At 42.2% G+C, this 139985-nt stretch overlaps 1 protein-coding gene and 1 long non-coding RNA gene across 2 annotated transcripts; both read left to right on the forward strand.

Annotated features, from left to right (window-relative positions):
- The first annotated feature begins 6060 nt into the window (after positions 1-6060).
- LOC117507900 lies at positions 6061-9660 on the forward strand. Its single transcript, XR_004559872.1, has 3 exons — positions 6061-6072; positions 6898-6901; positions 9591-9660. It is a non-coding gene; the product is annotated as an uncharacterized LOC117507900 (long non-coding RNA).
- Positions 9661-45854: 36194 nt separating this feature from the next.
- On the forward strand, positions 45855-117567 carry nckap1l (NCK associated protein 1 like). The gene is made up of 31 exons (XM_034166161.1): positions 45855-46012; positions 59298-59408; positions 60466-60558; positions 62642-62698; positions 64471-64613; positions 68354-68444; positions 71565-71702; positions 72091-72139; positions 72944-73100; positions 74492-74548; positions 79981-80077; positions 80290-80399; positions 80600-80732; positions 81177-81258; positions 81364-81422; positions 81502-81647; positions 81722-81854; positions 84221-84340; positions 85514-85653; positions 87722-87853; positions 92201-92419; positions 93113-93243; positions 95246-95343; positions 98917-99010; positions 100295-100377; positions 100941-101021; positions 112864-112957; positions 113051-113167; positions 113696-113805; positions 114629-114709; positions 117133-117567. The coding sequence occupies exons 1-31, from the start codon at positions 45923-45925 to the stop codon at positions 117247-117249; spliced, it is 3363 nt and encodes a 1120-aa protein (XP_034022052.1). The 5' UTR covers positions 45855-45922; the 3' UTR covers positions 117250-117567.
- Positions 117568-139985: the final 22418 nt, after the last annotated feature.

Raw genomic sequence — 139985 nt, forward strand, 5'->3', positions numbered from 1 at the left:
TCCAGATGATGTCACCATTCCACGCTCTTCCCACAGTTTTGCAAACACATGCACTGTGCTGAAAGCGTACTGGCTGTCTGTATAAATTGATACGGCCGTACCTTGAAACAGATAGCAAGCTGCAGTTAAAGCAACTAATTCAGCTGCTTGTGCTGAAAATGACGATGGCAACGAAGCAGAATCTAATACTTCTGAATTTGTGACGACAGCATATCCAGATTGTGTTTGTCCATAAGCATTTTTGGTGGAAGAACCATCCACATACACGATTGTACTGTTTGGGATGGGTGTGTCCCGGAGGTCTGGGCGTGCTTTTGTACAAACTGTTGCTACATCAAGACAATTGTGCGGCTCACCATCCTCAGGTAAAGGTATCAATGTGGAGGGATTCAATGTTGTACAGCGCTCTATCGTAAGGTGTGGCTGTGATAATAGCAAGGACATGCACGAAAGATGTCTTGCTGGGGACAAAAGGCTCATGTTTGTCTGCAACAAAAGTGCAGAGACTGCATGTGGAACTTTCAATGTCAACTGATGGAATAGAACAACATTACTGCTACTTTGAACAGCCATAGAGGCCGCAACAACAGCCTGTACGCATGGTGGTAAAGCACTTGCTACTGCATCCAATTTAGATGAGTAGTAGGCAACTGGCCTCAATTTTGAGCCATACACTTGAACCAAAACACTAGTCATGAACTTATTCTTACAATCAACTGTTTGAGTAAATGGTTTACTATAATCTGGTAGTGCCAAAACTGTGGATGACACTAATGTTTGTTTTACTTTTACAAAGGCTTCCTCAGCATCTTTGTTCCATTCCAACACGGTTGACATTGAAATATCATCTTTGTACATCAAATCAGAAAGTGGACTAGTCAACTCTGCATAGCAAGGAATCCATGCCCTGCAGTAATTTGTTAATCCAAGAAATGACATCATCTGCTTTTTGGTTTGTGGTTTTGGAGCGTGCAAAATTGCTTCCTTCCTATCAGACAGGATCGTGCGCCCTGTGGCTGATAACTCATGTCCTAAATATTTTACTTTATCCCTACACAACTGAACTTTGTTTCTACTCACTCTGTGGCCATTGTCAAATAAGAAACATAATAATGCTACTGTGTCAGTTATGCAGTTTTCTCGTGTGTCAGAGGCAATCAAAATGTCATCAACATACACTAATAGTTGGCTATCTGCCGGTGGAACGAAATTGGCTAAACATGCTGACATGACTTGAGAATAAATAGTTGGACTCTCTGCGTAACCCTGCGGTAATCTGGTGAATGTATATCGTTGTCCTTTAAAGGTAAAAGCAAACCAGAATTGACTATCTGGGTGTACTGGCACAGAGAAAAATGCATTACTTATGTCAATTACTGAGAAACTATTAGAATTTGGTCTCAGCGAATTTAACAAGGTGTGTGGATCTGGGACACATGGTGCTCTTTTAATCACAGCAGCATTTACTGCCTGCAGATCTTGAATCATTCTCCACCCCACTGAGGGCGGAGCCTTTTTCACAGGAAATATGGGTGTGTTACATGGTGAATCTGGACATGGCACTATTACTCCTGCTGTTAATAAATCCTCTATTACTGGCCTGATTCCTTCAATTGCATCAGGTTTCAATGGATACTGTCTTACACATGGTCTGTATTCTGTTTTTGGCCTTATAACTACAGGTTGTGCATTTTTAATCAGTCCTACGTCTGAAGGACCTGTTGTCCACAATCCTGACGGTACTGAAGAGAGAAGATCATCTTCTTCAGGACTCAACTGAAACACTCAGGATTGTGAAGTGGACACATCAATGTGTGTTCCAGCTGTCAGCACCAATGAGACATTAACTGGCACTTTATACAATTTAGTTGATGGACTGAACTCCGTTCGTGGTCCAACTCTGCTCCAATCAGAGGCTGACAAAGCTGTTATGACTGTCAGTCCCAATTCTTGCCATTCTGTCAAATATGGCTTACAAAGTGACATATGTAATGGCATACCTGTGAATTTCAATTTTGATACATCTTCAGTGGCGCCTGTTACTGTTATGACGGCTATTGAGTTGCCATCATGAATCAAATCGGTCATTGTCAGTTTCACAGGTGAAACATTTTTCAATTTAGTTTCATAGTCACCATCCGGACCTGGAGGATCTTTATGCCACATTGTGACATGCAGGTCAGGTGGTGACATCTGTTGTTCAGGATTTTTTAGTAGGGCTGTCGCTTGCAAGACGACATCTTTACCCCGTCCTGCAGCATCTTCTTCTGAGATGTCAAATGTATAGTAATAGTGGAATGTGGGGTCAGCGCTTTCTTCTCTTACTATGTTAACGCCTCCTGTGCGTTCAACAACTAATTTCCCTTGTTCCACAATTATGGACAAGCCCAATGCAGTCAATCCGTCTCGTCCTAGGAGGTTAACTGGACATTGTGGCATGCTTAACACTGACATAGTACACGTCAGGCCAAATGGATCTGTCAACGTTATGGGTTTGGTGATAGGGACGTCTGATGTTTGTCCATTTGCAGAGCGAACCCTAAAGAGTTCGTTGCTTAATTGATGGACAGGTATGTTGTCATTACATGTGGTTCTACATGCTCCTGTATCACAAAGGAATGTCACTGGTCGTCCATTTACCAACAAAGTCACTTCTGGTTTTGGTACCGGATTTCCCAGCAAGGCACACAGATCCATATCGCAATCAGACTGCCTATATGATGTGGAATCATGGATTATGGATTCTAGTCATTGTGGATACTGTGGCTGAGGAGGATTATTCCGTTGTGGAATTCCTCCTGCTGCTCCCTCAGTAGGTGGATTCGGACAATTTCTATACATATGTCCCTCTCTTCCACAGTTCCAACAAATCAGGGGACCACGTGGTGGCCCTCCCTGGTGGTTCAGTGGTAGAATTCTCGCCTGCCATGCGAGAGGTCCCGGGTTCAACTCCCGGACGAGCCCCCAGTCAATGTTGGGTATTTTCTCCTCCAAACATTTTTTAAAACCTTTAACAAGACAAACAGAGTCAAGAAACACCAGTGAGACAGAAAATCAAATATTACGCGCGGAGTGCGGCCAGGCTGTACACCAAGGCTACACTAAAGTCTGGCCTGCTTTTCCGCTCTTTTTATTAAGAGACGCCCTCATCACATAAACAAGAAACTTGTCCTAAGGGTGGGGGTAATGACGCAAGACAAGTTTCTTCCCATAACATAAACGCATACGTCAAGTGCAGCTGTAAGGAAGAACACTTCAGGTCAGCACATCTCGTTCGTCTGTTGCAGGTATCAGCTGTTCTGCATCTGCCTGAAGTGTCCTGTCTTCCACACTCCTTCACACTAAACACCACATCACAATAGTCAAAACGTTCTCTTGCTCCCAGTCGTTAGAGGCTGCGAAAACAAAGTTATGTTATAACAATAAGTACATCCAGTCCTTCATTCCCAGCTCAGATTGACCCCAGAGTGCTAAAACAAAATTGAATTCTCAGGATTGCATTAAGACAGGTGCAAAACAGCACATCTCCGTTCTCATGAGGAAGAAGACAAAGCTAAAACAAGGTTGAATAACACGTACGTTCTCAGGGTGAAGTGCAAAACAGCACAACACCGTTCTCATGAGAAAGAAGACAAAGCTAAACAAGGTTGAATAACACATACATTCTCAGGGTGAAGTGCAAAACAGCACAACACCGTTCTCATGAGAAAGAAGACAAATGTACAAACGTTTAACAGTGATAACATATATACAAAATCTTTAACAGATGGGATAACTGAATATTCAACAAGATGCAGGCCCGATGCCAGCATAAACAGGATACACGATTAAGTCAGTCTGTTGATGTTCATTGCAATCTTAGACCAGATCCATCATGCTTAAGCAAGTACGTTTCTGCTTGGTCTAACATTTTATACAGTCAGCAAACACCTCCTTTCAGGTTCACCGTCATTCACATACAGTTAAGTCATCTGGGAGGTCACTCCACTCCAGCTGAACATTACATATGTCCATTAAGCAACCATTTACAGTACTTCCAAGAGACCAAGGTATGTCCACAGTACACAGCAATTTAGATCCAGATGCAAGATTTAGGGCCCCTTCACAGCTGCGCGATGTATAACCATATCGCGTAGCTGCTGTGAAAATAATAAAAATAAAAAAAAATTACATGCCACCTACGGGAATCGAACCAGCGCCTTCCAAAAGCTCTGATTTCCAGTAAGAAACTTTACCACTGAGCTACTGTCAGTGTCCTATGAAAGCTGCAGGAACCTGGCTGATATCAGAAAGGACATGGACGTATTTAAAAAAATTAAAACCACACACCATATAAAACACCACATTTATCAAGCGGGCAACACAAATATGATCCGTCTGTTCCTCTGTAGATGACCTGTGGTCTTATTCTGACGTGAATAAGAAGCAGTATGCTCTGATCATGTCCACATCTGCTGGCAGCATCCAGCCAGCCTCGCGTGCGTGCCCTGCCTGACATGCGTGTCTTGTGGATGGTGCGTGGCAGGACTGACACCGTGTCATTTGGAACAGAGCTCACAGAGGTAATGTGAAAGTCAGATCACTTGCTGCATGTTATGATCTGACGGTCCATTTGAACCTGGGGGCAGCCTGTCTATGGGCTGCAGTGAGCGCGCACATGCATACATACATATATATATATATATACACTCAACAAAAATATAAACGCAACACTTTTGGTTTTGCTCCCATTTTGTATGAGATGAACTCAAAGATCTAAAACTTTTTCCACATACACAATATCACCATTTCATCGCAACTTCGCACAGCCATTGAAGAGGAGTGAACCAACATTCCACAGGCCACAATTGACAACCTGATCAACTCTATGCGAAGGAGATGTGTTGCACTGCATGAGGCAAATGGTGGTCACACCAGATACTGACTGGTATCCCCCCCCCCCCAATGAAACAAAACTGCACCTTTCAGAGTGGCCTTTTATTGTGGACAGTCTAAGGCACACCTGTGCACTAATCATGGTGTCTAATCAGCATCTTGGTATGGCACACCTGTGAGGTGGGATGGATTATCTCAGCAAAGGAGAAGTGCTCACTATCACAGATTTAGACTGGTTTGTGAACAATATTTGAGGGAAATGATGATATTGTGTATGTGGAAAAAGTTTTAGATCTTTGAGTTCATCTCATACAAAATGGGAGCAAAACCAAAAGTGTTGCATTTATATTATATATATATATATATATATATATATATATATATATATATATATATATATATATATATATATATATATATATATATATATATATATATATATATATATATATATTGTGGGTGCATTGACGCCCTCTGGTGGTGAGAATAAAAAATACTGTTCAATTAAAAACCCATGTGAAACGAACGACAATTCCTGCTTCATGCTCACTTTATGCACAAATCGACCAAATTCGCACTATGCATGAAGGGGCCCTTAGCCATACAGATGTAGGAAATTTAACTTGCTGTAATTGTGGTCCTGCCATGAGATATCACACTTACACTAGTGTCTCAGGACAAAAATACCTTCAGCCAATCCTTCTCAACCTATGCTCCTCTGCACTGAATAGAAGGATCATTAATTGGAGCTTCTGAACAGGTTGCCTGCTTTTTAAGCCATAGATATGCTGATGCTTGTTCAACCTTGTTCTTGACCAGAGGTCTTTTTACCCTTTCTCATTTCCTGGAGGAGTCTCTGGAAACATGCTGCCGTCTGCCATCTTGAATGCACAACTATGTGGTGATTCCTGCTATTCATTTATGAATGTGGGGAGTAACAGCAGGTTCACAGGGTGTCCGGTACAACAGTGTAAACAAGCAGAAAAGCTCAAATTCAAACACACACAGAGGGAGTGTTGTTACATCCTCTGAGCAAGATGACATTACACCAGTAAATCTTCACATAGAAACTAGCTTTTAGCTGCTATAATTAGGGAGGGGTGTTATTTAAAAAAATTTGGAAATCTATAAATGTTTGCATGGAATGTGGAAATATACACAGAATAAACCATAGCAGGATAAATTTTGGGTCATTTGGTTCCAAAACCCCATATGGACGGAGCGTTTGAAAATTTCAAGTAACGCGTGTGTCTTATATGTGCTGTTGATGTAGAAAACCACTCTGTTGCTTATAATTAGTTCATTGTGGCCATTTACATGTGATGATTATACTCAACTGATGTTCCTGAAATCAAGGGCGTAGGTTTGGTCTCAGCTTTGGTAGGGACAATACCCCCCCGGCCCCCCTGCCCACCACCACCACCCCCTAACCCACTCATACCATTAGACGCACAAGTACAGCATAATACATAACATATGACGACATAATGCTGAATAATTTAACACTTTATTTACATTATTAAGTGTGTAGGCAAACAAACAAATAGCTTAAATAACAAAATTGCACCCAAAATCACTAATCTATTCTATAGGCCTACACCTGAGAGAACAAGACAACAAAAAAAATACTTGTGGAGCTAACAAAAAAAAAAGTTTTTGCAACCAAGATGTATAATCTATTCTCTTCATCAATAATGCAGTTGTAGGTATCTGGCAACCTAATTTGCCAAAAAAAAAAAAAAAAAAAGATTTCCAATGATATATATGGTGTATTACGGTAAACGTAAGCCTGTGATGTCATAACGCAAAGGAAAAACACGGAAGTTTCACACTAGTGCGCCGCTGAAAAAAAAACAAAAAAACAAAAAAACTAGTGCGCCGCTGATTCTCATTACCGTAAGTTCTCATATAAGCCCTCACTCTGAAAAATTTGACAGCAAGCCAAGAACCCGTTCTTTCCAACAGTGTGTTCGGTGACTTTTGAAACAAGGGAAAGTATGAAAAAGAGCGCAAAAGTGACAGAAAAGTACAGAGACAGACAGCAAACATAAATGTAGTAATTTTTGAGGAAAAGGCAGGGTGTTAGTGTCATTTGTGAAGGTGTGTGTGGGTGTGCAGTTTATTTTAAGTGTGGTGCACAGCATTGTTCGCAAGCCCCCGCCCTTCTTGTTTTTCTGCACCGGAGCAGTGTTGCCAGATATGAAATATGAAACTATCGTACCAAAACCTCAAAATGATCGTATTTTGGGAGAAATTATCGTACACAAACAAAACGCATACAACGTAGCTATTTTAGCGTTTTTTTTTTTTTTTAATTTACAAAGAATTTTATGTCACATTTTAAACAGTAATTATAGTAATGGGGAAACTATGGCACAAAAACAACGCAAATGCACTACCAGACTAGAAACATTTTTTTTTTCTGTGAAGGGACACAAACGTGTTAATTACCAGACTAGAAAGAGTCGAATTCAACCTCGAGGTCGCTGTCATCATCATCCGATGCCATGGCCACTTGTGCAGATTTTGTTGAACACAGAAAAAATGTTGACACCTCCATAAGGAACTTGAACTTTTTTTATTTTTCTTGTATATCTCTTTGCTCTTGTGTTTTGTTCATTTGTTATTGCATTTGTTGAAATAAAGTTTCGAAAAAAAAGATGGTTGGGGAATCTTCCTGTCACGGCACAGATTGGATGGAACTCATTACTCTGTATGAGAGGGGGCGGGCTTTCAAATGACGTTGTCCCGGGCGGCCAAAGCCAGCAGCAGCCCTGTGTGTGGTGTGTCTTTGATGCCGACTGAGTGCAACGCCTGCAAAATGATTCTTGGGTGTCAGAGAGAGATGTGTGTTTGGCCAACCAACTGAAATTATCGTACATATTGGATTTTTTCCCATTATTGATCGTAGATCGTACAGAGGGCACAACTATCGTACAAATACGATAATTATCGTACATCTGGCAACACTGCACCGGAGCCACCCATCCTCTCTGCTCTGGGACCTCCCACTTTACAAATTAAGCACTGCCTGCCACGAGATGCGCTTTGTTTACGTCCATGTGAGAAGAACGTGAGCTAATGAAATTGCAACATGGGTAACCCTGTCACTCTGGCACGTCGAAAACACAAAACATGACGACTAAAATTATAGTATCGAGTTCGCAAAAAAATAGTGAATGATTTTGTTATATAAACAAAAATGCTAAATATTGGTAGGGACTATTTTGCCATCCCAAAATATTGGTTGTGACTTGTCCCTATGGTCCATATGCAAACCTACGCCCCTGCCTGAAATAAAAACTACATAGATTTTGTTTGTTACAATTGATCGTAACATATGTACTGGAATTAGGTTTTTTTGTCAATTACTCTTAAAAAACACCAGATAGGCTTATTGTTACTATAGAAGTTGAATATAAACTTCGGGTCAAGCAATATTTGGAGCCAAATTTCAAATCTCTATGTGCAGTGGTTCTCAAGATATAACATTTTCGTCGATATTTTTGGCGATTTTTTGAACCCGATATCTTCACTGGCTCTGTCCCTATGGGTTTTTGGAACCAAATGACCCAAAATTTATCCTGCTATGGTTTATTCCGTGTATATTTCCATATTCCATGCAAACATTTATAGATTTCCAAGTTTTTTGAAGTAACACCCCTCCCTACTATAATGTTTAAAATGCCATTTAGAGCTCATTTAAAAATTGAGAAGGAAATGCATCAGTGCCTCAATTAGTAAGAAAATACAGTATATCAACATTTCACATACAATGCTGTCCAACACATTCATACACATGCAAATTTTGATGAATTTTTGTTTCACTATGTTTTTGTCTCTTCTTTTATTTTTTAATGCTGTCAGCTCAAACCAAACCATTGTTGATCATTTGCATGTATCCTCTTAACAATGTCAGTGCATGTCAGAATTAAGTGAGTATGTTTTTAAAATGTTAAATGAGTTCAGATATTTTTTTCATTTATATTTATTGATAAATTTTCAGTGTCATTCATAATTTTCCTAAAAGTTTTAGCAACATCAGAAGAAAAAGCATCTCTTGCTGTGGTAACTTGAGTGAATGTAGACTTAATGTACACAACATTTCTTCAGCTGTGAAATTTAGGCTGAAATGTGCGTGAGGCTGTGTGAAATCAACAAGAGTTTCTTAGTGAAGAATGTGCTGAAGTTGACTTATGGGAGATGAAAACAGACCATTTCCTTTTTTTTCATAGAACACAGTTGGTCAGACCTGGAGGACTGAGCGTCCTTTGTTGAGCTGTTACTCTTTGGTCTTACTCACGCTCTCAATTGGGTCCATCTGGATCAAAGCTTGACCGCTGCTGCTCCATGCGTCTTACTTCCTGTAATCAAAATGAGAGAAACTCACAAGACATAAATGCAGGTGCAGGCTTTTTGCTCAATCCTAATATTGAGACTAAGAGTACAAGGAAGAGACAGAGGAGGCGCTGGCAACAGATTAAATTACTAATAACACCATTCTTTACTCAAGGATTCTGGTCATCCTTGCTCAGGATCAGATCTTCCAGGTGCTCCACACAAAGGCCCCCTCAACACCACTCCACTCGCCATCCTCCAGAAGCAAAACCCTGTGTGCGCTCCTGCGGTTTTGTATTATTGAAGGATGGCGATTTAGATGGCTTTTCACCATCTCCTTCATAACATGAGTTGTCCTCCAATTGAAGAAGAAGAAGAAGTAAGTCCTATATAGGCCCTGATGCCCGTTGGTACCGGTGCTTATCTCAGGATTCCATAGCATCAAGCGAATGAGACAGGATGCCAGTCTTTCCAGTGGAAGGCAGAAGAAGAATTATTCACACGAAATACACAAACAAGAACTTCTTTTCTGTGTGGAGATCTTAACACGTTTACAGTAAATTTAGGGTAAATCTTGCCACCATATCACAAAAGGAGGTCTCTGCAATGAGAAGAACCAGCTACAGTTGCAAGTGCAGTTTAACACTGTGCCCAGGTCATAACATTACGTGGCCACCATAACACAAGATGCATTTATTTATTTTCATTATTACATTTGCCGTGTAACTACAGATATGTTGTTTCCTTGTCAAACATTTCCATCCAGGAAGGAATGGTACAGTTTAGAAGCAAAAGCACAACTCTCCAACATTCTGAAAGAATAAAATAAAGCAGCTTTGTTCCTGTACACCAGTGATTCCCAAAGTGTGGGTCTTGCCTCCTGGTGGGCTGTGACTGTACTACCAGTTAAAATTACTACAGAATATTGTTGTTTGCCTTGTAGCTGCTCCTGTTTTGTTCAGGGGCACCACAGCGGATAAAGCACTGGTCCACATTGGAATTTGGCACAACGTTTACCCCAGATGCTCTTCCATACGTAGATCTGTTTTTTTTTTTTACCTGGAAACACAGACAGCCTCTGGTCTTTCTAAGAGGTCTCCTGTCCAAGTACTAATCAGGACCCACTCTGCTTAGTTCCTGAGATCTGACAGGAGCAAGGTTAGGCCTGATTTATGCTTCTCCAACTCAGTCACTCCATGGCTACACAATAATGTCGACATAAGTGTGATCCTTTCAGAGTTATCCATCGCATTGGTGGTGTCATAATGCATTTTACCGCGGGAACAGGGGCACAACATGAAGAAGAAGGCAGGGACTTTTCATCTGCACGCCACTGTTCCTGGTCGTGTTTATATGTATTTTTTCTTTTTTCTGGACTAATTTGCCCCTCATCCGCTTCCACTTCTTTATACATTATCAAGCTCCAAACCAACATTATGTGCAATTTCCCTCCATGAACTGTAGGTAATTTGAGCGTAGTTGTTGTTTTTTTGACTCTGTGTTGTGAAGTTAGTCATATTTGCAGACTTTTCTGCCAACCATTCCTCCATTTGATCCATGATTGAAATGTAATCAGCGTACGCACTGTAAAAACATTTAAATATGATGGGAGAGGAAGGAATGAAACAGGAAAAGTGACAAATCACTGTCATTTTGACATGGTGCATGTCAGGCCTTGGAGAGGGGCTCGGAGAGGATCTGCAGCGACACAGAGGCCTCCGTGTCACTACGGAGCTGCGGAGACGGAGGCACGTGCATCAGGCTTCACACAAAGAAGACTGGCTGCCTAAATTACCTCACAGCATTCATGCTCATTTTAAAAATATCATTCAAAATAATAAAATGACATGGAATTTAAATTATCTGTGATTCTTCATTTAAGTTTAGGAATGGCTGATGTAGACTGTACCTCTTTGTTTTCATCAGTGTAGTGTTTTGTCTACAGTTGTTCCAAGTCTAACTTTACCAAGAGTTTCTAAATTTGAATTTGTGCCCTGTCAGAAGGGTAAATGTATTGATTTTTAAATAACTATTATTTTTTAGTAATATATGTGAATTAACAACATGTATGTAGCTGGCCTTGAAATTAACTTCAAAAGACATAATTGCTCTTGTACTTTGAGTTCTGTCACCCCACCATGAAATAATCATGCAGCCGCCTAACAGATCTAAAGGAAAAACCCTCTGGAGTCACCAATGCACCACCCACATACTTTTATTTTTTTAATGCAAAATCTTTTCTTTTATGAATTTGTTTGCATAAAACGTGTTTAACTTGGAATCAGCTCTCCCTCTGAAATCATATAAGGATGTAACTGAAGCAATGATCAAAAGACTGAAAAAGCTTTGGGCAGCTTCTGAGCTTCCGATTGGCCCGTATTATGCTTAAGAATCCTATTATTTTGTTTGGGTATCTAAGTCTTCTGAGGGCATGAGTGTGTGTCAGGACATCCTGTTTCCTGACGGGATGATGTTTGTTTTTTAGTCCTGGGGTGTTGCCTGCAGTGCTGGAGAAACTTGAAGGCCAAGGTTGCTGATGTTTTTTGTGAGAACTCCTGTGTGTTTGATCAAAGTGACCAGCACAGAGGAACTAATTATGTCAATGTATACTGTATTTCTGTCAGAATGAAATGTTAAAAAGCAGATAATGTAAGTAGGCAGAAAAGACTATTTTTGCTTCAAAATTTTCTAAATGTGTCCTTGTAAGTTTGGTTAAAATAGTAATACTGACATGCGGTTTGTTGTGCTGAATGTTAAGGCATGTGAGCAAAAGTACAGTATATATATATATATATATATATATATATATATATATATATATATAAAACGACCTGCGGTATCGTTCCTTTTTGCACTGAGGGTGCCTCAGTCTGTCACTGAAGGAGCTACTCAGCTCTGCTACAGTCCGGTGCAGAGGGTGACAGGAGTTGTCCATGATGGATTTGAACTTGGCTAACACCCTCCTCTCAGCCTCTTCCTCCAAAGAGTCCAGAGGACCAGCCCAGGACAGAGCTGGACTTCCTGACCAGCTTATTCAGCCTCTTTCTCTCCCGCTCTGTGCTGCCCAGGGCCAAACAGATGACAGCATAGAGGAGAGCAGAGGCTACAACAGAGCTGTAGTTAAATATGTTGTAAACTGTGGGTGAAACTGTGCGTGGTTGCATGCCAGTGTTCAAAGAAAATTTTAAAATGTTTGAAATTTCTGACATGCATAAATTTCATGCCACTTGCATGAACTAGTCATGAACATTGCGTAACTTATGCGTGTCATTGCACACAGGGCAACTAAACCTGAAATTACATTATGAAGAGATGTTACATTTATAATAAACATAACTTTACAGATACATTATCTAACTCATAAGAAGCAATGAAAATGCAACTGTTTTAACCAATTAATTACAATATATATTATAAATATTAATTTGAGACAAGATTCCAAATGCGTTCTCCACCACACAATGAGCATGAGACAACCTGTAGCAGTAGATATTTTCTCAGTGATTCTGTGAGCAATGGGAGAATGGTTTCATCGGTCAAGTTCTGAAAGCAAATGCATCATTAGCTACAAAATGATATGGCACAGGCTTTGTTTTATATAGCGTGGCATCAAGCAGGACAAAGCGGGATGCATTGGCATGATGAATTGTGCAAATTCGTGCACGTGTCCAGGTACTTATGAAGTCCAGCAGTCATAGTGATCTACAGTCTATCACAACTGGTAAAGTTCATGGACCCCTTGGACTCAGATTATCATAATCAACTGACAGTGCCCTGGTAAGGGTAGACATCACATGCTCAAATAAGAGACTGCCAGAGGAACCCTGTGATGTTCCACTCTCATGATACATCTCATAGCCATAAGTAACATCGGTCCTCCACCCCAGCACATTGAATAAGAAGACAGAGCAGAAATCAATCAGTTGTATCAAACAACTGAGAGGAACAAGATTTCACAGCAAATAACGTACAATATGTTAATGTGAATACCGACAGTTTAGCCCTATTCTGGGCACTAACAAGCCCAGAATTTCGAAATGTTGAGACTGAGTTCAGCTCCTCTGTTAATAACATAAATTTAACATGAATTCAATACATCAAGTTGGTATTTGTCAAACAAAAGAGAAAACAGATCTGTCTTGACTTGAGAGACTGTATAGACTGCTTTATCTCAGTGGGCAGACTATCCCATAGAACATGTGCATGATAAGAAAAAGACTAGCTTACTTCCTTTTAAACTTTGGAACACACTGTTTCTCACTTCACAATTATTGTCTTCACCACTTGTCTTTCATTTTTGTCTGTCTTCGTGTTGTTTTGGTGGTCGGGTCCCTCCTGATAGAAGTTGTCAGTCGGCTTTGAGTAGGATCTTGTAGGGTGATCGGGAAGGGCGGATGGGGGTCACACACGCACACTACATTCACTCACAGCACTACATACCTTCTGTGCCGCAAGAATAAATTGCATATATGTGTATTAATGTTCAGAAATGGTTCTGCCAGTGTGGCATTTACCATTACATATGCAGACAGAGTGGAAAAAAACAACAACAAAAAAACTTTGGAACACAGCAATCTTGCATCCCGAGAACACAGAGCACGGGATGAGATAGTTGAACATAAGGTTCAACTATGTCAGCAACATGGGGAGGCACGAGTCCATGAGGGATGTTATATGTTCATAGCCAAACATTACTAGTAACATGTTAATGGAATAAGGTTCTCATTTTATTAGGAAGTACAACCCCAATTCCAGTGAAGTTGGGACATTGTGTAAAATGTAAATAAAAACAGAATACAATGATTTGCAAATCCTCTTCAACCTATATTCAATTAAATACACCACAAAGACAAGATATTTTATGTTCAAACTGATAAACTTTATTGTTTTTGTGCAAATATTTGCTCATTTTGAAATGCCTGCAACACGTTTCAAAAACTTGGGACAGTGGTATGTTTGCCACTGTGTTACATCACCTTTCCTTCTAACAACACTCAATAAGCATTTGGGAACTGAGGACACTCCTGATTGGGTATAAAAGGAGCATCCCCAAAAGTCTCAGCCATTCACAAGCAAAGATGGAGTGAGGATCACCACTTTGTGAATAACTGCATGAAAAAATAGTCCAACAGTTTAAGAACAATGTTTCTCAATGTTCAACTGCAAGGAATTTAGGGATTCCATCATCTACAGTCCATAATATAATCAGAAAATTCAGAGAATCTGGAGAACCTTCTACATGTAAGCAGCAAGGCTGAAAACCAATATTGAATGCCCGTGACCTTCGATCCCTCAGGTGGCACTGCATTAAAAACGACATCATTGTGTAAAAGATCTTACCATGTGGGCTCAGGAACACTTCAGAAAACCATTGTCAGTTCACACACTTCATCGCTACATCTACAAGTGAAAATTAAAACTCTGCCATGGAAAATGAAAGCCATACATCAACAACGTCCAGAAACCCCTCCCCTCTGGGCCCAAGCTCATTTGAAATGGACAGACGCAAAGTGGAAAAGTGTGCTGTGGTCTGATGAGTCCACGTTTCAGATTGTTAGCAGTGCAAAGTTCAAAAGCCAGCATCTGTGATGGTATGGGGTGTGTTAGTGCCCATGGCATGGGCAACTTACACATCTGTGATGGCACCATCAATGCTGAAAGGTACATAGGTTTTGGAGCAACACATGCTGCCATCCAAGCAACGTCTTTTTCAGGGACGTCCCTGCTTATTTCAGCAAGACAATGTCAAGCCACATTCTGCAAGTGTTACAACAGCGTGGGTTCGTAGTAAAAGAGTGCAGGTACTAGACTGGCCTGCCTGCAGTCCAGACCTGTCGCCCATTGAAAATGTGTGATGCATTATGAAGCGCAATATACGACAACGGAGACACCGGACTGTTGAACAAAAAGTCGTCCATCAAGCAAGAATGGGAAAGAATTCCACCTCCAAAGCTTCAACAATTAGTGTCCTCAGTTCCCAAACGCTTAATGAGTGTTGTTAGAAGGAAAGGTGATGTAACACAGTGGTAAACATACCACTGTCCCAACTTTTTTAAAATGTGTTGCAGGCATCCATTTCAAAATGAGCAAATATTTGCACAAAAACAATAAAGTTTATCAGTTTGAACATTAAATATCTTGTCTTTGTGGTGTATTCAATTGAATATGGTTGAAGAGGATTTGCAAATCATTGTACGAGGTCTGTCCAAAAAGTATCGGACCTTTTTATTTTTTGCAAAAACCATATGGATTTGAATCACGTGTGATTGGATCAGCCAAGCTTGAACCTTTGTGCGCATGCGTGAGTTTTTTCACGCCTGTCGGTTGCGTCATTCGCCTGTGAGCAGGCTTTGTGTGAGGAGTGGTCCACCCCTCTTGTCGGATTTTTATCGCGAATAAATGTCTGAATGATTTGGAGCTTTGCTGCATCAAATTTTTCCAGAAACTGTGAGAGACCTCCAGGTGGACACCGTTCGTGAAATTAATATGGCTTTCAGGGATGATTTTTGGGGATTACACAGATTAAGGAGTGTTACTTGCCGCTTTAAGGACGGCAACACAACTGCTGAGAGCCGCGCCGCTCTCCCCAGTGCCGATTGACAGTCTCACACCCCGCTGAAACAACCGGATCATTTCCAACGTGAAGGCTTTGTTGATCCGGGACGTCGTCTGACTTTCACAAAAAGGCAGAAGGCTTGGACATCAGCACTTTTTCGGCACATTCCACTCTTACAGGAGTTTTTTTTTCATGGAAAGAAAAGCAGGAGGGACACGCCACGGAGCAGTTTATTATGCGGCACAAAACCACCTCCGTGTTGGTCTCACAGGACGGCTTTCAGGTGGATTTCAGACGGCTGTCGGTGGGTTTTCAGTCGTGTGACTAACCGAGAATTGTGCATGAGCTGGACATGCCAGAACATGTCCTGTGAGGCTTCATCACGGCGTTGCTTTGCGCCATGCGGCTCCACCGCGACGCGCGGAATTCCTCCGCACGTCTGTCTCAGTGTGCCGAAAAAGTGCTGATGTCCACGTCTTTCACAATTCCCTGTGCTAGTCAGACGACATACCGGATCAAGACAGCGTCCAGTTTAGAAATGAACGGCACATTCTCCACTGTTACAGGAGTTTTTGTCATGGAAAGAGGAGCAGAGGAGTTCCGCGCATCGCGGTGGAGCCGCATGGCGCAAAGCAACGCCATGATGAAGCCTCACAGGACATGTTCTGGCATGTCCAGCTCATGCACAATTTCTCGGTTAGTCACACGACTGAAAACCCACCGACAGCTGTCTCAGCAGTTGTGTGCCGTCCTTAAAGCGGCAGTAACACTCCTTAATCTGTGTAATCCCCACAAAATTGTCCCTGAAAGCCACTCAAGCATGCGCACGAAGGTTCAAGCTTGGCTGATGCAATCACACGTGATTCAAATCCATATGGTTTTTGCAAAAAATAAAAAGGTCCGATACTTTTTGGACAGACCTCGTATTCTGTTTTTATTTACATTTTACACAACGTCCCAACTTCATTGGAATTGGGGTTGTAGTTCAGAAATAATGGCTGCTCAAATTTAAGGTGAAAATGGAAGTCTGGAAGTGATTTGGGAATTGAGGTGTGCTGTCTATGATGAGTAACAAAACACATCTCCTGAGAATGTGACATCCTGAATTTGTGTTAAGCATTGGCTGCTTTCTCTAATTCAGAAATTATTACTGCAGAGATCTGAGAAGCCAGACAGCAAGCTTTGAGTCTGACAGAAATAATTATCTCATCTGTCATCACCTCCCTCCTGCAGCAACCTCCATCGTCACCATCATGTTAGATGTGATGATGGCTTAATATTGTACCTAACATGACCTTCAGCTCTAGGTTGCTGTCCAGAGAGCATGCCTTCTGCAAAACTCATACAATGCAGTTTTAATTTATAAAAGAGTTAGAACACAGCATTCATCTCAAATAATTGTAAAATTATTTGAGATGAATGCTGTGTTCAGTCAGCGGTGTATTTCCTTTACTTTTTTAAACAATATAAGCAATAAAAAGGATTTTCTTCAGTACCACTATAATTTTGTTTTTTAGCCTTCAAATAAAGTTTCACACTCTTGTCTTGCTTATATAACCTGATAGGAAACATTTAGAATTCTTGGTGGTTTCATTTTGACGTCATTCATACCAATGAATCACAAACTATTTCTCTGAACAATATAGACCATCCATCGAGGCTTCTTAGTTATTGAGCCTATTAAAAAATGTGTTTTTCAGACCATGTTTTTATTGCTCTCAATGTTTGACCAAACTACTCCAAAATCTAATCACCTCTTGATATCTATCCAAGTAATATTCCCACCAAGGTTTAAGGAAATCCGTCTCGCCGTTTTTGATTTATCTTGTCCACACACACACACACACACACACACACACACACACACAAACACACACACACACACACACACACACACACACACACACACACACACACACACACACCACACAACACCACACGCACACACACCAGCAAAAACAACACGTGTTGCATGTTGCTTCCCTTTGGTGGAGGGTGATAATCATTTAAACACTAACTTTTGCAGGAACCTGCCAAATTTTAAAGGGAATGCCAGCTTTTTTTTTTTTTTTTTTGCACCAATGAAGCCGGACATTTACTATTCATTCATTTATTATTCCTATTTTGGAGCTTCTCTGTGTAGGCCACTGTCTAAAGATTAAGAACATTTGGCTGGAGCTTCAGACAAGTTAACTAATTCTTGTCAAAAAAGTGGCTTCTGTCCCAGTCAGACAACCCACTGGATGTAAAACACAGCAGAAAGTTCCACATTCCACACCAAATATTACTGTCTTAGTTTTTAGTACTTTTCCTGTATTAGCCGCTTTGGTCTGACTAAACAGCACCATAGATCTACTTTGGCAGTTTAATGAGTGTCTGCATTGAATAATTTTATGGTTCCTACTGAGATGAACTTGTGTCTGTGTGAAACTGCATTAATATGTGTGTAGTCTATGTGGGATTTTGAAGTAGGGACCTTACTTTGGCTGGATGAGGGTGATTTTGGTTTGAGAGACTGGAGATACATCTGGTTTGGGTTTGAGCTATGGGTGTTCTCCTGCCTCAGTGACTGGTCTGGCATCAGTACAACAATTCACTGACTAATCATCTTATTGGGACTTTTATTCACCTGGCTGTTGTCTTTTCTACTATCCCTGACATTTATTGCCGTTTACTTGCTTCATTTCTGTCATTGCACGTGTTGGGACCAGTCTTGTCTTGTGGGTTGTGTCTTGTTCGTATGGTCACAGCAGATGGTCAGATAATTTAACTGAACTGAAATGTGGAAGCCAAGTGATCTTCATGGTACTGTTAGCAAGTTGCCAATGTGAACAGGGACAAGCACAGCTTCGTACAGTTCTTAATTTAGCTTTCAAACTGTTTGAGAGACAAAATGGACACTTTGCAGAGAGAGACCTGTGCACAGGGGAAGCAGAGTTGGTTTAGCCCACAGAAGAGGTCTGATTCAGGGACAGTCGGAACATGAACACTGGCTGCTCGTGTCCGTCTGCTGAGAGATGCTGTACTTTTACCTCAGCGATACAATGGTTTCACAGACAGCAGGCAGGGGGCAAGAGCCCACAGGTTTTCATATTAACCCTCAGCCATAGTGCTCAGGAAGAGTGCGCCACCTACAGATACTAAAAGTCATCATGACACAGAAACTGAAAAGGTAAAGAAACGTCTAGATAGTACGATTAATTAGTCACACTTGCTATAAAAAGTCCTTGTAATAAGCATTATTTTTTTAAACATTTCACCTTTTCCTCTCTCTCCTCTTTTTCTTTTTAAGATTATTATTGGTGAATGGAGGCATAGCAAAGTAAGAATTTCATTGTATAGAGTAACTGCCTGTTTCTGCTGTACATATGGCAATAAAACTCTTGAATCTTGAATCTATTTAACTAGTATTAACTAGTTAACTAGTATTAATTAGTTCTTATAGGATATTTATTATGTGCATTTAAAAGATTATATAAATTACTTATAGTATCACAAACACATTTACTGTTAGATTATAAGGCATTGTTCTTGCTTTAGATCCAGTAGTTGTGAAAGTCATAGTGGTAGTTAAATGCTAATAAGTGCACAGTTACGTGCTAATACCTCCATATTAATCATATATTACTCTTAGTCAATAACAAATAAAGCTTAGTAAAATTAAAACTATGACTTAATTGGTAATTTAATTAAACAATAAATATCTAAATGATGACTCACCCAGTTACTTTTTTACTGAAGAAACAGTGTTCAAATGCTAGTTGCGTAAACTGTTTATGTATTTCTTACCTGGATCAAACAAACTAATAAATGTGTTTGTAATGATATTATCAACAAATGTAAAAACAAAAAAAGAATAAAACCCATACTGGTTTCATTTAACAGTCTATAAACTGTTCACAGGTGTTGTATGGGAATTTGTAAATGTCTAATTATGTAATAGCACATAATATGTGTAGCATAAATTTACAGAATAAATATGTGTAGCACTATTATATATCCTAGTTAACACAAAATAACATTAATAAGCATCTTATAAGACAAATTACAAGGACCTTTATATACAGTGAGGAAAATAAGTATTTGACCCCCTGTCGGTTTTGCAGGTTTTCCCACCTACAAAGAATGGAGAGGTCTATAATTTTTATCGTAGGTACACTTCAACTGTGAGAGACAGAATCTAAAAACAAATTAAGTAATTCACATTGTATGATTTTTAAATAATTAATTTGGCATTTTATTGCATAAAATAAGCATTGACCCCCTAGGAAAACAGAGCTTAAAAATTGGGACAGAAACTTTGTCTGCCATTGCAGACATCAGACATTTCCTGTAGTTCATGACCAAGTTTTCACAACACTGCAACAGGGATTTTGCTTCACTCCTCCATACAGATCTTCTCCAAATCTTTCAGGTTTGGAAGTTTCAGCTCCCTCCAAAGATTTTCTATTGAGTTCAGGTCTGGAGACTGGCCAGGCCACTCCAGGACCTTGAAATGCTTCTTATGGAGCCCCTCCTTAGTTGCCCTGGCTGTGTGTTTGGGGTCATTGTCATGCTGGAAGACCCAGCCATGACCCATCTTCAATGTTCTTACTGAGGGAAGGAGGTTGTTTGCCAAAATCTCGCAATACATGAACCCATCCATCCTCCCTTCATGACGGTTGCAGTCGTCCTGTCCCCTTTGCAGAAGTGCACCCCCGAGTATGATGTTTTCACCCCCATGCTTCATGGTTGGGATGGTTTTCTTGGGGTTGTTCTCATCCTCTAAACATGGTAAGTGGAGTTGATTCCAAAAAGCTCTATTTTGGTCCTAATCTGACCATATGCCTTCTCCCATGCCTCCTCTGGATCATCCAGATGGTCACTGGTAAACTTCAAATGGGCCTAGACAATGTGCTGGCTTGAGTAGGGGACCTTGCTGACCTGCAGGATTTAAACCATGACAGCATCATGTGTTACTAATTAATCTTTGTGACTGTGGTCCCAGCTCTCTTCAGGTCATTGACCAGGTCCTCCTGTGTATTTCTGAGCTTTCTCAGAATCATCCTTACCCCACAAAGTGAGATCTTGCATGGAATATCCCAGACCGAGGGAGATTGACAGTCATCTTGTGTTTTCTTCCCTTTCTAAGAATAATCATAACAGATTGTTGTCTTCTACCAAGCTGCATAACTGTTGTCCTGTAGTCCATCCCAGCCTTGTGCAGGTCTACAGTTTTGTCCTTGGTGTCCTTAGACAGCTCTTTGGTCTTGGCTATGGTGGACAGGGTTGAAGTGTGATTGATTGAGTGTGTGAACAGGTTCTTTTATACATGTAACAAGTTCAAACAGGTGCAATTAATACAGGTAAAGAGTGTAGAATAAGAGGGCTTCTTAAAGAAAAATTAACAGGTCTGTGTGAGCCAGAATTCTTGCTGGTTGGCAGGGGGTCAAATACGTATTTTATGCAATAAAATTCAAATTAATTATTTAAAAATAATACAATGTGATTTTCTGGATTTGTTTTTTTTTTTTAGATTCCATCTCTCACAGTTGAAGTGTACCTACGATAAAAAATTACAGACCTCTCCAGTCTTTGTAGATGGGAAAACCTGTAAAACTGACAGGGGTCAAATACTTATTTTCCCCACTGTGTGTGTGTGTGTGTGTGTGTGTGTGTGTGTGTGTGTGTGTGTGTGTGTGTGTGTGTGTGTGTGTGTGTGTGTGTGTGTGTGTGTGCGTGTGTGTGTTTCAAATCAAATCAAATCAATTTTATTTATATAGCGCCAAATCACAACAACAGTTGCCCCAAGGCACTTTATATTGCAAGGCAAAAGCCATACAATAATTACAGAAAAACCCCAACGGTCAAAACGACCCCCTATGAGCAAACACTTGTGTTTGTGGGTTCACAAACAAATTCCACACAAAAAGGCCACAGGTGGGAATCAAACCCACAGCCTTCTTGCTGGGAGGCAACAGTGCTAACCACTAATCCACTGTGCTATTCATTACCTCTATAAGTAGCTGGAACATGCATCAAAACGGAAAAGCAGGCAGGCATATAATAACTTCATAATGTAATATGCAAATTTTACTAAAAAAGTTTAAACAAATAAGACCAGAAAAGGCAAAATGAAAACGAGTAAACATCTCTGATAAAATGTATCAGGTTGTTGTTGAGCATCTTTCAAGAAATTAGACATGATTTTATAAACAATTTTAGTGTCTGTATTACTAATGATTTATGAATGTAACGTCGCCTTTTACGCCTTTAAAATTGCCCTTTTGTGTTTTCTTCAAAATAAGGGAGATTCACCGCAGCAACGCTTAGTCGGTTTGGATGCATGACTGTTAGAGCTATTTCCTTCTGGCATACTTTAGCTCTGTTCTCATGACGGGACATTCTGGCAGACCGGAGGGAAGATGAGAAGAAAAAGGGGGCAGAGTGGAACATTTTGCTTTTTAAAGTGGGTTAATGCCAGGTGTCACAAAATGAAACAACATTCACTCAGTCAAGTGCCACATTCAACATTTGTAGCAAACAAACTTTGTTGAACGTTCTTTTTCACAATTTTTCTTGAAGAATATACTCTTACTCCCTCCCGCCTCACCTAGTTATTTTTCTGCTTTTCCCACCTTCCCCAGTCTTGACATTCCACTTTTTTCTTCTCTCACCTACCCCGGCCCAGTCTTGCCTCACTCTCTCTTTTTTTTTTTGTTGTTGCAATTTTAGGTTCTCCCACTCCATTCGTCTTTCTTTCACACCAAAGTTAGACATCGTTATTAATCATTTTAAAGGAGTTTTGTGCTTGGCAGGTAAAGATTTAGCAAACATTTACTGATATTGGAGTCCTTATTTTATGATATAAATCAATATCCTGCACACTTTATCCATCATCAGAGACATAGAAACACTCCCCAAGGTCCACTTTGGGCTACAAAAGTACTTTACCATAGACCAAAACCCACAAACCTGATGAATATCTCATGTGTCCAAACACATTGTAATATACGTACATAATGTGCCAGATGTTTATATTGCAAGTGTCCAACTATCTCCTGCAAAACAATTATGACATTTGAATGACCACTGAGCTGGATGAGCGGTCAACTCAGGTGAAGTTAGGGTTGGAAGAATGCGTTGGTGCTACATGTTGCCAGATCCACTATGTCACGGAACTTCTTCAGTTCCAGTTGATGGTCTCCCAGGTAGAACATCACAGTCCATCCATTGTTTTCCTATTTAGCCACATACAGACAGATAAATGAGTGGGGATTTATACAACCTCAAATTTGGAAAAGTTGGGACAGTATGGAAAATGCAATGAATAAATAAATAAGTAAATAAATACATTTAATTAAATTGCAGACTATATGAACCCAAGATAATTAATGAATTCATGTTTTGTCTGGTTCACCTAATTTCATTGGTTAATATACAGTATGTATCTATTCATTTGTGGAAAAAAATGACATGCTAAAACATTTACCACTTTGTAATGTTGTCATTCCTTCTCACAAGACTTAAAAGACATTGTGGCATTGAGCATACAAAGTGAAGAAGTATGGTGTTACTTTCTCCCATTCTTCTTGCAACCATGTCTTATCATGTGCAGCATACAGGACCATTTTTGTTGATTTTTTTTTCTTTCAAAATTCTGTTTACATTCTTTTTTGGGGACAGGTCAGGATTGTAGGCAGGCCGCTCTAGTACCCATACGAGGTCTGTCAATAAAGTATAGGTCCTTTTATTTTTTTCAAAAACTATATGGATTTCATTCATATGTTTTTACGTCAGACATGCTTGAACCCTCGTGTGCATGCGTGAGTTTTTCCACGCCTGTCGGTGACGTCATTCGCCTGTGAGCACTCCTTGTGGGAGGAGTTGTCCAGCCCCTCGTCGGAGTTCCTTTGTCTAAGAAGTTGCTGAGAGACTGGCGCTTTGTTTGATCAAACTTTTTTCTAAACCTGTGAGACACATCGAAGTGGACACGGTTCGAAAATTAAGCTGGTTTCAGTGAAAATTTTAACAGCTGATGAGAGATTTTGAGGTGATACTGTCGCTTTAAGGACTTCCCACTGTGCGAGACGTCGCGCAGCACTCCCAGGCGCCGTCGTCAGCCTGTTTCAAGCTGAAAACCTCCACATTTCAGGCTCTATTGATCCAGGACGTCGTGAGAGAACAGAGAAGTTTCAGAAGAAGTCGGTTTTAGCATTTTATCCGGATATTACACTGTTAAAGGAGATTTTTTTAATGAAAGACGTGCGGGCGGATTGCAGCGTCGGCTCGCAGCCGCCGCGACGCTCCGCCACAGGAAAAACACCTCCGTTGGAAGCCTTAAGGACAAGTTGGAACATGTCCAGCTGTTAAACAATTTCTCATATACTCACTCCACTGAAAGCCATCAAAAGCCACCTGGATTTTACAAATGGTTAGCAACACGGAGGTGTTTTTCCTGTGCCGCCGCACCGTGCCGGCTGCGTCCCGACGCACGGACAAACATGTATACAACTGTATATGTCTGGAATTTCCTGATTACTTCAAAGCCCTAATTTAAGAAGTCAGATATTGAAGCTCTCTAAATCAAGGACACCAAATCCAGCTACCACTCAGAATCTGAAGGAGTCTGGCCCAAACATTCCATCACAGTTAGACCTGTTTTTTAGGAGTCTTCTAGGTGGCCTAACACCAAACTTCAGTGGGGTGCATAAGGATGGTATTGACTGTAAGGCGACTTCGATGGCATCCGATGTCATTTTTAATGTCACTCGAGGAATGGTCAAACCATGGGAGCACACTGCTTTGGGATTAGGGATAGTTTCACTTACTGGATCCAAGCTCATGCTGCAAATTTTGAACAGGTCAGGGCACAGTATAAGTTACAGTGAAGCGAAGGGTCTAGAAACAGAATTTGCTCATTCTGTGGAGTCGTGCGATCGCCATGCACCAGATGGCATAAAGTTGAATCCAGGCCTTGCAACAGTATCTGTTGAGATAATAATGATGCTAATGTGCAAACTTTGGACGGAAAGGCAACCCTTCACACAACTGTCGGTCACACATACCAGAATGTTTTGCCAGACATGACAGGCCCAACTACAGGCGCAAGTGGCATTTGAGAGGGAAGGAATGGACGACAATTTATAGAGGCTCCATGTGACATTACACCATTCAGACAACCTCTGAAGAAAGCAACGTTTGTATGCAGCAGTGATGTAACCAACAGTGATGAGACAAATATCCAGCTGAAACCCCTCAACCTGTATTGGTTTTGGAGGCTTCAGGATGGAAACACACACCTTCATTCTGGCTTCATCAGCTTGTATGTACAGGATCCATTACTGATACAGTGCATATGGTATATGGACCCAGTATCAGATCATCCACCAACAATGATGTTGTGAGGGAGACCATGGTCAGGACCATGAGCATTGCCGAGGAGAAGGGACAGTGATACCGGGGGTAGCTGCTGCTTTGAAGACTTACTCATTCAAGAAATAAGGTGGGCTTCAGCACAGTGGTGGAAGAATAATGGTCATTCCCAAGGACAGAGGAGGTCCTCCCCTGTCCTCGATGATGGTGGCAGCTAGGAAATATTCCTGTTGGACATTACATATTTCATCCTGGAGCTGGTGATTCATGTGCAATGGTGGCAGCCAGGAGCTCTTCAATGACATGGACCACTGGACATTACGTATTTAGTACTGCGGGAAGCTATTCTACAAGTGGGCGAGTGCCCTGCTCACAGTTCTTCCTGTTGTCTTTATTTCTCTTCTGTGGATGCATGCTAGGCTTTGTTGTTATTATTTAATATTATTTTTTTTATGTCATTATTATGGTACACTGTTCAATTGCTTGTTAACACAAATAGCTAATCAGCCAATCACATGGCAGCAACCCAATGCATTTAGGCATCTATTAGCAGTTAAGGTGACTTGCTGAAGTTCAAACAGACTGGGGAAGGAAGTGGATTTAAGTAACTTTGAATGTGGCTTGGTTGTTGGTACCAGACGGGCTGGTCTGAGCATTTCAGAAACTGTTAATCTACTGGGATTTTCACACACAACCATCTCAAGGGTTTACAGAGAATGGTCCCAAAAAGAGAAGATGTCCAGTGAGTGGCAGTTGTGTGGGTAAAGGTTGATGGTTGATGTGAGAGGTCAGAGGACAACGGGCAGACTGGTTGAATGGGTGACTGCTTGATGCTATCATGTCAGTATGAGCCAACATCTCTGAGGAAGGTTTCCAACACCTTGTTGGATCTATGCTGCAAAGAACTAAGGTGGTCCTGAAGGCAAAAGGGAGTCCAACCCGGTACTAGCAATGTGTACCTAATAAAATGGGCGATGCATGTATAGTGGACAATCTCTTAACAGTTTATTATTAGCAGTAGTACTTTCAGTGATGTCTGATCATCTTCACATGTTAATTAACAATCAATTTTGTATAATATAAAAGAACATATTTATCTCCAAAGTCAGCAAAACTCTGAATTCAAGCAGGAGTTTAAAGAAAAAATCTACACCAATTCAAAGTAAATATTTTGTTGCTCATAATCCCAGAGAAAGAATGTAGAAAAATTAAACCAGTTCTGGATTGTTCAGAGTGGTACAGCCAAGAATATAGCTCCAATTTGTCTTTGAAAAGTAAACTGTGAAAGGACACACCCCGGCTAAATGAGCCCTGACAAGCTCTCAGAGACGCCAGGGCGAAGCGGGGTAAAGGGGAAAACATTCTGGGAAACCAAAACAAATGCAAAAATTCACCTACATCTCACAGACAGTGCATAAAAGCAGATATTTTAATTAGATAATTTGTTGGAGAGACCAAATATCTCACTGTGGTCCCTTGCTTCAGCTGATGATCTAATTATACTGTAAAATATTGCAAATACTTTGACCATCTGCATTGGAAATACTCCAGTTATCAGTTTTATTCACCAAACAATCAGACATTTATTGGACAAATGAACTTTTCTAACCTGTCAGTCTCCAACTCGGTTCTTCAGATGTTTCTGCTATACCACCCCTCTCTTCAGTTTTAACCCCTGACCAGCATCTGTACACTACCACTGATTCTGAGCTGTCTTAAGATTTCCTTGTGATGTCTTGCCAGACTATTGGATTTACCACTTTGTGTGTATGTCTTCATCCTGTATTTAGTGGATTTACACGCACACCTTGTCCAGCATTGCGGTGCGTGCTGATGTCTCTCCACTCTACCTCAGCTGACTGTGTGAAAACCAGACAAATTAGGAGGCTGTTCTTGATCATGCCGTGTCCTCCTGCTGCCAGCCTCAGGTCAGGGATCTCTTGTCTTTACAGGATGCATGGCCTGTTCCATTTGAGTTTGATTCACCACATTAACATTCCACCTGCAATAGTGCAGTGGTTTGCAAAAGTAGTCAACCCCTTGGTATTTCACACATTATAATTTGTTTATGACATTTCAGATACAAAAAGTAAATCAGGCTTTTCAATATAAAAATTCTAAAATTATCTTCCTTAAACACAAACTGAAAGTAAATCTCTACAACTGACATAAATAATTATAAATATAAAGGCAAGATGATGGGTTGCATAAGTAATGGGCCCCTTTTGGTATAATACCTGTAAATAATCAGTTTTATTGCCAGTTTTCTTCAGACAAGTTAGTGGATGGAACATGAACATCTCCAAGTCACTGAATATGTCTTGACTTATTTACATCAGTTATGAAGAAATGCAAACAGTATGGCACTCTATGGTAATCTGTGTAGAGTAGACAGTTCTCAAAAACTAAGGACTGTGCCAGAAGGAGAAGAGTGAGGAAAGCCACCAAGACCCCTACACAACCCAGAAGAAGTTGTAGGCTTCTGTGGCTGTGATTTGTTTTCAGTTTGAGTCTAAGGAAGATAATTTTAGAAATTTTTATATTGAGAAGCCTGATTTACTTTTTGTATTTGAATGCCATAAACAACTTAAAATGCGTGAAAATACCAAGGGGCTGAATACTTTTGCAAACCACTGTAGGTAAATTAATTTGTGCAGGATCGCATTGTTATTTTGACCGAGGACCTAAGGGAAGAAAAAATACTGACTGGACCTGGCAATGATATTGGTCCGCACGAATGCAAACTTTGGACAGGACCCATCCCCAGCATCTTAATAAATTATGACAGATATTTATGTTACCCCCCTATCAGCTACACTTTGCTATTGGAGGGCTCAAAAATCTTAATCCAAACTCAGATCCTATATTATATTCTCTCTGACATTGGTCTGACATGTGCAGTATTGTGCAAATGGTTTAGGCAGATAAGCAGTGCAGGAGGCTCACGGGGATAGTTGTTGAACACCAACTTATTAACCAGGATTCCAGTTGTGCCCACTTGAGCCACCTGTCTGTATTCTTGGACAAGATGATTCATTTGCATCATCTCCTATTCTACCCAAATAAAAATGCATTCCAGCCTCGATTGAAGAGTAACCTGTGATGGACTAGTGTCCCATGCAGAGAGAGATGTCGAGTCTCATCCCATTCCTCTTTTAGAAAACTAGAGTTGATGGCCCCTTCACACATAGTTGCAAAGTTTGGACGGCGTTTGGACGGAAATGGCGAAACAGTTCGAAATTAGCACTCAAAACATTGCTCACGAAACATTGCACAGATGAGCAGGCATGCACGAACCTGGTGTGAGAGTTTGCCAGCGCAGTCTCACGCTTTTTTTTCGTGCTCCCGGCCTGAAATGAGTCAAATTTTCGTGATGGGGCTTTTTTAACTCACTATTCCTAGCTCTACTCCAACCCCCAACCCTAACCTTAACCATAACCTAATCGTACTCCTTCCCACCACCCTAACCATAACCACCCCGACCCCCCCTGTTTCACTTTAATTCGTGCAGCCATCATGGAATGAATGAGAATAAATTCGTGCTGCCGTGATGAAATGAGGCACTTTTTGTCACAATATCACGAACCAATAGAATTAATGTATATTTCGTGCACCTGAATCATGACTTGCCGTGATGACAGGATTGGAGTTTGTGCATGCCCCGGTGTCCTTTGAGCAGGAACAGTGCAGGTGCAGCACATGTTGATGCTTATGTGGTATAAATAAAAAAATATCGAACCAGCCAGTACCTGTGGAACCACATCGTGCCACTTATGTGGAATAATTTTTTTAAAAAAAGAGAAAAACACAGCACCCAATAGAAGTGAACTTGTACCTTTCAAAAGCTCTGATTTCTAGTCAGAGACTTTACCACTGAGCTACAGAGCTGTTTCTTTGAAAGCTGTGGGAATCTGCGTCATATCAGGAAGGACATGAAGTATTACAAAATAATTTAAAGTCACCACACCATATAAAAACACTGCATTTATCAAATGAGCAATACAAATACACTCAACAAAAATATAAACGCTGTTGTGAAAGTGTAGGAACACGGACCCACAACAGGGGGCGCAAATGAACGGACAATGGAGGAAGTCAATAGCACTTTCATGTTGTGAAATAAGCACAACAAACACAACCGATTACAATAATAGACAATAAAGTCGAATCACAAAGGTGTCATGTGGGCAGGCTCGAAGATAGAAGACATCTGTCCAAAGCAGAACCGGAACCACACGATTTCCTCCGCCACCGAACCCCGGGAATACTGGAGCCGCCAAGTCCCGAACTCCCAGGTGGCCACTGCCTCCGCTTGTCGGATCTGGTACTGCTGGCGAGGAACAGAAACAGTCAGATGTGGGTGCGCCTGCACCCAGCAACACGTATGGTGGAAAAACCACCTCCACCTCTCGTCAGGAAAACACTGTTAGTGCAGGAGTGTGAGTACTTATCCAAGAGAGTCCAATACAGTCTCCTGCTGTTCTACTCACTATCTGCGTGAAGGCAAAAAAAGTATTTATGGTCAAAAGACAACACGATTGGCTAGATACGTTACCTCCTCAGTAGAGCAATATCTCGGCAAAGAAGTGGAGATGACGTCTTGCTGATATACCGCTGCGGATCAGATGATTGGTAACAGCTGTCGTAGGTGGACAGCTGTCACCCGGCTGCTCTGTGAGGTGGCAGCGCCCTCTGGTGCCTGGAGCCCGCACTCCAGGCAGGGTGCCCTCTGGTGGTGGTGGGCCAGCAGTACCTCCTCTTCAGCGGCCCACACAACAAACACAACACTTTGGTTTTGCTCCCATTTTGTATGAGATGAACTCAAAGATCTAAAAGTTTTTCCACATACACAATATCACCATTTCCCTCAAATATTGTTCACAAACCAGTCTAAATCTGTGATAGTGAGCACTTCTCCTTTGCTGAGATAATCCATCCCACCTCACAGGTGTGCCATATCAAGATGCTGATTAGACACCATGATTAGTGCACAGGTGTGCCTTAGACTGCCCACATAAAGGGCCACTCTGAAAGGTGCAGTTTTATCACACAGCACAATGCCACAGATGTTGCAAGATTTGAGGGAGCGTGCAATTGGCATGCTGACAGCAGGAATGTCAACCAGAGCTGTTGCTGGTGTATTGAATGTTCATTTCTCTACCATAAGCTGTCTCCAGAGGCGTTTCAGAGAATTTGGCAGTACATCCAACCAGCCTCACAACCGCAGACCACGTGTAACCACAACCAGCCCAGGACCTCCACATCCAGCATCTTCACCTCCAAGATTGTCTGAGACCAGCCACTCGGACAGCTGCTGAAACAATCGGTTTGCATAACCAAAGAATTTCTGCACAAACTGTCAGAAACCGTCTCAGGGAGCTCATCTGCATGCTCGTCGTCCTCATCGGGGTCTCGACCTGACTCCAGTTCGTCGTCGTAACCAACTTGAGTGGGCAAATGCTCACATTCGCTGGTGTTTGGCACGTTGGAGAGGTGTTCTTTTCATGGATGAATCCCGGTTCACACTGTCCAGGGCAGATGGCAGACAGCGTGTGTGGCATCGTGTGGGTGAGCGGTTTCTGATGTCAATGTTGTGGATCGAGTGGCCCATGGTGGCGGTGGGGGTTATGGTATGGGCAGGTGTCTGTTATGGATGAAGAACACAGGTGCATTTTATTGATGGCATTTTAATGCACAGAGATACCGTGACGAGATGCTGAGGCCCATTGTTGTGCCATACATCCAAGAACTGTATTGCAGAATGATAATGCATGGCCCCATGTTGCAAAGATCTGTACACAATTCTTGGAAGCTGACAATGTCCCAGTTCTTGCATGGCTGGCATACTCACCGGACAAGTCACCCATTGAGCATGTTTGGGATGCTCTGGACCGGCGTATACGACAGCGTGTACCAGTTCCTGCCAATATCCAGCAACTTCGCACAGCCATTGAAGAGGAGTGGACCAACATTCCACAGGCCACAATTGACACCTGATCAACTCTATGCAAAGGAGATGTGTTGCACTGCATGAGGCAAATGGTGGTCACACCAGATACTGACTGGTATCCCCCCCCAATAAAACAAACTGCACCTTTCAGAGTGGCCTTTATTGTGGGCAGTCTAAGGCACACCTGTGCACTAATCATGGGGGTCTAATCAGCATCTTGATATGGCACACCTGTGAGGTGGGATGGATTATCTCAGCAAAGGAGAACTGTCTCACTATCACAGATTTAGACTGGTTTGTGAACAATATTTGAGGGAAATGGTGATATTGTGTATGTGGAAAAAGTTTTAGATCTTTGAGTTCATCTCATACAAAATGGGAGCAAAACCAAAAGTGTTGCGTTTATATTTTTGTGAGTGTATGATTCGTCTGTTCCTCTGGTGATGACCCCATGGTCACGGACATACAGTCATGAATGACATGAATAGAAGCAGTTCACCTCGTCTCATTCATGTCCACATCTGCTGGTGCGGCTCCAACCGGCCTTGTCTTGTGGATGACGTGCCACAGGACACAGTGTCATGTGGAACAGAGCTCACGTGGGTGATGTGACAGTGAGATCACCTGCTGCGTGTTCTGATCTGTTGGTCTGTTTCAACCTGGGAGCAGCCTGTCCATGTGCGCGCCGTGCACGCAATCGATGGCTGCAGCACGTCACCACAGTGATATTTGTTTTTATTTATATCCACTTGATAACAGCAAACACACACGCGTGTCACAGTGGGCAGTTGTTTGTCCGTGTCAATCCAAACACAGTACGTGGTGTCCAGCTGGAATGCCCAGATCCACAGATTTCCACAGCCGCTTCAGTGGGAGGACACACCTCCTGTCAGTTCAGCGCACAGACCAAAGCCACACTCGTGTGGGACTTAGACAAATTCTCTGTAAGTACAAAGGTAATTGTCTGCAGTCTGTTACCGTGCCAAGAGTGCGACTGGCCACACATTTTCTTAGTGCCCTGCGAGCGCTGTTAGATGTTTGTGCATGTCACCTGGAATTTTCAGGTGCTTGTGTGCGCAAATAGTTGTAGGAACAGGTGTACAAGGTGTTGGAGGCAGGGACAACATTACACAGTTTGCACACGATTCCTGCATCATGCGTACTAAGTGTGCACTTTGTCCAAACTTCGCACTATGTGTGAAGGGGCCCTAAGCACTGGTCCAATGGCCCACAAAGGATTTACTTTACTCTTACTTTAGGCAGATTTGATGTGCCTATGTCTTTTTCCTGCACTGGTAATGGCGTAGAGCTTGGACAGCAACATGTAGATGAGTGGGTGAGTTAGTACATCTCAGCCACCTTGTGCAGATCATAACTTAAAAGCATATTGAGGACAAACTCTGAAGTTGAGGGTTGAGCAATCCAAAAAGCAATTTTATTTTGCCTTTGTAAGATCCATTTGGCATGTCCACCCCCCCCCCGTTAACAAGTGGGGTAAAACTAGCTGTTGCGGGGGAAATTGACCTGTATTTCAGTCTGCCTTCAGACAAAAAAGTAAGATTTGATGTGTATCTTTCTACTGCCTCAAAACAACATTTTAATGTCTTTCAATCAAAACTGTGATTATCCGTGTCTTGTTTTTCGTTCTGATTCTAAGCCGTGTTCCAACATGCCAATGAGGTCTGCTGTCTCCTTTAACTCCTCTATATGTTTAACCATTTAATTATGTAGTTACACCTTATGCAGGACGTCATAGCCATGGGCCAAATTTATTCTAAAGTTCTTCAAAGATCCTTTGGTACCATAAAAAAAAATCACAGAAAGCCAGAGATGGTTACAGGTCTAGTATATTGTTTGTCCTCACTTCACAGAGTGGACGCAGCCAACGGGTTGATGTTCACCTAACCATCTATCTGCTGCTGCCACGTGAAACATCCAATCCAATCCACTTTATTTATATAGCACATTTAACAACAAAAACGTTCCAAAGTGCTGCACTTACAGTAGAATCACGATAGATAAAACCCCAATAGTCAAGAAATAAATTAAAAATAAGAAAATTAACAACAAAAATAACTAAAATGTGCAAGATAAATAAATAAATAAATACATACACCATACAAAAGATAAAACCAATAAAATCTACCAAAAATAAAAACCAATAAAACAGAGGACCACACAACTCACGCAGTGTTAAAAACCAGAGAATAAAAGTGGGTCTTCAGACAAGACTTAAAACACTCCTCTGTGGGGGTTGTTCAGACATGGAGGGGCAGAGCGTTCCAACATGGGCATTCCCTTGGTTTTCTTCAGCTGTTGGGGTAATAACCACTGAGGGATCGGCACGCTGGATCATGCACAGTGAAATGGTACACATGGCAAAAATGAGCATAGCTAACCCTCCTTTAACCCCTTACCACAATTTTTCACTTTTAATTTTCAATATATTTTCATTTATATAGCGCCAAATCACAACAGAGTTGCCTCAAGGCGCTTCACACAAGTAAGGTTTAACCTTACTAACCCCCAGAGCAACAGTGGTAAGGAAAAACTCCCTCTGAGGAAGAAACCTCAAGCAGACCAGACCCAAAGGGGTGACCCCCTGCTTGGGCCATGCTATGGACATAAATTACAGAACAATTCACAGAAACAATTCACAAAATGAATATACAGGAAATGCTGTTGGTGCACAGGACAGGAGGGTTTCCAGCACAAATACAATTCCCATCTCTGGATGGCGCTGCACCTTAAACATCATTACCACCCGCCTCATTTTGGCTTGTCAGTATTTCATGAATAAAAAGTGAAATTTCCCTTTGATGGGATATACAGGCTTAGAAGGGGTTAAAATGTACATAATACTGCTCATCTGAGTATCCCTAACCGCTCGTTTGACACAAAGACCTTCCAGTGGTAGTGGTGAGGCAAGGGTTCACATAAAAATTACTAGAATAGTAACTGAATTTCAAACTAACTTTGTATAAAGCTAACTGAATATAAAAGTACATAAACGTAATACGACGGTAAATGCTCATACAATATAAGCCTAACTGAAAACCAAATCTAAATACCTGCAAAGTACACTGACCAAAAAACAAATATAAACTGAATTAACAGAACTAGGGAGAAACTGATAATAAATCTAACTAACTGATATGCTAACTGGGCATATCTAACTAAATATACAGTTAATTGAACATAGCTAACTGCACCACCAGCTTTAGAATATAAAGATTTTAGGAAAGGTAACTTATAAGTAGCTGAAGTCATGTCTCAATGTCAAGGAAGACTGTATCTTGATCAAGACGTCTGTGCGTGGGGTGTTTAATGTCAGAATGTTGTTACACGCCTACAAACACAGGGTCCTTGACAAATACTTATCCTGATCCAATGGCTGGGAAATCCCAGACAATGGAGGACTGAGGACCTGCTGCAGCCTTCATCTGCCTTCACGGTGGTTGGGTGACAAGCCATCACCTCCTTCACCTGATCCACTTTGAAGACTTCTTGTTTCACCAGAGCCCTGTTGTATTCAGGGACCCATTGGGCCTTCATTATAGTGGCCATGGGGCACACAAGGTCCCCACCATATTTTACCCCAACAGACAATTCCCTACTTGATCAGTTTCTCTGGTGTCGTGATGTGGACGAGGGGTTGGATTTTGACACTTACATCTTACATGGATTTTGACACAGTCAACTGAAGTAAATATGTTACAGAGATCTAAAACCAGGTGATTATACAGGTGAATCTAAAATAACTAAAGCTAACACTTACTCAAAAAACAAAACAAACAAACTAGGATCTCAGCTGAAGTTTTACTTTTGCTGTTAGTACTACTACTACTACTACTACTGCTACTACTACTTCCGACTACTACTACTAATAATAATAATAATTCAATTCAATTCAATTATTTTTTTATATAGCGCCAAATCACAACAAACAGTTGCCCCAAGGCGCTTTATATTGTAAGGCAAGGCCATACAATAATTATGTAAAACCCCAACGGTCAAAAGGACCCCCTGTGAGCAAGCACTTGGCTACAGTGGGAAGGAAAAACTCCCTTTTAACAGGAAGAAACCTCCAGCAGAACCAGGCTCAGGGAGGGGCAGTCTTCTGCTGGGACTGGTTGGGGCTGAGGGAGAGAACCAGGAAAAAGACATGCTGTGGAGGGGCAGCTTCATTGCAAGAAGATGTACTCAGGGCAGATAACTTCATCTATAACAAATTGTGGACTGCAAAATAACAGTTTTTATTATATGGCTACAACGGTACATGCTCTGTAATTGGTTGATTTCTGGTTTGGTATTTTCCCACATCAGACTGTTACCATGATAATAGGTCCAGATTGCGTATTAGAATTCAAAATCGAAAACTTTGTTTATGATTTTCATGATGCAAAATAAAAAAGCGAACAAAGAAAATGGATGAATTAACAGCAAATGAGCTCAAAGTGGCTGTGCAAAATGAAGACCAACAACATGAAAACAAAGCTCCTAACAGTCAAGAACAGAGTGAAAACTTAGTTACAAACCAGAAAGCTAAAAACACGATTAGAAAAACCAAGTCGGACATGAACATACTCCATAAATATCGAACCAGCATTAGAAAAAAACACACAGATTGAAAGGTGGACCACCTTGCTGAGAATAATCTCTTTGAGCCACTGCAGTGTCATTCTCACCGTGTCTAGTACAACACTACCTCTAACCTTAGTGACATGAAATATGGGGTTCCACCAGGTGTCCGTTTAGGCCTCTTGCTTTTCTCCCTTTAACAGCACCCTTGGGCACATATGCGGCATTTTGGATTACCTTTCATTGGTATGTTGATGATACTCAGTTATACATGCAGATAACTGCTGGTAATCTGCCTTGCATCAGTGAAAAGCTGAATGTCTAGCAATTTGTTACTTTTAACTCAGACAAGACTGAAATGATGGTTCTTGGTCCAGCGAGACATCAGTATCAATTTGACCAGCTAACACTAGACTATAGGCTTATGTTTATACATACACTGACAAAGTGAGGAACCATGGGGTAATTTTGATCCTACATTGTCCTTTGACATACACATTAGAGATATACGAGGATCTTGCTTTCTTCCACCTGCGAAACATAGCGAAGATTCGTTCCCATCATGTCTATAGTTGATGCAGAGACCTGATTCATGCATTTATCTCTGCTAGATTGGACTATTGCATGTTCTATTTGTAGTTTCCACAGCCCAGCATTAGGGCTGTCCAACTGGTTCAAATACTGCTGCCAGAGTCTTGATAGGTAGCAGAAAATTTGACCACATTACATTTGTTAAGTGTTTTTCTACTGTCAACACCTCGGTCTGATATTTTCCCGTACAGACTTTGTGCTCAGTTAATAATCCTTAAATATTATGTTTATTATTATCTTCTTTTTGTTAATATTTTCATTTGCCTGTTTTTATTGTAATTCCTCGGTCTGAGGAAGATGGTCTCTTAGGTTGATTCCTGGATGGGGATGGGGACCTGGAGATGACTGAAACAGGCCCAGTCTTGACGCGTACTGTCTCAGGCAGACGCTGCATGTGGGTTCTGCAGGAAATTTTTCCCAATCAGGATCTTGTTCTCTCTCCTTCCTCTTTCGCTTCTCCTCATTGTTGTATGCATTTTTGGAAGACTTCCATTTCCATGTGGATCATTGCTCTCCAGCTGGCTCAGTTCACTTAAACAAACTATACATCTACCCCTTTCCTTAAATAACAGGAATTCAAAATATCTCCTTATTAATTTATATTTTACTGAACCAGTTACAAAATTTCTAAAGTGATGAGTGTCGGGGTCCTGTGTTAAGAAATGTGACACCTAGCTGCTGAATATCTTGAGGTTTTTCTTGTTTGTATGATAAGTAGTAATATGAAGCCTCAGTAACTTGAAAAGCTTGCAGAGGAAACAACTTTAACACAAGCTTCTGCAACCATTAACACAAAGATATAAACTCTCCTGGAGTCGTGACATTTCACATCAAATTTTTTGAGATAGGTTCTTGAACAGATTCAAAGAATTTTAAATGCATGCATTATTTGTCTAACGGGAATCAGACTACAGACACCATGAGAGACGACACAATGGAGGAATTGTTGTCATCAAAACCATGTGGTGAATTAGCTCATAACAAACTCCATCTTTTGAGTCTGGAGCTTGTATTTTCAAAATGTCGGGCTACTTGAGCACAAAGCTGTATCAACGGTTCACCACAAAGGGGCATAAAATTGCAAAGACAAGTTGACAGACACCTGACAAACTGTTTTTGTAGCTAGCATAAAACTAACAGAACACACCACAAATATGTGGCATTGTTTGAGGGTGATTCTTAGACTACGGGCACTTATGTCCTTTGATCATATTGTATGAAAAACAGAAAAAAGGGGAAATTTCACACTTTTATAGTTATCTTTACAATGAAAGTGTTTTAAGAAATTTGTTCTAGTAGTCTATGATGACTTTTTCACCTTTTTTCAGCATCATTATATGCAAATATTGCACACCCAGACTTTTGATCTTCAATGATAAAAATGAATGGTAAAAAAAACGTTTTTTCTAATGTTTTAAAATATCTCTGAATAAAATATCAGTAAAATAATCAAAACATAATTGGGGTATTCAATGTCATACAACTGTTGTGATTTTTTTAAACAAAATGTAGTTGTCCCACACTATTGCCGTAATTTCCACCACAAAACTGTAATGTCCCTTTAAACAGTTTGTATGAAAGATTGTTTGGGTAGTTTCTATGGAGATAAACAGTGACATCAGAGCACATGTATATAGCGTCAAATCACAACAAACAGTTGCCCCAAGGCGCTTTATATTGTAAGGCAATGGTGTGGTGGAAATTACATTTACAAGGCCAATAGTGCCCGTAGTTAAAGAATCACCCTTGAATTGGAGAGGGTATATGGGGGGTAGGGTAAGGTGGGGGTCTGAGTCTTAATTGGTGGTTCAGACCCCCAAAGGACATAAAAACAAGGGTTCAAAACACTTATATATCCCTCTTACCTATAATTGTAAATATACCATATATTTCCCCATATTCATGTCGAATGAAATATGATTTCATACCACACACTCGCTCATCTTCACCGCTTAGGTCTAATCAAGAGTCACAGGGGCCTGGAGCCTCTCCCAGCAGTCATAGAGCATGAGGCGGGGTACACGCAGGACAGGACGCCAGTCTGTCGCAGGGCCACGACCAGACAAACACATTCACACCCACTCAGTCCACACCCAGTCAGTCCAGCCAATTTGTGCAACTATGTATTTTATTTGCTGCTTATTATTTATTTATTTATTTATTTGTTTGTTTAATGTGTTTTTATTATTTTATTTATTTGTTTATTTTGATTTTATCTTGTTGCTATTTGTGTTGTTTTAGAGAAGGTGTTGTGTGGGCCGCTGAAGAGGAGGTACTGCTGGCCCACCACCACCAGAGGACACCCTGCCTGGAGTGCAGGCTCCAGGCACAAGAGGGCGCTGCCGCCTCACAGGAGCAGCCGGGGTGACAGCTGTCACTTATCACCTACGACAGCTGTCACCAATCATCTGATCTTCAGTAGTATATCAGCAAGACGACATCTCCACCGTCGTTTGCCGAGATATCGCTCTACCTAGGAGGTAAAGTGCTCAGCCGATTGTGTTGTCTTCCCGACAATAATACTTTGTTGCTTTGTGTGTTAATAGCAGACAGTGAGTATTTACAGCTGGAGACTGTGTTGGACTTTTTTCCCTACCTCTTTGATAAGTACTCACACTCCTGCACTTACCAGTTTCTGATGAGAGGTGGAGGTGGGTTTTCCCACCATAAAACGTGTTGCTGTGGTGCAACGCATCACATCTAACTGTTTTTGTTCCCGCCAGCAGTACCAGATCCGACAAGCGAGGCAGTGGCCACCTGGGAGTCTGGACTTGGCGGCTCCAGTATTCCCGGGGTTCGGTGGCGGAGGAAATCGTGTGTGTCCGGTTCTGCTTTGGACGGACGTCTCTTATCTTCGATCCTGCCCACGTGACACATTTTTGTGAATTGACTTCATTGCTTACTATTGTGATCTGCCGTGTTTGTGTGCTTATTCACACAGTAAAGCGTTGTTATTTGACTTCCTCCATTGTCCGTTCATTTGCGCCCCCCTGTTGTGGGTCCGTGTTCCTACACTTTCACAACAGGATATCTCGGCCAACGTCATGGACCCCGAGGGCGTCAACCGGTTGTTGACGGCCAATTGGAAGAGCAGGGCGCACAGGCGTCTGCAGGAGGAATGATCGGTGAGTTGCAGCGAATCCTCACCGCTTTTAACGGCTCTGTTGGATCTAATGACCGAGCAGAACGTCCTCCCTTTAACCGCAGGGTGGAGGCTCTCGCCGCGCAGGTGGAAGCGCGCCCTCAGGGCGCTGCTGCGGCTCCCCCTCCTGTCGATCCTGTGCGCAACAGTGAACGTTCCACAGGTCGTTCAACGACCCCTCCCCACCTTCCCCTGAAGCATACATAGCCCTCCAGAGCCGTACGGGGGTTGTGTGGAGGACGTGCGCGGACTTCCTTATGCAGTGTTCGCTCTCTTCGCACAACGTCCCGTCATGTACCGCGACTGATGCTAGTAAGGTAGCTATGTGATTAATCTGCTTCGCGGTGAGGCACGCGCTTGGGCTACATCGCTCTGGGAGCAAAATTCACGGCTCCTTCTGGCATATGATGGGTTTGTGAGGGAGTTCAGAACAGTGTTCGATCACCCAAATAGAGGAGAGACCGCTTCAGCCGTGCTGCTGTCAATGAGACAGGGCGCGCCGGAGCGCAGCTGCTTATGCAGTCGACTTCCGCATCCGGCTGCGAGGTCCAGCTGGAATAGCACTGCCCTCCGCGCTGCCGCCTTCGTAAACGGACTGTCGTTGGTTCTGAAGGAGCACCTGGTGGCTAAGGACGAACCGCGGCGATTTAGAGGGGCTTATTTGATCTCGTTATACGGTTTAGACAAATCGGTTGAAGAACGCCGTCGGGAACGAGACTGAAGGGCGTGGCCGGGCACGCGCACGTCCCTCTCCCTTCCGGTTCCGACCGAGTTCCGCCCTCCCCACGCTCCACGGCCTCACGCTCCGTAATGGTTACAGCTCCCCTGCTCGATGAAGCTCTGGACACGAGCAGGGTCCACATTTAGGCCACCAGATAGGACCGAGGAGCCTGGTCCGCGGAAGCGTGCTTTGTTTGTGGCTCGATAGAGCACCAATTGAGAGACTGCCCCGAGCGGTTAAACAACCAACGCCTGCCCCTAGAAACTGGGCTAGGGGTGGGCCAAGACATTCACGTGGGACATACCCCATATTGCCCACGACTCCCAGTTTACAATCCTTACGACGGATTTAACCCTTCAGGCCCCAGCACTGCTGGACACGGGCTCTGAAGGGAATCTGCTAGACAGCAGATGGGCCAGGGAGGCAGGGCTCCCTCTGGTGGCGCTTACTTCACCAGTGCAGGTGCGGGGCACTAGGATGGCTCCCTACTCCCTCTATCACACATAAGACACCACCAGTAACTCTGGTGGTGTCAGGGAACCACAGAGAGGAGATCAAGTTTTTCGTGACTCTGCCACCTCCCGTGTGATTCTCGGGTTCCCTGGATGTTAAAACACAATCCCCGGATCGATTGGCCGTCCGGGGTAGTGGTCAGTGGAGCGAGACCTGCCATCGGGTAGTTTTAGGTTTCCTCGGTTCATCCCGGTTCCCAGGCTAGGGAGGAGGTCAGAGTCCCGCCCAATCTTGGGACGGTGCCGGTGGAGTACCATGACCTTGTGGATGTGTTCAGTAAGGATCTGGCGCTCACACCTTCCCCCGCACCGTCCGTACGATTGTTGCATTGATTTGGTTCCGGGCGTTGAGTTTCCCGTCCAGCAGGCTGTACAACCTCTCACGACCTGAGCGTGAATCAATGGAGACCTACATACCGGACTCTTTAGCTGCCGGGTTGATCCGGAATTCCACCTCCCCGATGGGTGCAGGTTTCTTTTTGTGGGAAAAAAAGATGGCGGACGTCGTCCATGCATTGATTAGTAGGGGGCTGAAACGAAATCACGGTTCGTAACCGATACCCGTTGCCCTTGTTGGATTCAGTGTTCACGCCCCTGCATGGAGCCCAAATTTTCACTAAGCTGGATCTTAGAAATGCGTATCACCTGGTTCGGATCCGGAAGGGAGACGAGTGGAAGACGGCATTTAACACCCCATTAGGTCACTTGGATACCTGGTCATGCCGTTCGGCCTTACAAACGCCCCCCGCGACGTTCCAAGCATTGGTTAATGAGGTCTTGTGGGATTTCTGCACCGATTCGTCTTCGTATATCTGGACGATATACTCATCTTTTCTCCGGATCCTGAGACTCATGTCCGGCATGTACGTCAGGTCCTGCAGCGTTTGTTGGAGAACCGGCTGTTTGTGAAGGGCGAGAAGTGTGAATTCACCGCACTTCTTTGTCCTTCCTGGGGTTTATCATCTCCCCCAACTCCGTCGCTCCTGATCCGGCCAAGGTTGCGGCGGTGAGAGACTGGCCCCAACCTACCAGCCGTAGGAAGCTGCAACAGTTCTCGGCTTTGCAAATTTCTACAGGAGGTTCATTAAGGGCCTACAGTCAGGTAGTTAGCCCCCTGACAGCCCTGACCTCTCCAAAAGTCCCCTTCACCTGGTCGGATCGGTGCGCTGCCGCGTTCACGGAGTTGAAACGGCGCTTCTCGTCTGCACCCGTTCTGGTGCAGCCCGATCCTAGTCGCCAGTTTGTGGTTGAAGTGGACGCCTCGGACTCAGGGATAGGAGCTATGCTTTCCAGAGCGGAGAGACCGATAAGGTCCTTCACCCCGTGTGCCTATTTTTCCCGCAGGTTGACCCCAGCCGAACGGAACTATGACGTCGGCAATCGAGAGCTCCTTGCGGTGAAAGAGGCTCTTGAAGAGTGGAGACATCTGTTGGAGGGAACGTCCGTGCCATTCACAGTTTTCACTGACCACCGGAACCTGGAGTATATCAGGACCGCCAAGCGGCTGAACCCCAGGCAAGCCCGCTGGTCACTGTTCTTCGGCCGTTTTGACTTCCGGATCACCTACCGCCCCGGGACCAAAAACCAGAGATCGGATGCCTTGTCCCGGGTGCATGAAGACGAAGTCAAAACGGAGTTGTCGGATCCACCGGAACCTATCATCCTGGAGTCCGCTATCGTGGCCACTCTCACCTGGGACGTAGAGAAAACCATCCGGGAGGCCCTGGCACGGAGCCCGGACCCCGGAACTGGGCCGAAGAACAAACTTTACGTCCCACCAGAGGGCTGCAGTCCTGGACTTCTGTCACGGCTCCAAGTTCTCCTGTCATCCAGGGGTGCGAAGAACCGTGGCAGTTGTCCGGCAGTGCTTCTGGTGGGCGTCCCTGGAGGCCGACGTCCGGGATTATATCCAGGCCTGCACCACCTGCGCCAGGGGCAAGGCTGACCACCGCAGGGCATCGGGACTGCTCCAGCCGCTGCCTGTGCATCATCGCCCCTGGTCCCACATCGGCCTGGATTTTGCCACGGGCCTCCCGCCGTCCCAGGGCAACACCACCATCCTCACGATAGTGGACCGATTCTCCAAGGCGGCCCACTTCGTGGCCCTCCCGAAGCTCCCGACTGCCCAGGAGACAGCGGACCTCTTGGTCCACCATGTCGTCCGGCTGCATGGGATCCCAACAGACATCGTCTCCGTCACGCAGCCCTGCGCTGCGTGACGGCCGCGCACCCGGCGGCCTGGAGTACCCATTTGGCCTGGATCGAGTATGCCCATAACAGCCAGGTGTCTTCTGCCACCGGCCTCTCCCCTTTTGAGGTGAGTCTGGGGTACCAGCCCCCGTTGTTTCCGGTGGTTGAGGGAGAGGTTGGTGTGCCCTCGGTCCAGGCCCACCTGCGGAAGTGCCGTCGGGTGTGGCGCGCCACCCGTTCTGCTTTGCTAAAGGCCCGGACGAGGGCAAAAGCCCATGCAGACCGTCGGCGGACCCCGGCCCGTGCGTATCGGCCAGGGCAGGAGGTGTGGTTGTCGACAAAGGACATACCCCTCAAAGTGGACTCCCCTAAACTGCAGGATCGTTACATCGGCCCCTTCAAGATCCTCAAGGTCATCAGTCCAGCCGCAGTGAGGCTTCAGCTTCCGGCCTCACTGCGGATCCATCCTGTGTTCCATGTGTCCCGGATAAAGCCGCATCACACCTCACCCCTCTGTGCTCCGGGTCCGGCACCACCTCCTGCCCGGATCATCGATGGCGAGCCGGCTTGGACTGTGCGCCGGCTCATGGATGTCCGTAGGATGGGCCGGGGCTTCCAGTATTTGGTGGACTGGGAGGGGTACGGACCCGAAGAACGCTCCTGGGTGAAGAAGAGCTTCATCCTGGACCCGGCCCTCCTGGCCGACTTCTACCTGGCCACCCGGACAAGCCTGGTCGGGCGCCAGGAGGCGCCCGTTGAGGGGGGGGTCCTGTTGTGTGGGCCGCTGAAGAGGAGGTACTGCTGGCCCACCACCACCAGAGGACACCCTGCCTGGAGTGCGGGCTCCAGACACAAGAGGGCGCTGCCGCCTCACAGGAGCAGCCGGGGTGACAGCTGTCACTTATCACCTACGACATCTGTTTTTTGTTCCTCGCCAGCAGTACCAGATCCGACAAGCGGAGGCAGTGGCCACCTGGGAGTTCGGACTTGGCGGCTCCAGTATTCCCGGGTTCGGTGGCGGAGGAAATCGTGTGGTTCCGGTTCTGCTTTGGACGGACGTCTCTTATCTTCGAGCCTGCCCACGTGACACATTTTTGTGAATTGACTTCATTGCTTACTATTGTGATCTGCCGTGTTTGTTGTGCTTATTCACAACAGTAAAGCGTTGTTATTTGACTTCCTCCATTGTCCGTTCATTTGCGCCCCCTGTTGTGGGTCCGTGTTCCTACACTTTCACAACAGAAGGACCACAATGGACATAAGTTGTGTTGACTTTTTTGTGTTATCCTTGAAATTCCAGGAATTTGCATTAGTCATATGTTTTTGTTTATGACTTGTATGGAATTTCTAAATAAATCAAATCAAATCAAATGTATTCATTTTAAATTTTTATGTATGTAAATGTAGTAGTGGTGTTTACGCATGCCTGAGAAAAACATCTGGGAGCCGAGCTTACCTGGTCTCATTCAAATTTACATTAAATACATTGCCGTATATGCAAACTTATATGCAAACAAATATCAGAGCATCAGCTGCACTGGCTAGTAAATTATGCTGATCATGTTTTTGTGTATCCGAGTGTCGTCCTTCTAATCTGCATTGTGCTGTATATTTTACTCCTCCCACTCACTCTCCTTGGGATGTGAACTCACAATTTCCAGCATGTGAGATGGACATTCTGACCAGTCAGCTAAAAACCGGGTTCTGACCTGAGTGTCCAGAGTATCCTTTGGGGATGTGAGGTCTATTGGCTACCAAATGCACAGTGACTCCTGCTGGCCTCCATCACATGAGCAATGCAACATAAATATTGTAATTTCATTTAGGAAATTTAAACAATTAACAAACATTTATTTTCTATACACGTTTATTCCAGTTATGAGTCATAGGGAGGGATAGAACATTTTCTGGCAGTCACTGGGCAAAAGGCGGAGTACACCCTGGACAGGTTGCTCATCTATTGCAGAGCTGATACATAAACACCAACAAACACACTCTTCACACTTTCACCTACAGCCAATTTGAAGCTTCCAATTCACCTAACGTCCGTGTTTTTGGGGTGGGAGAAAGCCAGAGCACCCAGAGGGAACTCATGCAAACATGGGGGAACATACAGACTACACACACAAAGGGCAAGGTTGGAAGTGAACCTGGGACCTTCTGGCTGTAAGGCAACGGTGCTAGCCGGGAATCCACTGTGCTTCTGTGCTCCTTTCATAAGTTATGGGGTTGTGTAATTGATGGTGTCGGCACTGACACCTCAATGAACGGAAAACTCATTCTTTAGTTATCTGCATGTTCTGCAGGAAAGATAATTTTGCATGTTGGAAGAAACACCAGTCAAATCTTTGTGAATATCACTGAAAGTAACTCTGTGAAAGGTTTTTACAAAGGATTTTTTTTTTTCAATCAAGGAAGATGCAGGCATTTGCTGAACACAGGTATGAGTGTTGTTGCAAGCAAGCGAGACAGAATCAGTGTCGCACCATCTTATCTTGTCCCTGGTGCTTGTGGAGTTGTGGTGAATGCAGCAGCTGCAAAGTTTATCCTGTTTTTCCAGTCTGTCGATGCAGGGGTTTTTTTTTTTCTGTCAAATTCATACAGTCCCACAGTTTAGCCTCCAGTCATGCTGGCAGCTTTAGTTGGTAAAGGGTGGCATCTGGTGGTGAAATACAGAACATCTGATTCTAATGTAAAATTATTATAAATGTGAGATGAATAATAATAAATGTAGTTTTAACTCACATCAAGTTTCATCATTAAACAGTGTACAAACATTCATGCGCACAGTTGTTGTTTTTTAATAGTAAGAGGAATCCCCCTCCTCCAAAAAAAATTAAATGAAAGTAAGTAACAGACAGGAAATGTGACTTTGCTGTTTAATCATTTTTCCTCCAAATATAAAAATGAAGTTTTAAACCATTAAATGCATAAAAAAAACTTATGCCCCAAAAGACCTTTATGCTCAAATCAGCTCAATTTAAAGCTCCACCTACCCCTAGATGCCCCATGTGACCTTTGGGGTTAGGGTTGGGTTCTGAGTTCAGCTGCGCTACTCAGGACCAGGAAGCAAAGGCTCCAACGGAGGGAGAAGTGCATCACATCCAAAGCTATGGCTTATCAACACAAACTGGCTGAAAAACTCACCATCCTTAATGAGCGAGGCAGCGGGGTCCTGATACGCATGAACTACATTAAAAAGGTGAGAGAGGATACAAAGACTTTTACAGACAAGTGGTGTGACTAAGAGATGAGGAATAAGGAACTTCATTTCTGTGATATAATTAGCTCTAGAACACAGCCTGCACAGTTACAACTGTATTTAAACAATAAAATTAGTGATCAGCAGATATGACTCACTCACTCATCTTCAACCGCTTACTTCAATTTAGGGTCACAGTCAGGCTGGAGCCTATCTCAGCAGTCACGGGGCGTGAGGAGGGCTACACCCTAGACAGAATGCCAGTCTGTTGCAGAGTAGCAGATAATATCCTATTTTAGAATTGTTTTAAAAATTTGTGGTATATATATTTTCATCACATACAGTGCTCCAAAGTATTCACAGTGCTTCACTTTTTCCACATTTTGTTATGTTACAGCCTTATTCCAAAATGAAGTAAATCCATTTTTTTCCCTCAAAATTCTACTCACAACACCCCATAATGACAACATGAAAAAATAGTTTGAAAATTTGGCATATTTATTAAAAATAAAAAAAACTAAGAAAATCACGTGTACTTAAGGATTCACAGCCTTTGCTCAATACTTTGTTGAATGCACCTTTGGCAGCAATTACAGCCTCAAGTCTCTCTGGAATATAATGGCACAAGCTTGGTGCACCTATCATTGGGCAGTTTTGTCCATTCCTCTTTGCAAGCCCCTCTCAAGCTCCATCATCTTAGATAGGGAGCGTCGGTGCACAGCCATTTTCAGATTCTTCAGAGATGTTCAATCAGATTCAGGTCTGGACTCTGGCTGGGCCACTCAAGGACATCACAGAGTTGTCCTGAAGTCACCCCTTTGATTTTCCTGCTGAAAGATGAGGTCAAGAGTGCTCTGGAACAGGTTTTCATCCAGGATGTCTCTGTACGTTGCAAAAAAATAAAAAACTTTTTTCACATTGCCATTATGGGTTATTGTGTGTAGAATTTTGAGGGGAAAAATTAATTTCATCCATTTTGGAATAAGTCTGTAGCATAAGATATGGAAAACATGAAGCGCTGTCAATACTTTACAGATGCGCTGTAATAAGTCTCATTTCACTGGCGCTCACCTATACAAAAAAAGAGATAGATTTATATATTAGATTAGACAAAATATGCAATATGGAGACTAAATGTATGAAATTATACATATTAAAGTAGTCAGTGATGACATTATTTACAGCTGTAGACTGGGAAGATGCAAACCATTTCAATTCATTGATTAACGGGCCTGTTGATAAGTGAGTTGTGCAGAGGTTGTGAAGTCAAAGTCAGAATGATCTGTAACAGGCTTTGAGTAATGTGGCTCTGATAGGTAATTTTAACTTGGTGTACATAAATGTTAAATGTCTGCCTGTTTGCGGAAGAAGCAGCCGGATTTGCTGTCTGTCATCTGAACTTGTTTTCTCTAAAGAGGAAGTGCAAACAGGAAGTGAGAGTGAGCTGTCAGAACCCCTTAAACTGTAGTTTGTCTGAACTGAGTGAACGTTCAGTTAGACTAGAAATGACATCTATAAACTCCAAAACATAGTTGTTAGTTGCATTTACAGAGCTCCTGGGACAAATATTGACACCTTTGAAGACATTATCTTAGGAATGTACAACAAAATCAACAGAAATAAGCATTTATTTGTCTGTGGAGATTTCAATATAGATTTTTTAAACCCTCACAATCATCCACAAATTACCTCATTTATAAACACCTGTACTGTTTAGGACTGTTTCCAACCATCATTCATCCTAGCAGAATAACTATGGACTCAACAACTCTCATTGACAATATTTTAACTAACGTTATATCCGGTAATCTAGTGGGGGACTACTGGTCAGTGATATCAGTGATCACTTGCCAGTTTTCTCTGTCTTTGCATTGGAGGGTTGTATGTATGTATCAAAGCATATCAAATTCATGAGTAGAAAAGTAACACCTGAAACAATGATAATTTAAGGGAGGATTTATCAAGTCAGAATTGGTCAGATGTTTTTGTTGATGATGTTGACAGGTCATATGATGCTTTCATTTCCATTTTTTCCAGTTTGTATAATAAACACTGTCCATTTGTTGACAAAATATATAGAAATCAATATAGCAACAACCATGGATAACTAAGGGACTTCAGAGGGCATGTAAAAAGAAAAACGTACTATATAAACAATTCATAAAACTACGAACTAAGGAGCTGAAAGTAAGTATAAAACATATAAGAATAAGTTAATCAATATCATGAGACTCAGTAAAAAAACATATTATAATGAGTTACTTGTCAAAAATAGAAATAACATCAAAAACACATGGAACATATTAAATGAAATAGTAAAAAAGAATAGAGTAACTAGAGATTATCCTTCATTTTTCAGAGTAACAACTACATCACGATTGATAACGACGAGTCTATTGCTGAACACTTTAATGAATACTTCGTTAATGTGGGTAAAAATCTTGCCAGTAAGATTGACTCATCAACTAATAACGTCTGGGTAAATAATTCAACGTTTAACAAATCTGTTTCAATGTTCCTTGGTGGTACTCATGAAAGGGAAATACTTGATCTGGTTCATGGTTCAAAAAGTAAGAAATCGACTGATTTTAATAATTTGGATATGGCTTTATTAAAAAAAGTTATTGATTGTATAGTAAAACCGTTTAATTATATTTGCAATATGTCACTAAGTACTGGTAAATTTCCTTCTCAAATGAAAATAGCCAAAGTAATTCCTCTGTTTAAAACTGGTGACAAACACACATTTTCTAATTATAGACCTATATCACTCCTGCCACAATTTTCCAAAATTTTGGAAAAAATATTTGCTAAAAGATTAAATGATTATTTACTGAAGCATAACATCATTTGTGAAGAACAATATGGATTCAGAAGGTCTCGAACTACATCACATGCTTTGATGGACTTTGTGGAAAGTATAGCAACTGCAATTGATAATAACAATACACAATAGGTGTTTTTTTTGATTTACAGAAAGCGTTTGACACAATTAACCATGGAATACTATTAAGTAAACTGCAGAAATATGGAATCAGAGGTCTGGCATATGAATGGATAGCTAGTTATTTACAAGGCAGATTTCAGTATGTTCAATTCAATAATACAAATTCTGAACTCAGGGATGTCACATGTGGGGTGCCGCAGGGCTCAGTGCTGGGTCCTTTGTTGTTTATAATCTATATAAATGATATAAGTTGGGTGTCGAGTTCACTGAGATGTGTCCTTTTTGCGGATGATACAACTGTGTTCTGTAGCGGTGAAAATCTTGAACAGCTTCTGGACATAGTGGAGAAAGAACTGGAAAAATTTAAGGTTTGGTTTGACGCTAATAAGTTGTCACTCAACCTTGGGAAAACTAAATGTATTATATTTGGAAATAAACAGGCACCCAAATGTAAAAATTTAACTATAAACAAGGAAATTGAGTTAGTAACAGAGAATACATTTTTAGGTGTTATAATTGATAATAAACTTAGCTGGAAACCACATATAAATTATGTGAAATCAAAATTGTCAAAAACTATAGCCATTTTGTATAAAGCCAAAGACCTACTGCCGCAAGAAGGGTTACTTACTTTATATCATTCTCTGATGGTACCATATATGACATATTGTGTTGAGTCATGGGGAAACACTTACAAATCAAATACCAATCCAATATTCCTTTTGCAAAAACGAGCCATACGAATCATCTGCAATAAACAATATCGTGAACCAACTCATTCTCTATTGTGTCTTTACATTTATTAAAATTCATTGATTTGGTCGATTACATTACAATTCAAACTTTATTTCGAGCGAAAAACCAAGCCTTACCGAGACATGTCCAGAGTCTGTTCCGATTGAGGGAATCCAGATATAGTTTAAGAGGTTGTGCAATTTTTATGAAACCACCAGTAAGAACAAATGTAAAGGGTTTTGTGTGTCTGTGGTTGGGGTGAGGAAATGGAACAAATGTTCAACAGAGGTTAGAATGAGTAGTACCTTAGTGAGATTTAAGAAACTACTCAAAAAGAACATTATGTCTAAGTATCATAAAGAAGCAAATATAATTTGATTTATATGGAATGTTCAATTTATAAGTGGGACTTATTGTATATTTGAATGTGTGGGTATGTATATGCGTATGTAGATATATAGATATGGGTAGGTGTATATGTATATAAGTGACTGTGTATATGTATGTATATATTTATGTTTGTAAAGTATATACGTATGTATATAGGTATATGTGGCACAGCCCAAGCAGAGGGTCACCCCCAAGAGCCTGGTCTGCTTGAGGTTTCTTCCTTATAGGGAGTTTTTCCTCACCACAGTTGCCTCGTGCTTGCTCTGGGGGTTGGTAAGGTTAGTCCTTACTGGCGTAAAGTGCCTTGATTTGACTTTCTTATGATCTGGTACTATATAAATATAATTATAAGTGAATAGTATATTGATGTGTATGTCTGTGTGTCGACATGTAGTAGTGAATTTATATTTATGTAAATATGACTGATTAGAATTGTTGGACTTGTGCTAGCAGGGGTGGGCGCTAATAAGCTTTGCTTCAGCCCACACCCTTTCGGACTCACTAGTTTTGTCTGTGTTTGTTTGTTGAATTGTTCATTTTTTTCTATTTGAATATTTTGTGTGCCGAATTAAAACTTTGTCAAACTTGTCAAACAAAAACAAAGACTCAAACGATGTCATTTTTTGTTTGAACCATAAACAGCTCCATACTGTGGAGGTGGGCTGCAATCATGAATTATTTTTATTCTTCTGGCAGTACAGATTACTGTAGTTTCTGGTGTATAAATCACACTGGAGTATTAGTTGCACCTGTCATAAAATGGCTCTTGAAGAGGATAAACCCATTTTCACTACCAGCACTAGTGGCACTGTATAAGTTACACCTTTTGTACTGTATATATCATCTCTTTAATTTGGGATTTTTGTACACTGTTGCAGTGTACTTTTCATGATTGACATTTATTCTTGCATTATTGCAGTTTATTTTTAGTGTTTTGATTCCTGGGCCCTTTATAAATAGTTGCATGTGTGTGTATGGCTTCAATCATGGTGAAACCTGGGAGAGCTGACATTTGCTGGTTGGCATACTTATGTATTTTGGGTCAAGGATGAATGATGTGAAAACAGAAAATTGATAGAACAAATATTTTTTGAGAAATTTTAGCTAACCAGTAAACAATGGACATTGTGCTGCAATGCACCATGGGAGTTCAGGGTTTTGGGGTTTTAAATGTTGGTATTGTGGTTCATGTTAGTTTAACAGTGTTGTTAGTGTTATTGATTTATCGTGTTTTTGTAGTTCAATTGGTTTATTCAGTTTAGTTAAATGTTATGTTGCTGTTACCATTAGTGATTTAAGTGTTATGCTCCCAGTCCCGTAAGTGAAAAGTGGAGTGCTTTTAATGTCTGCCGCCACAGTCTCTGTCAAATTAAAAGCACCTGTTTACAGCAGAATGCAGAAAAAACAAAAAAGCTCTGCATATGTATGTATGTATGTATGTATGCATGCATGTGCATGCATGTGTGCAATTTTGACCATGCACAAACAGGAGAACTGACATTTGCGGTTTGGTATGTTTATGTATTTTGGTTCAAGGATGAACGGTGCCAAAACTGAATGTTGATAGGACTAATATTTATAGAGAAGCTACATATACTGGCTAACAACACTGAATTTGATATTTACATTCTGGACTAACACGCCAATCCAGCAGGGGGTGATAAAACATCTATATGTTAGAGTGAGTAAGCGCGTGCTTGATTTTATTCCGTAAGTTCAATGTAAGTGCATAATATAATTGCAAATACATTAAAAATACATGGATGATGCAAGAAAGTGTAAACACTAATTTCCATTGTGGTCCATTTAAAAATCAAATGACAAAATAGAAGTAAAAATAATATTAAATAATAATAATATTAATAATAATAATAACAATAATAATAATACTACTACTACTAATAATAATAATAATAAAAGATTATTAACTGAGCAAGCGAGGTTAGTTATGTGTTTATTATATGGCTGTTCAGAGCTGTGATTTCATCTTGTTGGTCTTCATTTTGCATGTCTACTTGGAGCTTTTTTGCTGTTAATTCCTCCAATTCAAACTTGTCTGGGAAAATATCAGAACCAAAACTGGTCAATCAGAGCGCGCATACCGTTATAGCCATATAATAATAGTGTGTATATGATAACAAGAACCTAAACAATTTATAAATACATTAAGACAGTAAATTAAGATTAAAAAATATGTAATTAACAGGAAATAAAAGGGGAGAGTTCTTTTTCTAAAAACTTTTGAGATCTAAGGTTCTAAAAACATTCTGGACTCAGACGCCATTCCAAATCATTATAGATACTTTGAATAATTTATTACCACCCTTGAAAAATGTCAGCTACCTATTTTATAAACACTACCCAATGTAGAGCCTGTGGATCCCTATGGGCAACGCACTAATTATTATTAATAATAAGAAAGGCATGAATTTCAGTATATAAGTTGCACTGGAGTATAAGTAGTAAAAACCTGCTACTTACACTCTGGAAAACATGGTATGGTCACTGTGAAACATATTTGAAAGAAACAATTATTATCTTGTTAATTTCATGCTTTTCTGAGTCATTTTGATGATACTGAAAACAACAATTCAAAAGACACCAGAGACTCTTGATTCACCCTCTTGTTTAAGGTAAAAACCATACATACATTCACTGTTGTGAATAAAACATTTTATCTTGATTATCTTATGATTTATTTTTCCAATCCAATCTCACGCCATTTCATGATGGCATCAAAAAGTAAATTAATCTCCTTTCATGATGGGAGCACAAATTCATTTAGTGACAGAGTACGAAAAAAAACAACGTGCTTGCACATGCTGTCACTGTACAAATGTATATTGTGTACTGTGTACTAAGGCTGTCAATGCCAATCTGTACCTTCCCAATATTGTGCCAGTCTTTTGTCATTTAGCACCAGTGACCTAAATAGGGTAACATACAGAAGATTACTATTATTTATAATTTGATATGAAAACACTGTGGACTGCAGGTGTACACTACAAAATCCTAAACACACAGTGTTAAAAGCACCTTCACATATAACACAAATGTGGGCAAATCAGGCCGATCCAGGCCAAAACAGAGGAGGGATAAACATTCGGCTAGTCGTGAATGAATGACAGCCTGAATGCAGCCCGAATACCCAGAATATGTGTAGAAGCTTCCATGAATGATTCGCGCACATTCTGCATGCAGCAGCTCCAGACTCCAGACAGCCTGTGCCCGGAACACAGTACGGAACAGGAAGAAATACGAAACAAAAAAGAACACTCACGAAACACCACAATGCCCTCAGAATGCAGCTGGAATATCTGAAATGCACCCCCAATGCCGTAAGTGCCACCTGAAGTCTGGGTAGACAGCATGCCTGGATGAGTACTATGGGCCGCTCATTGGAAGACCTGATGTGTCCCACATTATATGTCAGGACATAGGTTGGATGTGTCTCTCCACACACACGCACCCCCGCATGCATGCCCTCTCTCTCTCTCTCTCTCTCTCTCTCTCTCTCTCTCTCTCTCTCTCTCTCTCTCTCTTTCTCTCTGGGAATCAGTTGGTGATGGAAGCATGGCACAGTGTGGTCAGCTCCTTCCTAGATTTCGAATGGCATCCAACCCATGACGTCATTACATGTCAACCAGGGTCCCCTGACAGATGCATAAAGCTCCGGTCACAACCCACCGTGCGTTTTTTTTTTTCGCCGTACGTTTTCTGCGGATGCCACGGCCACTACGTTTTTGTGAAAACGTACGGAGGCAGTAGCAAGAGGAGGGAGAGAGTACGTTCAACGCACGTCTCTAGGAGCGTAATGATAAAGAGAGTTGACAATAAAGCAGTGTGTGTGTGTGTGGGGTCCCTTTTCTTTTTTTATGAGCGGGACCGAAGCGGCAGGTGTTTTTCGGCATCGGCGATGCATGAGCATGTCCAGCCTGCAGCGGTCAGTTGTACGAGTGTTTACTTGCCTCGAAAAGTTACAGCTAGTTAACAGACTGAAGCTGTGGAGTGTGTGTTGCTGACGTTTGGAAATAAAGTCCAAGTTCAAGTGAGAAGCTGTGTTGTGCATGCAAGTCTGTCGGCCTCCATAGTATGTGATGAGTGCCGTAATCCGTACTGCCTACGTACAGATTTGGTTAATTCAATAATTCAGTAATTGAATGAAAATGTGCTGCTTTGAATCCGTACTGAGGCAGTACTCACAACGTGTGTCATCTGTACTGCTGGTGAATCCGCAGCCTGACCGCAGCGAAAGTTCTGCATGCACTAATACCTCTACGGCGTGTCTGCGTGTGTCTGCGTGCTCCTAAATTCGTACTGAGGCAGTACGTACGATGTACGTATCCAAATTTAGCCCACGTTTTTGCAAGTAGACTGCACGCACGTGCAAGTACGGCTGTAGTGGATGTGATCGCATGTAATCATATCAATACGAACATAACATCGCCAAAAAGCACACCCACAGCTGTCATAACCGGTAAACCAGTCTGCAGTGCATCAGAGACAGTCAACCCATGATCATGGGCTTGTGGTTCACATACATCAGTCCATAGAGTGGATCAAAGACATAGTCCAGAGGACAGGTACAGCAGATTCTGCCATCACAGCATCACACAGCCCCCCCCCCCCAATGCTTGTGTGCCCTCCCTCACTCTGTGTTTTACTGTATTTATTCACACCCTCTCTGTCTTTTCTCTTTTCATATGGGGCTTATATGGATTCACATTCATATTCACATTTACAATGCTTTTGTGAGCTGACAGTGAGAGCTGTCAGCAGGATGGGATGTACAACACAGGCTGCTGCATGGTTGGTGTCCGTCTAATGCTGTGACATGCAACTGGCTTTAGTTTTTACTTTTATCTTTATTGTAGTGGCATGGCCACACTGCTGCCTGGTAATTCCACTTCCAGTGGGACATGTTGTATATGTCATGATGGGTGTTTCACAGCTGTCAAATGCCGGTCAGCTGTATTTGGTGGCAGCACACCAAGCCTGTCACATGCATCAACTCGCCATGGGTATGCAGCATGCTGCGCGCACCTGCACGTTGTATTATAGCTGTGATGATCATAATGTCCCATATACATTGTGTAACCCATGGGAGGGACTGACAATATACAGTAGTGTTCAGAATAATAGTAGTGCTATGTGACTAAAAAGATTAATCCAGGTTTTGAGTATATTTCTTATTGTTACATGGGAAACAAGGTACCAGTAGATTCAGTAGATTCTCACAAATCCAACAAGACCAAGCATTCATGATATGCACTCTTAAGGCTATGAAATTGGGCTGTTAGTAAAAAAAAAAAGTAGAAAAGGGGGTGTTCACAATAATAGTAGCATCTGCTGTTGATGCTACAAACTCAAAACTATTATGTTTAAACTGCTTTTTTAGCAATCCTGTGAATCACTAAACTAGTATTTAGTTGTATAACCACAGTTTGTCATGATTTCTTCACATCTGCGAGGCATTAATTTTGTTGGTTTGGAACCATGATTTTGCTCCTTTACTAGTGTGCTTGGGGTCATTGTCTTGTTGAAACACCCATTTCAAGGGCATGTCCTCTTCAGCATAAGGCAACATGACCTCTTCAAGTATTTTGACATATCCAAACTGATCCATGATACCTGGTATGCGATATATAGGCCCAACACCATAGTAGGAGAAACATGCCCATATCATGATGCTTGCACCACCATGCTTCACTGTCTTCACTGTGAACTGTGGCTTGAAGTCAGAGTTTGGGGGTCGTCTCACAAACTGTCTGCGGCCCTTGGACCCAAAAAGAACAATTTTACTCTCATCAGTCCACAAAATATTCCTCCATTTCTCTTTAGGCCAGTTGATGTGTTCTTTGGCAAATTGTAACCTCTTCTGCACGTCTTTATTTAACAGAGGGACTTTGCGGGGGATTCTTGCAAATAAATTAGCTTCACACAGGTGTCTTCTAACTGTCACAGCACTTACAGGTAACTCCAGACTGTCTTTGATCATCCTGGAGCTGATCAATGGGTGAGCCTTTGCCATTCTGGTTAATCTTCTATCCATTTTGATGGTTGTTTTCCATTTTCTTCGACACGTTTCTGGGTTTTGTGGACCATTTTAAAGCATTGGAGATCATTGTAGATGAACAGCCTATCATTTTTTGCACCTGCGTATAAGTTTTCCCCTCTCCAATCAACTTTTTAATCAAACTACGCTGTTCTTGTGAACAATGTCTTGAACGTCCCATTTTCCTCAGGCTTTCAAAGAGAAAAGCATGTTCAACAGGTGCTGGCTTCATCCTTAAATAGGGGACACCTGATTCACACCTGTTTGCTCCACAAAATTGACAAACTCACTGACTGCATGCCACACTACTATTATTGTGAACACCCCCTTTGCTACTTTTTTTTTTACTAATAGCCCAATTTCATAGCCTTAAGAGTGTGCATATCATGAATGCTTGGTCTTGTTGGATTTGTGAGAATCTACTGAATCTACTGGTACCTTGTTTCCCATGTAACAATAAGAAACATACTCAAAACCTGGATTAATCTTTTTAGTCACATAGCACTACTATTATTCTGAACACTACTGTGTGTGTTAAATGACATCCATCATGGACATGACAGCCCATCCAGATGTGCGAGCTGCACTGGACAATGATCCTGGGCACCACATTCGTGCTGGCCTCTGGTGTGAAGCCTGGCTCATACACGACATTTGGCCAAGGTTCCACGTGGCCAATCATTTTGTGCAGCCCCTCGACCACAGTCCGAATGGTTCGACCTGCATACGACATATTGTACAAATGTTGCGACCACGGTCAGATAGCAGTACAACCTCATCTGCACTGCCATTTGATTTGGAATCCCAGCACGAGTGCAATGCAAATGTGAAGTGCATGTGCTGTGGCCGAATGGTTGTGCCAACTGCTGTACGAGGCATTCGAATGCTGCTTGGATTTTTCACGAGTACCATTCGAATCCTCCTTCATATTATGTGTGAATGGGCCAAAAATGTACAAACTAGCTAATTCTCATCCATTTTAAGTTTGCTACATTTCTGAAAGTGATGCAATTATAACCCTTTAACAGAGTTAACTTTCTGACATGGGCTATGTCAATTTCTGACATACAGTGTGAAAGTGCATTTTAAACTCTGAAGAGAGTACTTTAACAATCTGATTTGAGGATGCAGTTATAGAGGCATTTTTTAATTTTTTTGAATACCTCAGGCAAACAAATCTCAGGTTTGGTTTGATGCTTTTCTTATTTCTCACTGAACTATTTGACATGGTTAAAACTGTAAGTTTTAATGATTAAAACTACACTTCTGGAAAGTAAACAGTGATTTCATCAACCTTTGGAAACACCTCCAAGATCCAACACCAAGAATCTTGAAATAGCATATTGCGAGACAAAATCAACAATGAAGTATTTGACTGTTTTTAACACTCCAGGTTTTCCTGTTAGCATTTACCAAACAGTACATTTTTATAGTGTAAAAAAAAGACAATGTTAGAGTTCACTGTAACACTTTGACCCATTTGGATGATCAACTCTAATTAATCTGATTAATCTAATTAATCTAATCTGTACCATTTCTAGCAAAACACAGTGAAAAAATATAGACAGACCATGACATATGCTATAAAACATTTTATTTGATGATATTTGAATGTACAAATGGAATGCTCAGTTATATGCATTAATTTGAATTTGGCTTAAGATGGTTTTAGAGTCCCAGATTTGGATTCTACATGGTCCAGATTGTATATTTTGATGCCCAAATCATCCATATCGGGCATGTCTGTGCAGATTTATTGCACATATATATATATATATATATATACGAGGTCTATTAGAAAAGTATCCGACCTTATATGGATTTGAATCACGTGGTTGCGTCAGACAAGCTTGAACCCTCGTGCGCATGCGTGAGTTTTTCCACGCCTGTCGGTTGCGTCATTCGCCTGTGAGCAGGCTTTGAGTAAGGAGTGGTCCAGCCCCCTCGTCGGATTTTCATTGTCAGGAAATGGCGGAATGATTTGGGCTTTTTTTCCATCAGAATTTTTCAGAAACTGTTAGAGGCTGGCAGCTGGAAACCATTAGAAAAATTTATCTGGCTTTCAGTGAAAATGTTACGGGTTTGGTAGAGAATAAGGAGTGTTACTGTCGCTTTAAGGACGGCCCCCAGCGGCTGTGGGGCGCGCCGCGCTCCGAAGCCGCCATCGACAGGCTGAGCGACCATTTCATTTCTAAACAGATGGCTGTCTGGATCCGTGACCATCGTGTGCCATTTCTCTGGTTATCACAAGAGCTGGACATCAACCATTTTCCGGCAGATTTCACTTTTAACAAGAGATTTTGTCATGGAAAGCCGAGCAGAGGCTTCGCGCATCACGATGGATTCGCTACTGGAGCAAGACAAAACCACCTCTGTTTTGGTCTCACAGGACGGCTTTGAGATGGCGTTCAGACAGCTGTCGGTGGTTTTTCCATCGAGTGATTATCCGAGAAATTGTGGATGTGCCATTTCCTGACAATGAAAATCCGACGAGGGGGCTGGACCACTCCTCACTCAAAGCCTGCTCACAGACGAATGACGCAACCGACAGGCGTGGAAAAACTCACGCATGCGCATGAGGGTTCAAGCTTGTTTGACGCAATCACACGTGATTCAAACCCATATGGTTTTTGAAAAAAATACTAAGGTCGGATACTTTTCTAATAGACCTCATATATATATATATAGACTATAGACTATATAGACTATAGACTATATATATATAGACTACATATATATATATATATATATATATATATATATATATATATATATATATATATATATATATATATATATATATATATATATAGTCGCTCGCTTTTTTTTTAAAAGAAGATTGTGTTCAATTTTAAAGGTTATTTTATTTAAAAAAAAATCAACACTAACATTCATTCATTATGTAAACCTGCTTATTGCAGTTAATTGTCACTGAGGCACAGAGCCTGTCCCCACAGTCATTGGGTGAGAGGCCCTGTACACCCTGGATAGGTGCAAAAGTTGGAGAGTGTTATTTAATCCCATAACTCTGTTAAGTGTTAATTTTGTACTTGCCCTTTGATAAAATGTTATTGTAAAAATTAACTGTGATAGCGTAAATGTGAAATGTCATCAACACTGAGACATGTGAACTAATGACAGCAAATCTTATTTCTCAGACTTGTGCAGATCCCAAACTGCGCCCGACCATCCTGACAGATAAAGTCATGGAGCCAGCCGTCAAATATATCAACAAGAAATTCCCCAACATTGATTACAGAGGAAATGTCGTAAGTGTGAATGACACCTTTGCATATGCGTGCAATGCTTTCTTCATGACCCTGAAGTAATTGAAATTTTGTACAGAGCTATAATAATAATTCAATAAATTAAGTAAAAAAACTGCCCAGTGCAGCTCCAACTGCTAAGTCATGTGCATGTCTGAAAACCTTTAAAACATTAAACTTTGCAGAGCTGTAATGTTGGTTTGTAAGTTTGCATAATTGTTATATAATAAATCATTTTCATGCAGCAGATTGATTTAACCACATTATTAGAGCAAATTAAGCCACATCATTAACCACTAATCCACTGTGCCATCGGTGGCTTAGTGGTTAGCACTGATACCTCAAAGTAAGATGGGTGTAGGATCACTTCCCGCCCTTTCTGTGTGGAGTTTGCATTTTATTACTCTGTCTGTGTGAGTTTCATCCCGACACTCTGGCTTCCTCCCACAATCAAAAACATACTGTGGAACATCTACCAGGGACAACAGAGGGAAGTTCGCCAGTGGCTATCATCTGGCTTGTTTACTTCACTGGATGGTGATGTACATGAACTTGCACTGTCCCTTCACAAATAAATAAACTATCTTGTCTGCATGAATAAAGATCAGTTTTTACTTAACAGGACCACATTTGAATCTTTTTTTCACACACATTTTAGGTTTATATGTTATTTGGGTTTTGTGCAAAACAGCCCCAAAGTAACAATTCTGACACTAGTTGTAGAAATTCTCCTGCTGTATGCAAAATGTAGGCCTAAAATGGTTCAAGGCAAGCATATGTAAGTCCATACTGGTCTCTGGAAAAAGAAGGAGAGGTACCCTCTCCTCAAACAGGGGTGTGGCCAATAGTAGCTCTTTTCTATTTAAGGCAATAGAAACCCGTTGTTTTTTTAGGCATCTGATTTTTTTCTTTAAATTTTGGATATATTACTCCAGTGAGATTTTGTTCTTAACACTTTAACACTTTCATATCTGTTTTTAGTTTTGCTGACTTATTTAATATTTACATGTCTGAATGCCTGATTACCACTTTATGGATTAACTGTTTTTATTCTTTGTAGCAAAATCTAACCTGTGTCCAGCGACAGAAATCCGAAGTTTTGGCAGCAACAACAAGTTACTATGACTCTTTCTTGGATGTCATAGAGTTCAGGGTAATGAATTTCTTGATTTGTTTTCTTTTTGCTTCTTGCACTTCTTTTGGGGGTGTCATTTTGCTAAATATTCAAAATTCAGATTAAAAAAAAAGATTTTGGGATAGGTTGGTCTCCGGTTTGAAGCCACTCCTGCCCCATTCCCCTTGTACATCAGTAGTAACATCAGCAAAGGCAAATTAACATTTTTTTAAATGTGTATATTCCTTGATTTAAATGAGTCTATGCTGATTTTGAAAAAAAAAAAACATGATTCAGTGGAGACTGTAGCGTTCATGCGGTTTGCAAGTAGGAAGGACCTGTGAAGTTTGAGTTGGAGACCCCTGAGTAGAGAACATTGCAGACTGTGGGGAAAAATAGGATTTATTCTGTTGCTCAGTCACTCATAAATACCAAGAATAGAGCATTGGAAATCTCCATGTAATGCTGGGTTGCGTCAGGAAGGGCATCCAGTGTATAAAGTGGCAAATCAACATGCAAATCCAAATTGGATCTGCTGTGGCAACCCCAAGGGAAAAACAAGGGAGCAGCTGAAGGGACTTACTTTTTATACCACGGAATGTCCACACAGTATTATTGTCCAGCTGGAAACAAGCAGACTGAATTGTTATGAATACAGGTACAGGGAGCAAGGAATTCAGTCTAACAGCAAACAATGCTTTTGAGGGAAGCAATAAGTGAGCAATCTAGGTACAATAGCAGAAGGTCTGAATTCAAGCAACAAATATATCAAAGTGACTGAACAATAACCAGCAGGCAAAGCTTAAGAATCAAGGAATCTCATGGGGAAAGCACAGTTTGGCAAGTATAGAACACACATGGAGAAAGCAGGCAGCTGGACAATCTGGCGTGTCTGCTATATAATGTTAAGAACTTCTAATAGCATTACTGTCTTTTTACTCTGGCATGGTGCATTTGCCATTAATTGATCATTTCCACTACACACAATTTGTGACATCTTCTCAGGTGAATCCCAACAGCATATTTTGCTTCTCTCCTCCTCATGTGTTTGGCTCTCACATGTCTACTGCTTCATACATGGGACTGACAGTCCATGCCCTTAGTTCATAATGCCCTTTGCTGTTACACGATTCAAGTTTTGCTTGCCCTGCGTTATAATTGCTTTTCTAAGTAAAGGCTTTCTATCCCAAATTCCCATTGATGTAATTGTGTTCACTGAGCAGAGGAGAGACCCTAATGGCCAGCATTCTGTTGGCCTTTCAACTGTAGTGGCTTGGGGATATATGTCTTCTTCATGCCACTTGGCAATCCTATACTACCTGTTTTCATCTTCAACAGTGAGGAAAAGGGGTTGGACTTTAGGAGGCACTGAGAATATTGTTGTACAAACATTGTCTGAGTTTACACTTCCATATATCCTTCATTCTTCAAGCAGAAAATCTAAAAATACATGGCAGCAGTAGCTGGTACATTATTCAGCATTATCTCTCCTTTGCTGTTTCTTTCTGCATGTCCAATATTTATGACATTTTGGCTTGAGGAATGCATTTACATATAGATTGATTCGTGATGATATAGGAAACTAAGTGAAATTTATTCCAAATGTCAGGCACAGTTTGCTCAGTGTGGTGTGATTAGTCACGTCTTTCGGAGCATTTGCATATTTCATTGATGGAGGTCACAGCACAGTGATGCTGGAGTGCCCTCTGAGATGAAACACCTCCTCCTGTGGAAATTGGGGACTCCAATGCAATCCCTGGCAGATTTCACTGTCTAGTTATAGAATAACTCCCACATTTCATTCTGGTAATTTGTTCATGATTGCAAGTCATCAACCCACTTTCCGTGTAGAACATATTGCAGACTTTTGCAGAAACAGAAACTTTTCTCAAACATGAAATTCATGTTTCTGTGAGCTCACATGATCTTAAGAATGGTAAATGGAGTGAATTTCTGAAGCACTTTTTCATCTGAAGCAGATGACTGCAAATTAGTCAGCCCTGATGATAGATACAAATGTGTCATTATTAGGTGAATTAATCTATAAAAATGGATGCACCCAGTAAAACTCATTAAAGGACTTGAACTTAGTGGCTGCGTGTGTCCGTGTGTCTTCCTTTAGGACCATGTCTATGAGCTGCTGAATACCATAGATGCCTGCCAGTGCTTCTTTGATATTGTAAGTATATGACCGTATTTCTGCTTGTCATGGTCCATATTGGTAGGAGCAAGTGCTAAAGTTAAAACCATCTAATGTCTCATTTTCACTTGAAATTTGTCTCGTGAAAGGATATTTTCGGTTACTACATTTCAAATATACTAATCCAAAATGTATTCTTGCATTACTTCATTAATTAATGAAGTAATGCATTCATTAATTCTGCATGATCATTGAAGTTGATTTTGCATTTTCATTTATTTTTTATTTATTTACTAATTTATTTATTATTTATTTTTTATTGTATTTTTCACCTAAGTCTTCTCTTGTCATTTTTGTAAGGTAATCTTGAGTGTCTAGAAAGGCACCTACAACTAAATTTAATACATTATTGTTATTATTATTATTAAGTCCTATTAACTCACTTATTGGATAATCAATAATAATGCAATTAAAAAAATCACTGATTTTCTTGTATTAAAGGTAATTTTTGCCATAAACAAACAAAAATTGTAATGAAAACCTTAATTTTTTTGTTGTGTGTGCATGCATGCATGCATGAGGACTGGTGAGGGGGGCATCAGCCTTTCTTTCTAACCCACTGGCGTTGAGGAAGATTTGCACATGAACTGTGCACAAAATTGGTGTATATTCGCTAAACATCCGCAATATTCGTGAAACATGCTTGTATGAGTCGGCCGACATACGCACACATCCACAATTATCTGCAGAGGTACGTTTTTCCGTTGCCAGGATTTTTGAGCTGCACAAAATTTTGGTTGCGGCTGACATCCGCCTTACATACGCAATACAAGCTCAATACATACACAATCTATGCACTGCATCTGCTGATATCTGCAACTGACGGGGTATTGGAGCTTGGCAGCGGACTGGAACAGTGTGTAAAATGGATATATAGCGTGCCTATCACGTCCACATCACAAACTAAAATAAGCTGTAGCAAATGCATACAGATTGGCCATGAATAAAGTGTTTGTATTACGTCTACTTTGCATCTGATTTGTGGACAATTTGTGAATGCATAACAAACACTTCACGTAAACCCAAAATACTATATAAATGTGGCAGAAATCGACATAGTTGCCAGTCATTGTCAGTCCAACTGTGGAGATGTACAGATGTAGGTATGGATCCCCAAAGATGTAGTGTGAGAGTTGCTGCCATCCAACAACATACCAATCAACTTGTCCAAATCCAAGAACGATTTCCATGACCTCATCAACAGCAGGGGCATCAGGAGGTGGAGTGGGAGACCTGGCCCTATCTGTTCCTGGAGGAGGTGGGGTGTGAGTTGAAGCCCTCTCTTCTGCATCAGCAGCAGCCTTCTGCCTCTTCCTCCCCTGCTTCTTTGACGTCAGTAGACATGTCGCTGTGGTGTTGGTGTGAATAGTGGCCCGAGTGCGCTTCTTTTATGACCACGATGCAGATGCAACCGCTGTTCCTGCAACACATACACAATGCTTTCTAATACTTAGCAATGCGTCCGATCCGTTTCCTCAATGGATGCGTTATACATCCGTGATTGTTCGTTAAATATTCACGATACATTATTAATATATCTGGAATTCATACTGAGACATTTGTCATTTTTGACCAATTTTGTTTCGGACGACAACAAATGCCCGACTGTTGTATACTCAATTCATGCGCAATTAATCCTCTCCCCAGTGGGAACGGGCCCTTAGATAAAAATAGGAGATTCTACAAGGAAAAAAGTTGGGAACCACTGATCTTTGAGACACATTTAATTTGGTTATTTACTTTGTCTTTAGGCTATCAACTTTGACTTCACCAAGAAGTACTTGGATCTGATTATCACCTACACCTCCGTCATCATAACACTGTGTCGCATCGATGACAAGAAGGCACTGGTTGGGCTGTTCAATTGCGCCCATGAGATGAGCAATGGTAGCAGGTAATGTGAAAACACAAACAAGTGGCACAATGAATAATCAATTTCACTGCAATTTCACTGCTAGAGTCTTGACTAGATGTAGGAAATTTAATATTACTCCAGAGTTGGCCGTCCGTTAACTCCCAGTAATTGCAGTAGCAGATGTCTTGTTGATGACATATAAAATCCTGAATGGGTGTGCACCTGCTTATCTTGCAGAACTTCTTCAGACTTATGACATGTTGTTGGCCTTGAGGTTCACATTGTCTCCCGTTTGCTTCAGCAGCCGATAAGAAGTTGGTAGACTGTCAAGCATTTATGTATCAGACCCTTATATAATGAAATAAATGATCAGCTGACATGAGAAAGTCTTATTCTACAGTGAATCTGGAAAGTTTTCACAGTGCTTCACTTTTTCCACTTTTTTATTGTTACAGCCTTACTCCAAAATTAAGTAAATTAAATTATTTTCCCCTCAAAATTCTACTCACAACACCCCATAATGACAACATGAATAAAGTTGTGTTGAAATTTCTGCAAATTTATTTAAAAAAACAAACAAACTAAGATGTCATACGTACATAAGTATTCACACTCTTTGCTCAATACTTTGTTGATGCACCTTTGGCAGCAATTACACCTCAAATTTTCTTGAATATGATGCCACAAGCTTGGTTCACCTATCTTTGAGCAATTTTGCCCATTCCTCTTTCCAGCACCTCTCAAGATCCATCAGGTTGGATGGGGAGCATTGCTGCACAGCCATTTTCAGATCTCTGCAGATATGTTCAATCAGATTCAGGTCTAAGCTCTGACTTGGCCGCTCAGGGACATTCACAGAGTTGTCCTGAAGCCACTCCTTTGATATGCACTTAGGGTCACTGTCCAGCCATTGTTATTGAACCATCGCCCCAGTCTGAGGTCAAGGGCAGGTTTTCATCCAGGATGTCTCTGTGCATTGCTGAATTCATATTTCCTTTAATCCTGACTAGTCTCTCAGTTCTTGCCACTGAAAAACATCCCCACAGCATGATGCTGCCACCACCATGCTTCACTGTAGGGATGGTGCCTATGTCTTCCAAACATGGCACCTAGCATTCACGCCCAAGAGTTCAATTTTTGTCTCATCAGACAAGAGAATTCTGTTTCTCTGACATCAGGGTGAATGTGAGGCATTATTGGAAAAGCACTATATAAATGCAGTCCATTTACCATTTTTTACCATTTTGGTCTGATAGTCCTTCAGGTGCCTTTTGGCAAACTCCAGGGCTACCATGTGGCTTTTACTAAGGAGTGGCTTCCGTGTGGCCACTCTACCATACAGGCCTCATTGGTAGATTGCTACAGAGATGGTTGTCCTTCTGGATGGTTCTCCTCTCTCTACAGCGGAATGGAGCTCTGACAGAGTGACCATCGGATTCTTGGTCACCTCCCTGACTAAGGTCCTTCTCCCTGACTGCTCAGTTTAGTCCTGGTGGATCCAGTGTTCCCCCATTTACAGGTGATGGAGGCCACTGTGCTAATTGGGACCTTCAAAGCAGCAGAAATGTTTCTATACCCTTCCCCAGTTTTGTGCCTTGAGATAATCCTGTCTCTAAGGTCTACAGACAATTACTTTGACTTCATGCTTGGTTTGTGCTATGACATGCACTGTCAACTGTGGGACCTTATATGTAGACAGAAGTGTGCCTTTCCAAATCATTTCCAAATCAACTGAATTTACCCCAGGTGGACTTCAATTAAGCTGTAGAAACATCTCAAGTATGACCACTGGAAACAGGATGCACCTGAGCTCAATTTTGAGCTTAAGGCTGTGAATACTTATATACATGCGATTTCTTAGTTTTTTTATTATTATTATTTTTATTAAACTTGCAAAAAGCTAAAAAAAAACTTTTTCACATTGTCATTATGGGGTACTGTGTGTAGAATTTTGAAGAAAAAAAATCAATTTCATTAATTTTGGAATAAGGCTGCAACATAACTAAATGTGGAAAAAGTGCAGCGCTGTGAATACTGTCTGGATGCACTGTATCAAATCCATCCATCTATCCATCCATCCATCCATCCATTTTCTTCCACTTTATCCGGAGTCGGGTCGCGGGGGCAGCAGCTCAAGCAAAGCCGCCCAGACCTTCTGATTCACACACACCTCTCCCAGCTCCTCCGGTGGAACCCCGAGGCGTTCCCACGCCAGCCAAGAGACGTAGTCCCTCCAGCGTGTCCTGGGTCTTCCCCAGGGCCTCCTCCCAATGGGACGTGCCCGGAACACATCTCCAGCGAGGCATCCATGGGGCATCTGGAAAAGATGCCCAAGCCACTTCAACTGGCTCCTTTCGATGTGGAGGAGCAGCGGCTCGACACCGAGCTCCTCCCGAGTGACCGAGCTCCTCACCCTATCTCTAAGGGAGCGCCCAGCCACCCTGCAGAGGAAACTCATCTCGGCCGCTTGTACTCGCGATGCATTGTATCAAATCCATTAAATAAAAAATGTAAGGTGCTTTCCTTTTACACCCCACCCCCCCAACCTTAATTGGAGTAAGCTCGTATAAAAAATGGATGGATGAAAGAGCTATTCTGTTAAATCATACACTCATACAAGTCAAGAGTCTTATCTCAGTTTGAGTCATAAGTATGGAATACAAACACATGAAGGTAAACACACAAAGCTTCAGCTCCAAATTAACAACTTTTCACAAAAAATTGTGCCATTCAGGTGCTTCTAAAGGAAGGGCAGCACAGTGTGTGAAATAGTGGTTAGCACTGTTACTCCCAGAGTGAGAAGGTCTTGTGTTCAAGCACATCAATGACAGGTTCCTTTCTGTGTAAAGTTTGTATGTGTCTGCACAGAATTCCTTTAGATGGCCCAGTTTCCTTCCATCTTCATGACACTTCACTTCCATCTTCATGTACAATGACACATGCACACATCAGCTTGTTTCTCCTTGTAGATTTGGAGTCGGCATCCAACAAAACGTGTGCTAGATCAATATGTGTGATCACCAGTGAATTGGAGCCACTAAAAGAAAATTAGAAAAGATGCTCAGAAAGAAATTTGCATTGTATGAATTAAGTTATTGTAATTAGAAAATAATAATATTGTCAATAAAAATACATTTTTTTTCAGTTAAGTCTTTTGATATCAACTCTTACATTCTTCATTTCATAATTTATTGGCACATAGCTTTGAAATATTTTTCCCCCAATTTGATGAGGTCACTTAATAATCTGTATTTTTTTTATAGATCAGTTTGTCATCTGCTAATTCATTCAAGGATTTTTTTTTATTTGATTTTGTATGTGTTCTTCACTGTATAAATCATTTCTATCTTTAATTTTTGGTTGATTATCGTTTTGGCGCTATCGTTGGAAGGCCATTTTAATAAGCCTGTTAGGTTTTTTGGTCTCCTGCTTATCGTGTGTGTGATTCTTTCGCCTGCTCCTGTTTTTGTTACAGGGACATCACAGCAGATCCAGTATGAATCTGCATGTTGATTTGGTACGTGTGTTTTTTGCTGGATTCCCTTCCAGACTCAATAGTAGATGCACAAGGAGAATGTGTTACAGATGGCTTTGAACCTCAAGCCTTCTTGCTGTGAGGCAACAGTGCTGTTAGGATTTCTTTTTTTTTTTCCTGTTTTGCTTTTTTCAGATACTTTATGTGCTAATCTGTTCCAATTCTCGGAAAAAAAAAATCACAAAATTAAATCGGCAGTTTTACTTGTTTTTCCTTTTTTTTCCTGCTCTGTTGAACCTTGCAGTGATCCTTCGTATCCACGGCTCAGCCAGATGTTTGTGGAGTATGAGCACCCGTGGAAAAAGCTTACAGAGGAGTTTGGACCTCACACAAGGGTAAGGCCACAAGGGACCAGCAGATTATTGGTCTTTCATTTTACATTAATTTGTGATGGTTTAACAAACATGGTTTAGATGCAAGTGGGTTTGAGATGTGTCCAAGTCGTTTTTGCTGTCTTGAGGGCGTGTAAACTGAGTGCAAAGTTGGGTGCTGAGCCCAAGAGGTTGGATTTATCCTCTTTATTAATTGTGGGCATGTAAAAATCGTGGGCATGTACACAGTAAATTTTACAGAGTAAAATATACTCTGCCAGGATGACATTTGGTCCCAGTCCAAATAGAGTTAAATATGCTCTATTATAGAGTGAAATCAGCTCTACCGTCTTGTCAAATCACATTTTTCAACTCCAATAAGAGTCATTCACAGTACGATAGAGTTGATTTTACCCTGTGATAGAATTGATTTCACACTGTGATAGAGTATATTTAACTCTATTTGGTCTGGGACCAAACGTTAGGGCCCCTTCACACATAGTGCGAATATTTACAACTCAGGGCGACTCACGGCGAAACAGCTCGTATGAGCAAACCACAAAACATCGCTACCGATGGGCAGGAGTGCATGAACCAGGTGCAATGGTTTGTGCGTGCGACGGTGCCTTTCCAGCAGGAACACAGTGCGAGCAGGTGCAGCTGCTTGCACTGTGTTCCATGGGATGAGGTGCACCACATTGCACTGCTGAATGGAGGAAAATAAAATAAAAGCCAGGTGTATTATTAATGAATATCACTGGGTTGATATAAATAATAAATAAAAGGAGACGCAATACAGAACCCCGCAGTTAAATAATCATGGTTAAATGAAAAGATAAAAATGCCACAGGATTCAAACCCACAAGCTCTGATTACCAGACAGAAACTTTACCACTGCACTACAATCACTGTATTGTAACAGCAGTGTAAAATGGCTAAAATCAACAAGCAGATAAACCTATTTTCTAAAAAATTTGAAAAAAGTGCTGTGATAACTGACCATACGGCATTTGTTACCGCGTATTTCTGCTGATACATGACTGAAAGTGGCGTATTTGTCGCACTGTTGGCTTGTCCTGTGGCGCGCCGCTCACAGCCCTCACGGCCCGACACACATGTCCTGTCAGACGTGACATTCAGATCATCTGCTGCGTGTCCAGATGAACTGACGGTCCATTTCTCCAGCCATTCGCAAAAGCGATATATGTTTTTATGTATTCCCACACACGCACGTGTCCGTCAAAACACGGGATGTTTGCTCCAGTGCTGATGTCCAGCACTGGAGATGTCTCAACAGCTGTGGGCAGCCAGCCACACCCCCTGTCCTGTCAGTGCACAGACCAACATGTCACTCTGTGACCAGATGAGAGATGCCTCGCCTGCCAGGGTGGGGGTGAACTACAAGCACAGATGTGTTGGGGGGGAGCACACAAAACACACGCACACGTGTTGTGGGGGAAGCCAACACTCTGGCACACCACATGTGCACTTGGCAACTTCACAGTCGTGGGGCACTTAGACAAAATTCACATCCACCTTGACAGTGATTGTCTGCAGACTGTTTTCGTGATGATAGTACGAATGGCCACACATTTTCTAAGTGCCATGTGAGCGGTGTTAGATGTTTGTGCGTGTCACCTGGAATTTGGCCGACACCTGCAGCGAGAGGGATTGATGGGCTCACACAGGGCATACTCTGTCTTTCAGCTGCTGGTGTGCACAAATAGTTGTAGCAACAGGTGTATGAGGCATTGGAGGTAGCTACGATTTTACACGTTTTGCATATGATTCCTGCTTCATGCACACTTTATGCGCAAATTGACCAAATTCATACTCTGTGTGAAGAGGCCATTATCCAGGCAGAGTATATTTTACTCTCCAAAGCTTACTGTGTAGTCTACATAATATAAAATCAAACAATCAGTGTGTCAGCTGTTTTTAAGACACAAATGTGCCAAGGGCTCTCACGTGTGTAGTCATGAAGACCTTCGAACGCCTGGTTTTATCCCACCTGAAGTCCATCACCGACCCCCTCCTGGACTGCCTGCAGTTTGCCTACAGAGCCAACAGGTATGTAGATGACGCCATAAACCTGGCCCTGCACTCCATCCTGCAGCACCTGGACTCCCCAGGAACCTACGCTAGGATCCTGTTTGTGGACTTCAGCTCTGCATTCAACACCATCCTTCCAGCTTTGCTCCAGGACAAGCTTTCTCTGCTCCACGTGCCCGACTCCACCTGCAGGTGGATCACAGACTTCCTGACGGACCGGAGTCAGTGTGTGAGGCTGGGAAAAAATGTCTCAAACACTCGGGTTCTCAGCACAGGATCTCCACAGGGCTGTGTCCTTTCCCCTCTGCTCTTCTCCCTCTACACTAACTGCTGCACCTCCAGCCACGACTCTGTAAAGCTCATCAAGTTTGCGGACGACACCACCCTCATTGGACTCATTTCGGATGGGGATGAGTCTGCCTACAGGAGGGAGGTTGACCGGCTGGTGACCTGGTGCAGCAGCAACAACTTGGAGCTCAACGCCCAGAAAACAGTGGAGATGATCGTGGACTTCAGGAAAGCCACAGCCCCCCCGCCCTCCCTCGCCCTCACCAACAGCCCCATCACCACTGTGGTCTGTCACCGCTTCCTCGGCACCACCATCACCCAGGACCTCAAGTGGGAGTCAACCATCAGCTCCCTCATCAAGAAGGCCCAGCAGAGGATGTACTTCCTGCGGCAGCTGAAGAAGGCTAAGCTGCCTGTCCAGCTGATGGTGCAGTTCTACACGGCCATCATCGAGTCCATCCTCTGTTCCTCCATCACGGTGTGGTACGCCGGGGCCACAGCCAGGGACAGACACAGAGTGCAGCGCATTGTGGCCTCTGCTGAGAAGGTGATCTGCTGTAGCCTTCCATCTCTCCACGACCTACACATCTCCAGGACTCTGGGCCGAGCAGGTCGGATCACAGCTGACCCTTCTCACCCTGCACATGGTCTATTCAAACCACTCCCCTCGGGCAGGAGGCTACGGTCCATCCGGACCAGAACCTCCCGCCATAAGAACAGTTTCTTCCCCAGATAGAAGATAGGGCCCTTTGTCTCTCTACATGTCATACATTCAGTTTCTCCTTCCTCCCTCTGTCCTCTCAGTCAGTGACGGCAGCATTACTGTCTCTGAAGATGGTCTACCCACGCAGAAACCTACCAGTGGAGCAGTGGCGGAGTGCCCAGCTCCTCAGCCTGCTCAGTGCTCCGGCAACCATGCTGGACCCGGCCTGCTGCGACACTGTGAGCCCACCCTGTTTTCACTTCTATCACAAGAACAGATAGGAAGAGACACTCAGAGATAATATCATCTATCCATGCAGCTCTCACAGAAATTAACATGTTTTATTTGTGTTGGTCCAGTATAGACCAATTGTCATGTCTACATTCCCTGTCAGGATCAGGATTGAACCTGCTGACCTGTCAGCCCCATGCACTGCTGTCCTCTCTGTTCTATTTCATCATTACAGTTTCTTTGATGTAATGTTGTGATCACTGTAACCTGATTCTCAAAGTGCAGCCATGAAACACACAGAACATTTGCTTTCAACTTTTCTCATAGGGTTGCAATATATGTGTAGGAAATGTCTTCATGACAAATAGAATTTAATAAGCTTGATGTTGACCACAGATGGCATGTGAATACCTGTCTATGGAGGTGATGGAGCGCTGGATCATTAGTAAGCAAAAGCCCCACACACACGCACATGATAGTTTCATTTAGTAATACACTGTATTTTCTGGACTATAAGTCATGGATTTTTGGGAGGTCCTGCGACTTATCTTCCAAAGCAACTTATACATGAAAAAATATACTGCATTGTCATCTGTGGCCACAAGATGTCACCATCTAAATGCATGATAAGCTGCATACTGAATGAGGTATTGTGATTTGCACTGTGGAGAAGGTGGTGATAACTCTTCATTACGCTGGATGCCAACCACCAAGAATCAAGAAAAAGAAGAACATCTGAATGAAAGACATTCCGTGACTAAATTTCAGAAATCATTCTCCCAAACTGAAATAGCACACTCTCAAGTAAAAAGAGGGAATATAACTTTAATAATTCTCAGCAAAACACTTTTTTGGACTGTTTGAGACAACAAGAACAGCAAGACAGCCAATTAGGTACGTGCTTATTTTATGAATAAATAATGCACCTAGTTTTCAAATGTTGATTTAGATTGCATGTTTATCTCACCAATGATTGTCTATTTGGTGGTGAAAAGAAGCAGTTCATTCAGGTTGTTTGTGCCTTATACAATAAGTTTACTAAGCTTGTTAGCTTCTGATCACTAATGCATAATTCGCATTAGAAAAATAAAAATATGACTCATAGAACTTCACAATTTCTATATGAATTTTTCTCTTCATGATGCATTTTTGGTGCAACATATAGTCCGGAAAATATGGTATATAGACTGCACTGTGCAAGTAAAATATGCTGCTGTATCACAACTGTTTCCAAATGTCCTGCTTGTAGTCGGGTTCCTGTTGTGCCACAGCAGCCTGAACACCAACCAGGCCTCTCAGGAGTTGTGGAAGATGGCACTAAGGAGCGGGTTCTACCTCACTCTCACGAGAGATGAGGTGATCAACTTCCACAAAGTGACAGAGGACCTGTTTGACAGTATTAAAGGGTATGTAAGCCACAGTGCTGACACATAGCTACTCTATTCACATGTTTAAAATATAGAATTGTATTTGAATTTCATGATACCCACAAGAAACAAAAGTTTCGAGCAGGGGGAGAATCTATCTGTCAGTCCATTGACAGACTGAGAATGGATTTATTATTGGAAGTACAAACATATGGATGTGAATACATTAGTTATTGATAATATGAGTCAGGGACATTTAGGTTTGTTGTGAAATGTGTGGATTGATTGATAACTATTGTGTTTTCATTTATTTTGGCTTTTAGCAAGGACACTGTAGGTAGTTGAACCTCATTCCATAATGTGAAAATATCACTACATCTATCTATATAAATATCTATTTCTATATAATAATAATAATAATAATAATAATAATAATATAATATCTATCTATATATCTATATAACACATCTATCTGTCAGTTCATTGACAGACTGAGAATGGATTTGTTATTGGGTTTCTATGAAAATTCACACAATTCTACCACACCACATGAAGATGTGCATGAAAGAAAATAATCATCTTCCAACATCTTCAAGATGTATATATGTTTTTGCTAATTAGAGCATTTCATAAAATTCTTTAGTATCAGAGAGGAATGGGTAGGTGGGCAACATCTTTTTTGTTTGTTCACAAGTCTTGAGATTAGTATGCCTACTCAAAAATAGCCAATTTAAGAATGTAATAAAATGAGATCAGTGCTCCATAATTAAAAGCCCAGAACTGTGCAGATCCTTTCATCTGGTCTCCATGAGCATTAAATCTGAATTTTGTGGAGGTGGTGGCTTGGTGGTTGTGCAAGCTTGACTAGATTTCCAGTCACACGGGAAGCTCAATAAGCTGCCTTTGAGCAAGGTCTTTAATTCTGAGACTGCTCACAGTATGCAGCTGGCATCAGCGTGTGAATGGGTGACTATGAGGCATCATTTTGAACTGCTTTGAGTATCTTCAACAGATGGAAAAGTACTATAGAAATGCAGTACATTTACCATTTGCAAAAAGCAGGACTGACTTTTCTTTGTTTGTTTTTTAACTGCCTTTGTGAATATATTTAGAAAAAAAGAATGTTGGGTTCATTATTTTAGATCTACCTAGATTTTTTTTATTTTTTTTGGGGGGGGGGGGGGGGGCAACTAAATGGTAAAGTAAATATTTCATGTAATTCATTTTACTAAATCTTTCCTGAACGAATATGTGCAGTCAAAAATATGGAACATTTCTCTCAAAAGGTAAGGCAAAATAAAGATAAACAGTGGAAGTATACTCTCTCATCAAGCGGAGTTAATCTAAAAAAAAAAAAAAAATCCTTTAATGAAAAAGGGCTACTTTTTTTTTCTTAGTTTGCTTGTTTGATTATTTTTCTTTTGTGGCAGATATAACAAGAGGATTGCAGACATCAAGGAATGCCGAGAATACGCTTTAGCCAACAGGTGGGTCCAAAAAGACCATAAGCAGCACTGTAATATTTACAATGAAATCTTAGATTATGAACATGCTAGCACAATCACAGTGGATAAATCCCCTCTAATCCAGCCAGAATTCCACAAAATAAAAATACTTAAAATAAAATCTCCCAAATAATCTTTAGTCATGGTATTTATGAAATATGAGTTGATAAAATATACTTGATTAGGATCATCATAGCTAATAAATGTGGGTATAACCTGTTGAATCATTACAAAAATACAGAGAAACATGTTGATAGCTCCTTCTAAATTACATATACTAGTGCAGTGCCCGTAGGAAGTTTGTATTCCTGTAGAAAATTGGGAGCTTAAATAGATTTTTCATGGATGGTCGTGTGAGGCTGTGTTTGAAGGTGGGATGTACAAAGAGGTGTACTTGCTCTTACATAGTTTTAACAGCCAAAGTGTACATTTATTAAGACATGGTTGACATTGAGATACAGAGACACGTAAATACAGCTATTTTAAGAAAAAGATTGGCACTCATCCAACATGGTCAGACATACGAGGTCTGTTAGAAAAGTATCGGACCTTTTTTATTTTTTTCAAAAACCTGATGGATTTGAATCACGTGTGGTTGCATGAGCAAACCTTGAACCTTTGTGCACATGCGTGAACCTTTTCATGCCTGTCGATTGCATAATTTTCTGGTAAGCAGCCTTTGTGTGGGACGTGTGTTGTGCGCTCGGCGGATTTTCATTTCAAATCAAATCAAATCAAATGAATTTTATTTATATAGCGCCAAATCACAACAAACAGTCGCCCCAAGGCGCTTTATATTGTAAGGAAAGGCCATACAATAATTACAGAAAAACCCCAACGGTCAAAACGGCCCCCTATGAGCAAGCACTTGGCGACAGTGGGAAGGAAAACTCCCTTTTAACAGGAAGAAACCTCCAGCAGAACCAGGCTCAGGGAGGGGCAGTCTTCTGCTGGGACTGGTTGGGGCTGAGGGGAGAGAATCAGGAAAAAGACATGCTGTGGAGGGGAGCAGAGATCAATCACTAATGATTAAATGCAGAGTGGTGCATACAGAGCAAAAAGAGGTGAATAAAAAGAAACACTCAGTGCATCATGGGAACCCCCCAGCAGTCTAAGTCTATAGCAGCATAACTAAGGGATGGTTCAGGGTCACCTGATCCAACCCTAACTATAAGCTTTAGCAAAAAGGAAAGTTTTAAGCTTAATCTTAAAAGTAGAGAGGGTGTCTGTCTCCCTAAGCCGAATTGGGAGCTGGTTCCACAGGAGAGGAGCCTGAAAGCTGAAGGCTCTACCTCCCATTCTACCCTTACAAACCCTAGGAACTACAAGTAAGCCTGCAGTCTGACAGTGAAGCGCTCTATTGGGGTGATATGGTACTATGAGGTCCCTAAGATAAGATGGGACCTGATTATTCAAAACCTTATAAGTAAGAAGAAGAATTTTAAATTCTATTCTGGAATTAACAGGGAGCCAATGAAGAGAGGCCAATATGGGTGAAATATGCTCTCTCCTTCTAGTCCCTGTCAGTACTCTAGCTGCAGCATTTTGAATTAACTGAAGGCTTTTCAGGGAACTTTTAGGACAACCTGATAATAATGAATTACAATAGTCCAGCCTAGAGGAAATAAATGCATGAATTTGCTTTTCGGCGTCACTTTGAGACAAGACCTTTTGATTCTCCCCATTTACATGAACAAATTGTAATCTGTTAGATAAATATGATTCAAACCACTGCAGCGCAGTGCCTTTAATACCTATGGCATGCTCTAATCTCTGTAATAAAATTTTATGGTCAGCAGTATCAAAAGCTGCACTGAGGTCAAACTGGACGAGCACAGAGATGAGTCCACTGTCTGAGGCCATAAGAAGATCATTTGTAACCTTCACTAATGCTGTTTCTGTACTATGATGAATTCGGAAACCTGACTGAAACTCTTCAAATAGACCATTCCTCTGCAGATGATCAGTTAGCTGTTTTACAACTACCCTTTCAAGAATTTTTGAGAGAAAAGGAAGGTTGGAGATTGGCCTATAATTAGCTAAGCTAGCTGGGTCAAGTGATGGCTTTTTAAGTAATGGTTTAATTACTGCCACCTTAAAAGCCTGTGGTACATAGCCAACTAATAAAGACAGATTGATCATATTTAAGATCGAAGCATTAATTAACGGAAGGGCTTCCTTGAGCAGCCTGGTAGGAATGGGGTCTAATAGACGTGTTGATGGTTTGGAGGAAGTGACTAATGAAAGTAACTCAGACAGAACAATCAGAGAGAAAGAGTCTAACCAAATACCAGCATTACTGAAAGCAGCCAAACATAAAGATATGTCTTTGGGATGGTTATGAATAATTCTTTTCTCTAATAGTTAAAATTTTATTTGCAAAGAAAGTCATGAAGTCATTACTACCCTTACCAAAAAGTAGTACTGATAAGTATATAAAAAGTAAACTGGAAGTATACTTGAAACATACTTGCATGTACTACTTTTTGGTAAGGGTAGTTAAAGTTAAAGGAATACTCGGCTCAGTAGAGCTCTGACTCTTTGTCAGCCTGGCTACAGTGCTGAAAAGAAACCTGGGGTTGTTCTTATTTTCTTGAATTAGTGATGAATAGTAAGATGTCCTAGCTTTACGGAGGGCTTTTTTAAAGAGCAACAGACTTTTTCCAGGCTAAATGAAGATCTTCTAAATTAGTGAGACGCCATTTTCTCTCCAGCTTACGGGTTATCTGCTTTAAGCTGCGAGTTTGTGTGTTATACCACGGAGTCAGGCACTTCTGATTTAAGGCTCTCTTTTTCAGAGGAGCTACAGCATCCAAAGTTGTGCTCAATGAGGATGTAAAGCTATTGACGAGATAATCTATCTCTTTCACAGAGTTTAGGTAGCTACTCTGCACTGTGTTGGTATATTGCATTGAAGAACATAACAAAGAAGGAATCATATCCTTAAACCTAGTTACAGCACTTTCAGAAAGACTTCTACTGTAATGAAACTTCCAACGACGATGCTTTGGGCATCACACAGATTAAGGAGCGGTACAACCAGTTTAAAGACAGCCGCACAATGGTGGAGAGTGAGCCACGCTTCGGTCGGCCATCAACATGCTGAAATGACCAGATCATTTCCAAAGTGTTGTGACATGCCCACCTCTTCCACAATTTCTCGGATAGTCACACAACTGAAAAGTCACAGAAAGCCGTCTGAATCATCTGAATGGTTTCCACCTGGCCGTCGCCCAGTTTCTGGCAAAATTTGATGCGGCGCTGCTCCAGTTGTACCGTCTTTTTCCTTGAAATGAAAATCCACCAAGCGCACTGCACACGTCCCACACAAATGCTGCTTACCAGAAAATGATACAATCGACAGGCATGAAAAAGTTCACACATGCGTACGAAGGTTCAAGGTTTGCTCATGCAAGCACACGTGATTCAAATCTATCAGGTTTTTGAAAAAATAAAAAGGTCCGATACTTTTCTAACAGACCTCATATGTGTGTATATATGTCTATGTTGGACATACACACATAGAGATATAGGAAGGAATAAACACAGTGTACATGAAGCACAAACATATGTATGTGAATACAGGACTTATAGATAATGTGTGTCAAGGACATTTAGGTTTGTTGTGAAATGTGTGGACTGATTGATAACAATTGTGTTTTCATATATTATGGCTTTTAGCAAGGACACTGTAGGTTAGTTGAACCCCATTCCACTAATGTGAAAGTACCACTACTGGTGTGTTTTGCTTTTTTGGACATTGGGAAAAAGCAAAAACAGTAATGCAACAGCATGATTTCTAAAAGTGTTTTGAAGGCTCAGTCTGGTAAGATTTCTTTTCTTTTTTTTGAGGTAAAAGGCATGGTGGAATATTGTAATAAGTATGTTATTTGTTTAGATGGTCTGCAGACAGTTTAAGCCATAAGGTCAAGTGGGATGGGGAAGTGTTGGCTTTTTAATTACTTGAAAGACACTGGACTCGTCGGGGGATTTAGTACTGCTATAACAGACTGATGCAGAAGGTGGCAGCAATGCAACATTTACGATGACCCTGAGACCAGCTGCCGTTATATGCCACAGAAGAAGAGAGGTGCGCCTGATTTGTTCACAAGGGTACGACAGCATACGACGGAGTGCATTTCAGCATTTACAAAATGCCATTAAAAAACAATTAAATAATTTAAATTAAATAAAAGTACTTAATTTACTCATATTTGCAGTCAGTCTGGGTAAATCGTGGGATCCATTGATTGTACAGCTAAGGCTAAGCTAACGTTAGCCGATTAAACTGGTGCACTAAACACCATTGAAGAAGGGAGGGTGTGCTTTAGAGGTGGGCGATACCGGGAATTTTGGTATTGATCCGATATCAAGTAAATACAGGCCCAGTATCGCCGATATCGATACTGATACTTTTTCATATTTAAGCTTCATAGATCCAAAGGATACAAAAGACCTAGGATAGAATTTCGCCAAACATTGTACGTGACAACAAAATACTTTATTATCATAATCAACATTTTTAGTTTAAAAAAATATCACTCAACACAACTTAAAACAAAATCTCCTGAGGTAGAGGGCTGACAAACCACAATACAATGGTGCGCTGCTCCGTGTTGTGTGACACAGCACAGCGCTGCTCTTACAGACAGAAAGTAGACTTTGATGAATCTGCGTGCGCAGCAGTCAGTGCGTGCGGGAGAAATAAGCTTGAGTATCGATCTTTTTACACGAGGATCGTTCAATATCAATACCAGCATTGGTATCGATATTATCAATATTAGGATCGATCCGCCCACCTCTAGTGTGCTTGATTTTATTCATAAGCACATTTCGAGAAGCAGTGCATTTCCAGAGCTGGCCAAACTTGTAATGAAAATAAAGGTTTTGAAATTTATTCCCCAAAATTTTCATAATAAAAGATGCACATCATCGTGCCATGTTCAAGCCATATCAGAAAGCTGAGGACGATCTGACAGTCAGATAGATATGCAAGTCAAATACTCGCACTCACACAGACTTTTCTTGCTTTATAGACAGATATTTAATCCAGTTGCAGTTCATAATTGGTAAATGCTGTCATTGTGCTGCAGCAGTTTTATTGTTGTAAAGTTATTCTCTATATATTATGCACACCTAAAATTAACATGAGCTGAGTGTCTTCATTGTGAGCAATGGGATTTAGAATGTGCTTAAAAAAAAACTGTTGCAATTTTCCTTTAAAAAAATCTTACTGCACATCTTCCGGTAATTTTATATGTTGCCTGGAATCAAAACAAAACAGCCAAACAAACAAAAAATTACAATCTAACTACAGTTTTTGTGTTTTTCACCAGACAGACATACGGATTTGGGCCTTAGAGAATTATGGTATAGATATGAAGTGTCTGAGTCCATTGTGTGTTGTTTAACAGCGGTGCTGTGCACAGAGACAGGAGGCAATACCTGAGAGGGGCCATGAAGGAACTAATTAAAGTTCTGGAGGATGAACCTGGACTGCTGGGACCCAAGGTGTAAATACAGCATCAAGCATTGCCACTTTGAAAGCAAAACCATTCTTCTCATCGCCTGACATGTCAAACGTCAAGTATTTGATCCAACATTTCCAATAAGGAAGGAGTTGTTAATTCCTTTTAATTACCTCGTATCTCGTAATCATGTCATTTACTAGCTGTATGTTTCTAATAAAGCTTTGTGTATTGTTTGCCAATTAAACCCCCAAGGCCTTGTTTGTCTTCATGGCTCTATCATTCTCCCGTGACGAGGTTCTCTGGCTTGTCAGACACTCAGAAAATATGCCAAAACTGAAGACGCCAGAAGACTACATTGACAAGTAGGTCCTCATTTCTAAGATTATTGAAGCAAGCCATCATGTGTCACATTAATACACAAAAATCTGGCATTTGTCATATGAATTTTAGGAACACCAGCAGTGGATAGAATGAGAGGTCATTTGGAATGCTCAAATGTGTGTACTTCGACCAAAATCTATGAGCTCAGAATAATTTGTCATGATCGTGTTTGTTTCTCCAGTCAGATGGCAGAGTTACTGTTCCACATGGAGCAGCTCCGCGGTCTGATGAGAAAGTACAGTCATGTTTTACAGCGTTACCATGTACAGTACCTGGCACAGTTTGATGCTTTGGTTCTCAACGACACCATTCAGGTAGGCGCTGAACACATGCATGCAAGATTCTTTCCCGCTAGGGATGCAACACTCCGTTTTCCCCTCTAGAGTCGTTGTATCGGCTCAGACCAAGTATGATCCAACACTAGTTCATCACCACCACTTATAAAATCTTTACAATGCTTGGCTATTTTTATTTTGTAAAATACACATAATAAGGCAGCATCTGCATTTAATTAACATCACTAATCCTTTAATAATCCTTAATCATTGTGTTAAATGTGTATTGTGAAATACCGGACTGGTTTGCATTGTTCTTGCCGATTATTTCAGAATTACTGTAGATAGTTTTGCCACAAATGGTGAAAACCAATGAAGATGCTGTGACTTGAATGCATCCCTTATATATATATATATATATATATATACACACACACAAAATCACAGCATCTAAGCACGATGAACTTTCTTTGTCCTCTGCAGAGCATATATGTCTGTCCAGAAGAGGAGTCAATCTTGATGACTTCGTTTGTCTCGACCCTATCTCCTCTTTCAGTCAAACAAGGTCTTGAAGGCAAAATATGGCAAAAATACCAGTGCACATTCAACATTACTCTTAAAGTAAATAAATAACATTTCAATTGCAAAATAATTTCCTTTTTTTGCACAGTGGAAAACAAAGAGGAGTTTGACTTCAGAGGTCTTAGACTGGACTGGATGAGATTACAGGTAGATACAGCAATCAGATGTCAAAATATATAATAACACGCATTATCTAACCTTAAAGTTTTGTTTGGTCTTGTTTTAGGTCTATACAAGTGTGAACAAGGCCCCTCTTCCAATAAAGGACTACCCTGATCTCGCAAAAGTGATGAACATGATCCAGTTTCACACGAGGATGGTGGATAGTATTGAAGAAATGCTGCAAGAGACCTCAGATGTGTTCATACTCTGGTCAGTCTCGTCTCTTCTGGAAGAATACTGAAGTCTGCAATGTCTTGACGATCTATTCTCTACCTGCTCCTCAGTTTCTTCCCACGTGTCTTTGAGAAGATGTTTTCCCAGAGCAGTGAGATGCTGACCATGAAGCGTTACCTCATGGCTTTTGCTGCTGTTTGTTCCCAGTTCAGCCAGTGTGGACACCCTCTCTGCCCAGAAGAGGTCAGTGTTCAGTTATTTTCTGCTCGATTTATTAATCATTAGTGAAGACACTGGTTTTGATGTCAGCGGTCTTGGACAATGTGTCATGAATAACCAATATACTGCACAAGCTTATGTCACTGATTAACATTGCTAATGTGATATAACAAAGACATGCAACTTGTTCTTCAGGTGCCTATTAGCTCTTGAATGAATGAACTAATCAGCTTTAGGCAGAGCAGGACAAGACACAAAAAAATGTCAAGGTTAGGGGTCCCTGAGAACCGGGATTGGGGAACACTTGTGTATGTGAGTTTTGATCTGTAATGCATTCACAACACCAATTAGAGTACTTTGATCAGATTAGAAAAAGGTTGTTATGCTGCGTTTACACATAACCACAACAAGTCACGAATGCCACGAAGTATACATTCTTGGCCGCTGATCACGAATGTGATGATTTGAGGCAGAGGCATCAGGTGTCCTCAGGAACTGCTGCAACCTGTTACCACACGTTACGATTAATGGCACGTGTTGCTGGTGAATTATCAGGAACCATTACGCACAGTCAAGAATAATGTTCTGTGCTGTTCCGCGCTGTCGTGCGTGCAAATTGTCTCCACACACACACACACACACACACACACACACACACACACACACACACACACACACACACACACACACACACACACACACACACACATATTCATCCATCAGCTGCTGAACAATTCACATCACTCCAGTTTGTTCCTCAAAATCCACAGCAGAAGAACTTTGTGACTGCAGGCTTAGTTGGGCTCTGTACCATTGAGTGGTGCAGAAAGAAGGAGGAGACTGAGTGAGCCAGATGTGTAGCTCTACGCGGCTCTTATCTTGCGTGTTTTCCCCTCAGGCACAGCAGCAGCAGGTGGAACACCTGCAGGATGCGCTGATGAGCATTGGAACGAAACTTTTAGCCGACTTGGCGTCACTGTCCTTCTTCAGCATACTGAAGCAATGAAACTGAATGCGGTGCAACAGCGTTTAATTGTGCGCATGTCAAAGAACGCTGTCACGCTCTATTAAGGATCACCACTAATCAAGACAGATCATTACGCTCAGTTGTGTCTTCCATGACATGAGGCGAAATGAGGGTGGTGAGTGACATTCGTGGAAAAGTTTTTTGACAGCCAAAAATATGCTTCACGAAAATCACGAATATCACGCACCAACACTCATTAAGAAACTGATTCAGTTGTGTTAAGTCACGTTAAGAATGTCAGGAATGTGCCAAGAATGACACAGATATGACATTCGTAACGCGTCCTGCCTATGTGTAAATGCAGCATAAGAAAGGGCTGTCACGTTCAAATAAGCATTGTTTACTTTAAAGGCTAAATTTATTTGGAGCTTGGTGAGGTCCTAGTGCTAATGGCTATGGCTAAGCAGTAACCTAAGGTGATGGCTAGATGTCATTGGTACCAGGTCTCTTTGGAGGAATCCTTGGGTACTGCTGGAATGACTTTGTGTCAAACAAGTGGTGACCTAAAGAGACTCAGATGAGGAGGATCATTTACATTTAAATTGTCAGCTACAAACCTTTGTCCATTTGGCACATGGTCCAGTGTGTAGCCTCTGCAATGTTGAGGACCTTAGCAGCTGATGAAGTCCAAGGGGACTCCCATGCTTCACCTGGCTGTGGGGCATGGATAGTTACTTTCAAGTGGTGGGAACAGATCTGTTTTCTGCCTGGGTGGTTGACATCCAGGACCCAGGGCGCTTCTGCGGTGTTTCCCAGCACATGCTCCCAGACTTGATAGTGCGCTAATGGCTTACACTTTTCATCCAGCTTCATTCTGCTGAAACTGTTCTATTTAACTGATGATTTGTTGGAACAGTGCCAGTTAAATGTAATTATTAATTCAGCCTGGTGGATTTGTGGCTTCAGTAATATATTTTTTTACACCCAAGCCCACATGATGTTGGTTATATTTTATGTGTCTCTAAATAATTATTTGCAAATTGTATGTTGCGTTTAGCCAGGTTGCTTTTATGTTATGTTAAATTTAGATTAAATATGTGAAGCCATTTAGGTTGAGATATACAGTACACAAAAATAAAAGAAATCCAGTGGTGATCAAATTCTTTTTCACAGGACTGTAGTGAACTGTGGATTAAACATGATTATGAAATATTGTGAGGAAGCATGCTCTGTTTTTCTATCCACACTGGTCTGTGCATTTAATTGTGCATGATTATCTGTGTGTGTGTGTGTGTGTGTGTGTGTGTGTGTGTGTGTGTGTGTGTGTGTGTGTGTGTGTGTGTGTGTGTGTGTGTGTGTGTGTGTGTGTGTGTGTGTGTGTGTGTGTGTGTATGATCTCATTCCCTATATTACAATTTTCCAGACAGCAGAAACAGAAAAGAGAAGTCTGCGCCTCTGCGTGACCTTCCTCGAGCAGATAGCCAAGCAGACCAGCAGTGTTGTTTTAGAGATATGTGCTGAGCAGTGCAACCTGGCTGACAAGGTACATTGTGAACCTATTACAACTGTGGGAAAGTAATTATTTTACAGACATTGGTTCTGTCACACTCCACATCCAAATATAATCCCACTAGCATGTTACCCGTGGGGATCCACGGACTCTAGATTGGTAGTGTTTATAAAATAGGTAGCAGACATTTTTGTGGTAAGGGTGGTAATAAATTAAGCAAAGCTTGTATAATGAGTTGGAATGATGTGTGAGTCCAGAATGTTTTTAGAACCTTAGACCTCAACAATTTTTCGAAGAAGAACTCAACCCTTTTATTTCCTGTTAATTATGCATTTTTTAAATGTTAATTTACTGTCTTAATGTATTTATAAATTGTTTAGGTTTTTGTTATCATATACACTATTATTTTATTTCTACTTCTATTTTTTCATTTGATTTTTAAATGGACCACAACGACAATAAGTGTTTTCACTTTCTTGTGTCATCTGTGTATTTGTAACGTATTTACAATTATTTTATGTACTTACATTGAACTTAAAATCACTCTCCACACTCACACTGTTGATATAAGAATGATGTACCGAGGTGTGAGCCCAGAAAGTAGTTAGTAGCACGCATGCACACACACCTGCTGTAAGCAGGTGGTTTTAATTTGACAAACAAAGACAGTGGCTGAAGACATTAAAACCACTAAACATTTCACTCATGGTACCAACATAAAACTGAAGTCACTCATGGTAAGAGCAACATGAGAGTTATCTAAACTGACTGAACCAATTGAGCTACAAAAACACAATAAATCAATAACACTAACAATACTGTTAAACTAACATAAACCACAATAACATTTAAAACCTCAAAACCCCAAACTCCCATGGTGCATTGCAGCACAGCATCCACTGTTTATTGGTTAGCTAAAATTGCTCACACAAACACACACGCACACAGAGGCCACTTGGCTATTATAATATAGATTGGAGCTTGGCAACAGTGGACAGACGTGTTGGTTCATTGCTATATGTGTGTCTCTCTAATTTATTTTAAAGAAAATTTAATGGAATAGTCCAATTTTTTGATTGAGTGGTTGCAGTGTGATAGCTACAAACCAAATTTTTATTTGAACAAGTTACCAAATGGCTTGTGTTTTTTTTTTCTTTCACACTTGGTCTCACTGCCTCTGTCTTTTTCAACTTTATAACCCATTAGTTACTGCCCAAGCACTGTGCCGAGACCATCAGTGCTGCTCGCCACAGACAGCAGAAGAAGCCAGCGCCCAAGAAAGGAGAGGTCCAAAAAGAGAAGCCAGGGGCTGAGAGCCTGAGGAAAGATCGGATCATCACCACAAAGTCTGCTCCTCTCTTTGTTTCCCTGATTTATCATCACTTCCTTATTTATCGTCGTCTCTTTATTTATTTGATTCTGATTCTTGCTGTGACTACACATAACTGAGGCAAAGCCAGCCGCAGTGGTAGGTTGATTTGGCCACATCCTCACATAAAAGAAAGAAGATTGATGGCTGTCTCTGCCTGCAATCACGCCTTCATGCCTGTGTACCTACGTCAACTTTATCCCCTGTGCTCGACTTCTCTCTTCAGGAAGCTGTATCCCTTCCTGTTACATTTATTTTCTATGTGCTGCCGGTTGACAAGCAAGTAACAAACAAAATACAATATACTCGACCAAATGTAATGCTTTTAATGCACATAATGCCTAGTGCTTATTTAAGGTAGGCATTTATTTTTTAAGACAAAGTTTTGCCATTAAATGAGGCAGGTCCCTATTCAAGGTCAGGCATTTAATCAAGGAAATGTGTAAGCTTAATTGGTGCTGGGGATTCACCGTAGTTCGTTCAGTGCTTCCTCACTGTAACTAATCTGTTACATACATATAACGGATTTTGTCTGTTTTATACATCTAGCGGATTTCAATTATAATGGACAAAATTCACTGGTCCACCTGAATCCATTATATGCGAGTTTGACTGTAGTTGAACAAAGTATGCGCGGCTAATGATCATTAGGTAAAATGTCTAGGGCTGAAACGATTAGTCGAGTAACTCAAATAAATTGATTACAAAAATTGTTCGAGGCAAATACGTTTAACGTTGTAGTACATATGCCAGGCCTGTGTGTGGCGCTGCAACGTCCCCAGAATAAAAAGAAGACTAGAGCATAACAGCTATAGCTACTGCTTTCCAACGTGACAGAGAAAAATAAAGCCTTTTAAGAGAAAGACGGTCCACACAGATCATCTGAAATAGACTGACTGTGCGTTTAAAGCGAACACACAGTCCACTCTATGTGGGGAGTGGCTACTGACCCGGCGGCCGGCTGCTCTCTCTCTACACGGTGTGAGGGGCTGTCAGACCGGGCAAGTCACAGCTCCGTCCCCGGCTACACTGACAAACAGCAGAAGTCTTTCTTCTGTGTTTCTCTCAGACTTGCACTGAGTGTTTAGCTTTTTAATTTTCGCTTTTTTGGGCAACACACAACGCTTCACAAAAAAAATAAAATAACAATACCATGAGGCTTGCATGTACAACCTCCAGCTGAAATGCATCTGCTGAATTGCAGAGAAAGAGGGATTTAAAAAAAACACTCAGGCACCTAGTCCATTACGTAATTATTGTATGGCCTTGCCTTACAATATAAAGTGTGATTTGGCGCTATATAAATAAAATTGATTGACTGACTGATTGATTGTGTTGGAGAGTATCAAGGAAAAGCCATTGAACATTGAGACTGCCAGATTCCATCAATAAAATAAGGAACATAAGACCATGGTTTGTCAGATGGACTTTTACTGCTGATAGATTTTATGATTTTCATAGGGCAGCACAGTGGCTTAGTGGTTAGCACTGTTGCCTCACAGCGAGAAGGTCATGGGTTCAGTTCCCGTGGCCTTTCTGTGTGGAGTTTGCATGTTCTCCCCGTGTTTGCGTGGGTTTCCTCCGGGTGCTCCAGTTTCCTCCCACATCCAAAGACATGCGGGTTAGGTGGATTGGAATCTTTAAATTGTCCGTAGGTGTGTGTGGGTGTGTCTGTGTTTGTTTGTCTGTTTGTGGCCCTGCGACAGACTGGCGTCCTGTCGTAGGTGTACCCTGCCTCGCACTCTATGGCTGCTGTGATAGGCTCCAGCCCCCCGCGACTCTTAATTGGACTAAGCGGTAGAAGATGGATGAATGAATGAATGTTTTGGTCATATTCTGTGTACAGCTTGTTATAGAGAGACTATATATTATATGTAAAGCATTATGATGATGACGGTCTCTCTCCCTTCTCTCAGTTTTATTCCTTTATGACTTTTTAATGCCATGCAATGATTTTTCCAGAACACATTTATCATCAATTGTTGCCTCAGTGTTTATTCTAATCTCTTACAGACGTGTGTCCTCCCTTCTCTGTGTCTTTCTAGTGTGGACAAGATGCATCTGATCCTGACTGAACTGGTCTCCTCCTACAGTCTGAGCAGCGAATTAATTATTTTTGACCACATCATCGTTCCCACTGAGTTCCTCCTTTCTCATCTGGAGACACGCCTCTCTGAGTATGTCAGGAAGGGAGGATGGGGAGTGTTGCCATTTGAAAATAAATGTTTGTGATGTATAGTCAGGTCCACAAATACTTGGACTTGTACCTGAATTCTGTACTGTAACCAGATGTCAGGTGGCCTTGTGTCAGTTGGCAGAAGTAATCAATACTTGGGCACTCCAGCCTTTGAGCAAACATAAATCCAGATTTAAACCACGAGAGTGGTGATGGTTTTAACTTTCATGGGGCTGCACCAATATTCAGGTCATGCTCCTTATCTGATGACATTTGCAGCAAAATATATGATCATGAAGGTTTCCTTCCCATTTCACATACATTTTTTCCCATCTATTTAGTAAAGGTTTATCTTTATCCCATCAATCCATAGGCTGTTACTCCAAAACTATGAAATATGGTTAGAAAGTTTCTGGATTTTTGGTATATTCAATTATGGCCTGCCTGTTTTTGATGCTCCCAATACTTTATATGTTGTGATGATGTTTCCTTTGATACATACAACCCCAATTCCAATGAAGTTGGGACGTTGTGTAAAATGTAAATAAAAACAGAATACAATGATTTGCAAATCCTCTTCAACCTATATTCAATTGAATACACCACAAAGACAAGATATTTAATGTTCAAATTGATAAATTTTATTGTTTTTGTGTAAATATTTGTTCATTTTGAAATGGATGCCTGCAACACGTTTCAAAAAAGCTGGGACAGTGGTATGTTTACCACTGTGTTACATCACCTTTCCTTCTAACAACAGATACTTGTTAGGTTACTTCCCCAGCCAAGGCCAATATAGACTTTCAGCTGGGTGGACTGGAACAATGCAGACAAAGTGTTTTATCCAAAGATACTGAGAGGTGACATGATCAAGAGTCGAACCCAGGTTACATACTGGTAGCCAGGCTCCTTATCCCACTTATCTACCTACTCCATAATGAGTCCTGAGAAATATTATATATATATACACACACACACACACACACACACACACACACACACACACACACACACACACACACACACACACACACACACACACACACACACACACACAGACAGAGTGGGTAAAAATAAGCATTGAACATGTCGCCATTTTCCTCAGTAAATATATTTCTAAAGGTCTGACTGACATGAATTTTCACCAGATGTCTGTAACAGCCAAAGTAATCCATACATGCAAAGAAAACCAAAACAAGTAAATACAGAAACTAAGTTATGTGTTATAAAATGGAATGACACAGGGAAAAAGTATTGAACACGCTTACTGAAATTTATTTAATACTTCGTACAAAAGGATTTATTAGTAATGACAGCTTCAAGATGCCTCCTGTATGAAGAAACTAGTTGCATCTATTGCTCAGGTCTGATCTTTAGTTCTTTCCATTGATTTTCATCCATCCATCCATCCATCCATTTTCTTCCGCGGGGGCAGCAGCTCAAGCAAAGCCGCCCAGACCTCCCGATCCACACACACCTCTCCCAGCTCCGCCGGGGGAACCCCAAGGCATTCCCAAGCCAGCCGAGAGATGTAATCCTTCCAGCGTGTCCTGGGTCTTCCCCGGGGCCTCCTCCCAATGGGACGTGCCCAGAACACCTCTCCAGCGAGGCGTCCAGGGGGCATCCGGAAAAGATGCCCGAGCCACCTCAACTGACTCCTTTCGATGTGGAGGAGCAGCGGGTCGACTCCAAGCTCCTCCCGAGTGACCGAGCTCCTCACCCTATCTCTAACGGAGCGCCCAGCCACCCTGCGGAGGAAACTCATCTCGGCCGCTTGTACCCACGATCTCGTTCTTTCGGTCATGAGCCAAATCTCATGACCATTGGTGAGGATCGGAACGTAGATCGATCGGTAAATCGAGAGCTTTGTCCCCCTACTCAGGTCTCTCTTCACCACGATGGTCCGATACAGCGACCGCATCACTGCAGACGCTGCACCGATCCGTCTATCGATCTCACGCTCCATCCGTCCCTCACTCGTGAACAAGACCCCGAGATACTTAAACTCCTCCACTTGAGGCAAGGACACTCCATCGACCTGAAGAGGGAAAAGCACCTTTTTGTGGTCGAGAACCATGGCCTTCGATTTGGAGGTGCTGATTTTCATCCCGGACGCCTCACACAGTGCACGCTGAAGGTCCTGATTTGACGAAGCCAACAAAACCACATCGTCCGCAAACAGCAGAGACGAGATTCTGTGGTTCCCAAACCAGACCCCCTCTACACCCTGGCTGCACCTAGAAATTCTGTCCATAAAAATAATGAACAGAACCGGTGACAAAGGGCAGCCCTGGCGGAGGCCAACGTGCACTGGAAACAGGTTTGAATTACTACCGGCAATGCGAACCAAGCTCCTGCTGCGGTTGTACAGGGACCGGATAGCCCTTAGCAAAGGACTCCAGACCCCGTACTCCCAGAGCACTCCCCACAGGGTGCCCCGAGGGACATGGTCGAACGCCTTCTCCAGATCCACAAAACACATGTGGACTGGTTGGGCGAACTCCCATGAACCCTCGAGCACCCGATGGAACGAGTAGAGCTGGTCCAGTGTGCTGCGACCAGGACGAAAAATTGATTTCATTGATTTTCAGTTGGATTCAAGTCAGATGATTGGCTGGGCCATTCTAGCAGCTTTATTTTCATTCTCTGAAACCAGTTGAGACTTTCCTTGGCTGTGTGTTTCGGATCACTGGCATGCTGAAGTGTCCACCCTCGCTTATCTTTATCATCCTGGTAGATGGCAGCAGATTTTTACCAAGAATGTCTTTGTACATATTTCCATTCATCCTTCCTTCAGTTAAGTGAAGTTTGCCAGTGTCGTCTGCTGATCTGACCAGACTATATTCTCCCAGTGTTTGACAGGCTTGCCTAAGTATTGTACATTAAACATTAAATGACCTCCAGCATGCTTTTTCTTCAATAATGGAGTCTTGCATGATGAGCATGCATACAGGCCACGATGGTTGAGTGTATTAATTGTTGTTTTCTTTGAAACAATTGTTCAGTTACTCTCCACAAGTGGTCCTTGGCTCTTGGACAACTCTTCTGTTAATTTTTTCACTCCTCTGTCAGAAATTTTGCGAGGGGCACCTGGTTGTGGCCGATATATGGTGAAATGGTGTTCTTTCCACTTCCAGATTATGGCCTCGCACCTCACTGGAACATTCAGAAGTTTAGAAATTCTTTTGTAACCAATGCTATCAGTATGTTTTGCAGCAATAAAGTTGCAAAGATCTTGAGAGAGCTCTTTGCTGTCACCAATCATCAGATTGGTAATGAGACATCTTTCTATAGGCCATCAGTTGGGACTGAACTAGCTGATATTAATTTGCATTAACAAGGGGCAGGACTGCTTTCTAATTACTGAAAGATTTCAGCTGGTGTCCCTTTCTTCATGTGTTCAGTTCTTTCTTCCTGTGTCATTTAACATTATTACACATAATGGAATTTCTGTACTTATTTGTTTTGGTTTCTTTGTCTTTATGGACATCTGGTGAAAATTTCATGTCAGTAGCACCTTTAGAAATATATTTACTGGGAAAACTGGTGATATGTTAAATGCTTAATTTACCCACTGTATCACTGATGTGTTTCGGCTGTGTCGCCACCACCTCAGTCTTTCTTACTGCGCTGCCAGTCTCAGTGCCTGATTACTTTCATAGATCAGATCGGCTGACATCCATGCTGAATAGAAATGTTTAACAAGCGAAGTGAAGGCATGATGTGATGCAACACTGGAGAAAGTTAAAAGCAGCTCAAGCAGTATTCTTTTCAATATGGTGCTCATTCAGAAATTGTCATTTTCGTCCTCTGTTCCACTTAGGGAATCATCTACGCATTGTCTCTTGTGTCTCGTCCATCACTATAATGAACTCCTACTCTGGAGTGTCACTCTGTTTTAGACCCACTTAAAATCTGAGCTGAGGTCCATCTTGTCACTCTTCTGCTCTGCGTCACATCAGTGCGAACTGTTATTTAGATTAAAGCTGGGTACCAGGGCAACCTGCTGTTTCTGTGTGTATGCTCTGCTTAGTCTCCTTGTCTTCGCTGATGATTATTTCCCATGTCACCCTAAAATTAGCACCCTGGAGTAGAAGCGCTCATGCAGTGATTGGTCCTTCAGTGGCTGCAATTGTAAATACGGTCTAGTCCAAGTGATAGAAAGAGAGACAGAAGGAAGAACCCTGACAATACATAAATAATTTAAAATAAAACCCTGGAGCAGAGAATACGCTGACCTAATGAGATGCCAGCATGGCTTGTTTCACCCATTATGAAGTGCCAGCTGTCCACCTACGGTCCACTCAAGTCCACTGATAAGTGACACTGTATAAACATGTTTCTCTAGGATCATCGTGAGAATGGCCAATTACAACCAGACCACCCAGGAGATCGCGCGTCCCTCAGAACTCCTGGCAAAGATACGGACCTATACAGCCAGCCTGCACACTGTCTCCAGCTACATCAATGTAGACATCACTCGCCTGGTGAAGAGCGTCCTCCTGCAACAAACACAGCCACTGGACTCCCACGGAGGACAGACTATCACAACTCTCTACACCAACTGGTGTGTCATACACAGCTGTATCTGTGCTTGGGTGTTTGTGAGCAAGATTTCACAAAAATCTAAAGAGCTGAATTTGCTGACATTTCATGGACAGGTGCAGCATGGGATAAGGATGAACCAATTATATTTTGGTGCGGATCTGGACCAAGGCGTAGATTAAAGGGCAATAATCAGGATCAAAGTTCAGAATCAGGACTAAAGAGTGATCAGGCTCAAGATTATGATCAGGGTCACAGTTCAGACACCAGAATCAAAGCATTGTGAATGGTACAAAATATCGCTGAGCAGGATCAAAGTTCATCAATCAGGATCAAAAGTCAAACGATCACAATCAAAGGTCAGGAGCATGATCAAAATTCATCAGTTGGGTGCATCAATTCCATAAGAATTCTCATGCATGTGTATCCCATGATTGTCTATCCATAGATGTACTTTGGTTCAGATCTATATTATGATCCAGATCTATTGGACAAGAATATATTTTCAGACAGAGGTTACACTTGGTTTATTACCCCGATGGATGAATCTGCAATACATTCAAATCAAGTCTGTATGTATTTATGTGTTTCTGTCCATCTAGCCATATGCCCATCCTTCTTTCTCCCCTTCTTTAATGTCTGTTTTTGTAATTTGCAGTTATCCTCTAAAGGCTGAGAGAGATCTTTTTGTTTTATATATATTTTAATACTACAGGTACCTGGAGAGTCTCTTACGTCAGGCCAGCAATTCCATCATCGTCCACTGTCCTACGATGCACTGTTTTGTCAACCAAACGACTGAAAATGAGTCAGGTTTCAGAGCAGAAGAATTCTCAGATGTGTTAGGTCAGTCTCAATGCTTAATTCAACTCATTTGCACCACTGGTTGACGTGCCAATGTAAATAACACAGATTATTACAACTGCATCCAAACAAATTCAGAATTAATACTTTCTTGGCACATATTTATAGTTTCATCTCAGAAACGTAAGGGTAATTACTTAGAATTTTATACAAAATTTCTCAGAAATTTACACTTTAGCATTGCATATTAACTAATCACTTCATTTAAGTCATTTACGTCAAAATTATCAACCGTCTTCACCTGCACAGTGATGCCAGAAAGTTTTATGAAATGTGCTGATCTGGACATGTTGAGCAATTTGAGGTTCAACCATTCTACCACAGACATGAGCAGCAATGGGTCAAAGTTACCCTCATAGACAGCCTGTCCCATTACTACAACTACACTCACCGCAAACGGTAGTGAACCATACCGCCACTTCAGTCATACTGGTTACTTAGTTTGCACATGAAAATATGCTATAAAAATGCTCTTAGCTCTGATACAACTAGCCAAGCATAGGCTAACTCTGCTAGCCTAGCAGAGCAGCTAAAAACAAAGTGTTGCAAATAATGCCTCACATTCACCCCGATGTGAAGGTGCTGCCATACAAGACGCTCACTACACAACGGGAGCAATAGGGGATTAAAGACCTTGCCCAAGGACCCTTAGTGATTTTCCAGTCAGGCTGGGATTTGAACCGAGATCTTCTGGTCTCACGCCCAATGCCTGACGAAGCAAGTAGATGGTGGAAATGCTCCCAGTTTACGTATGGCAGGATTATCTTTGAACCACAAACGTAAAGTTTGTTGTGTTTGTGAAATTTAACCACGCGCATGAAGAGTAAAAATATTTCACTGCAGTTTATAGAAGCTCCACCTCCTCAACTGATGCACCACCTCAAACATCATTATGCACAGAAAAAAGTAAGCAAAAAACTGTGGAGTCTGTCACCTCTCAGGCTATGTATAAGTACAGACACTGAGTCCTGATGGCTGGGGAGCATCTAGACTTTTATTTCAGCACGTTAGCAGCTGGAATGCCTCAGGTGTGACTTAAGTCTCACAGCTGCTTTAAATCAGAGATGACGTACTTATAGAAACAAAATCCATTGCAGTGCGCCCCCTACCAAGGTGACCACCTGCATTGCCTGTTCCACAAGCTGCCCCCATATAAACACAGTATAATTACAAAACATGTAAAGCATGAGTGGATAAAATCATGATTTTGCTTTTTGCAAGTGCATTCATTTAAATACGACAGAGTGGAATATTTTTTTCATATAAGCAGAGATTTAACGAAGAAGCCCACTGGACTCATTCAGTTCAGCAAGCTCAACCCTCAGGTCTCACTCGCTCCGGGAGTACTTTTGCTCGAGAGGATGTTTGGTTTGTTATTGTGCAAGTGTGCAGTGTTCTCTGTCATGTAGTTTATTCTAACCATGTCTGGCTAAAGCAAACTTCAGAATTGCTTATTATCTCCTCCACTTTTCCCTCTCGCAACCAATACAGCATCGCTTGTTTCTCCTACGTACCTTTCCACCTCCACACTGCCCCTTAAGAACACAATATCCACTGAAATGCACACTGTACATACTGTTTATTTTTCTACTCTGACTCCCACTTCTTGAGGTGGATTCATAAGGGGATACACAAGCCATCGTCATTGTCTATATTTACTCCGTAGTGAGGTATGTGACTCACCCGCCTTCCATTAACCGCCTCCAATTTTATCCTCACATGTCCTTATCTATCATATCCAGACAGAGATGATGAGGTGCGTGAAAGGTCTAATAGCTGCAGTTGTCTCTGTCGTTGACTTACACCAGCTCCAGTCACACACCAAATTTAATCTTTGCTTTTTTTTTTACATTTCAGAGGTATGAAACAAAACTGCTTGTTGATTTTATGTAATCACCTTGATTAGTTTGTAGTTTGGATGCAGAATCACTTCTTATCCTCAGGTCTTGTGCTCACAGAGACTCATATATCACTTTTCCTGCAGAGTTGCAGGCGTTGGCTGAGCTCATCGGGCCGTATGGCCTGAAGTTTCTGGGCGAGAACCTGATGTGGCACATCACGTCTCAAGTGTGTGAGCTGAAGGTATGATGCTCATTTTAAGGATGTAGGTCAGGGGCTTGCAGCAGGAAGTTTCCACAAATCAGGAACGCTGGCTGATGTGTAAAGGAAAAATGTTCGCTTTTACTTAGCCAAGTTATTCAGATAGGCCACGAAATTAGTTTCTCTGTGAAGTCACAGACCCCAGTTTGATAAGATGTTGCCCCAGATAAGCAGGATGATTCATTGATTTAGTATTGACACGTCATCAGGCTGTCAGCCAGGTCAGCCGGTGTAATGTTTCCGATGAGTTGAACTTGAGCTGTTCTCAGGGGAACGTTTGGAGAACATGAGGACAGTGGTGGATGGGTTTGGCATTATCCTCATCATTTAGTTCTGTTGTTTATTGCTGCTGATAACCCATGTGGAACAAATAGTGTGAATCACATCTGATTCATCTCTTCCACTGCAGTCATTTCCAAACTCAACCCTTGTGTGTACCTCTGCCCTGTCTGTTCCCACGTCTTCCTGCTCCAAAACATTTGATTAGTTGGTTCAGCAGCATTCCATCAACCACCGGTTTTGGCTGAGGAGGCAGCCTAAGTAAAAGATAGACTGATCTCCTGTCTAGGGGGAGTCAATCAATCAATCAATTTTCAATCAATTTTATTTATATAGCGCCAAATCACAACAAACAGTTGCCCCAAGGCGCTTTATATTGTAAGGCAAGGCCATACAATAATTACGTAAAAACCCCAACGGTCAAAACGACCCCCTGTGAGCAAGCACTTGGAGACAGTGGGAAGGAAAAACTCCCATTTAACAGGAAGGGAGTTTGACTGTGACTGCAGATGACAGTCATAGTCTGTCATCTGCAGCATGCTACAGATTCTGGGGATAAGCATCAGCACTAAAGGGCCTCATAACTTAGACAGGACTCACTTATATTTCTACCACCTAGTGGTTTGGTAAGATGTTGGTTACAGAGTTCAAATTAAATCAATGTAAATTTGGATTCTGTGCAAACACCACAATAACTATGAAAGGAAATCAATTCAGCAGTTGCTGAGATCTGGCTCCAGACAGACGGACATTTGCCTTTCTTTCTAAAAAGCAAAAACTGACTGACTCCAGTTGATCCCTTACTAGGGTTGTCACCATACAAGAATTTCAAAGTTGATACTGATACTCAAGAAAATTACAAGACAAATACTGAATACCATTTTTGATACCACAGGCAGAAAAATGACCGAGAAGTTCAGACACATTTTTCAAAACATAAATTTCCCATAAGGGCAAGGGACACAACTGTAAGTTGATTTTTGGCTGTCTGCCCATCTCCTTTTCACCAAAATTTATAGAGACCTCGCTGTACATTTGAACAGGTTTTCCTCACCATCTAGTGGGCAATCTGAACATTTCAGGGCTTATGTACATTTCCTTCTTGAATCCCAAAATTCAGTGAAAAGAAAAAAGGCAGTTATAAATGTCAGAAATGCATGATTTTTTTTTTTTTTTTTTTTTTTTACTTTTTCTCATTTTTTTCTTATTTTGTTGGCAGGCAGATCTTTGACCTCCCAGTATTAATGCATAAACATTTACATTTTGAGAGTTTTACATTTCTTGAGTTTTAGGAAAGCAGGAAGTTTTGCCATGTTATAGAAGGACAGCAAATTCTCTTGACAAGCACAACTTACAGGTGTGAATAATAGTTGTAATAACGGTTGTTTGACAGTGCAAAACAAAAACGCAGCAACACAAGTGTTAATATATATATATATATATATATATATATATATATATATATATATATATAAATACGAGGTCTGTCAATAAAGTAACGGTCCTTTTTATTTTTTTCAAAAACTATATGGATTTCATTCATATGTTTTTACGTCAGACAAGCTTGAACCCTCGTGCGCATGCGTGAGTTTTTCCACACCTGTCGGTGACGTCATTCGCCTGTGAGCATGCCTTGGGAAGGAGTGGTCCCGCCCCTTCGTCGGATTTTCATTGTCTGGAAATGGCAGAATGAAAAGGACTTTTTTTTCCATCAGAATTTTTTCAGAAGCTGTTAGAGACTGGCACCTGGAAACCATTCGAAAAATTTATCTGGCTTTCGGTGAAAATTTTACGGGCTTCACAGAGAATAATGACTGTTACTACAGCTTTAAGGACCCCTTTAAGGACGCTCGGCGCATCGCGCTCTGAGCTGCGACAACGCGGCACAAGCCACCGGACCATTTCTAAGCTGATAGCTCTGTGGATACGAGACCGTCGTGTGCTCTTTCTCTGGTTATCACAAGAGCTGGAATCAGCCATTTTCCAGCAGATTTCACTTTTAACAAGAGATTTCATCATGGAAAGCCGCGCGGAGGCTTCGCGCGTCACGACTGATTCGCTTTGGAAGCGAGACAAAGGAACACCTCCGTTTCGACGTGTCAGAGGACAAGTTTGGACATGTCTATCTCGGCTTTCAATGCTTACCAGTCCAGTAAGTATCAGTGAAATTGTGGAGAGCTGGACATGTCCAAACTTGTCCTCTGACACGCCAAAACGGAGGTGTTCCTTTGTCTCGCTTCCAAAGCGAATCGGTCGTGACGCGCAAAAAAAGTCCTTTTCATTCCGCCATTTCCAGACAATGAAAATCCGACGAGGGGGCGAGACCACTCCTTCCCAAGGTGTGCTCACAGGCGAATGATGTCACCGACAGGCGTGGAAAAACTCACGTATGCGCACGAGGGTTCAAGCATGTCTGACGTAAAACATAAGAATGAAATCCATATAGTTTTTGAAAAAAATAAAAAGGACCGTTACTTTATTGACAGACCTCGTATATATATATATATATGTGTGTGTGTGTGTGTGTGTGTGTGTGTGTAGTGCAACAAATATATATTTTAGGGTCCTATGAGGTATTGCAACAAAACAAAAACTTTTTGACATCTTTCTTGTAAAGACAAGCTCATGTATGTTACTGAGTGCATCCATTTTTTTTTTAGGAGGAGGAGGTCCAAACACGGCACTGTTAGTATCAGTATTGTTGCAAATTAGGGCCTAACTAGAGCAATGGGGATCCACAAGCTCTAGATTGACCCAAAATACATAAGCATACCAAACAGCAAATGTCAGCTCTCCTCAGTTTCTCTGTGATCGAAGTTACATGCAAGCACAGACATACGCAGAGGCCAATTTGTTTTAATATAGATGATTTACCGCCCCCTGCTGGAATGGTGTGTGAGTCCAGAATTTAATTCTCAACATCCATTGTTCACTGTTGTTACCTAATATCCCTAATTTCTCCAAAAATATTAGTCCTATCAACTTTTTGTTTTTTGTGGTGTTCATCCTTGAACCAAAATACATAAACACACCAAACAGCAAATGTCAGCTGTCCCCAGTTTCTTGGTGATCAAAGCCATACACACACACACATGCACGTACACAGAGGCCACTTGGCTTTTAATATATAGATGCAAGAGTCATTTCTAGTATCTGAATGTCTTTTCTTTGTTTGACAACCCCACTTACTGTGTGATGTTCCCCACTTTGACATCTCCACTGTTAGCGGTTATAGTAAAGCTTTTCTCACCTTGCACACATCTTTCTCTCTGTCAGAAACTTGTAATTGAAAATATGGATGTCCTGGTCCAGATGAGGAATAACTTTGAGAAGCCTGAGGAGATGGCAAATCTTAAGAGAAGACTGACAGGTGAGAAGTGGTGGGAGGTGACTGTGGGGAAGACAGAGGATCATAGGCTGAGGTGAGACAGGGGAAATTCAAGGGACAAAAATTGGATGTAAAAAGGAGTCAGAAAGAAAAAAATGGGAAAGAGGAACAAAACAAGGGGATACTGTTTGAAAATTAATATGTAAACTGATATTATTTCCAACCGGCTTAGAAGTATGAATTCTAAATAGAGCCACTTCACAGGGAAAATTCACAAAACAGGCTGTAAATTGGTTTTGGTTGAAGGATGTTTTCTTCAAATTTGAACTTGAACTTTACATGACACAAACTCACTCAACTCAATGCTTTTTTATTTGTTTCTGTGTTGTAGCTCACGTACAGGCTGATCTTTAAGAAACAGATTTATTTGCTTTCGGCTGCCTCTAGCTGCCACAATGAATATGGTAGAGATCCTTATTGGGATTTGGCATTTTGGTTATGAGAATGGTTGAGTCCATTCTTAATTAAATCTATTTAGTCACACTTCCAGTGGCACACAGAACATTGAGGACCCTTAGGTTTTTACATTTTTTATTTTTTAAGACGTCAGTTTAAAAAAAAGAAAGAAATGAGTCTCGTTTTGGTTGGTGAGCTTGCTTGAGATCACAATGTTACAGGTTCAACACCACCTGTGTTCATTCTCCATGTAATGTGCAGTTGTGTCAGGACGAGCATCTGGCATAAAACCTGCACCAAATTAAGGTTCAGATCTATGTATATTGATATTATGTAGTAATCCCGAATGAAAAAGGGAGAAACCAAAACAACTTAATATTCATTTAAAGCTCACAGTGAAAACATGCAACATGAACAAAATTTTCTTAAAAAAAATTAAAGCCAAAATAATGGAATGTATGAGTATTGGTGCTTTGAATTATCATGCAACAAAATGATCACTTTTACATAGTGAAGCATTTTACATCAAGGCCTTTAGAGCTATTACTCACAATTAAAAATAGTGTCATATACTGCAGCATCACAAACAGACATTGATCCAAATCACTGTCATTGTCAAACACATGCAAAAACTCAAAACAGCCAACCACAGTTAGACATACGACCACCAACCAAGCAAAAATACCATAGACACAAATAACACAAACAGAATTCAATAGTTTGCAGCCAAAGTGCTGGATATGTCAAGAGAAGCCTGCATTCTTAATTATTTTAGCTGTATTTATTTTAATTCCACATGAAAAAACAAACGTGGAAAAACACAAATCTGTATCTATTCATATCTCCTGATGTTTGTGTATCCTGCTGTAGGAGTTGAAAATGTGCTGAAGAGGATGACCATCATTGGAGTGATCCTGTCCTTCAGCTCAATGTCACAGGACTGTCTGAAAGATGTAAGGTCCAAGAGATTTAACCAACAGTCATTACAAATTCTTAGATATCCTATGCGGTTATGAAGATGTTTCAGAGTATATCTGTATGTGATGACGTGATATAAAAAATACAGCCGTTTCAACAAAAAACATTCAGTGTTCAACTATTCCTGTTTCTAAATACAAAAATGAAGGGCAAGTGAATAAACAGCAATCATGTGAATCTGGAAGACAGTTGTTTTTGACAGTTAACCCCTTAACGCCCGAATTTATATAGCTGTATATAAAAAAATGTTTTGTGTGTGTTTTTGCCTTTAAGTAGATGGTAAATAATGTTGAGATTATTCATTTCACTTTTGCACAAAAACTAGATAGTAATATTGGGTATTCTGGTAATGACTTTATGTTATGATGTTATAATAATAATGATGGTGTGTTGCAAATTTGCGACAACAGGCATACAGGTCAATTTGGTAAGTTGCATATTTGAGTCAGAGATTGTAGCATATATGCGACAATAGGCGTTAAGGGGTTAAATATATATATTCAAATTTTGATATTGTGTCATTTAAACCCAAATTTAGATCCTGCATAAGCACTGTCCTTACCTGATGGGGCCCATTGAGTGCATGAGGGACTCCATCTACCCTGAAAGTGACATGAAGGTAAAGCAAAGCTTTAATTGCAATCGCCGCCAGCGACAATAAGGCAGTTATTCATGACAGGGTGCAACAAAGCAATAAAACTCAGCACTAAAGGTTTCATGGTGCAAAAATGTCTATTTTCAGAAGATTCAATTATTATTAAAGAAAAGTATTTTGTGGTTCAGATAATATTTCTGTATTGCCATTTAATTTGTTCCACTGTGTGTTTGTTTTTGAGACGGTGGACAATTGCCAACAGAGACAAAGAAAATAACTACAGTGCAACAGTATTTACATTAACATGACCGTGTGGATGCAGCACTTGGAACACCGGGAAAGAGGAGAAGGACAAAATATTTGTATTGTGCAATGATAACAAAATTAAATTCCTTATCTATGTGAGTGTAACTTGTAAAATCCCCTCCCATGCTTACGTCTTGCTTCTGAATGAGGTATTACAGCCCCGGCCACGATAACCCCAAAGACGTCAGCAGCCTCTTCATGTCGCTGTGAGAGAGACTCTGACGGCTGCTGCAGCTCTTCATTCTGAAACCACATCAGTGGAAACATTTTACCCAGACAGGCCAACCGTGCATGCAACCAGAAATAGGGCAAGAGCAAAACGTAGGTTAAGACAAAGATAACCAGGGCTGATTTCGGTGCCACTCCACTCAAAATATTCACTCCATCACTTTTATTGCAGCTGTGTAAAATGCAGAGCTCAGTGCAGCGCAGAGTTTTTCCTGCTGACCGCGGTTCTCTGCTGTATTTTGCCTTGGAGCATAAAGTAAAATGATCAAAACGCAAATGCCGGGTTTAAATTTTGCATCAAGTCAGCAATATTTTTGTAATATAATTTTGAGCTTCCCGTAAGGTTTATGTAGTGGTGTATTCAATCATTCATTTTAGCGTTAAGGGGGAGGTGGGTCTCGTGTAATTTAAAACATTTCAAAACAGCGGGGGCCTGATTTACTAAAGGTTTGCGTGTGTAAAAAAGTGCGCAAACACAACTGCACTCGCATTGCTGATTTAGTAACAGTACACAACGAGGAATGCGTCTGTCAAATGTGCAAAATATTGTGTATTGTCAATTCAGCACATTTGCCTTTATGAATAGGAAATTTGGAGTTTATCGACACGAGAAAAAAACACAAAAAACACCGCAATTTTTAATATGTAATTCCTGCAGACAATACAAGAATTATCCTCCTCCTGGACATGAATACATTTTCTTCCTTTTATTTTTACATGAATGACTTGATGCACTCATATCATGGACACATCAGCCTGCTCTGCGTGTCCCTCTCTCCAGTGATAAGCATAGGTGATATGTGGTTTTATTTATTACCATGTTGGGAGAGCCTGCCGATGCACATGTATCGCGGTGGCGTCTTGTGAGGTGATATTCTGCATGGCACAATATGTGTTCACCAGCTGTGCATAGCGATTATGCAGCCTTGACTGCATGACCATCGCCGTGCGCACTGAGACGTGGTTGGGGTGATCCCATTTGTTTCTATTTTTCCCCATGTCGTCATCATGTGCAGACATGTGTGCAGCACCATGCCTTGCACATGGGTGAGTGGAGCAGATGTGAAAATATGTGTTCCTCAGCTTTGCGTTGCCCTGATGCCACGACTGCTATGTGGAGCGGCACAAGCTGCAGAAATGCAGCGCTGGGCGTGGGCGGTGGTCAGCCCACTCCCTGCTTGATTTCGAATGACATCCAACCCATGACGTGATTACATGTCAACCATGGTCCCCTGACAAAAGCATAACTGTAGTGCATGTGTGACCATGTCAATCAATACGGACATCACATGATCGACACGCGACATGCCGACCTTCCCATTGCAGCAACACACTCACATAGATGGGCTCATGGCTGCAAGTTGAGCTGGCCACTCTGATATTTCTGTGAGGCTGTCAGTCAGGCTGTGACATGATGGACGGACTGTGTGGACATTGCTATCATGCGTCATGTGACGTGCCTGTCCAGTCGGATGATGCCAGTCACTGTGACACACAGCCGAGCTGGATTTTTTTTTTTTTTTCATCTCTGCTGTGGTGGTGTGGGTGTGCGATATGCCATGGTGTTACACAGCTGTCAGCTGTTCCATCATGGACATGACAGCCATACAACTGTGCGTGCTTTGCTGACAGTGATCACACTGCACTGCAGCCACATTCACAACCTTAGCCGCACCTTAACTATAGGTTTGTGGTTTGGGGGGATGACAACACACTGACACACCATCTGTGTTGTGGGTGGCACACTTGCATGCCATTTGTGGTGGTGGGGGAGCACAGGCACACTTGCACACCATTTGTGTTGCCAGGGGACACACTCAAATGCCATTTGTGTTGCCAGGGGACACACTCACATGCCATTTGTGTTGCTCGGTAACACACTTGTGGGGCACTAAGAAAATGTGGGGACATTCGCATTGCCAGCTCAAAAGTTGTTGCCTGCGAGAATGGCCCCACCTTTTCTAGGTGCACCGCGACTGGTGTTGGATGTTTGTGGGTGGCACCTGGACTCTGGCCAAGAATGGGTCGAACAGCCACTTGCCCGGAATTCACCGTCATTCAGACGCTGGTATGAAGGCTGCCTTGGATAAATTTGGTGAAAATGAACATCTTGCCTAGACTTTTTTTTTTATTTCAATCACTTCCTATTGATATACCCTCCAAACAATTCACTGAATGGGACTGGATGGTATCTAGATTTATTTGGGATGGGAAGAGACCGAGGGTTAGATTCTCAACATTACAGTTGCCTAAAGATAAAGGGGGCATGGCATTACCTAATCTGAAGTTTTATTTTTATGTGGCTCAGCTGCGGTTTGTATGTTGCTGGTGTGATCCTGGGTATTATGCCAAATGGAAAGAGACTGAGACATGTATACATGGATATCGCATCCAAACACTTTTGGGGGAGGATTCCATACCCAATGATATCAAAAATTGTCTCAACCCAATAACAATATTCACAATAGAAACTTGGTATAAAGTAGCCAAACAATTAAAATTAAATAGGGAAAGAAAAGTACTAAAATGGATATTTTTGGACCATGAATTTAAACCTGCAAAATATGACTCAACATTTAAGAATTGGAGTAATAAAGGTGTTACAGCAATTTGTACAGTTATTAAAAATAAGGAGATTAGGAGCTTTCAAGTTCTAAAAGCATCATTTGGACTCACTGATCAGGATTTCTTTCGTTACCTCCAATTATGAGACTACTACAATAAGGAAGTTAAACTAAAAGATGGGGGTGAAGAAAATGCAGTTTTAAAAACAATAACAGGTGCATATCAACAAAAAAACACTCAAGATTATATCAAAACTTTATAATAGCATGATGTCATGCCAGAAGGTCACAACTCTATACGTTAAAGAAAAATGGGAACAAGAAATGATTACCACAATAACAGATCAGGAATGGTACAGGATATGCGAGTTGGCACAGTCTTCCACCACTTCACTAAAATGGAGGGAATTCAATTGGAAGAATGTAATTCGATTTTTTATAACACCTTGTATAAAGAGTAGACAGTTGTCAAGTCAACAGATTTGTTGGAGACAATGTGGAATGATCAATGTTAATCACACTCATATTTTTTGGGATTGTTCACAGATTGCGGCATACTGGATTTCAATCCATTCAACCCTGACACAAGTACTTCGGTACTCTGTCCCTTTTACACCAGTAACAATATACTTAGGACATGTTTCTGGAGTTGTTACAAATAGAGATGAGTATTTAGTCAAAATTTTATTAACTTCAGCAAGAAAGGCCATAACTGTTGTGAAAGTGTAGGAACACGGACCCACAACAGGGGGCGCAAATGAACGGACAATGGAGAAGGTAAATAACAAGTTTTACTGTTGTGAAACGAGCACAACCAATACAACAATCAACAATTTGGGATTAAGCCGAATTCTGCTGGTGTCGTGTGGGCAGGCTCGAAGGTAGGAGACGTCCGTCCGAGTCGAACCGGAACCACCCAGATCTCCTCTGCCACCGAACCCTGGAAATACTGGAACCGCCAAGTCCCGAAGTCCCAGGTGGCCACTGCCTCCGCTCGTCGGATCCGGTACTGCTGGCAAGAGAGAGCAACAAACACACAGGTGTGGATGCAGCTGCACCCAGTAACACGGAGAGGGAAGAAGCCGCCTCCACCTCTCGTCACGTTAAAACAGGAAGGTGAGTACTTATCCAAGCAATTGGCTTTCGGTAGTCAGCTGTCCTGAAAGGTTTAACACGTATTATCAAATATACAGAATATGCTGCAGAGTAGTTTACCTCTATCTCAAGGCGATATCTCGGCACTGAGGTGGAGACGCCGTCCTCCTGATATACCTCGGTGCTGAGTAGAACAGCTGTGTCTGGTGATGGGTGACAGCTGTCACCCAGGCTACTCCCATGATGCGGCAGCGCCCTCTGGTGCCTGGAGCCCGCACTCCAGGCAGGGCGCCCTCTGTTGGTGGTGGGCCAGCAGTACCTCCTCTTCAGCGGCCCACAAAACAGGACCCCCCTCTCAACGGGCGCCTCCTGGCGCACGACCGGGCTTGTCCGGATGGCGTCGGTAGAAGTCGGCCAGGAGGGCCGGGTCCAGGATGAAGCCCTTCTTCACCCAGGAGCGCTCCTCGGGGCCGTACCCCTCCCAGTCCACCAGATACTGAAAACCCCGGCCCATCCGACGGACGTCAAGGAGCCGGCGGACAGTCCAAGCCGGTGCTCCGTCGATGATCCGGGCAGGAGGCGGCGCCGGACCCGGGGTGCAGAGGGGTGAGGTGTGAAGAGGCTTGATCTGGGAAACGTGGAAGACTGGATGGATCCGCAGTGAGGCCAGAAGCTGGAGCCTCACTGCGGCGGGGTTGATGACCTTGAGGATCTTATAAGGTCCGATGTACCGTTCTTGCAGTTTTGGAGAATCAACCTGTAGGGGAATGTCCTTCGTGGACAACCAGACCTCCTGCCCAGGACGGTACTTGGGGGCCGGGGCTCGCCGCCGGTCTGCATGTCTCTTCGCCCTCGTCCGGGCCTGCAACAAGGCAGAGCGGGCGGCCCGCCACACCCGACGGCACTTCCGTAGGTGGGCCTGGACCGAGGGCACACCGACCTCTCCCTCAACCACCGGAAACAAGGGGGGCTGATACCCCAAGCACACCTCAAACGGGGAGAGGCCGGTGGCTGATGACACTTGGCTGTTGTGGGCGTACTCAATCCAGGCCAGGTGGGTACTCCAGGCCGTCGGGTGCGCGGCTGTCACACAGCGAAGTGTCTGCTCCAGTTCTTGATTCGCCCGCTCTGCCTGCCCGTTGGTCTGGGGGTGGTACCCAGACGAGAGGCTGACCGTGGCCCCCAGTTCCCGGCAGAAGCTCCTCCAGACATGTGAGGTGAACTGGGGACCGCGATCGGAGACGATGTCTGATGGTATGCCATGCAGACGGACGACGTGGTGGACCAGGAGGTCCGCTGTCTCCTGGGCCGTAGGGAGCTTCGGGAGGGCCACGAAGTGGGCCGCCTTGGAGAAACGGTCCACTATCGTGAAGACGACGGTGTTTCCCTGGGACGGCGGGAGACCCGTGACGAAGTCCAGGCCGATGTGGGACCAGGGGCGATGAGGCACGGGCAATGGCTGTAGCTGCCCTGAGGTCTTCCTATGGTCGGCCTTGCCCCTGGCGCAGGTGGTACAGGCCTGGACGTAGTCCCGGACGTCGGTCTCCAGGGATGCCCACCAGAAGCGTTGCCGGACGACTGCCACGGTCCTTCGCACCCCTGGGTGACAGGAGAGCTTAGAACCATGACAAAAGTCCAGGACTGCAGCCCTAGCCTCTGGTGGGACGTATAGTCTGTTTTTTGGTCCGTTTCCGGGGTCCGGGACACGGGTCAGGGCCTCCCGGACGGTCTTCTCCACGTCCCAGGTGAGGGCGGCCACGATAGCGGACTCCGGGATGATGGGATCCGGGGGATCCGACGGTTCCGTTTTGACCTCATCTTCGTGCACCCCGGACAATGCATCCGATCTCTGATTCTTGGTCCCGGGACGGTAGGTAATCCGGAAGTCAAAACGGCCAAAGAACAGTGACCAGCGGGCTTGCCTGGGGTTCAGACGCTTGGCGGCTCTGATGTACTCCAGGTTCCGATGGTCAGTGAAAACCGTGAACGGCACGGCTGTTCCCTCCAACAGATGTCTCCACTCTTCGAGGGCCTCTTTCACAGCAAGGAGTTCCCGATTGCCGACGTCATAATTCCGTTCAGCGGGGGTCAACCTGCGAGAAAAATAGGCACACGGGTGAAGGACCTTATCAGTCTTCCCGCTCTGGGAGAGCACCGCTCCTATCCCTGAGTCCGAGGCATCCACTTCAACCACTAACTGGCGGCTAGGATCGGGCTGCACCAGAACTGGTGCAGACGAGAAGCGCCGTTTCAACTCCTTGAACGCGGCCTCGCACCGGTCCGACCAGGTGAAGGGAACTTTTGGAGAGGTCAGGGCTGTCAGGGGGCTAACTACCTGACTGTAGCCCTTAATGAACCTCCTATAAAAATTAGCAAAACCGAGGAACTGTTGCAGCTTCCTACGGCTTGTAGGTTGGGGCCAGTCTCTCACCGCCGCAACCTTGGCCGGGTCCGGGGCGACGGAGTTAGAGGAGATGATAAACCCCAGGAAGGACAAAGAAGTGCGGTGGAACTCACACTTCTCGCCCTTCACAAACAGGCGGTTCTCCAACAACCGCTGCAGGACCTGACGGACATGCCGGACATGAGTCTCAGGATCCGGGGAAAAGATGAGTATATCGTCCAGATACACGAAGACGAACCGGTGCAGGAAGTCCCGCAGGACATCGTTTACCAACGCTTGGAAGGTCGCGGGAGCGTTAGTGAGACCGAACGGCATGACCAGGTACTCAAAATGGCCCAACGGGGTGTTAAATGCCGTCTTCCATTCGTCTCCCTTCCGGATCCGAACCAAATGATACGCATTCCTAAGATCAAGTTTGGTGAAGATATTGGCTCCATGCAAGGGGGTGAACACCGAATCCAACAGGGGCAACGGGTATCGATTGCGAACCGTGATTTCGTTCAACCCCCTATAGTCAATGCATGGACGAAGCCCGCCATCCTTTTTACCCACAAAAAAGAAACCAGCACCCATCGGAGAGGTGGAATTCCGGATCAACCCGGCAGCTAATGAGTCCCGGATGTAGGTCTCCATTGATTCACGCTCCGGCCGTGAGAGGTTGTACAGCCTACTGGACGGAAACTCACTGCCTGGAACCAAATCAATGGCACAATCGTACGGGCGGTGAGGAGGAAGCGTAAGAGCCAGATCCTTGCTGAACACATCAGCGAGGTCATGGTACTCCGCTGGCACCGCCTTCAGATTGGGCGGGACTCGGACCTCCTCCTTAGCTTGGGAGCCGGGAGGAACCGAGGAACCTAGACACTCCCGATGGCAGGTTTCGCTCCACTGAACCACTACCCCGGACGGCCAATCAATCCGGGGATTGTGCTTTAGCATCCATGGAAACCCTAAAACCACACGGGAGGTGGCCTGAGTCACGAAGAACTCGATCACCTCCCGGTGGTTACCTGACACCACCAGAGTTACTGGAGGTGTCTTATGTGTGATTGGTGGGAGTAGGGAGCCATCTAGCGCCCGAACCTGCACAGGCGAGGTAAGAGCCACCAGAGGGAGCCCTATCTCCCTGGCCCATCTACTGTCAAGCAGATTCCCCTCAGAGCCCGTGTCTACCAGTGCTGGGGCCTTCAGGGTTGAATCCTCATAAAGGATCGTGACTGGGAGTCGTGTAGCAATGTGGGTGTGTCCCACGTGAATGTTTTGGCCCACCCCTGGCCCAGTCTCTAGGGGCGGGCGTTTGGCGTTTGACCGCTCAGGGCAGTCTCTCACATGGTGCTCCATTGAACTACAACCAAGACACGCTCCGTGGGTCCATCTCCTCTGTGCATCTGGTGCCCTAAATGTTGCCCTACTCGTGTCCCTAGCTTCGTCAGTAGGGGGAGCTGTGACCCACCGGAACGCAGGAACAGAGGAGCGTGGGGAGGGCGGAGCTCGATCGGACCCGGAAGGGAGAGGGACGACGCGTGCCTGGCCACGCCCTTCGCCTCGTTCCCGACGGCGTTCTTCTAACCGGTTGTCGAGTCGTATGACTAGATCGATGAGCCCATCTAAATCCCGCGGTTCGTCCTTAGCCACCAGGTGCTCTTTTAGGACCAGAGACAGTCCGTTTACAAAGGCAGCGCGGAGGGCAGTGCTATTCCAGCCGGATCTCGTCGCCGCGATGCGGAAGGCGACTGCATAGGCAGCTGCGCTCCGACGTCCCTGTCGTATGGACAGTAGCGCGGTTGAAGCGGACTCTCCTCTGTTGGGATGATCGAACACCGTTCTGAGCTCCCGTACAAACCCAGCGTACGTATGAAGGAGCCGTGAGTTCTGCTCCCAGAGCGCTGTAGCCCAAGCGCGTGCCTCCCCGCGAAGCAGATTTATCACATAAGCTACTTTGCTAGCATCAGTCGCGTACATCACGGGACGCTGAGCGAAGACGAGCGAACACTGCATAAGAAAGTCCGCGCACGTCTCCACACAGCCTCCGTACGGTTCTGGAGGGCTTATGTATGCTTCTGGGGACGGAGGAAGGGACCGTTGAACGACCAGTGGAACGTTACTTTCGCACGCAGGGTCCTCGGGAGGGAGAGCCGCAGCGGCGCCCGAAGGGCGCGCCTCCACTTGTGCGGCGAGAGCCTCCACCCTGCGGTTTAGGAGAACGTGCTGCTCCGTCATTAAGTCGATCCGAGAGGTGAAAGCGGTGAGGATCCGCTGCAACTCACCGATTACCCCTCCCGAAGCCTCCGCCGCGCCTTGGTCTTCCATTGGCCGTTCAACAGCCGGTTGACGCCCCTCGGGATCCATGACGATGGCCGAGATATCCTGTTGTGAAAGTGTAGGAACACGGACCCACAACAGGGGGCGCAAATGAACGGACAATGGAGAAGGTAAATAACAAGTTTTACTGTTGTGAAACGAGCACAACCAATACAACAATCAACAATTTGCGATTAAGCCGAATTCTGCTGGTGTCGTGTGGGCAGGCTCGAAGGTAGGAGACGTCCGTCCGAGTCGAACCGGAACCACCCAGATCTCCTCTGCCACCGAACCCTGGAAATACTGGAACCGCCAAGTCCCGAAGTCCCAGGTGGCCACTGCCTCCGCTCGTCGGATCCGGTACTGCTGGCAAGAGAGAGCAACAAACACACAGGTGTGGATGCGGCTGCACCCAGTAACACGGAGAGGGAAGAAGCCGCCTCCACCTCTCGTCACGTTAAAACAGGAAGGTGAGTACTTATCCAAGCAATTGGCTTTCGGTAGTCAGCTGTCCTGAAAGGTTTAACATGTATTATCAAATATACAGAATATGCTGCAGAGTAGTTTACCTCTATCTCAAGGCGATATCTCGGCACTGAGGTGGAGACGCCGTCCTCCTGATATACCTCGGTGCTGAGTAGAACAGCTGTGTCTGGTGATGGGTGACAGCTGTCACCCAGGCTACTCCCATGATGCGGCAGCGCCCTCTGGTGCCTGGAGCCCGCACTCCAGGCAGGGCGCCCTCTGTTGGTGGTGGACCAGCAGTACCTCCTCTTCAGCGGCCCACACAACAATAACAAGAAGATGGCTTAAACCTGAACCACCGAACCTCACTGAATGGATGGACATTGTACAGGAAATATTCACTATGGAGAAAATGACATTCACTCTGCGACTGGAAGAAGAGAAAATTATGGAAAAATGGGACAAATGGATTACATACCAAAAGACACTTGTTACATAACTAAACATTTAAAATGTAATAATACTTTAATGGTTGCGGTTGTTCCCCCCCCCCCCCCTTTTTTTTTTGTTTGTTTGTTTATTTATTTATTTATTTTTGTGCATTCATCTTGGTTAATATATTCAATCAGAATTGAAATGAAAAAGGGTTGTAATTTTCTAGTGAAAACTCAATAAAACATTTGTGAAAAAAATATATATATATTAGCCCTATCAACTTTCCATTTTTGCAGCGTTCATCCTTGACCCAAAATACATAAGCATAAGAAATGGCAAATGTCAGCTCTCCCCAGTTTCTTCATGATCAAAGTCACACACACAAGTACATAGAGGCCACTTTGCTAATATATAATAAGATTCAAACAAAGTACCTCAACAACACGTCTGTTATCTGACAACTGTGTATTTTTCTTCTCGAAACAAAAAAAAAAGAAAAAAAAAAAAGAAAAAAAGAAGGCTGCCTTGCGTCATTTGGAATTTTGACATTTGACATAGCCGATTATTTAGAAAAGCCCCTCGGCCACGGCACGATATGTCTGACCTGCATTCAACATGCTGTGCAAATGTTACGAGCACAATCAAATGGCAGTGCAATCTCATCTTGCCTGCTGTACGAATGGGTTTAAGGTGCGAGTGGCACACGAATGTAGACTGCATGTGCTGTGCCCGAATGGATGTGGCGACTGCTGTATGAGACATTCGAGTGCAGCTCCAATTTTTCATGAGTGCCATTCAAATCCTCCTTCGTGCTCCATTCGGCCCCAGTTGTGTTGTGTGAAGGGGCCCTTAACAAAAAATGTCACTACAAGCAACAGGTGGACCAGCGTAAATTTTGGTGGAATTCATTGATTTCTCATGTTGTGTGACACAGATAAATAAATAAATAAAGGAATTGCTCATGCAATTTAGCACTTGTTATCTGGGATCTCTTTCTGAAGCACCCGCTTCATTCATTCATTTAAGTGTTTTGAAATTTGAAACAGCAAAACATTATCGAAAGTAATTATTTCCTTTTGAAATTCAAGTTTTCCGAAATGGAAAAATTCTGCCAAGTAATTGCAGCGCAGTCTCGTTTGAACCCTGTGTGATATCGCGGGATTTTACCACTTATGGGGACAGCCGCTCTGGTGTATGGTTTTGTTTTCAGGTGCAATCATCGAAGCAGTCGCGAAAAGTGCAGTCTTTTTTTGGGGGGGAGGTTCCCAGTGGAGAAGGGAAGACGAGGCAAATGGGAGATGTCGTGTTCGTAAGTGTTACCCTACACAGCTAACCAGAGTAGCTCTGTTCTCTCACCTGCAAAACCGCCTCGACACATTTGAGTTCCGGGTCATAAACAAACCGCAACACATGTTCACTTTCCACCACATCATCACTTTTTCTTTGTATTTTCACTTTGTTTGCGTGTAATTTGCCCAAAATCTCAGAGAAAGTGCTGTGTTTTTGTCCCTGGAAGTAGAGAAATGACATCATATGCGTCATATTTTAACCCTTTAGCGCCCACCCTCAAACGAGACTGTGCTGCCCAATTGCTTATTTAATTTGTTGTGTATTTCAAAACATAAAATCATTGTATGAAGCAGTTATTTAAATCTTTTGATCATTTCATGACAGAAAATTTAATCAGCCACAGGGGGCAGAAGCCAGTTTGATTTTGTCAAATCAAACATGCAAATCTCAAAAAGAATTTCCAAACCACATCTATTGATTTGGAAATTTGCATGGTTACATGAGCAAATAGTTCTCACAAAACACAACAACAAATGATAACAGCAAAGTCAAATGTAAACAAGCAGATATGAAAACACTAAGTTAAAAAAAACAGAACAAACAGTGCGCATGTATACATGATATAGCTTATTTAATTAGTAGTGTTTTTTTTATGTGTGTTGTCCACTGGGAGCTGGGAGCTGTGGTTGTGTTTTTATGTACTATCACAATGCATAGAACAATTCCTGAGGGTTTTACACCTAAAATCCACCTTACTTATGTCTGGATGTTCATGCAGGCGACTCTTGCTGTTTTTGAGTTGGCTTCTGCTGCAGGACTGAAATGTGATATCAGCCCTTCCTTGGTCTCAGCTGTTGAGAGCTTACAGACAGGTGACTAACACTACAATCGCACAAAATCTGTAAACTGTTTAAGAAATGAGTGTTGATTCATATTTCGCTTTTCGGAAAAAAAAAAAAATTCAGATAACGTGTCTCTTGATGAGGAGTACAAGCTGACCTGTTTGCTGCTCGTCTATATTGCTGTGGCCCTGCCTGCGCTGGCCCTGGACCCCAACTCCTTCTATAGCCGAGATCATGGAGGTGCTCACGTTCATCCATTTATCTATCCTTGATCAGCTCCAAAAAAACACTCAACAATAAAATCCAGGTGTCTGTTCTGACCTAAAAAATAATGGGTTTGTGATGTTTCAGTGTGACTGAAAAAAAGGATTCTGGTTAATGAGAAACACATTTGTGCTGAGAGTTTTGTTTACACATTAAATCTGGCATCAGTTCAGTTACTTTTGGCATTTGGCCCCGCTGACCCGAACTGCTTGGCTTGAAGCCTAAACTGCAACATTCAGAGCAACAAACAGCAGATATTTCTATCAAAGCACAGGGTGGCATTTGCCTCTGATTATTTTCTTTTGTCTGTATTTTCCATTGGCATGTGCGGAACAGATTTTACTTCATCAGCTTGTGGAAATATGCTCAGCATCCTCCATTTGAAGTGTTTCTGATCATTAAGTAAATCAGTGGGACACAAAAACGTCCTCTGTGACTGAACGTACTTTTTGTTCTGCACTGCTCACTATTCTTGAGTGATGAATTTTCCCTACTTTTCATCAGGTCACAACAACAACATCCACTGTTTAGCGACAGCCATCAACCAGCTGGCTGCAGTCATGTTCACTGTTCAGAAAAAGAACATAGAGCAGCACCTCAAAGAGTTTCTCCTGGTGAGTCGTGCAGGTTTAAGAGATTTCTCACAATGCATTTTGAAGAAAAAAAAAGGCACATTTTGTGTAATTTTGAGCATCAAAAGTCAGTAATTACAACAATGCAGGGTGCAATAATAATAAATAAATAAAATAAAAATGCACTTACTCAAGTTCAAGCCTTTCAGGGGCTAAAAACTCTGTCCCTTTGTAAAAATATTACCTTTTGTTCTGAGTTAAGACCACTGGTTCCATCAGGTTTTTAGAAACATTATTCTGCTAACAATCCCTCATCTTCAATTAATACAGCTCTTTAAAGTTAATTTGACACTGCTGATGTTTCTGTGCACCCTACATGCACTTAATAGCACACAGGATAATATTTTGGGATACATTATCATAGTGTCACTCACACCATTTGATTATAAATAGTTTAGTGATTCATATGAGTTTTAAATCATTTCTCCAACCCTATTGGTTGCAGAGATTTCCCAGGAAATGTTATTACACTATTTGTAAAAACTTTTGGCTTCATGTCTCTTGGATCTGTTCCAAACGTTAGTCATCTGCAGACACTTATCCGAGCAATATTACGACCAAGTTTGGTGAAAATCTCTGCACCTGTTTCTGTGTTATTTTGTACATGGTTACACGTGAGTGATTACAAAACCTGTGCTACCCTACCAAGGAGTGTACTAATGGAAATAAACAAAATGGGATCTTGGTGCTTAATCCTTCTTGTATTTTTTTTTTTTCTTTTGTGTCAGTCTTTTCCTTACTAGCAGGCATCAGTGAGAAAACATTCCAGCTTTCTCTTTTGAACTTTTTTATTTTGTTCCCACAGCTGGCTTCTTCTGCTCTGCTGCAGCTGGGACAAAATGTGGAGTGCAAAAACCGAGAGTCAATCTACCTGCTCCTCCACATGGTAGGCTTACTAGTCCTAATGCTTTTAAAACTGATCACTAGAGGGAATGTCTTAAAATATCTTTAAACTTAAGGCCTAGCAGGATTTATGAGTTGAGTAATGGAATAATAATGTGCACGCACTTAATTCCCCTCAGACTTGGAGAGGTTTTGGAGGATTATGTATTTTCAAGTCTTCAAGTTTTCAAGTTGGTGTGACACATATTAGTACTGGAAATAATTACAGGAGGAGGTTTTGCAGGTGTGCATATCATGAATGCTTGGTCTTGTTGGATTTGTGAGAATCTACTGAATCTACTGGTACCTTGTTTTCCATGTAACAATAAGAAATATACTCAAAACCTGGATTAATCTTTTTAGTCACATAGCACTACTATTATTCTGAACACTACTGTATATATATACACGTGTGTGTGTGTGTGTGTGTGTGTGTGTGTGTGTGTGTGTGTGTGTGTGTGTGTGTGTGTGTGTGTGTGTGTGTGTGTGTGTGTGTGTGTGTATGTATAATCCCAATTTGAGTTGATAGCAGTCAAACATTTCCAAGAAACAATAAGTTCACGTGCCTCCACTGAGGCAATCAGCAGATCTCTCTTCACATCACATGCACACAATCAATCAAGGGCAACAGCAAGCCGTAGTACACAACAATTAATATTTATGCATTATAAACATTATTGTACAAGGCAAGAAGAACTGCTTCTTACTGCAACTAAACAGACTAAAACATCATGCTCAGGTGCACAGGCTGCTTCCTTGTGAACCTATACTCAACAAAAATATAAACGCAACACTTTTGGTTTTGCTCCCATTTTGTATGAGATGAACTCAAAGATCTAAAACTTTTTCCACATACACAATATCACCATTTCCCTCAAATATTGTTCACAAACCAGTCTAAATCTGTGATAGTGAGCACTTCTCCTTTGCTGAGATAATCCATCCCACCTCACAGGTGTGCCGTACCAAAATGCTGATTAGACACCATGATTAGTGCACAGGTGTGCCTTAGACTGCCCACAATAAAAGGCCACTCTGAAAGGTGCAGTTTTGTTTTATTGGGGGGGATACCAGTCAGTATCTGGTGTGACCACCATTTGCCTCATGCAGTGCAACACATCTCCTTCGCATCATCCGTGAAGAGAACACCTCGCCAACGTGCCAAACGGCAGCGAATGTGAGCATTTGCCCACTCAAATCGGTTACGACGACGAACTGAAGTCAGGTTGAGACCCCGATGAGGACGACGAGCATGCAGATGAGCTTCCCTGAGACGGTTTCTGACAGTTTGTGCAGAAATTCTTTGGTTATGCAAACCGATTGTTCCAGCAGCTGTCCGAGTGGCTGGTCTCAGACGATCTTGGAGGTGAACATGCTGGATGTGGAGGTCCTGGGCTGGTGTGGTTACACGTGGTCTGCGGTTGTGAGGCTGGTTGGATGTAGTGCCAAATTCTCTGAAACGCCTTTGGAGACGGCTTATGGTAGAGAAATGAACATTCAATACATGAGCAACAGCTCTGGTTGACATTCCTGCTGTCAGCATGCCAATTGCACGCTCCCTCAAATCTTGCGACATCTGTGGCATTGTGCTGTGTGATAAAACTGCATCTTTCAGAGTGGCCTTTTATTGTGGGCAGTCTAAGGCACACTTGTGCACTAATCATGGTGTCTAATCAGCATCTTGATATGGCACACCTGTGAGGTGGGATGCTCACTATCACAGATTTAGACTGGTTTGTGAACAATATTTGAGAGAAATGGTGATATTGTATATGTGGAAAAAGTTTTAGATCTTTGAGTTCATCTCATACAAAATGGGAGCAAAACCAAAAGTGTTGCGTTTATATTTTTGAGTGTAAATATGTACATGCTTACTTCACAGAATGTGGAAAAACCTCCTTAAACATCTCATTATACAGTTAGCCTTACCTTAGCCTAACTGTCCTCCTTCATAGCAGTTGCAGCTGTCCCTCACAGTGCAGAGAAGTTGAGTGCTGAATCAGATGTTTGGTTGCCATGCAGGTAGACAATGTCATCTTGTGGTCATAGATTCTAATGCAGTATATTACTGACAAATATGGTGTGCTGAAGTATAAACTGCAGGACAGCCAAACATGAAAAGCAAAGCACCACTTATATTCTGGAAACTATGGTATTTTGGATAAAATATTGACTACACCATCAGCATGCAATGCTGTTAATTATGTTTATGTGGTCAATCTTATGTCTCACATACACACACACACACACACATATATATATATATATATATATATATATATATATATATATATATATATATATATATATATATATATATATATATATATATATATATATTTCTCACAGACCTCGTATATAAAAAAACATAATCATTCTGCAAATGTAATTGACTTTGCCTTTACCTTGTAACTCTGATTCCCTCAGATTGTGGAGGAGTCTCCATTCTTGAGCCAGGATATGCTGGAGAGTTGCTTCCCCTACGTTTTGCTCCGAAACTCCTACAGGGAGGTGTACAGGTCCTTTATCATTACTCTGGGCTGAATATGTTGTCAAACACATGAAGACACGTTATCTTATTTCTGTCATTCACAATAATTTAAGCTGCTGTTCATGTTGCTTTTTATGTCAGTTAACACTGAGAATGTTTTTAACTGATGGTGCTATTTTTTCAGTATTATGTTTTGGATTTTAGACTGTTACACAAATCAAACATTGCAACTGAACACTCCTTCTGTTACTTCCATACCAGAGTCAGATAACTGGAACTGGAACTATCACAACATAATCAAAAATAGCCTTTAAGTCTCTAAATGTAAAGGTCAGTATATAACATTTGTTTTCATTCATTAAAGTTGAAAATAATTTTCTGTTTATTTTCATTTTACCATGTATTATTTAGCTGTAGAGTCCAGGTCGTTCTGTACCTTCCCACGAGATCCTTGTCCTATTCATTTTTCATGTTTAATTTAAAAGATGCACTCAAGTTTTACAGACGCAAAAGTGGTGGTTCTACTTTTAGATGCTCCTTGACTGATTTCTTTCGCTCTTCATTGGTCAGTGAATTCTGTAGCAGTAATTGTTTGGCCGTCACACTGGAGACAAGGATGCTGACATCCAGTGTGTTTGCTGTAGTTCAACCTGACACAATCAAGAACACAAGTTTGAATTTACACTATACTCAGATGAAACACACAGATATAGAACATTTATGAATAAACAAATAACTGCTTGTTTAAAAAGGACATGCCTATGGGTATGAGACATTTCTGGACGTGCCCAGGGGTAGAGCTGTGCACATGGCACACCAACACTCTGACAAAACCCAGTAGTTTTTGTTTGTTTTTCACAGAGGGCAAGTTTAATATGTTAACAAAATTCATTGTCTAGGGCAGTGGTTCACACCCTTTTTTTGTTCTGAGTAACTAAAAAAGCTGAGCTGAGTGAAGGAGAGATGGAGCTTTCGAAAATCTGACATGAAAATGGTGCATTCTGAGGTTACCTGAGGGTGAAAAGTTGTTGCTTCTTGTAGTTTTCCTGCAACGTGGGCAAGAACATGGTATTATGTACAAGTTTATAAGAATCAGCTAAGTGGAAGAGATGGTGGGGTGGACCAATGAACAGCAATGTGCAGTTAGAACTACGTGAAAAAAGCTGTATAAGATGCCCCGCTGCCTATTTAGGATTTTTGTATTTTTGGAGTAATATGTCATTTTTTTTTTAACAAACAGGAATATTGTGGAGTTTCTCAGTCATCCAAGTCACTGGACTTGTATAGTTCCTTGAAGAGTCTTTGCTCTTCATATAGAAAAAGTTGCCATCGCATCATATTACAAAGATGTTGCATCCATCTGTCTGTCTGTGCTCAGCATAACTCCAGTCCTATTACTGCCAGGATCTTCAAATTCATAGGGAGCATTTTTGGGACATAAACCTTGGACAAGTTCAAAAATGGGTCAAAATGTCACATTCTTTCTACACACTCTTTCATTGATTACATGCTCATACAGCTGAGGGTAAAGAGCTGTTTGTGAGTTAGGTCAGTCTGAGACCAGGTGCACACAGGACCACTAGGTAGTGCATCAGGTCTGTCTGCTCAGTCTGAACGGAGCCGGTGTGCACTGGATGAGAACCATCCTAATATCATTCAGTGACACTTTGTGCGACAAGATATGCAAAGGTGCAATTTCATATGTTCAAAAAAGGGTTTTCTGTGAATATCCAGTGAAATAATGTACATCTTATTGTATTATTGTACAGTATGTAATGGAATAAAAAAATCCATAAAACTGCCTGTGCACTCTATACCTGCACTATTTAATTCAATTTCAATTCAATTTATTTTATTTGTGTAGTACTAAATCACAACAAAGCTGCCTCAAGGCGCTTCACATGAGTAAGGTCTAATTAACTCCTTAAGTCTATATGTTCATATTAATGCAAGATATGAGGTCTGCACTCTCCATGTACTTCATTACATTTCATTTACAAAAACCTGTGTCACGAAAAACGTGACTCAAAAGAAGTGTGAGACTGGGCTGGGAACACCTTGGGGTGCAGTGAGCAGTTCTCAGACAAGCTTTTTAACCTACCATCCCTGGTTCTCAAGACCAGGCACCGAAGTGGCTCTGCTCTACTCTTTTCTACTCTCCTATTTTACTCTTCCTTTTTAGATATACCTTTGTATACTGGCATAGTTCCACCTTCGAATTGGAATATAAGATATACCTTAATGAATTTTCGTGCCTGTAACTACACAGATATGGCTAAATCTCTGGATAACATTGAGGCAAATGTCCAGAACCTGCCCAAAGAAGGGTGGACAAAGTCTTTTAAACATGTCCCAGATGTGACAAGCGGATTAATAAGACAAAATTTTGTAGATGACATTGGCGCCAGCAACTGTAATCCTGTATATAGTGTCTGTAAAAAAAACTCCCATGGCTTTATTCATGCAAATCATTCAACAATATAATAAAAATCGCTTGTGTGAAAACTACACTGAAACAAGCTTCGCACAATGATAGGGGGAAAGCCGGAAAAGCAGCAGAGGCTTCCATCATGGAGTGTTCTTCGATTGTAGAGCGACATTATAAACAATTCTCATGCTTAAAAATGCAACCTATAGAGACAATATACTGTAAATAAGCCTGTCCATTTTTCTGGTGATCAACTTCAAAGTTTTAACTGGCATTTCTTTTCTTGTTATCTTTTAAGATGATGTCCTTGCATTTTAAACTGGCCACTGTGCCATGTACAGTGGGGCCAAAAAGTATTTAGTCAGCCCTTTATTGTGCAAGTTCTCCTACTTAGAAAGATGAGAGAGGTCTGTAATTTTCATCATAGGTACACTTCAACTATGAGAGACAAAATGAGAAAAAAAAAAAACAGGAAATCACATTGTAGGATTTTTAAATAATTTTTTTTTATTTTTGGTGGAAAATAAGTATTTGGTCAATAACAAACAAGCAAGATTTCTGGCTCTCACAGACCTGTAACTTCTTCTTTAAGAAGCTCTTCTGTCCTCCACCTGTTACCTGTATTAATGGCACCTGTTGGAACTTGTTATCTGTATAAAAGACACCTGTCCACAGCCTCAAACAGTCAGACTCCAAACTCAACCATGGCCAAGACCAAAGAGCTGTCGAAGGACACCAGGAAGAATATTGTAGATGTGCACCAGGCTGGGAAGAGTGAATCTACAATAGATAAGTAGGTTGGTGTGAATAAATCAACTGTGGGAGCAATTATAAGAAAATGGAAGACATACAAGACCACCGATAATCTCCCTTGATCTGGGGCTCCAGGCAAGATGTCATCCCGTGGGGTCAAAATGATAATGAGAACCGTGAACAAAAATCCCAGAACTACACGGAGGGACCTGATGAATGACCTGCAGAGAGCTGGGGCCAAAGTAACAAAGACTACACACTACGCAGAGATGGACTCAAATCCTGCAGTGCCAGGTGTGTCCCCCTGCTTAAGCCAGTATGTGTCCAGGCCCATCTGAAGTTTGCCAAAGAGCATATGGATGATCCAGAAGATGACTGGGAGAATATCATGTGTTCAGATGAAAACAAAATGGAACATTTTGGTAAAAACTCAACTCGTCGTGTTTGGAGAAAAAAAGAATGCTGAGTTGCATCCCAAGAACACCATACCTACTGTGAAGCATGGGGGTGGAAACATCATGCTTTGGGGCAGTTTTTCTGCAAAGCGGACAGGACGACTGATCTGTGTTAAGTGAAGAATGAATGTGGCCATGTATCATGAGATTTTAAGCCAAAACCTCCTTCCATCAGTGAGAGCATTGAAGATGTAACATGGCTGGGTTTTCCAGCATGACAATGATCCCAAACACACCGCTCAGGCAACAAAGGAGTGGCTCCGTAAAAAGCATTTCAAGGCCTTGGAGTGGCCAAGCCAGTCTCCAGACCTCAACCCCATAGAAAATTTGTTGAGGGAGTTGAAAGTCTGTGTTGCCCAGCGACAGCCCCAAAACGTCACTGCTCTAGAAGAGATCTGTATGAGATCTGAGGAATGGGCCAAAATGCCAGCTACAGTATGTGCAAACCTGGTGAAGACTTACAGAAAACATTTGACCTCTGTCATTGCCAACAAAGATTATGTTACAAAAGTACTGAGTTGAACTTTTGTTATTGACCAAATACTTATGTAGCAGGATGGATGACCTTAATGATGTTCAGCTGGTTGTGGCAGAGGAGTGTTTGCATAAAAGAGGGAGTGTGTGTGCTCTTCTTTCTCTTTCTGGAGACTGACTGCAGGTGTTTGGACGTGTTCACTTCCATGTTCCCGTGAAGACAGGTAGGCGCCGGCCACAGCTGCAGGCTCGTTGAGGTGTAGTGGTGAGTGTTTAAGGAGGTGGTTTTGTTGTACAGAGACCTCTGTGTGGGCTGTCGTTGGTGGTGCGCTGCTGAGTTTGTGGTGCTCTTGACGCTCTGTGGTGGTGTCGAGTTACAGCTGATTGCTGTGACGGACGGTTCGGTATGTACAGCACAAAGTAAGCTCCTCTTTCAGATATTTGTTTTATATTTATTTGTTTAAAATGTAGGATTTTGGACCAAGCTGTGGAAGGAGGCCCTGCTGCTTTGCTCTGGTGCTCTGCTGAAAGATTTCGTCCCGTGGGACCAGTGTGTGGACATTTGGAAAACACTGCCAGCTGCGTGTGCTGCCGGGCTGCGTGATGCAAGGGTGCCCTCATGTGGTCATAATTGGTGGTGTTTTAAATGAGTTTTTTACCAAATTGTCTTTTTAACTAGAACTTCAATTGTTAATAAATTATTTGTTTGTATTTGGGAACCACGTCTCTGTCTCAATTACAACGAACCTGTGTGTCTTAGGTTGAAGTTATTCAATTGTCGAATTCCCTGGGTGAAATTCCCAGGATGGTGTCAGAAGTCCGACATACCATGTTCATTCATGATTTCTAATTGCCTTGACGATTGAGGAGTAAATTGTCCGCTTTGCCACATTTTGGTGTCAAGAAGTGGGATGTAAATTGAGACTAGAGAGGTGTGTTCTGTTTTTGTTTTTTTTGTGAAGTAAATTTTTTTGTGTGTTTAATCTGTTTTTTTTTTTTTTCTTGTTTTCCAGAGCAAAGCAGCAGGTGGCCTCGGTGCAAGTAATTTCCCCTATTTTGGTCGCATCCTCATTGTGGGAAAGTCTCAAGGGGTATGATGGCAGAGGAAACGCAGGAGCTGAGAGAGTTAGTCACTCACCTTAGGATGGAGAATGAGAGGTTGAAGCAGGAACAGGCTGAGGCAGCGCCTGGCCCGAGTATAGAGCCCTCATCTAAAGTGTCCTCTAGTGATAATGTTCCAGTAATGGAGAAGTTTATTTTTTACCCCGAGATAGATAATGTCCCATGTTTTATGGTAAGACAGGTATGGGGTTGGCTGAATGGTTGGAGGAGATGCAGGCTTGTGTGCGAGCCTGTCATGTCTCTAAAGCTGACCAGGCATTTTTTTTATTTTGATCTGGAGGGGGAAGCACGTGAGGAAATAAAGCATCGTTCCAGTGAAGAGCGTTCAGACCCATTAAAGATCATTGGGGTGTTGCAGGAGCTGTATGGGGATACAGAATCTTATGTGGCACTTCAAGAGGCCTTTTTCTCCCGCAGGCAGTGTGAGGGAGAGACTTAGAGTTAGGGTTTTCATTGGCATTAATGAGTCTGACATCTGTTAAGCAGCACGCACCTAATGGTGTCCCAAATGCAGAGGTTTTGTTACGTGATCGGAGCCACAGCTCGGGGGGGCAAGTTACTGGCTCAGGTTTGCGTAGGACGCATTTACGCAATATCTCTAAAATCAGAAAGGTCTTGTCTCAGAGTGATGCTGAAAAACTAATTCATGCATTTATTTCCTCTAGGCTGGACTATTGTAATTCATTATTATCAGGTTGTCCTAAAAGTTCCCTAAAAAGCCTTCAGTTGGTTCAGAATGCTGCAGCTAGAGTACTGACGGGGACTAGCAGGAGAGAGCATATCTCACCCGTGTTGGCCTCTCTTCATTGGCTTCCTGTTGGTTCTAGAATAGAATTTAAAATTCTTCTTCTTACTTATAAGGTTTTGAATAATCAGGTCCCATCTTATCTTTGGGACCTCGTAGTACCATATTACCCCATTAGAGCGCTTCGCTCTCAGACTGCAGGCTTACTTGTAGTTCCTAGGGTTTGTAAGAGTAGAATGGGAGGCAGAGCCTTCAGCTTTCAGGCTCCTCTCCTGTGGAACCAGCTCCCAATTCAGATCAGGGAGACAGATACCCTCTCTACTTTTAAGATTAGGCTTAAAACTTTCCTTTTCGCTAAGGCTTATAGTTAGGGCTGGATCAGGTGACCCTGGACCATCCCTTGGTTATGCTGCTTTAGACGTAGACTGTGGGGGGGTTCCCATGATGCACTGTTTCTTTCTCTTTTTGCTCCGTATGCATCACTCTGCATTTAATCATTAGTGATCGATCTCTGCCCCCCCTCCACAGCATGTCTTTTTCCTGGTTCTTTCCCTCAGCCCCAACCAGTCTCAGCAGAAGACTGCCCCTCCCTGAGCCTGGTTCTGCTGGAGGTTTCTTCCTGTTAAAAGGGAGTTTTTCCTTCCCACTGTAGCCAAGTGCTTGCTCATAGGGGGTCGTTTTGACCGTTGGGGTTTTTCATAATTGTTGTATGGCCTTGCCTTATAATGTGGAGTGCCTTGGGGCAACTGTTTGTTGTGATTTGGCGCTATATAAAAAAAGTTGATTGATTGATTGACGTGTGACAAGGTAGTGTCTAAGCTTGTGTCGCCGTGTCCTCATTTAATGGTGAGCATGGGGGGAGTTGGGATCCCTTGTTTGATAGATACAGGATCTATGGTGTCAACTATTCCAGAGTCTCTTTTTCATCAGCAGTTTGAGCCAGGGGGGTTGGGGTGGCTGAAATCATTTAATTGGCTACAGCTTAAAGCAGCTAATGGCTTAGCCATCCCTTACCTGGGCTATTTGGAGTTGGATTTGGAGCTTTGTGGTAAACTGATGCCAGGATGTGGCATTTTGGTGGTTAAAGATGGGCCTGGTGTGTCTCCGCAGGCTTCTGGGGTCCTGGGGATGAATGTCATCCGCAGGTGTTATGGGGAACTTTTTGGGCAGTATGGGGTTTCCCTGTTTGATTTGCCAGCAGTGGCGGAGGCTCCGGAGTATGTCACGCAGGCGTTTCAGAAGTGCCACAAGGCTAGTGGTATTGTGGATCAAGGAGTAGGGAAGGTTAAGGTTCATGGGGGAGAGGCTTGTCAGATTCCGGGCAGTGTAATGAAGTTTGTTAGGGCGACATGCTCTGAGCGGTATTCTGGTGGGGCGGCTCTGTTTGAGCCTGTGGAGTCTGGCTTACCTGCTGGACTGTTGGCATCTCCTGCATTGGTGCAGGTGGAGTAGGGTATAGCCTACATTCCGGTGATGAATGTGGGATCGGTGGATGTGTGGTTACGTCCCTGGGCTATGATTGGCACTTTAGAGGAAGTTCGGGTTGTGAGTATGCCTGCGGGGGTTGCCGAGGTGCCCCCGGTGGAGGCAGTAGTGACCTCGCAGTCCATTTCTCCATCAGTGCAGGATCAGACTGCAGCCCTGGAATTGGGTCACTTGCCTCTGGAAGTACAAGGTAAGGTGAGAGCATTGTTGGGTCAGTTTAGTTCTGTCTTTTCAGCCCAAGATGGGGATCTGGGTTGTACTGACCTAATATCACATGAGATTCCGCTTCTGGATGATATTCCAGTGCGACAGCGGTATCGCAGAATTCCGCCTTCTGAGTATGAGGTTGTCAAAGATCACATCAATCATCTGCTTGGAACACAAGTTATTAGGGAGAGTAGCAGTCCTTATGCCTCTCCTATTGTGCTGGTTAAGAAAAAGGATGGCAGTTTGCGCATGTGTGTTGATTACAGGCTCTTGAATGGAAAAACTAGGAAGGACGCCTTCCCTTTGCCTCGGCTTGATGAGTCCTTGGATGCCCTCACTGGGGCTTGTTGGTTTTCTACCATGGATCTGGCGAGTGGGTATAATCAGGTTCCTGTGGCGGAGGCTGATCGTCATAAGACGGCCTTTTGCACACCTTTTGGTTTGTTTGAGTGGAACCGGATGCCCTTTGGGCTTTGCAACGCTTCTGGTACTTTTCAGAGATTGATGCAGAGGATTTTAGGTGATCAGCAGTGTCTCTCCTTATTGTTGTATTTGGATGACATTGTGGTTTTTTCCTCTGTTGACCAACATCTGGATAGGTTGAGGGTGGTGCTGGAGCGTTTACAGCATGAGGGGTTAAAGGTGAAACTCAAAGTGTGCATTTTTTCAGCAGGAAGTGCGTTACCTGGGGCATGTCATCTCTGATAAGGGGGTGGCTACTGACCCTAGCAAGGTGGAGGTGGTTGCTCATTGGCCACCTCTGTTCACACTCTCAGAACTGCACTCTTTTCTGGGCTTTGCCAGCTACTACCGCCGGTTTGTAGGTGGTTTTGCAAGGTTGGCAGCGCCCCTACACAAGTTGGTAGCAGAGTTGGCTGGGGTGAAGCCCAGTCGGGTAGATCAGCCAGTTTCGGGTTATTGGACAGAGGAATGTGGCCGTAGCTTTGAGACTTTAAAAGCTAAGCTTACCTCTGCACCTGTGCTAGCATATGCTGATTTTAGTCTTCCATTTATTTTGGAGGTGGATGCTAGCTATGGGGGGCTGGGAGCAGTGTTGTCTCAGGAACAGGATGGTAAAGTTAGGCCGATTGCTTACGCAAGCCGTGGGTTACGCCCTACTGAGCATAATATGGTGAACTACAGCTCTATGAAGTTGGAATTTTTGGCACTCAAGTGGGCAATGACCGAGAAGTTTAGGGAGTACTTGCTGGGTCATAAGTGCATTGTGTACACGGACAACAATCCTTTGAGTCATTTGTCATCTGCAAAACTTGGTGCTACTGAGCAATGTTGGGCAGCGCAGTTGGCCTCATTTGATTTTGAGATTAAGTATTGTTCGGGTTGTAGTAATAAGAACGCGGATGCCCTTTCTCGGTTGCATTCTCTTGGGATGCAGGACTTCCAGGTAATGGTTAGTGGTGCCCAGCTTCCGGAGCCGCTGCAACAGGTTTGTCAGGGGAGTAGGGTAGATGTAAGGCAGGCTGTGGTTGCAGCCTTGCCACACTGTCTTCCATCTGACCTGGTTGCATTGCAGCGGGTTGATCCAGTGATTCGGGAGGTTTGGGTGTTTTGGGACCGTAAAAGGGGTCCTGATAAGGAAGAGCACAATCACGTGTCGCAGTCAGCCCGGGTGTTGCTTCGGCAGTGGGACCGGTTGGTGGAGAGGGATGGTGTCTTGTACCGTCAGGTGTTTAAGTCCAATGGAGCTGGGGCTGTGTTGCAGTTGGTGTTGCCTGCAGCTTTAAAAGCCGATGTGTTGACTGAGGTTCATCAAGGGAATGCTCATCAAGGGGTTGAGAGGACACTAGAGCTTTTACGTCAGCGGTGTTATTGGCCAGGGATGTCTGCGGAAGTGGCAGATTGGTGCCAGGCATGTGAGAGGTGTCAGGTAGCAAAGGTGAACCAACCAGTGGCTCGTGGCCCCATGGGACACCTGTTGGCATCTCGGCCTAATGAGATTCTTGCTATTGATTTTACTGTTCTAGAGCCTAGTCATGGTGGAGTGGAAGATGTTTTGGTAATGACTGACGTCTTTAGTAAGTACACGTGGGCAGTCCCTACCCGTGACCAGCGAGCTCCTACAGTAGCTCAAGTTCTGGTTACGGAGTGGTTTTCGAGGTTTGGGGTTCCAGCTCGGATACATTCTGATCAGGGATGGAGTTTTGAGAGTGTATTGATCCAGCAGTTGTATGGCTTTTATGGCATAGAGAAATCTCGTACTACACATACCATCCATCTGGGAATGGGCAGTGTGAGCGTTTTAATAGAACGCTTCATGATCTGTTGCGCACGCTGCCCGTGTCTCGAAAGAATCACTGGGGTTCTTGTCTGCCCCAGGTTTTGTATGCTTATAATACAACACCGCATCAGGCAACTGGTGAGTCTCCTTTTTTGTTGATGTTTGGTCAGGAGCCAAGGCTTCCAGTTGATTTTCTGTTGGGTCGAGTTCAGGAGCCTGTGGGTGGTTTTGTTCATGAGTGGGTCCGGGAGCACCAGACCCGCTTGCAGATGGCTTTTGATGGAGCCCGGGATCGGCTGAAGGCCGCTGCAGAGCGGCGTAAGAAGGAATATGATCAGCATATCCGTGATGTTCCCCTGAAGGAGGGCCAGTTGGTCTGGTTGTGAGATTTTGGGGTACGGGGCCGTCATAAGATCCAGGACCAGTGGTCCTCTGTGATGTATCGTGTCCTGAGGGCACCACAAGGAGAAGGGACTGTTTATACAATTGCCCCTAAGGATGATTTAACCAGAGCCAAGCAGGTTCATCACTCATTGTTGAAGGTAGTGGTAGGGCTTGGGTCCCCTGATGAGGTCGTGGCCCATTCTCTGCCCCCTGTGGAGTTTTCTCCACCTGTGGTGGAGTAATGGCGGGTGGTTGGTGTCAGGATCCGAGGACCCTGCGTCTACTTCAGTTGTGTGGGAAGTGGTGACTCCGCCTGCTCCTCAGGTGGAGGGGGTGGGAGAGGTGACCCAGGTTGCCCCTCAGGTGGAGAGTGCGGAGGTTGTGAGTTTACCTGCTTCCCCGCAGTTGAGTCCACCAGTAGATCCAGTGGTTGCTGTGCCACCTCTGCCAGTGGAGTCTAGTACGTCTTCCCTCCCCCCTAGTGAAGAGGTTGTACTTCGGCGGACGACTAGGGTTACTGCGGGTCATCATTCTAATATTCATCATCTTCCACGGTCTGCAGTGCAAGTGGGTCCTTCTGGCCCTATGTAATATAGGTGGTATGATTAAGGTTAAGGAATGGGGTCTATTCCATCATGGGGCGACGATATAATTTGTGGGGGTGGATTGTAGCAGGATGGATGACCTTAATGATGTTCAGCTGGTGGATTGAGTGCATCTGGTTGTGGCAGAGGAGTGTTTGCATAAAAGAGGGAGTGTGTGTGCTCTTCTTTCTCTTTCTGGAGACTGAGTGCAGGTGTTTGGACTTGTTCACTTCCATGTTCCCGTGAAGACAGGTAGGTGCCGGCCACAGCTGCAGGCTCGTTGAGGTGTAGTGGTGAGTGTTTAAGGAGGTGGTTTTGTTGTACAGAGACCTCTGTGTGGGCTGTCGTTAGTGGTGCACTGCTTATAAAATTGTCTTTTTAACTAGAACTTCAATTGTTAATAAATTATTTGTTTGTATTTGGGAACCACGTCTCTGTCTCAATTACAACGAACCTGTGTCTTAGGTTGAAGTTATTCAATTGTCGAATTCCCTGGGTGAAATTCCCAGGGTGGTGTCAGAAGTCCGACATACCATGTTCATTCATGATTTCTAATTGCCTTGACGATTGAGGAGCAATTGTCCGCTTTTCCACACTTATTTTCCACCATAATTTACAAATAAATTCTTTAAACATCCTACCATGTGATTTTCTGGAATTCTTTTTTCAATTTGTCTCTCATAGTTGAAGTGTACCTATGATGAAAATTACAGACCTCTCTCATCTTTCTAAGTACTAACTTCCACAATCAGGGACTGACTCAATACCTTTTGGCCCCACTGTAGCCGCTGTAATGGGTCATTGTTGATGTCAAGTCTGTCTGTCAATGTCTTATGTAACTTGTTAACCTATCTTTAGCCAAGGCAGTGTGTGTGTGTGTGTGTGTGTGTACGTTATGGGGAACATGCAATACTAGTATTAAGATGTGACTGAGTTCCATACCGCTTGTATCTCTGTTGTCTTGGTTGTATGTTCATGCCAACAGAGATCAACGTGTCTCACATGCACACTCACTGAGATTGAAGTGGGACGAAGTCACTGTCAAGTCATTCTCAAGTCATCAATCTACAAGTCCCAAGTCAGCTTGCAAACAATTGGTGGTCATTATGACTTGAGACTTCACTTGGGACTTGCTGATTCATAACTTGAGTGACTTGATGACTTCGTCCCACCTCTGGTCTGTTCTATTTTATATAACGGCTGAGTGGATGCTTGTCATTTGATTGGTGCAATGTATGTCACATGACATGGGTTATTATCCCATTTTTGTTGCATTGCATTTAGAGTGCAATTTGGTTCCATTTGGTGTGCAAATTTGGTTACATGCATATGGTACCATTGAACACACACAGGCATGCACACACACTAAAACAAATCCACTGCGCTGTAAGCTGTCTGGAGGCATGAAGAGCTGTTAGGAGTAAGTTAAAATGAAAAGCTGGACTAACTTCTGACGTGTTTTTTTTTTTTTTTTTTTTTTTTTTTCTGCACTGAGGAAGTCTTTTTTTTTTTTTTTTTTTTTTTGGAAGTACACATGTGCACTAGCACCATCCTGCGGCGCTTAGCTTTAAAAGAAACATGGCAGAGTTTGTAAAGCTGAAAAGCTGATGTGATTTTTCAGTGGACTGAGGATTGAGGAACTACACAAAGTTTTTCGTTTTTTTTTTTTTTTTTTTGGAAGTACGAACTCAGTGCACAGCATCACCGGACTATACATCACAATTTGGAGTCCTATTTAAAGTTTGTGTTGGACTTTAGCAGCAGTGGAACACCAAAATGTAAGTCCCTTTTCTGTTTATAAAATAATAAAATATCAAATGACAAGGATCTATTTCAGATGTTATTTAAAACAAATAATGAATGTTTTTACATTCTTTCAATGGAACGTATATTTCATGAAATATCTCATGAAATATTTGTACCATTGAACTCAAACATTCATTATTTGTATACTATTATTTTTTTCATAGAATTGGGAGTCATGATAACATGCATCGCTGTGGTTGGCAACCACATACTTTGCAAGAGGGGAAAATTGATTTTGAAAGTTTTCAGACGTGTATGTAAACTTATATTCACAACCGTGTAACGTGTGTTTCTGGCGTGTTGAGAGGTTGCATGTGAATGAACTATAAGCTTAAAGCTCCAGTGATTGTTGATGTGCTGAGGACAGTTAATGGTGGAAACTCTGATCCTGATAGAAAGTCTCTGATGATTTTGCTGGTGACGCACACACTGCTGCTGAGTTGTGCAGAACACTGAGGATTAACACACAGACACACACACACACGTGCGGACTGCCTGTATATCTGTGAGCATTAACATTAAGCAGATGGATAAATGGCAGATACAGCTGTACATACATTTTGCTGAAATGATGCCATTCTCACAGTAAAAGCTGCATGCACTATGCTTTACATGCACATGCACACAGTGTCCCAAGACCTGCAGCAGTGCTGGGATAGGCTCCAGCCCACACATGATAACTTGACTGGAGTAAATGGGTATGGAAAGTGAATCAATGTCTTAAAACCTTGAACATATGCTTCTGTGTGTGTATTGTATTTCTATATACAGCCCCAACTACTAACTTTATTGTTTTTGTGCAAATATTTGCGTGAGTGTTGTTATAAGGAAAAATGATGTAACACAGTGGTAAACTGTCCCAGCTTTTTGGAAACATGTTACAGGCATCCATTTCAAAATTAGCAAATATTTGTACAGACAAAGTTTATCAGTTTGAACATTAAATATCTTGTCTTTGTGGTTTATTCAATTGAATATAGGTTGAAGAGGATTTGCAAATCATTGTATTCTGTTTTTATTTACATTTTACACAATGTCCCAACTTCATTGGAATTGGGGTTGTAAAATAATGAATTTTGTAAAAAAGTTCAATATTTTTGACAGGTATTTCAGAAAAATAAAATTTTATATATTCTAGACATCACCTGCCCTGCATGATTTCATGACTATGTACCTGTTCTACCTGATTATTTACAGTTTATCCAGAAAGTATTCCCAGCACTGCACTTTTTCTACTTTTTTATTTTATAGCCTTATACCAAAAATATATATACACACTATAGGATGTGCTCTTTTTTTCTTAACAACAATAATACGGTCTAAAGTAAACTTTTCAAAAATTTATAAGAAAAAACTGACCTTTTGGATTTTTCAAATAGCCCCAACCGGAGACAACATCCTGAGCAGTGACTTTCAGGTCATTTGACTTTTCTGATCTATGGTTGTAAACTTTTGGCTTGAGAATTTTTTTTCTTTTAGGGTTTAAAATCAAAACAGCAAACCTCTGGCTGTGGCCCACCCCATCTTGTAGAAAGACTGCACTGATTTCCAAACAGACATGAAACATTTATATGACTAATAGTATTACAAAGTCAAAATTGTCCCTCTAAAGTGGCAAATGAGTGGCTGGGGTCATTTTCTTCATTTACGTGAAGAAACAAATACAGCTGACCATAAGAATGTTTAACTTAATCTTTACTTCATATTTATTTAGCCTTCTTGTCTTTACTTTTTGATAATTTTTTAGAAAAACATGGTTGGTGTTCAGAATGTTGCTTAAGTTCTGTTGTTGTTGTGGCTGCTGCCGTGATACTCATTTATTGATTTTCTTTCTCTATATAGTCTGTCTCCGATACTAAAAGCAGTTAAAAAATAAAGCAGCATAAGCTGGTGAATCGTATGCCACAGTGTTGTTGTCCTCATTTATGTAATATGTTGGTGCCATGTCAAAGAGCATGAGAGTCAGGCTGACCTGGCAGCCAAGGCAGGGACACGTACAGCAGACAGGGGCTTTCCCAAGCTCTCACAATTCTCTATAAAAAGACCAATAATAAATTTAGGACCTGCACCCATCAAACAAGTTGCTCTGTGCTCTCATCATCTAATGTGTTTGCATGATCTTGTCCTCACTGGACAGTCAGCAGGCCTATATTTTTTCCTTCTTTTTTTTTTTTTTTTTGCATGTATGTACACCTGACAAAACAGTCACTGGACATTTATTGATTTGGTCTTCTCAATAAAAATGATTTGCCATATTAAAGAATATTTACAATATATGATTCAAACCTCTTTGTGTTGGTGCACAAAAAATTTCAGTGCATAAAGGGAAAGGGTGCATGCTTTTAACACCAATGATCTCTTACCCCACAGACAGCACTGCATCAAGAAATGTAATTTATTAATCATTGATATTGCTACATTAGCTATCAATTACTTTGGGAACCTTTATCAAAGGCTACAATACAGAGTTACATTCAAAAATGCCACTTAAAACTTTATTGTGCAAAAAAGAAGCCTTATATTAACCTTGTCCAGAAGCCACATCAACTTCTCTGGGCTTTGAGACATCTGGGTTTGTCATCACACAGTGGAAGTGTGTATTAAGGTCAGATGGATCAGTATTCCACATCTTTTATGGAAGAAATGGATGCCGTGTGCTCTGGGCCAAAGACAAAAAGGACCGTCCAGACTATTATCAGCATCGAATCCAAAACTCAGGGTCTGTTATGGTATGTGGTTGTGTAAGTACCCTTGGCAAAGGTAATTGACACTTCTGTGATGTCAGCATTAATGTAGAAAAATCCATTGAGATTTCAGAGCAACATATTCTGCCTGTAAGATGACATCTTTTCCAGGAAAGTTCATGCATTTTTCAACCACACAATGCAAAACCACATTCTGCAAACACATTGCAAAGGCATGGCTGTGGAAGAAGAGGATATGGAGACTGGACAAGCCTGCCTCCCGTCTACATCTGTCTGAAATAGAGAATGTATGGATGATTTGGAAATGAAGAATGCAATGACGATGACCCCGTACCTTCAGATGTGTTTGCAGGAATAACGGAGCAAGACAACACCTGAGACACTTCATTGCTTGGTATCTTCAATGCCAAACATCTTTTAAGTGTTGTGAGAAGGAATGGGAACATTACAAAAAGTAAATCCTTTAGTGTCCCAACTTTTTCTTTAATGTGTTGCAGGCCTTAAACAGAGGAATGGACGCATATTAACAAATGAAATGAAGTTGACCAGAGAAAACATGACATACGTTGCATCCAGAAAGTATTCACAACACAGAACTTTTTCCACATTTTTTATGTTACAGCCTTATTCCAAAATGGATGAAATTCATTGTTTTTGACAAAATTCTAAACACAATACCCCATAATGACTATGTGTCCAGCGAGCGGCGCACGTGTCCTTCCAAACAAGGTACGTGTTCTTCAGCTGTGACTCGCAGGTCCAGAGATCTCAACAGCTGCTGTGGAATTATGCAGAATGACTTGAATATTTAAAGTCCAACAAGAAGTGACATTATTGAGAAGTAATAAACATTCATTTTCACCATCTAAAATGCCGCATTGCATGTTAAAATACCCTCTCCAATCTGTGGGTGTAATTACACTCGAAAATTTCAAGTAGTACCTATACTACTTGGTTCAATCATGAAGCCCCTCACTCATTACATCTGACTTACCTGACAGGAGCACGGAAAAAGTCGGACATTATTCAGATGGTACAAAGAAAATTTACTTCCACCTCTGTGGGTTTTTCTTTTTCACTGTTCACACTGTTAAAACTCCTCTATAACTTGTTTCACACCAAACATCTGCGCTGCTAAAGATAACGTGTCATTAAAACATATGAACATTTGTGATTCTTATAGTGGTCTGAGTGATGATTTGTCAGAAAGTCTGCTGTCATGCAGTGCATGAATGAGGATTACTAACTGGAACTCCATGCAGACGGTAATCTGTTCTTCAGTGAATAAAAATCCTATACCACATATTTGTTCCATCCACCCTTAAACCAGCTGATTCTAATTAATTTAACTCTTCATTTCATTCCTTTATTACCCACGTCTGGCCCCATGGAACACATTTGGCCCAATCTCCTTTTGTCTGGACTTAAACATTGAAGAAAAAAGTGGGTGTACCAGTGAGGGCTGGCGGCATTTTGGCAATAAATATGCACATTAAACTTTTCTCGTACCCGAATATATTGTTTGCATCCATGCAGTTGGTGCCATGGTTTGTGAAGCTGGAAACTGAGTGATCCAAGTCTTTCGGTATCATTATTTTTTTTCTTTTAACCACTAATGATCAAGCTTTACATTACTGTGGCAGTATTACATAAATAATGAGCACATCACTTAATGTTAGGTATTGAGTTTCTGAGTACCTCACTTTTCTGCACAGTTTACCTCGTGATTTGGGATAGGGTGTTTTGGTGAGTAAGTACCGCCAGGCCTGAAAAAAAATCTCAGGGAAACACTGGTGTAACTACACTTCTTGCTATTATAGTCAGAATGTATTACAGTGATTATTAAGTGTGTGCTGAATGTACAGAAATTAATCAAATGTGAGAGGAATTCTAGTAAACATGATTATTCTGCTTACCTTTGAAAATACAAAAAAAAAAAAAAAGAAATACCCATTACCCCATAAAACCCTAAAGTGGGAGTGAAAATACTTTCAAACAGGAAAAAATGGGTAAAGCTATCATGTGTAGCAAAATTCCAGAGGAAACAGCTTTAACCTAGAGGTTATCTTCTACTGTTGTTAGATTTTACTCAGGATCCCAACATTGCAAAATACACTCATTTACATCAGGGACTCTGCTGTGGAGATTGTGCAGCAATAAAAATTCCTGGGGGTTCATGTCTCTGACAACTTGACCTGATCTCTGTACATATCCTCTCTGGTTAAAAAGACCAACCAGCATCTGCACTTTCTCTGCAGGTTTAAGCATGCCCATCTGATCCCGGCTGTCCTCACCTCCTTCTGTTGAGTAACAATAGAGAGTGTACTAACCAGTAGTATATCTCTGTGAAATGCAGACAGGAAGGCACTGAGGAGGGTTATGAGGGCAGCAGTAAAGATTATTAGGGCCAGACTGCCAACCATTGGTGAACTGGCAGAACAGTGCTGCTTGTCCAAGGTATGAAGGACAATCAGGAACACTTCACATCCCTTTGACAAACTGTTTTCCCTCCTGCCGTCAGGTAGACACTACCGTAGCCTGAGGTGCAAAACACGCAGCTTCAGGGACGGCTTTTACCCAACTACCATATGACAAATACAAATCGATAGAATGAACTGTGCAATATAGAATGTAGGACATAGAAGACACTGTAGCATTGGGTAGCAGATTTATCCTTGTGGCATCTTCATTAACCCTATTAATCACTATCACACACCTTGGTCATTTTATTCTGTGCTTTTATTTATTCGGGAATCGTGCAGTGCATCGATATTTCATTCTGTGACAACATCTGTGATGTTTTTTACTGAATGGCAATAAAAACAAGTCTAAGTCTAAAATGTTGTGCTTGTACTGTTTGTTCCAGAGAAGGTAAAAGCCTTCAGCAGATGTTCACATATTTGAATTGTGTTATCAAATTAGAAAACATTGTTGGATCTGGTCCCAGTTTACTGGGGTTTCTTGATTTTAAATGAATGCATCATCTTCAGCTACTGGTGGTTGGCTCTCACTGCGGTATTGTATCACTTCCTGTTCCGGAGCACAGCGGTGTTTTTCTGTATCTGTTAGCTGTTTAATCTGCGCAGTTAGATTGATCTAGTTATCTAGATTACGATTTGTTTCCCAGTGTAATCTTTACGTGCCTTAACTAAAGCACTCCTTCTGCTGAATCACCTCTAAATTATTTACACATTATTCACTTTGCGTGTTTTTAGGAATCCGCTAGCTTAGCGTAGCTACTAGCTCTTAGCCGATTTAGCATGGCGGCTTCTCCTGTCTCTCCCGCACTTTTCTGCTCTGGGTGTGAAATGTTTAGTTATTCCTCGGCCTCCTTTAGCAGTAACGGTACTTGTAATAAGCGTAGCTTATTCGTAGCTTTGGAGGCCAGGCTGGGCGAATTGGAGACTCGGCTCCGCACCGTGGAAAATTCTACAGCTAGCCAGGCCCCTGTAGTCGGTGCGGACCAAGGTAGCTTAGCCGCCATTAGTTACCCCCTGGCAGATCCCGAGCAGCCGGGAAAGCAGGCTGACTGGGTGACTGTGAGGAGGAAGCGTAGCCCTAAACAGAAGCCCCGTGTACACCGCCAACCCGTTCACATCTCTAACCGTTTTTCCCCACTCGAGGACACACCCGCCGAGGATCAAACTCTGGTTATTGGCGACTCTGTTTTGCGAAATGTGAAGTTAGCGACACCAGCAACCATAGTCAATTGTCTTCTGGGGGCCAGAGCAGGCGACATTGAAGGAAATTTGAAACTGCTGGCTAAGGCTAAGCGTAAATTTGGTAAGATTGTAATTCACGTCGGCAGTAATGACACCCGGTTACGCCAATCGGAGGTCACTAAAATTAACATTAAATCGGTGTGTAACTTTGCAAAAACAATGTCGGACTCTGTAGTTTTCTCTGGGCCCCTCCCCAATCAGACCGGGAGTGACATGTTTAGCCGCATGTTCTCCTTGAATTGCTGTCTGTCTGAGTGGTGTCCAAAAAATGAGGTGGGCTTCATAGATAATTGGCAAAGCTTCTGGGGAAAACCTGGTCTTGTTAGGAGAGACGGCATCCATCCCACTTTGGATGGAGCAGCTCTCATTTCTAGAAATCTGGCCAATTTTCTTAAATCCTCCAAACCGTGACTATCCAGGGTTGGGACCAGGAAGCAGAGTTGTAGTCTTACACACCTCTCTGCAGCTTCTCTCCCCCTGCCATCCCCTCATTACCCCATCCCCGTAGAGACGGTGCCTGCTCCCAGACTACCAATAACCAGCAAAAATCTATTTAAGCATAAAAATTCAAAAAGAAAAAATAATATAGCGCCTTCAACTGCACCACAGACTAAAACAGTTAAATGTGGTCTATTAAACATTAGGTCTCTCTCTTCTAAGTCCCTGTTGGTAAATGATATAATAATTGATCAACATATTGATTTATTCTGCCTTACAGAAACCTGGTTACAGCAGGATGAATATGTTAGTTTAAATGAGTCAACACCCCCGAGTCACACTAACTGTCAGAATGCTCGTAGCACGGGCTGGGGCGGAGGATTAGCAGCAATCTTCCATTAGAGCTTATTAATTAATCAAAAACCCAGACAGAGCTTTAATTCATTTGAAAGCTTGACTCTTAGTCTTGTCCATCCAAATTGGAAGTCCCAAAAACCAGTTTTATTTGTTATTATCTATCATTCACCTGGTCGTTACTGTGAGTTTCTCTGTGAATTTTCAGACCTTTTGTCTGACTTAGTGCTTAGCTCAGATAAGATAATTATAGTGGGCGATTTTAACATCCACACAGATGCTGAGAATGACAGCCTCAACACTGCATTTAATCTATTATTAGACTCTATTGGCTTTGCTCAAAAAGTAAATGAGTTCATTACACTAGAAGTCTTTCAGAAAGCGCTGTAACTAGGTTTAAGGATATGATTCCTTCTTTATGTTCTCTAATGCCATATACCAACACAGTGCAGAGTAGCTACCTAAACTCTGTAAGTGAGATAGAGTATCTCGTCAATAGTTTTACATCCTCATTGAAGACAACTTTGGATGCTGTAGCTCCTCTAAAAAAGAGAGCTTTAAATCAGAAGTGCCTGACTCCGTGGTATAACTCACAAACTCGTAGCTTAAAGCAGATAACCCATAAGTTGGAGAGGAAATGGCGTCTCACTAATTTAGAAGATCTTCACTTAGCCTGGAAAAAGAGTCTGTTGCTCTATAAAAAAGCCCTCCGTAAAGCTAGGACATCTTTCTACTCATCACTAATTGAAGAAAATAAGAACAACCCCAGGTTTCTTTTCAGCACTGTAGCCAGGCTGACAAAGAGTCAGAGCTCTATTGAGCTGAGTATTCCATTAACTTTAACTAGTAATGACTTCATGACTTTCTTTGCTAACAAAATTTTAACTATTAGAGAAAAAATTACTCATAACCATCCCAAAGACGTATCGTTATCTTTGGCTGCTTTCAGTGATGCCGGTATTTGGTTAGACTCTTTCTCTCCGATTGTTCTGTCTGAGTTATTTTCATTAGTTACTTCATTCAAACCATCAACATGTTTATTAGACCCCATTCCTACCAGGCTGCTCAAGGAAGCGCTACCATTATTTAATGCTTCGATCTTAAATATGATCAATCTATCTTTGTTAGTTGGCTATGTACCACAGGCTTTTAAGGTGGCAGTAATTAAACCATTACTTAAAAAGCCATCACTTGACCCAGCTATCTTAGCTAATTATAGGCCAATCTCCAACCTTCCTTTTCTCTCAAAAATTCTTGAAAGGGTAGTTGTAAAACAGCTAACTGATCATCTGCAGAGGAATGGTCTATTTGAAGAGTTTCAGTCAGGTTTTAGAATTCATCATAGTACAGAAACAGCATTAGTGAAGGTTACAAATGATCTTCTTATGGCCTCGGACAGTGGACTCATCTCTGTGCTTGTTCTGTTAGACCTCAGTGCTGCTTTTGATACTGTTGACCATAAAATTTTATTACAGAGATTAGAGCATGCCATAGGTATTAAAGGCACTGCGCTGCGGTGGTTTGAATCATATTTGTCTAATAGATTACAATTTGTTCATGTAAATGGGGAATCTTCTTCACAGACTAAAGTTAATTATGGAGTTCCACAAGGTTCTGTGCTAGGACCAATTTTATTCACTTTATACATGCTTCCCTTAGGCAGTATTATTAGACGGTATTGCTTAAATTTTCATTGTTACGCAGATGATACCCAGCTTTATCTATCCATGAAGCCAGAGGACACACACCAATTAGCTAAACTGCAGGATTGTCTTACAGACATAAAGACATGGATGACCTCTAATTTCCTGCTTTTAAACTCAGATAAAACTGAAGTTATTGTACTTGGCCCCACAAATCTTAGAAACATGGTGTCTAACCAGATCCTTACTCTGGATGGCATTACCCTGACCTCTAGTAATACTGTGAGAAATCTTGGAGTCATTTTTGATCAGGATATGTCATTCAAAGCGCATATTAAACAAATATGTAGGACTGCTTTTTTGCATTTACGCAATATCTCTAAAATCAGAAAGGTCTTGTCTCAGAGTGATGCTGAAAAACTAATTCATGCATTTATTTCCTCTAGGCTGGACTATTGTAATTCATTATTATCAGGTTGTCCTAAAAGTTCCCTAAAAAGCCTTCAGTTAATTCAAAATGCTGCAGCTAGAGTACTGACGGGGACTAGAAGGAGAGAGCATATCTCACCCATATTGGCCTCTCTTCATTGGCTTCCTGTTAATTCTAGAATAGAATTTAAAATTCTTCTTCTTACTTATAAGGTTTTGAATAATCAGGTCCCATCTTATCTTTGGGACCTCGTAGTACCATATCACCCCAATAGAGCGCTTCGCTCTCAGACTGCAGGCTTACTTGTAGTTCCTAGGGTTTGTAAGAGTAGAATGGGAGGCAGAGCCTTCAGCTTTCAGGCTCCTCTCCTGTGGAACCAGCTCCCAATTCAGATCAGGGAGACAGACACCCTCTCTACTTTTAAGATTAGGCTTAAAACTTTCCTTTTTGCTAAAGCTTATAGTTAGGGCTGGATCAGGTGACCCTGAACCATCCCTTAGTTATGCTGCTATAGACGTAGACTGCTGGGGGGTTCCCATGATGCACTGTTTCTTTCTCTTTTTGCTCTGTATGCACCACTCTGCATTTAATCATTAGTGATCGATCTCTGCTCCCCTCCACAGCATGTCTTTTTCCTGGTTCTCTCCCTCAGCCCCAACCAGTCCCAGCAGAAGACTGCCCCTCCCTGAGCCTGGTTCTGCTGGAGGTTTCTTCCTGTTAAAAGGGAGTTTTTCCTTCCCACTGTAGCCAAGTGCTTGCTCACAGGGGGTCGTTTTGACCGTTGGGGTTTTACATAATTATTGTATGGCCTTGCC

The sequence above is a fragment of the Thalassophryne amazonica genome, chromosome 3 (genome assembly GCF_902500255.1).
Source record: "Thalassophryne amazonica chromosome 3, fThaAma1.1, whole genome shotgun sequence".
NCBI classification, from domain to species: domain Eukaryota; kingdom Metazoa; phylum Chordata; class Actinopteri; order Batrachoidiformes; family Batrachoididae; genus Thalassophryne; species Thalassophryne amazonica.

Coding starts and splice junctions, on each gene's coding strand:
- nckap1l (XM_034166161.1), top strand. CDS start 45,923: ATGGCTTATCAACACAAACTGGCTGAAAAACTCACCATCCTTAATGAG. Junction 81,648..81,721: donor TCAGATGTGTTCATACTCTG/GTCAGTCTCGTC, acceptor CCTGCTCCTCAG/TTTCTTCCCACGTGTCTTTG. Junction 112,958..113,050: donor TGTTGAGAGCTTACAGACAG/GTGACTAACACT, acceptor AAAAAAATTCAG/ATAACGTGTCTCTTGATGAG.